Source organism: Falco punctatus, assembly GCF_963210335.1.
Source record: "Falco punctatus genome assembly, chromosome: 1".
Lineage (NCBI taxonomy): Eukaryota > Metazoa > Chordata > Aves > Falconiformes > Falconidae > Falco > Falco punctatus.
Window position 1 is genome coordinate 93328716 of NC_137580.1, and position 143584 is coordinate 93472299.

At 50.4% G+C, this 143584-nt stretch overlaps 1 protein-coding gene across 1 annotated transcript; it reads right to left on the reverse strand.

Annotated features, from left to right (window-relative positions):
* Positions 1 to 12240: 12240 nt before the first annotated feature.
* RTN4R (reticulon 4 receptor) lies at positions 12241 to 94196 on the reverse strand. Its single transcript, XM_080401865.1, has 2 exons — positions 94037 to 94196; positions 12241 to 17940 (listed from the first exon to the last, which is right to left on the reverse strand). The coding sequence occupies exons 1-2, from the start codon at positions 94056 to 94058 to the stop codon at positions 16511 to 16513; spliced, it is 1452 nt and encodes a 483-aa protein (XP_080257991.1). The 5' UTR covers positions 94059 to 94196; the 3' UTR covers positions 12241 to 16510.
* Between the last annotated feature and the right edge of the window lie 49388 nt (positions 94197 to 143584).

Consider the following 143584-nt stretch of genomic DNA (forward strand, 5'->3'; position numbering starts at 1 on the left):
GCTAAGACAGAGTCCAGTGAGTGTTGTGGTCCTTGACCCCACTCCAAATGAAGCATCCAAGAGCTGGGTTGTGTTGGCTGCTGACCTGCTCCCCTGGGGCTGTGTCAGTGTCTCATCATTCCCCACCCCAGGGGAAAAAAAAAAAAAAAAAAAGCTGTCTTAGGGGTTTGCATACAAAGCCACACTTGTATTGCCTCAGGGAAGCTACCCGTGATGTGGTTGTTTCCTTAGGTACCTGTAAGACCACACTACATGGCCTGATTTTTATGTTCATTCAACCCATTTAGCATTGTGTTAGGCAGGTGAGGTGGGAGAGCACTTCAGGGGCAGGAACTGGTGTTTCAATTCACCATTGAGCTTCACAAGTCACTGAGGGATGTTTCTAGGGTTGTCTGCATCTACGCTGTCATGCTGGAGCATCCCCAGCTCCCGCTTGTCGTTGTTGACCCTATACTGCTGTCTGCCCAGGTCCTACCCTGACACACATTCCCTTGGAAAGAAAACTCAAAGGCAGCCGAAAAGCCTGTGTACGTTTGACTTCTTTTTGCCCCATGAGGTCCTGGCACACCAGAGCTGGGTCCTACAGCAGGGACTGTTTGTCACACCCAGAGCCAGGACCGGTACCCACAGCAGCCTGACCGTGGTGGCCAGGAGAGCCCATCCTGGTGCATCCCAAGATCAACGGGAGCACCCGCAGTGGTCCCACACAAGGCACATCTGCGTGGGGTACCCTGGGCACTGCCCTCTGCCTTAGCCAGAGCGCGCACGACCATCTAGCCCATCACCAAACACCCCCTCCACGCAGCTGGCTGGCAAGAATTTGGGGATCGAAGCCACCCTATGATGCCTGCCTAAGGAGGGCTGCGTAACCCAGACAGCAAGGGGAGCACAGTGTGGTCCAAAGCAAAGGAGGCTGCAGCGCTCCAGTGTGGCGAGTGTTCAGGTCTATGTGCTTACAGCACACATCCATTGCCTGCCCACCAGTAACACCAGTTAAGATGCTCAGGGAGATGGCAGTAATCCCACAGCATTAATATTCCTTGGGACTGGCTAAGAAGAGAGTATCAAAGGAAGAGCATCTTTTTACCAGTCTCATCAGTGTCTTACATAAAAGTTAAAATTACCTTTGCTACCCTCTCCTTGATCCTCTTAAATCATACCCCGTTTTGCTGGCCTGGGAATGACATCGAGCACAGTCACCTTCTGCAGATCCCTGTTGGAGCTGGTGCCTTTCACAGCTCGCGTCTGCCCTGCACCAAATCAGCTAACACTCATCTGCCTGTGCAAAAACACATTTTAATTGAGCAGCTCAGCTCACCCAGGCACTTAGCTAAGTCTGTATAGCTGCTTGCTTTTATCTGTGTATGCCATTCCGCCAGGCTTGATGTTATCTGTAAATTTGAGATTATTTTTAGATAATTTATAGAAATGTTGAAAAATACAAAGGCTTCGATGTTTCCTTGAGATCCCGACAGAAATGTCCCCATTCAGTGACAGTTTTGTGTTGATTACTAGTATTTTGTAGTCTGTTGTCACTTCCCAACCCATTTAACATGGATTAGGTAATGCCCAACACTAATGTTTAAAAACAGAATATGATGTCAGATCCCTTGCAAAAGCCTTTTATGGGTTATATCTGTCAGCTCCATGCTGGGGGAGACTTCAGTGCCATGAAGCCCATCTATTTTGTCATTGTGTCCTGCTTTATTCACACCGTACACAATGGTCCTTGAACCTCATGACCAAACAGCACAAAAGCAAAATTCAGACTTCAAGGTCTGGGAACCTCAGTCCAAACAGGAGTTTGCTCTGCCCTGAGGACTGGTCCTGCTGAAGCAGAACTCCTGTACTCCCAGTCACGGCTCCTACTCCAGCAGTGGCACAACCTTTCTGCAGGTTTTCGACCTGCTCCTGCTGCTTTTTTCAGCACGCCCCTGCGATGCTATCAGCACAGTGAATGGGTTAGCCATAGTGAGAGGGGAAAGGAGCTCTGCAGGAACCATGTTCAGCAGGTCAGCCGTTGCCCTGCTCTCCAAAGTCATCCTGGCTCTGACTCCCGAGGATGCTGCAGCATCAAGCCTGACACACCCCTGCATCCCTCTGGCCCTGTAGTGCCCTGTCTGGTCCCCTCCTGCTGCACAGCTCGGCTCTCGCTGTCCTGCCCCTGCCAGGGTGGAGGGATGGAGTCAGCTCTGATGGAATCCCTCTGGCAGGCTTATCTGGGCTCATTGCAATTAATTCTCCCTCCTGTCCACTGACTCTTTAAAGGTGTCCACACCGGGCTGTGTGAGTGCTTGGCAGCAGTCCAGGAAGAGCCCCACGTGCCAGGATGCAATAGCTACTTGCACTGGGGATTATTTTTTTTTTTTAATCAACAAGCTCAGCTGCAAACAAACCTTTAATTAATTCCTCCACAAAGTTCTGCTGAGCTTGTGGCCTCCAATTCTTCTGGGAGGCTAATTAACCTGATCCTTTCCCTCCATGCTCCTTTCTCAAGATTGTCAGTTTTCACTCATTCAGTCTCGGTGCCTGTCACTGGTGTAACAATCTGCTCCTGTTCACCAGACGCCTCTCGCCCCCAGAGCACAGGCTACATTTCTTTTTTGCCTATATGAGCTCATGCTACAGCTGCTTGAAAAACAGCGCAGCTCACACTTCTTTGCAGGAAAAATCGACTTTTTGCAAAATTTCCCCTTAGCACTGGAAAAGGAAACCGCCCAGGAATTGCAGTTTTCCACTAAAATTTTCAGTTTTCAAAAACTGTTGGTTCTTTTTTTTTTTTTTCTGTGAAAGCTAAAGTGCTGTGGAACATGTTCCTGTTTCAATGTTTTCAGCAAAAACTTGAGGAAAAAGAAACCAAACTGATATCTGCACAGATACAGATATATGCAGGCATTTTGGGCAAAAGCCCATTTTTTGGAGGGGGGGGGGGGCAGGGACTATTTCACTCATCTCCATCTTGATCAAAACCCCATTGATTTCAGGCATGATGCACCCAGGCTGTTTTCGACATGCATCTCCAGCCTTGAAAAACATCCCCTGAAGGTGAAAAAAAGAGAAGCTCATAAAAGTAATCGAGATCTTTTGGAGACTGTGCTCCTACTCTTCTTGTGACTAGTTCCCTGGGATTGATGGAAGAGCACTGAGCTTTCCCACCTGCCCTGGGGAGTGACACTGGGTGCAAAAATGCTGCGAAGCTTCAAGGTGCTGATGCGCACCATGAGCCAGTGGCCATGGAAATGCTGAAGGCAGAGGTGTGGGGTCCAAGAGCAGGAGAACGAACTGGTACCCCACAACCAGGGGGTCAAGCGTGGGATGTGGCATCGCTGTGGGATACGGGCACAAGACCCATGTTTGCACCTCGTGGGAAAGCCACTGGGTTCTTCATAAAAGCAAGGTGAGGACAAGGTGCTGCAGCGCTCCCCATGTACAGGCAGGCTTGTTTAGTCATGACTCAGCGATCACCCTCAGCTGCAAAGCATACCAGCATTTTCCACGGCGGAAAACCCTTGCATGATGCTGTAGCCTAGTGACAATGACCCTCACCTGGGAGGGATTTCAGGGATTTCACAGCAAGCCCATCATGCAGCAGGAGAAGGAGCAGGGGGGATGCCCTGGGACCTTTCTTTGCCTCCAGCATCCCTCTCCCCTGGCTGGCCACTGGTGAGATCGCTCTCCTGAGGGACAGAAGCAGAGGAGGGACCAGACCTGTGTTCCTCATCCTCAGCAGAGCTCTCAGGGCTGGGCTGGGGGCAGAGGAGATGTCCCTTGCCTCACTCTCTTGAGGACCAGTGCCTATGCACAGGCTGCTATTTCCAAGCTTTCGCTTCAACTGTAGAAACCTGAAATACAAGCAGTTTTACAGATTTTTTTTTATTTTTTGAACACACAGGTTTCCTCTTTTCAGCCCTCCTGAAAGGTGGAGGGAAAAAAAAAAGTGGAAAACCAGTGATGCTTCTGTTGGGTCCAACCTCTTTTGGCCACTTGATGCTTCAAAGATTATTTGCATGTTGGTAACATTTATAGCACTCTCATTAGAGATGGATGGGAAATGCTGCCTTTAGCTAAATGTTTGGGAAGGAAAAGAATAGAAATATCATGATTTTGGTATGGTGGGCTTTTTTTTTTTGGTTTGTTGTCTTTTTTTAATCTTTTTTAACCGGTGTGGCATCCTCAAAGCAGTCAAACCATAGAAATTTTGTTTGCTAAAAGGGAGGAGGTTGGGAATGGCTTTTGAGGAGGTTGGGAGTGACTTTCTGCCAGTTGCTGCTCCGACAAGCCAAATCCCATGTGTACTTTGAGTGGCTTGAGAGGGCAGTGGCACCAAATCCTGCTCTCCAAATGCCCTGCTCTCCCAAGTACCTGCAAAACGCTGCCCACAACGGTGTGTTGAAATAATCTCCCTAATTTACAACAGTCTTGAAAACATTCAGGACCAGCTGGGAAGCACTCAGATACCATAGCAATAAGTACCAGGCCATTTACAGCGCTATATTCAGAGCAGGGCTGGGTGAAACAGGCCACGCATTAAACAGTGCCTGTGGAAAGGAGGACAGAGCAGCCGGTCCACCCCGAGTGCTCTCCAGGTTGAATGAGGTGAGGCCATGTGGGAAAACTATGAGATCATTTGGTTCATAGTCCAAAGGCATGCCTGCAAGGAGTCTGCAGCAAAACCGCGTGGGGAGGCAGCTTTGGTCCTCCTACTTCTATAGCATTCAATTGAGCATCACCCTACCACAAGGTTGCCCTTCAAGCCAGGCTTTCCAGCTACAGCTGCCCATCTTGTGTGGAGGAAAAGAGCATCTCCAAAACTGACTCAGATCTGCTACATTCCCCTGTTAGCAAAACACGAGGCTAAATGCAAAGAAGAAACCATATAGGAGTGAATATCAGACTTCAGCCTTATTTGGGGAAGATGCTGATTGTTGCTCAATTAAGGATTTAAATTCTTTGCATATTATTTGCTGAGCCCTGGGTGAAAATACAGCATTTCATGTCCAAATCCCACTTCTGCTATCACCTGGGGCATTTTACCCACTCAGAGCCTCCATTTCTCCCATGAGTAATGACAACATAGGGCTGAGCCCTTCCTAGAGAGGCTGAGGTCTGCAAAAGAAGTACTGCACAGGAGCTCTGCCTTTCTTCTTAACTCTTGTGACAGGGGTCTAGCCACTCTGCTAACCCCTCTGCTTTGGCTAGGTTTTGCTGTTGCAGGTTGTGGTAAAGGGTGGAAAAGGTCCCAGGAATCCTAACCATGGTCCTGGGTCTCAGGGTACAAACAGCCTTTCAGGGACTGGCCTCTATTCCCTGGTGAAGCGTCTGGACTTTGTCCCCCAGGTAGCTTGCAGCCCACCACCACCACCCCAACCCACCCCAAAAAAAAAAAAAAAGACCACAAAAAACAACCCAGGAGACAGCCCCTCCAAGTGCAGGTGCCCAGATCTCAAGTGGGCTAACACAAGGCAAAACAGACCTGGAGGAGGGAAGAGGGGGAGGATAGACTTAAAATAAGATTGTTGGGGAAAGCAAAAAAAAAAAAAAAAAAAAGAAAGAAAACCCTACCACACACCCTCTCCAACTTGCGTGCTTTGAAAATGTGTGTTTCTCTGAGGCTGCAGAGATGACAAAGACAGAGCTCCAGGGAATGGGTCTAGGGAGGGGGCCGCCATGGAAATGAGAAAGCCCCGTACAACAGCACCGCTTTGCAACAGCCCTGCAGGGGTGGAGAGGGATGGCAGTTATCCCATCACAGCATATTAGTGCACTTTGTTTCTATATTATTATCCTCCTGTTGCTACAGCCATTAAAAACTGTCTCTAAATAGCTCGGCATGGTGATTTACTAATTGAGTTAACTTGGCTGCAGTGGCTCTGGTGCTGAAGGATGTGGTTTGTGATTAGATAAGACCATTGCCCCTTTCCAAATGAACAACACATTAAGAGGTTTTTCTAGGTCATGCTAGACTGCTCAGCACAGCACTCTGCCAAGCCCTGCACAGCCCAGGGCCCGTGGCCCCAACCCAAGACAGACAGTCATTACAGCTAATGAAGGTCTGTGCTTTCCTTCCCCCGGCGGAGGCACAGAGCCTGAGAAAAACCCAGAAGCATCTTCAGGCTGGAATTGGTCTTTTCTGCCTCAAAGTCCAGGGAAGGCCAGCTCAGGCTGCTTGGACTCCCCAGCTCCTGCTGCACAGGTAGTGATGAAGGGTCCCCATGCTCCCAGGGGAGCCACGTAGTCAGATCTCCCCACGAGGTGAAACCCTGCTTGTAGACCTCACTTCAGAGTGCAACACCATGGCATGATAATCGCCTTTCAGGGAAAAACCCACTGGTGCCTCCCCTGCATTTTTGTTGCTGTTTCTCCCCCAAATCTGCCAACACCAAGCTGACCCTGGCCAAACCACTAGTTCCAGGAGCAGGAAATTCTGGGTCCAATTCTTCCACGCTAGGACATGTCTCAGATGCATCTCCCAAGCTGCTGAGAGCCAGCACAGACCCATGTCAGGGAGGACCTGGCTGCTCCAGTCCATCTCAGTTGTGCAGCAGCTGGTGCACAGAACGCCTGGGTTGCCCACAGGAGAGCTGATGGAGCTGATGGATCTCACTGCTCTTCCGTGCACATGGCTATAGTGTTAGGTGAGCTAGTTCTTGAATTCACATGGTAGCCAGCCTCCTTGGTTGTCCACACCAGGCATCACTGGTGAGCATTTAGCTCAGCTTTGTTGAGTCTTCCCTTGGCAGGAGGACACAAGGTTGCATGGGGTTCAATCGCAGCAACGAGTAGCTCACCTTAGAAATAAGTTGTGTGATGCCGAGGTCCCACCAAATCTCAAGCCCTGCACCACTCCACAGAGTCAGCCCAAAAGGAAAATAAGATGGCAACGTGCAGGTATGTTCATTTAGGTCTGCCCTAGTGTTTCTCAGACCCCTGTGTCCTCCAGCTCAGACTGACAAAGAGTTTGAGGCAAACCCCTACCTTTCTAACATTGCAGAACTTGATAGAAAGGGTTCCTTCTTCTCTTGGTACTGCTAAGGCTTAGACCTTTGCCTGCACCATTGCCCCAAAGGAGTGGCCAAGGGAACTGCAGACAACAGACATGGGGGAAAGCAAAGCTGGAAAAGGGCTGGGGACAAACCATAAGGAAAGACTGCTGTAGCCAAGGTCCTGGAGCCACTGCTCCACCAGAGTGCTTTCAGCCACAGACAGGCATTTGAGAAGACCTCCCACCGGTGAGCAGCTCCTGTGTCACACCTGCCTATGCCTGCATCGCTCCTCAGAGGCAGCCAAATCTGCCCAGCACAAAGCATGGAGGAGAGCTGCAACACATCAGAGGAGACATCACTCTCCTTGCAGCTCAAGCACCAGCCAAACGGGTGTGCTGGAACACGAAATAAAAAATCCCGTTTAACCAAGAAGCCTGAAAGTTTTTATAAAGTGAAATAATCTTGGATGGAGCCTGGTTCCCCCCATCAGCCAAGAGCTTCAACTGGCAGCCAGACGAGCACCTGTCAGGGCTGGGCTGGAGTCATTAGCAAGATCAGAGTCCTGGCAGAACAGCGGGAGGCTGGACGAGATGACCTAATTTGCGTCCCTTCTAGCTCAAAAAAGTCTGTGATGTATTTTTAATGAAGCACACACAATAAACTGCTAACATAATATTAGAGGCTCACTTCAAAGCTCAAACAGGCAGGGAAATCAAGGTGAAAGTTTCTGAATTCATCATTATTATGTGTCACTCATCTTCACTATGACAACCCCTGGGCACACCAGATGCTTCCTTGCCAGTCTTTGGTACACGGTTGGGAGCCTACTCTCCTTCTCATTTTTTTCAAGCAAAGCAGAAAAAAACTGGGAAGTATAAAGCTTCACCAGACTTATATGCCTTATAAGACGTTTATACCTATATGCGATGTTCCAGCCCCACAGGAGGTTTTGCAAGCAGCAAAATTTAGTGACTCTGGAGAAGGCTGGGGTCATACCTTAGACAAGTTTCAGGCCACCTGGGTTGCCTTTTGTTCTGCTGGCCCCTTCTCCTCATAAAGCTGGTGTTTGTGAGGTTTATGGTTTCAGGAGACATGTCACGGAGCAGCAAGAGCGGGACTGCTCCCCCAGGGAAGGCAAGCCAAGAGCTGAGCGGGGTCCCACAGCTGGATGGAGCCCCACCAGCCACAGCCTGAGTGAGGAAACAAAACCAAGATGAACCCAGGACATCAATCCATAGGTCAGAAACAGGTCCAGTGATCACCAAGCAGGTCCATAGCGAGGTGAGAGGGCCAAGGTCATCCCATGAAATCAGCCCACAGCAGCAGGGCTCCATAGCCGGGCAGGGACACAACCATGGCTGAGCTGTAGACCAGCGTTCCTCCAGCATGGCTCTGATGGCACTGGACTGAACATAAATAGATCTCCTGGGCCTGTGGTTGAGGTGGAAACTCCCAACAAGGCTGGGCAGGACCATTAGGACCTATTAGTTATCTCAGGGCCCTGGCAAGATGTATGAGCTGCACCAGTGATAGACAGAAACATACAATGGAAAATGGGGTGTCTGTGTGTCAGTTTTCTCCTTCTCAGAACTATCAGGACACTCTGGCAGGAGAAAACAGATTTTTTTCCCTAGAAAATACCCATTCCTTCTGGGATGGCCCTGTTTTACCCAGCAGTTGGACATAATCTCTTATCTTGTTCAAAGACTGCAGTTCTGGTGGAAATAAGTAATATATTTCAAGCGTGGAAAGAAATCAGAAGCCAAATGCTCCTCTGGCTGCACCTAAATATCCCTGACCTCTCCAGGTTACTAAAGTTCAGGCCAAACACAAGCTGGTCTAAGACCAAAGCACCTCTCAGGTCCAACCAAACCACCACCACCGCCACAAGAACTTACCCAGATGAAGTCCAGAAGACCTTGGCATTGAACTGCTCTGGTGAGCTGCCGTTGAGGGAAACGCTCCTGTAAGTGACACACAACCTCAAAACATACACAGCAAAGTTAAACATCCCAGTGTACTTCCTACTCCCACCCCTAACTCATGGAAATCAGGCATGTATGCGAATGCATTCCCATACCTCCTGGATTGGGAGACTTCCAGTTGCTTTCCCTTCAAGACCCTTCGTCCCCACCAGCCTCGTCTCCACAGCCTCAGCAAGGACACTGCAGCAAGGGAGGGGCAGCGAGGAGCAAACACACCAAAAGTGTTTAGCAAAATACAGAATGTAATAGTCTTGCTTGAAAACCTTGTTAAACTTTCAACTTTTACTGCCCAAAGCAAATGGGAACATTTAGTCCTGGCATCGTGTGAACGTCTGACGTTGCCGGGTGAGGAGCGTGCCTGTTATCCAGCCTTGCTGCATCTCGTTTGAGCTCAGCCTCTAATTGTCATGCAGAAAGGGACTGAGCTTTCCAGGTAACCTGGTGTTAATTTCACCATGGAGCAGAGGGGAGGACGGAGACAGCTAATGAACGAGCAAAAGTGATTGATTCCTGTCTCAGTGTCAGGACACTGAACGGCTGTTTGTCAAGAAACAAGAAAATGTCACTGGGATTTGTAAGCGCTTGTAACTCTTACATAAAGCACTTTGACTAAGAATCGCATAAGATAACTTTCTGAGACGGCTGCTCTGAGAGTGTGTTAATACAACCACTGGCTCTTCTTGACATTTCTGCAAACAACTTATAAATATTCCATGGAAGCGGCTGCTCCTGCTGCCACTGTTGTTGTGGTTTGAATGGAAATACCAGGGGAGAAAAGAGCAGCTCTGCCCTTATTCAGCAAGCGCGCAGCTAAGCAAGAGTCCTCAGCCAGCCCACTCCAGGGTTTTGTTCCAGTGAAAACAAAAAGCAGTTGAGCATCCTGCCCTTCTCCTGCTGAAGAAGCCTGGATGTGTGTGAAGACCCAGCACGGTCTCCTACCACCAGCCCCTCCGCACCCAGACGGGCATGGGAAGTGGTTAAATGACTCACCCAAGGTCTCGCATCGTGCGTCTGACACTGCTGGGAATCGCAGCTCAGCTCGAGCTGTCTCTGCCGCTTTTCCCCAAGCTCAGAGGCTAAACACAGAGTTCCTCGAGCAGGGCAAGGCAGTGGTGGGGAGGCTGTTGTCTGAAGGTGTGGAGGGGCGCAGCTCCATGTGTATTTGGGGACTGTCCGTGCTGGGTGCTGTAAAAGAAAGATGCCATTCCACTTCTCCCAGACATGGACATGCTAGTGTGTAACGTGCCCTTCTGCTCACCGGCAGCAGGGAGGCTCCTTGGCCCATTGGGGTGATGGGAGGGATCACACAGCAGACCTGGTGAGAAGTGCTGCTGTGCTGCTGGGCCACATCAGCTGTCCATGCCGTGAAGCTCCTAGTCACTCTCTAGAGGTGCTGGATCAAACTCCACCAGAGAGGCTTATGCCAAAAAGCAGAGCAGGGTCTTACAGCTCAGGCAGCAGCAGCCACACAGGCAGAGAGTTGCAGGAGCACTGGTTTAAACCCCACTGACCGCAACCAGCCAAGAGGTACAGGTTCACTGTTTTTAAACGTTAGCTATGCACGCACATGGAAAAGTCCAGCACTCCCTCCTCACACCAGATTTTCCAGTCGTTCCCTTGCTGCTTTAAATCCAAGTGATAACACTCAAAACCAGGCACAGGACAACCGATGCAAGTTGGAGTCAGCCACAACCAAAACGCCGCAAAGGAGCTGAGCCACAAGCAAACCACTGCAGATGGACCCTGACATAAATAAACCACTGCAGATGGACCCTGGTACAAATAAACCACTGCAGATGGACCCTGACACAAATAAACCACTGCAGATGGACCCTGATACAAATAAACCACTGCAGATGGACCCTGACACTAATAAACCACTGCAGATGGACCCTGACATAAATAAACCACTGCAAATGGACCCTGACACAAGTAAACCACTGCAGATGGACCCTGACACAAATAAACCACTGCAGATGGACCCTGATACAAATAAACCACTGCAGATGGACCCTGACACAAATAAACCACTGCAGATGGACCCTGACACAAGTAAACCACTGCAGATGGACCCTGACACAAATAAACCACTGCAGATGGACCCTGACACAAATAAACCACTGCAGATGGACCCTGACATAAGTAAACCACTGCAGATGGACCCTGACACAAATAAACCACTGCAGATGGAGCCACCCACAAGCGCAACGCTGCAAAGAAGCCCAGCCCGTGACTCATCCCAGCCAGCGCGCCGGTGTCGCTGCCATGTGCAGCGCGGCAGCCTATCAAAAGCTATGATTTCATCCCAAAAGATGTTACTGTTTTTATGCTTGGTGACAGCTGGGCCTTTTTGGTACCTGCTGACCTAGAACAAGTCTCTCAAAAGGTACTGAAGGTGGGTCATTTCAAGATTTGAAGTGCCTCACCGTTCAGCGAGTGGGCAGTGTATCCTTTATTTTCACCCTGCCTCTCTTTGCCAAGTCTCCATTATCCCTATTTATAGATGCCCTGGGAAGCAATTCCATTAAGTCTCACCTGCCTCAGCATTTCCCCATGCAGTGCCCTAGTTCTGGCACAAATCAAGGGGTCTCTAATTAGTCTTTCTGTCCCTAGCCAGATTCAAATGTTCAGGCTTGGCTTTACAGGGAAGGTCTCTGCATAATTTCACAGATTCCTTGCCCTCATTATGGCTGTACCCAGAGTTCATACTACCTTTGGAGCATCCCACCAGCAACTGTCACCCTGTGGACCAATATTTTTCCTAAAAAACCTTTGCCTCTCTTGCCTGTTCTCTGTTCTTCTGCCCACCCCCATCTCTCAATAACTCTGGGTTTCTTCATCCTTCTCTGATTTTGAGAAGGAAGCAGAACAGATCTTCTCCCCGACTGCCTAATGATAGGGAACTAATCCAGAAACACAGCTTCAAATTAGAAAACCTTCCGGCCTTTATTATTTCTATGCATCATGTTTGTTTGTAGCAAAACTCAGCAGCTCAGATCATGTTCTCCACGTCAGAGCATGGAGAGGCGGACACACCACTTGCTCACAGGGTTTAGGAGATCCTGTTTAGGAGCACAGATCTCAGCCCTGGGGAGTCACAGGCAGCTGGGCATTTGCCCCATGATCTTCAATGAGCTACTGGGGAAGGATGGGGCAGAGATGCCACCTTCCTGCAGCCCAGGGCCAGGGTTAGACGCAGGTGCTTGGTCCTCACGGAGGGGTCACTGCAGGCACTATCACCAAAAGCAGGTGTCAGTCCCTGACACGGCACTGTCCTGGGTGGGATCTTGTGGAATCTGGTGTTTCTCTGATGGTTCCCTGACTTGGAGGAGGAGTAGGGAGACTTCAGCCTCAGATGAGAAAAGCTTGAAAACATCGTCTCCAAAACCAGTATGCAGCTAAGCAGAACTCAGATGAGTTTCACTAAGAAGCCCCACGTATTTAAGCTGATTTCAGTTCGGGGACCTGAGTAAGGGTCTTTTAGCAGTTGGAGAGTCACAGTGCTGCTGTCTGAAGGAGCAGCTGGGAAACGGGAATCCCGTCTCAGGGTAAGGGCAAGAGAGGCAAAGGCAACTTGCATGTCCTCTCACATCCAGTGAAAGAGGAGCAAGAGGGAAGGAAAGCAGCTGCCACAAAGGTGTTTGAGGCAACTGTAGACTCCCAAAGCCTGAAGAAACACTACTAGCTCTGCCCGAGCTTGTCTCCCTCACGGCACTGCGCTTCTCCTAGACCCCCTGCACGCAGCAAAATGACTGCTCCTGTTGGGAACGCAGCCTGCTGTGTGCAGCAGGCAGAGAACAAAGCTACCAAGGTCCGGTGCCTGGCCACGGTCAGCTTTGACTGGTCTTGTCCTGCCCCAGCCTCTCCTGGTGATGTTTCCAGCAAGGCTGATTCAGCTGCTCTAGCAATGAGGTTCAGATCCAGCCCTGTAAGGGACTCTCAGTGCACAGACCCAGACTATTTATCCCTTGAAGGCTTTGGAGGGGCTCTGAGCAGGGAAAGATGGATCCTCAGGACACCACAGCTTACACTAGAGCTGCTTGAGCTACATGTGCCAGAGCATCTAAGTCCTTTCCAGTCAAGAACTAGGATTTCTTATGAACCAGGCTATTAGTGGGGTTTATTTCATTACCGCCTTCTTCTTCCCTGGCTTTGATCAAAAAGTTGTTGCTGATGCAAACAGCGTCAAAGCTGCAGCATCCCTCTATAAAGTGCTGATTGGAGTGAATCAGTTATCCAATAAAAAAGAAAAATATCCAATAAAAATACCAAACCAGTTTGATTAAATTGCTTTTACATAAAATGTGTCTGTGTCAGGTGATGCAGCTTGGCAGCGTGGTAGACAGAGATGGTGACCTTTGGAGTGAGGTTAACCATACCTGTGCCAGGCACCTCATTTAGGATGGGACAAACGACCACCTGGGGACACATGCTTTTGGACTCCACTTTCCCATCCGTAGGTGCGGGTACAGTCCTGTCCCTGTGCCCTCTGCAGGAGAATGGGAAGATGGAGGGAGGGAGCAGAGGATAAATACACTTCACATGCTGCCATGACAAGGAGGGGCGTAATTGTCTCCTTGGCTAGACTGGAGCCTGGTGGTGCTTACAGGTGGACTTGAAAACCTGGAAAAAGTATTTCTCACTTGGTACTGCTCCAGCTTGTTGCAAGGACAAGTGTGGAGCTGACAGCAAAGGATAAGTGTGGAACTGTGGAGGCAAATGCTGTCAGAGAAGCAAGCATGAACACCATGTCCTTCCACCACTGCTCAACCTGTGTTTTTACTGCATCAATAGTGGGCACTGCATTATCAAGGGTCTGCACGGTGACAATGTGTAGGGGACACTATGTGCTGAGTTGTGCAGCTCTGCACTCTGTGATGGGGAGCCCATTCTTCCCAGGACAGTCTGGACTGCATCCCTCATCCATCCAGAGCCTTTTCAGCTCCTTGCTGTTGACTTTCTTTATTTGATTTCACTCCCAGCATCAAGGACATGAGCAGAAAATTGACTGTGACTTGCACAGCGAGAAAGGAAGAGAGAGAAAGTATCATAAGATGGGGAACAGTCAACAAGGTCATGAGCCCTGCTGCGTAAATCCCATTTAATTCAGCAACGTCTGAGTGTAAAATAGGTCTAGGAATATTGGGAAGACTTGTGCCAACCCCAGCAAAGCACAAAGCAGAAGCAAATCTACCTTCCTTTGAAGTCCTCAAACACTCCCTACCCTCACCAATATCAGAGCTCACCTTTTGCCTCTTCCAAGCTCCTAGAGGTGTTCCTGCTGTCCACTGCATCCCCTTCTTCAATAATTTGTCATTCAAACGGCCTTCTAATGCCTGTAAACACAGAAATTGGCATCTGGACAGCAGGAAATCTAGGAAATTAGCACAAGGGACTCTTCTGGGCTTGTGGCCAATATATAGTCCTAGGAGCCACTGAAAGCACAGCAGAGTCAAGCTCTAGAAAGCAGGAAGAGTGTCACTGGGCTGGCATAAGCACCTCCTGGTCCATTCAGGGTAAGTGACAGTAACGTGCTGGTCTGCTTTGTGTTAACCATGGGGAGCACTGAAGCCCAACTCCCTGGGATACTGACCTGGGCATGGACAAGCGCGGATCTCAGCTCTGTTCAGGGCCCCTTTAGTTGCTGTGGGGAAGTGCCACAGCACACAGCTGCCCTTTTTTTTTCCCTTCCCCCCCTCCACCCCACCCAAGGTTCATCTTTTTTTTTTTGGGCCACTTTGTTTGGTTTCCTTATGCCCGTAGAGCTGTGGGCACCGATCCAAGCATTCTGACCACAAGGCTCACTGTACCAGGGAGACATGCAGCGTGCCCTGAGACCGTGACCAAAGCAGGAGTTTCCAGAGCAGCCCATCACAGCATCCAGCAATTCTCCTTCTGGCTTTGCTACGGGCTTTGGAGCGGTACTGACCCTGTGCCGAGCCAGGCTGAGCTGCTCTCTGCTACTTCAGCTTCAGGTGCAGCTTTGAACCCCTCGAGAGTTTGCGTGATGCTTTTGGATGAGTAGGAGAGGACAGGGCTTGCTTTGGGCATGCAGGACCTTGGAAGACCCTTCAGCACTGGCATGAAGGGGACAAATCCTAGCAAGTCTGGCAGAAAGCAGCTGGTAATGTACTGGTCACTCACCTGTGTGTGGGGATAAGTATGCACACAAACTGGACATGCATGCGGGCATCAGGACTGTCATGGCTGTCCAGCTTACCAAAGCACTTAGGAATCCCAGCACAGGGCACTGACTTGCTTCATTCTTTGGGCAGGACAATGTCTTTGCACCAAAACATGCCTGGCTCCTCCACAGAGGCTGATGCCGGTCATGCAGCTGGGAGAGCAGCAACCAGATTTGCCCAGTGACTCCATGAAGCACTGGTGGTACAGCCAGGAATGGACACCAGCTCTCCAGCAGAGCCAGCCTGAGCTGCGAGGCCAGGAGTTTTGGGGGAGATACACCCTATTTCAGAAATCCAAGCCCGAGTGCTGCTCCAACTCTGCAACTACCTTCTAATCACAGAGCAGAGTCTAGTTATCTGTGGATATCAGAAGAAAAATGGCCCTGCCCAGCTTCTTGGGGTGGCTTCCCAACGTTCCTCCACCTACCACCTGGAGCCCTCAGCTCCTAGGGGCTGTTCCCTGCTGTTCCCAGCATCCTGAAATATGTTGGGTGAACGTGTGGGACAGTTTGGAGGCAAACAGGAGCGTTAGCAGCGCATGTTTCATGCAAGAAAGCCCTTTGCTGGCACCAGTTACAGATTGCATAACCGTGCTGGGAATGTCTTCTTTATTCCTGCCATGTTAAATGCTCAACCTGCCTCCAGATCATGGATTACTCAGCCTCCTTTTACTTCTTCAGCTTTTTTAGCTGGTTAGCATACTTCACCCCTTGCAGATGACAATCATTTAGGAAAAGAAATCTTTATTTTATATTTTTTTTGTATACTCGTACACAAGTAAAATAAAATGCATATCTATATATACTGCAATCTTGTGAAGGAGAAGGTAGCATTCTTTAACAAATGCTGCCCGTAAACATGGTGTGATGGAATGAATACGGAAAAAACTGCAATATTCATAAACATAGGATTAAAACAGCATCAAATTCATTACCTCTGCAAATGGGAACCTGCAATATTGTTCAGTGTGATGTCAAGTTACAAACAGATTTTAAACATTCTTTTCGGAGCATTTCTTACACTTTTTTTTTTTTTTTTTGCCTGTAAATAAACCGTATTTCTTTACCATCTGCTGTAGCAAAAGCTGCTTTGTGGGCCAATGCAGTTCCGAAGACCAAAGTTATAATTCACAGGTTTCAGGACAAATAAATTATGTACATCTTGGTGTTTGTCTTTTTTGTTTCTGTGGGTTTTTTTTTTGTTTTTGTTTTTGTTTTTTAATAAAGGCATCCAGTTAACTTTTGTGTAACAAAGCTTTCTCAGGGTGGATGGTAGTTTTGCTTTTGTTTGCAACATTTATGGAGGTCAGCAAAAGTCTAGTATTAAAGTGTCATCAACCCAGGAAAAAGAGTTAATTTTAGCAGAATAACAGTAAGCTCCACACCAAGGGGGGGATCAAAAGGCTTAGGCTGAGCTGTAACGTGGAGCTGTTTCCTTGCTGGGTGAGGCGGCACTGGGCCTTTGATTTGTTCTTTTTAGAGCAGCCCTGCCTCTTTTTGGTTGGGACTGTGGAAGGTTCAATAGGCTCTAGAAATTCTGGTTTCAACTTGGTCAATGGAGGGTCTACAATGCTGGGAAAGGTCCCAAAGGGGGAATCGTTTATCTGCTTGTTGCTGCCATTTTTGGAAGGGTCCGTCTCAACGTACTTGGTTTTGGACATGTTCTCCTTATCCTTGAGAGGGTTGTTGGAGGATGGCCGGCTGCTGTGGGAAGAAGGACCTGCCTTGCTTTTAGCTTCATAAATAAAAGACTTGTCAGTTTCTGGGTGGCAGCACTTCGGGGAGCCGTCGTGGGAGCCGAGAGGGGGGACCCCAGTTGGCAGTTTACCAGATCTGGTCTTAGTGCTAAAAACGCTTGTTCGTATCTGGTTGAAGGAGTCAACGCATCCTTCCAAGTCGGAGCTCTGCAGCCTTTTTAGGTCTCTCCCTGCCAAGCGAGGGGGAAGGTGGCACTCTAGCTCTGAAGATGATCCTTTAAACTGCTTAAACCAATTCCAGAGGGACCGAGCCTGGCAGTCACAGATCCACTGGTTGCCATTCAAGCGCAGGTACTGAAGGGACACCAGGGGAGCCATGGTTTCTCCCGTGAGCACCGTCAGGTTGTTGTTAAACAGATACAAGGTCATCACTTTCCCAAGGTCGTGAAAAGACCGGCGGTGAACCAGGCTGACCCTGTTCTGGTGCAGAAGCAGCCGGTCAAGGTTGATTAGCCCACGAAAGACGTTCTCTGACAAGCTCTTGATTTTGTTCCCATGCAAAAACAGGTAGGTGAGGTTGGCGAGATCTATGAAGGTGTCATCCAGCAGGTTCTGAAGATTATTATCCTGAAGGTAGAGATATTGCAAGGAGAACAACCCTCGAAAAAGCCCTGTGGAGAGCTCCAGGAGCCCACAGCGATCCAGGTGTAAGGTGTGGAGGTGAACAAGACCCCGGAAAGTCACCGGGTTGATAGATTTCAGGTTCGTGTTGTCACTGAGATCTAACTCCTCCAGTTTGTTGAGCCCATAGAAGGCTCCAGGCTCAATGAGGCTGATGTTGTTGGAGTGAATCCAAAGAATAGTCATGTTGCGGCAGGACGTGAAGCTGGTGGACCTCACAAGGGTTATCTTGTTGTTGTGCAAGAAGATGCGCTGGCTCTGGATGGGTATCTCAGTGGGGATTGCTGTCAGTCCTTGCTGCTGACAACTTATTGTAATCTTCGGTTCACTGTAGCATACACACGCCCCGGGGCAAGACTCCACTTCTGACTGGATGTTCAAGCAAAGCACCAAAATCAGCAGTTTGCTTCCTAAAGGATAACAAAAATAGGATGCAAATTAGCCAGGGTCATGGGAGAGTGCTTTTCTTTGCAACTAATAGATGAGCCTGAAAATCACCCTTCTAAGTGTGTTGCCACTAACCACAAACAACATATGCCAGGGAAACCAAACAATTAAACTGCAGAATTAAAAATGCTCTACCCCTCAACACAATAGCTAAAATCAATATACACTTATAGTGACAAAGTCTGAGCACCTCCTCAGCCTTTCACACTTGGGAGGTCTCTGACTTTGGTGGTGAAAGAGAAGGATCATCATGCATTTGCATCGTGGGTCCTGGATGCACGTCTAACGTTAAGTCCTGCTCCAAAGAGCTTACCTCTGAGCAAAGGGGCTGGCTTCTGGGGGGGCATTTGTCTCTGCCACAGGCACGTTTAGCACAGTTCAGCCTGTGGGAAAACATCTGCCCAGCTGTGGCTGATGCCTACAGCCACCAGGTTGTACCAGGCAACTCTGTGTCCCATTCCAGCAGTGCCACCGGCTCCTTGCTTTTCAGGATCATTGAACAAGCAGGTCTCTCCAGATTGCGCTCAGAATGTAAGATGGAAATGTGACTTTTGTGACTTTCCATGAACAATTGTGGACTGTTCTGGTCTTCCTGTAAGAAATAACTAAGAGATTCCCAGAATAACTTAGAGGTCAGACTGGCCTATAGAGGTCTTGGGGCCAAGAGCATCCTTTCCTTCTCTCGGTCAAAGTCTTATGCCACATATTCTTGCTTCCCTTCCTCTCGCCCCATTTTTTCCTTTGAATCTGTGCAGCCACCAAGGAAGAGGAGAAAACAGCACATTTTTCCAAAGAGGGCAGTGCTGTTGTTGGAGGAGATAATGTACAATGCTTGATTCAGGGATTCCTCAGAGTTTGCAAGGCAGAAGTAGATTTCCCGTGTCCCAAGCATGCAGACAGCCCACCGGGGTTGAAATGCCCCTGCGAGGAATATTTTTTTCGTAGTGATGATCACCTGCTTCCCCAGGAGCTGGGCTGCACAGGACTTACAAGGAAGCATTCACCAAATTCACCAGCCCTGGCTGGGATGCTGGGAAAGGGCCCGGAGGCTGGGCAGAGGCTGTGGAGCCAGCATCACCTTCTTGAAAGGGGACCTGGAAGGGAGGGTCATCATGAACCTCCAGCTGAGAGACCTGCAGAGAGATCTTCTGTTGCCTACCCATGGTGGGGAAGGTGGGGAAAAGAGGAAGTTTCAGCAGTGCTTTACCATCAATTAGCAGCAAGTAATTAGATCTCTTCCTCTAAACCGCATACAGAAACTAAAATGAACGGGCGGCAACGGCAGCAGTGGGAGGCTCCGTTTGTGAAATACCACATGCAAGGGACACGTGTGTCTCCTTCCCAGCTCATCACAGTACCTCTGGCATAAAGACACGTTCCTCCCCATCGCTGGGGACCTCCAGCCCAGAGACAACAGCACCTTTCCCTCTTCGCTGTTATGGGAGGGTTTTTCTTCCTTGAAAGACTGAAAAAATTGTTCAGGCATGTTGATGCCTCGTTACACCCCATGGTAATACAGCAGAGTTCAAAAAGTCAGACGGAAGAGGACAACGACGCAGAATGGGATACACTGGGGAGACTGGGGAGAGTCCGGTCGCATCCAGCCACACGTGCATGGCGCAGCACGCTGGCTCCCACGGTGCTGAATCCTGGAGACGGTGGCTGCATCTCACAGAAAAGCCTGCAAGGCGATGGCGTTGCTAATGAAATCACATCATCTTTGCATCGAAGTAGCAACTTCAAACCCCAGTGATAAAGGATTAAATCACACGGAAATTTCACCCAACTGTTTACTGAAGCAGTTACAGAGGTATTGGAGAAGCCAAGGCAGGAAAGTAATTTTTCTGCATTAACAGGCTGGGATCCCAGGACTGAGTTTTAGTCTAGTCAAAAGAATTCACTGTGTGCAGCTAATAAATCTGTGGTGGTCCAACAGTCCCATATAGGTGGGAGGCTCCTATACATCATAGTCCACATGGGAGAAAAAATAACAGCTCAGCATGCAGGGATAATTTGAGCCTGATATTATTAGCTGCTGAGCATCCCTGGAAGGCAGTGTGTTGAGTGCAGTATTATGACACATTCTGGCCGGCTTGTCATGTTTTGACATATCACGTCCCCTTGTATGGAGCAAAGTAACACGAGACAACTGAAACTCCCCGCTGGAGACATGTCACACCAAGAGAAGCCTCCTGGGAAATTAAAACCACCCTGGCAACTCTCTGACCAACACAATTCCTCTCCAGCTGATAATGAGAACCCATAGCCAGAGATATAGGACTTTCCGGAGCCTCCTTCTTCAGTTTTCCTGATTCAGATGATGGGGGCCGGGGTAGCACTGGAGCAATGGGATTCACCTCGCTACGCAACACCACCCACTCCAGCAGAACAGCGCTCGGGCTGCAGACAGGGCCACCAGCTGCATGGCTCTTCCCAGCTGCTCCTCCCTGCCTTGGCAATACCGCAGGGGCTGCAGCCTACCCGGGGAAAAGCTAACCACAGCCCAGATGCATCCCACAGGCCTTATAAATGTGACACACTCACAGCGGAGTGAAGGCAGAGAACCGTTCCTATGTGAGAGGAATCACAATGACAACGCTCCTGTTCCAGCTCCAGCCAGGGGAGGCAAGTGCATAATAAATATACATATACACGGGAGGAGAAAGAGAAAACACGAAGCAGCTGGCAGAGAATGAGCCATGCGTATGAGTATCACCCTGCCCCGTGCCAGCCCCTCCTGACAGCCAGGCTCCTGCACCCTCTGGAGCACTTTGCTTGTACCCTAAGCGTGCAACACCAGCGTTTTCCTATGGACAGGGCTGCCAGGGCTGGGCAGCAAGGTCCTGGCGCAGCTTCTGAGTGTGTGCGGAGCTGGAGGCACGCGACGGCTTCTCCCCAGCACACAGGAGCAGAAGGGAAGGGGCAAATCCTGCTCCACTCTGAACCACGGCTTTTCTTCTCCCACTGCCAATGCCTATGAGGCTGCTGGGAGCTGTGAGTCAGTGGCACTGATAGCCGGCTGCCAGTGGAGCAGCATAGGGAAATTAATTACAGGCAGGGCTAGCCTGTGTGCTTTAATTAGGGACCTGGTGTTCATAAGCTGCTCGAATTAGCTCCTTCCACTGGAGACAGTTACTGTCAATCATCCCCCCAAGCTTTTTTCCAGTTAGTTTCCTGCCATGCAGCTCAACCATGTCCTGACTGATCCATGACAAAGCTCAGCACCCAGCAGTCATCAGAGGGCCCCTGGCCGGCGCAGGGCCTGAAGCAAGTGCAGGAGTGGGTGCAGTCCACAGACAGCCTTGGGAAGTCAAGGTGACCCTTTCTTACCAAGCCAGACTGGGGTATGCTGTGGCAGAGACCACAGGGACCATGCCTTGGCCCTCTCACGCTCCTCTAAAGAGCTTCTCCATCACTGGTCTTCAACCAGTAACTGTGCCTTGTGCTCAGTGTCCCCAGACCACAGCGACCACCAAATGCCACGAGCCATCTAAACCTTGCTTGAGGATAGTTTCATCCATCCAATTTCAGGCAAATATTACTTTGCTTTTTCTGACCAGGTGCCAACTGACCACTTTAGGACAGGGATGAGCACAAGGCAGGGTCCTGGGACAGAGAGGTTGCTAAGACCTGGCGTCAAGCCACATTAACACAGCTGCACAGTTTTAGGATGGTTTGAAGCACAGCAGAGTTTGTTTCTGTCTGCCTGGAATATACCCCTATATCTTCAAGTTCTCTCTTACTCTAGATCAAGCCCTGCAAGATCAAGACAGGCCAGTGGTATCACTGCCCTGTGCCCCCAGGGCTGGAGCCCATCAGTTGGACCTGTTTTGGGTTCCAGTGTCATGACACAAAGCACAGACCCAAGCCCCTTTACGCTGAGCCGAGCACTGCAGCATGGTGTGGATCATCACCTCGCTGAGCTTTGTGCTCTAGCATGGAGCTGGGGCCATGGAGCAGAGGAATGAGCTGCAGCACTGATCTGGGGACTGTATCGCAGAGGTGTGTACAAGAACCAGGCACCACAACACCCATCAGCTGGGCACCCTGGCACAAAACCAGGTGCTTCATCTTCTTCTCCTCTACACTCCCCCTTACTCATCCCCCTTTTTGACGGCCTCCTCCTTTCCATCATCCTCCCCTCCTTCACAGCCACCACATCCCAGGGCTTGTCCAGCTGAGGTGAAGGCAGCACCCAGGCAAACCAGTCCATCCCCAGAGAGGCTGGGGCACATCCCAGCAGTGCCCAGATATACAATGTTCTGTACATCACAGTGCAGCTTGTTTCTCTTGGCACAAAGCAGAGGGAAGGTTGAAGACCTTCAGAGGGTGGTCAGGCAAGGATCATACCAATGCAGCTTAAAAATTGCCAGGAATAGTGTGAGTGTCGTGGGCTTCTGCTCTTCTCAGGAGGCACCAAGCATCCATGATGCTGAGGGGTCCCAGTGGGTGCTGCCCTGAGCAGAAAGGTCAAAGCCCTGGCTGAGGGCAGATAACAAGAATCCAAAGGACCTGGGCAGAAGGGCCCCAGCTACTCCACAGCCCAGCTGGCACAGGCAAAGGCCATTGTTTTCCTGGAGCTCTGGGTTCAACGCTGGCTGTGGGCTCCTTCGTTTTCCAGGAAAAAGCCTGCCCTTAGGCCAGAAGTACAAGAGATATTCACTGGTGTCACAGGGAGGAGTGAGGTCAGAAGGTCCACCGTGCATCTGTTCCCAGAATACATGCCAAGCCCAGATCCCCATGGAGAACTACAGTGTCCTCTCGACCTGCCAGATAAATCCATCGGGAGCTGTCAGTGTGCTCCCACTATCACTGCTGACTGACTGATGCCGAGTCCTCCACCACCTGCCGGCCTCTTCTACCCGCAGGACTCAGCCTTAGCGCCCATCCCTGAGAAAAAGGGTCTTGGCGTGACATCCATTCCTTCATCTCTTAAGACACAAAGCTATTCCTACCCCTTCCAGAACATGATTAAAACTTCACTGGATAGTTCCAGTCAAAAGCAAAAGATGAAAGAAAATCCAGTACCTGGAGCCTTCAGTCCCTCCAAGACTTTGGCTTTGAGTTTAGCATTTGTACCTCCAGAGCTTTCTTAAAAGCCAGAAACCTCCTTCAGTCAAACTGCTGCACTTCCCCTTTGCCATCTCAGAAGTGTTATGACTCACGGAACTGGGAAGCAATTAAAGTGGGTCCATTATCTGTCTTTCCGCTAGTCCCCTGTGCGATCACATTGTCAAACATGGCAATTAGAAAGAAAAGGCTCCGGGGGCCTCTAATAGATGCTTTGCAAACTTTTTAAGAGGCCAAAGCAAAATGCAATTTTCTGCAGTTTGCAGAGCCCTGGCCTTTCTCTGCCGTGCTGCACTTGTCTCTATTGATTTGAAGATATTATAATGCGGCTTTCCTACAGTGGAAGGTCAATAATCATTTGAATTCTCTCCTGGTTGGACATAAAGGGAGTACTTTACAATACAAAGCCTTTTGCTGATGCACACAGCATTTTACCTTTGTTTATAGTATGACAACACTATAGCTGCTTAATTCCCTGTTCTGAACGGGTATTGTTTGAAATTCAGCACATGGCTTTGAACGCTACTCTGCAAAGCAGCTTCAGTGTCTCCTGCTTTGTCCTGTGGCCAAAGGTGGGTCTGTGTGTGTGAAAGCGTGTGTGCCAAAAGGAAGAGGGCAGCACTTTTATGCATTTCGAGTGGAAGGCGAATTGAGAAGTGAATGAGGAAGGAGAATTGGTTTGGACTAGCCTCACCCCAGGCTGGAGTTTCCCTCCCTTCTGCTGCCTCTTCCCTCCCTCCACTGCAGAGAGGAAGGCTGGAGTGCCTTCAGGGGGAGAAGGAGCGATGCTCTGCCACCACACAAGCACCTGGGAGAAGCAACTGGTCTGGGAAACCGAGGACTGGGAGCAGGTACGAACAGAGCAGGTCTCAGCACGCAGGTGCCCACTGCCACGCAAGCAGCCAGCCGCAGCAGAAAAGCTGGGGGCTGCTGCAGGTCCCGTGGTGTATCTGCAGCTCCATGAGAGTGTTGGGGTGTCAGGCACCCCTCTCCAGAACAGTCAGTGAGGTGACTGGGGTGAGCCAGTTGACCATGGCTCTGTGTCTGCTCTGGGGTGCCGTATTGCTCTCCAGGCTCGGCTGGCTGGGTCAGCTCCATCTCCATGGGTCGTTGCTGGAGCTCAGAGTCCCGGCTCAAAGCAAAACACCTACGCCTTGTTCCGGTGCTGAATCCCAGCTGTCTAAAAATAGGCAGCTAATTCCTTTTTTAGACACCCTTGAGGGTCTGAGATGCCAACATGAGTGCTGACGGATTTGACACAGCTCCTCTAGACCTGCTCTCCTCCAGCAGCTGGAGCTGGGTGTGACACAAAACGGCAGCAGGCCATGTTTAGGCACCTGAATCCCACCCCTAACTTCTACAGGTACAGTCTCTGATCCCACATGCTCTGGGACTGCATCCAGATCCATTAACCTTTGGGACTGTGGTGCTCTTCATCCCCTTTGGCAGTACAGCCTCAGTCCTGCCCTTTGGTCTATCCAGCCTCTCCCCTGAACAAGACAGGATTTCAGCAGAAAAAATATGGTATGTGGTCAGAAATGAAAGGTCATTTCCGTAATGTATCCAGGCAGGGGATGGAGGCAATAGATGTGCCATTTCCTAACTTCTAGGTGTTCATCTTTTCCACCTAAATCATACTCCCTCCCTTAATGTGATTTTTGCACTTAATATTGCAGGGATACTTTTAAGGGAAGAAGGTAAAAGCGAGTTATAGCATGTGCAATTCTTAGAATCCATCCTCACAAATCTCCAGAGGGGTTTGAATGCTGATTTTTCAGCACCACTTATGGCTGAGCTACATGACTCATTATGTGAGTGGATTGCACCACAAACCTTAACCAGGGCATCTCCATCCCTTCACAGGCACGTGCCAAAGCAGTTCCCGGACGGTGGTGCTCCCCATCCCTGCGTTTTGGCAGCAGCATCGGTTTAGCCTAACAACATTTGGGCAGGGTTATACTTTTGGTGGTTTGCCAGCATTTCCCTCCGCAACATCAGGGAGAGAAAGGGAAAGGTGATAGTTAACAGTTTATATTTCAGCCAATTTGAATATGAATTTGATGAGGAGGGCAAAAAAAAAAAAAAAAAAAAAAAAAGGAAAGAAAAAAGCCTCTTCTCTAGCCAGAGGGTTTTCCTCCTGCTGAATTTCAAAGGCTTGCTGCAAGCCACAGAGGTGTGAAAGAGTCTCAAAGAAAAGGTCAAGAGAAACCTTCACAGGGGAAAATATCACAGGATTTAAATACAGGAGTCATTAGGTCCCTACATAACAATAACACTAATATCAATTATTATAGCCTAGTAATGCCCTGCAAGGCCAGGAAATGAGAAAGAGAAAAGCCCTCGTTATAACAGAAGAATGCGAGAAGAGCTGCATGGAGTCAGACAAGGGCCCATTTGGGCTGGTCTGACACAGCGGTGGGGAGCAGATGGGGATGGAAAAGCAACACTAAATGAGGGGAGCATTGCCCTGGCATCTTCTCCAAGCCCCAGGCAAACAGTGGCCCAGGGCCTGCCTGCGGCAGAATTTCCCTGTCTCCTTAACAGACTACAAAATCTTCTTTCCACTCTCTTAGGTTTTCTCCAAGCCCTAGGTCACGGTATGAATTCTGCTCCAGACATTTTTGCCATGTACTTCTCTGCATCTTTTCCAGGACCTCATCACTGCAGGGGTGGGAGGATGACACTTGGGATGCAACTGCAGCACGGACTTGCGCAGAGGTTTAGACACCCTGCTCTTCCCCTTATAGCTCCTGCGCTCTGCCATCGTTCAGCATCAAGCTGAGCTTTTCAGGGAGCCCTCCACAAAGTCCCAAGGATCACTTTGCTGAGCAGCAATAGCTCATTTAGAGCCCATCATTGTGTTTGTTTAGGTAAGGGTCTGGGCTGTTTGCCAGTGTACATTACTTTGTATTTATAAGTGCTGAATTGCATCTGCCATCTAGTCTGTGGTTACGAATTTTACCATGAAAACCCCTTGCTGCAACAAATCATCTGCCCAAATATCCACTTTCCTTCAAGCAGAAATATTAGCAGCGTTCACAGTTGCGCCCCAGTCTTAAAATGTGAGCTGGCTGCATGCAGTGACATCTTCCTGATCCAGCAGCCAAGCTGCAGCAGCACTTCACAGAAATAAGGACTCGGTAATCCCTACCTACCAACACAGCCTAAAGATGCTCCTTAAAATGGTTTACACAAAAAAGAGGAATAAACTTTGCTTGCATCTTTGATATGACGTTATTCTCTTAGGTATTAAAAAGCTGACCTAGTTATCACTGTTTCCTATGGATAGGCATAGGGAAATCCTATGGATATCCTAGGCCATGCTTCAATGAGGGCTCTTGCCAGCTCTGTGCTCTGCCACCTCACCTGGTGGGACTAAGTCTCTGCCAATTCTATTGGCAAAGACAGAATTTTCAGCTGCTCTTGTGTAAGGCGCAATAAATCTGCATATTTTTGATCCATCTTGTTTCCTGCTACCTAGCGCATATCTGGAAGTGAAAAGCTTATGACCTTAAAGTCAAAGCATGGAGAATTCCTTAAGAAAAGGCCTCTGACATGGGTTTATACCATTCGGTCCCAGGCCTGACACCGTTCAACTTGGGTCCTTTCCATGCGGACAGTGTGGGTGCCAGATGCTGCTGGCCCATCCAAACTCTCCCAGTATTCCTTTTTTCCTCCTCAGAGGCAGGCTGCCTTCCCCTTGGTGTGCAGAACTGTGCCCCCTTTCAGGATGTGAGCAGGTATGGTTCCTTAACACTGGAATGACCATGGCCATGTCCAGCTCTCCTATAGACATAATGCAAAGTCTTGGCATTGCCTTGCTCCTGGCCCTCTCTAGTGTACCTTCCACCGGTGTGACACCGCAAAGGTCGCTGCACAACAGCTTCCCCGGGCCAATCTCAGCATCAGCCTCTGTACTTGGTAGATCAGACGGGATCCGTAGGGATCCGGCTCTGAGCAGGTGAGGTTGACATGATACCGTGCCAGTTAGCAAACGCAAGAGTGATGGCTGGAGGAGAACCAAACTCCGATGCCGATACTCAGTGCAGGGGACAGTCTGTGGCAAAGGCAGAAGTCCAAGGCAAACATCTAATGTGGAAGTCAGACGAGAGGCAGAAAATGCCCAGTGCCCAAAGGGAAGGTGAAAGCCCATGGCCTGGAACAAGCATTTGGAGCAACCCTGTGGCAGCCCTGGGAGGAAAAAGGGAGAGGATGGGGAGGAAGGCTGTAGGCTTGCGGCAGGAGAGCCAGCAAAACAAGGGTAGACAGACATCCTACAGGTCCAAGTTGAACTATCCCAATCCACCTGTCAGGAACTCATCTTGGACGACTGTTCTGAACAATTGTTACAATCCTAATCCACTACACAGGGCTGCAGGGGCACGTTCACTGCCAAGCTGAGCTCGGCCAAACCGAGCACAGTGAGACGAAGGAGAAGCAGGCTCCTTCCTCACAACCTGGGAAAAATGTCACATCTGCATCTTTTCCAAGTCCCGGCCACCAACAGCCATGGTATTATCATAGCTATCCCTGCCGCTCTGCCTTTTGCCAAGTGTCGTATGACCAAAATCCACACCCAGCCCAGTAAATCCGAACAGATCCCAGGCTGCCTAAGAAAGCAGACCAAGAGAAGGTGTGAGCGGTCACCAGCACAGCAGATGAGGGCATCACAAAGTGGTCATGATCCTCATTTCCAGCTTATCCAGATGGGATGCATCCAGCACATTGCATGAACAGGATCATCTATGATACTGCCACCGTTCAATCCTCATGCTGTGAAGAATGAAGTGAGAAAATATGCATTGTGAATCACAACTAGCTCCTACAGAACTTGGTATTATCTGTGCCATATTTGTAAAAAAATCAGGGACAAACAGGTGTCCAAAGGAAGTAAACTCGGGTTCCTGAGATGACTTAGATCTCCTGTGGAGCCCAAAGCATCTCAGGAATGCTTCAAAACATTATTACTAAGGCACAGAGTTTCCTGCGTATCCAAACCTGGCACTGGTGAAAGCACTGTGTGTGCGGGTGACTCACAGAAAGGAGAGGTAAAGCTCCAGATGGCATTTACACCTGCTCTCCCCCAGCCATCTGCGACTGCACCCCACCTGGCAGCTGCAAATCCCACCCCCACATCTTCAGCGCTGGATGTGCCCCATTGCACGAGGCAGCCTTTTTCTTGGTTTTTTGGTTGTTTGTTTTTTTTCTCTAAAATGACACTTATCTCAGCTTTTGCTTACGGACCCGGCATCTGCAGATAACATAGAGGAATGCAGTCTAGGAAAGAGCTTGGAAGGAAAAGTTGCTCCAAAAATTTCCCATGACCTCAGTTTGGGTGTCTGCATGGATGCAGACAACTCCTGCAGCTGAAGAAACAGCCTGGGAGCTAATGCCCCAGGCAACACAAGTAGGATGGGGAGAGGGAGAATATTTTAATTTCAGGCACAGCCACTTTTTCAAAGAACAGCTAGAAATGAAAACATGAGAGCAGACACGGGTGACTGAAAATCGTATTTTCTCCACCCTGCTCACAACCTGATGCTCTTTTTCTGAGCCTGGATGACCAGAGCTCTGAACGCCACCGCATGAGCTGTCCCCTTGATCGGTGGAGTAGAAGAGCCGTGCAATGAAATGTCAGGTCTCTGCCACAATGCTGCCTTACAGCAAGCTCTGTGGTCCAGGCACGGGGCATTTCCCGGCGCTGCCCTGGACACTTGGCCCCTCCACCCACATGGTGGGACAGGACCCCATGGGATCCCACCAGGAATCTGCACCACATCCCCATGCCAAACATGGTGGGACAGGAGCCTGGTGTAGCCGTGCTCCCCCCTCCGCCTCCGTTCCCCTGTCTCTCCTGGCATCCCTCCCAGCTCCCCGGCACACAACCCCGCTATGTGAGCCCTTTCATTCCCAGATAAAAGCTGGGACTGGTTTTTAATAAGTGTGCAAATTCAACCGCCGCTGTCTTTATCAGGTGCCGGCTTTGTCTCCTTTGCCGTTTCAGCATTAGACATGCTTGCCTGCCCTTCTGCAGCTCTCTCATCCACTCTCGCCAGATAAGAAACACGACACCACAACTCTATAAACATATTTCTGAGCTGTGCAGACTCCGTGAAGCCAAGCTAAACAAGAATACAATAGGACGCTAATGATACACCTTCCCATTTGCGCGGAACTGGGGAAGCGCAGCGGGGGAAGGATCTCAGCCTGCAGCCGAGGCTGGAGCCTCACTGGTGGCAGCAGCCCCCGGAGCCCGGCTGAGCTCCCCACACCTCTCACAACAGATACCCACCCCATGTTTTCAAACCCCGCGGGATCCCACCGGGAATCTGCACCACATCCCCATGCCAAAAGCCTTCAGTTCAAGTTCCAGCCGTTGGGTCTCATTACAGCACCTTCCCACTCTTTAATCAAGGTGGATAAAAACTCCTCATTCAGACTTCGGCTTCCCCTCTTTATCCAGAGATCATGTTCATCCGTTTCACCACTACAGGGCATTAAATGTTCATAATCACCTGTTATCCAATATGGCCCTTAAATCAATTTTAGAGTCGCTGCCCTCGAGCAGGCAGTCTCCCAGCCTGACAGAGTGGCCTACATTCTGCTCTCCGAGATGGATGACTGAGCATTTAGCTGTATTAAAATTCATGTTGTTTCGCTGTTACCAGTCTACCAAGCAATTGCAATTGCTCTGCATTAGAGACCTGCCTTCATCATTATTTATCATGGCAAAATTTGAATCAGCTGCAAACTTTACGGGCAACTAATTTATATATATTTTCCAGATCATTCATGAAAATAGTGAAATACACCGGGGTGAAAGCTGAATCTTGCAAAGCTACCATGCAAGCATCTTGTTCAGCAATGATCCTCCAACAACAATCGCATTTTGAAAGCTTTTAGCTGCTTGTTTTCTTAATCCATTTAATAACTGTTCATTGATTCAATAGAGAGTATATTTTTGACCAAGTAAATCAAGTGCCTGACATAAACCTGAATACATTATAAAAAAAAACCAGATACATGAGCAGAGACTGGGTTGGGGTTTTTTCCCCACATCTAATACACCAGGACATCAGTCCATGCCTGGGGCTTGTTGGCATCATGGCAATATGATTAATAAATAACAGTGAAAGCAGGATCTTTAGAAACTATATCAGAAACAATTAAGAACTGGGACTGGGTTTAAGAAATGGGAAATCTACCAGTTGAAATTAATGGTATCTCTATGCCTTTGATCTTCAGCGATGTTAACACATCCTTTGTCCCACAGCACTGAGACCAAACTGATCAGCCTCTCCTCACCTCCTGAGCTCTCCTACTTGCTGCTTTAAACCAGCCGGTGGGCACTGGCCTTCCCTGCCTCTGGGGCTCCCCAGGTTTTCGGATATTTATAAGGAATTAGACCAGGAACCTTGTCAGCTAATTTTGGCAGCGCACCCATGTGCACTCCTTAGGAAGAGGCTTGCACATTCCTCCAAGCTGGATTACTGTTACTCTCCAGAAACCGCTTCTGACGGATGGTGTCTCACCTCAGCTGAGCATCCAGCTAAGATGCTACTTCACAGCCTCCACAGGCAGGTTGCTTAAGCACCCAGGATCATTTCAGACAAAAGAAAAAGGTTGCATTAGCACTGACTCAGTGAGACTTGTTTTTTCTCCAGGATCGGGTGTTCGTGTCATTCTACCACCACCCTGTCAAACCAATAACCTTTCCTTACTCTTCCACAGCAGGCAAGGTAGGCATTGCTGTCCCACTGCTGCCTTGTTTGAGAAAGGGATGTTGTAGCAACACATTTTGCTTCAGCCCCTGAAGCACATTGCTTAAAAGAAGCAAACCATGAAGCTTTTTGAAGGCAATCTTCATCCTATAGCCAGGACCTGCAGATCTCCATGGGGACACAGACTTCACACGCTGCAGTTCAGTCACTCCATGCAGAGCATTTTTAATGCAGCAGGTCTAATTTCCCCTAATACTAAGTGGCTATTAATATTTCACAACACTAAGTGTACTTTTTTCCCATTTAATTTGCCATCTTTATTTGTTTTAGTTTACCTCCTTCAGCACTGGGAGGGAGACCAAGGACCAACTACTGATTTGGGGGGAAAAATGAATCATATCACCAAAGGAATTAACTGAAGTGAAAAAATATACTTCAGATCAGAATCACAAAAAAAATGCACCTGGGAAGCTCAATCCTGCAGGATACCCCTGAGGTGAAGAGCAATAACATCAGGCATCAAAACGGCACGTGATAGGAAATACATGTACGAGCAGAATATCCCATCTCTTACAGCCTGGAAAAAAATCATCCCAGCATATTCACTGTTACTTTCTTTGGGATTTCTCACACTTGATGCAAGCCAAGGAAAGAGAATAGTAAAACTTGTAGATTTGAAGACAGGATAAAGTAAGTCCTCCTTTTCCCCTGCTCTCTGTTCCCTGCCAAAGTGGAAGCAAACTCTCCTTTCTCCAGGGAAACAGCTCGTGCAGCTTCTGACAGGAGCCGGAACAAGGAAAGCAAACCCTGCCAGTTCCAGTGGGGACCATCCAGACAACATATTTCAAAAAAGTGTGCTTTGTACCAGCCCGGCCATGCAAGCCTTTTCAGCACTCTCCCAAAATCAAAACGCCACAAAAACTGGCCAGCAAACCATCTCAGCCCAGCAAACCCCATCCAGCCTTGGGTGGGGAATCAGCCCAGGGATCTCACACAGGGAAACCACGAATACTTCAGAGCAGAGCTAGGAATTTCAGATTGTCCTTTTCTTCTGGTGCCTCTGTCCATCTTCCCTCCCCTAGGGAATGTTTTAAGAGATGTAGCACTAAGTAAACTCGGATAATCTCGCTTTGATTATGGAGTACGAAAGGCTCCTGCATTACTACTTAGACCCTCATGAAAACCTGCTTCCACCCAGGATTTAAATACTGCCATTTCTGCTTCACCACCCTTGGCCTCTGCCTTGCTATCTTCCTTCTAAGATGTCATCTGGGGTGACATCTCCTTCACTCCCACCTTGTGCCAAGAAAACAGCCCAAACCAGCTTCCCTTGTGGCACAGCTTAGTCAAACCAGCACCATGCAGTAGCATCACGTAACAAGCAGCAACAGCCTGACACAGCAAGCAACTGGGGGAGGCACACAGGGCAAATGAGGTTGACAGCAAAGGAAATCATGGGCAAATTCTGCACGGATGATGAAATGTCTCCTCAAGGAAGGCTGGCTTCCCCATGCTTCGAGGACCAAGCCTGTGCTGTTTCCACAGGAGGCCAAACTCATCTTGACTTTGCACCGATTGTATCCCAGTCTTTGCTGATGTGTTTACACAGTGTCTCCTGCCTGCATGCCTCTCCTGGTCATCACCACAGAGCAGCCTTTCTTCTTCACCCTGCCACAAACCTAAGTCTTCCTCTGCCCTGAGCAAAGCCTTGTGCTTCTCTTCGCTCACCATTCCGTACTACTGCGGGGTCCAGCTGCTGGGGAGCTGCGTGTCCTGCCCTGAGCCATCCATGCTCCCCATGTCACCGGCTGTATGCGCCTCTGGGGTCAGCCGGTGCCTTCACATAGGTCTTACACTGATAAAATTCCTTCTGGATCTGTATTCTTCCTGGGTGAGAGCATCCTTTGCTGAAGCCACCATGTGTCCCTCATCCTTCAGATAACGCTTTCTGAATCCCTAAATCCCCTTCATTACCAAGATATTCCAGCTCTTTTCCCAGCAGTCTAGAGGTCACCTTACGTTTTTTCCATTCCCAAATGTCTGGTTTGACATTTGCTAATGTTGAAATTCAGCTGCTATTTCTTTCTCCTCTCCTCTGACGTGTTTAAATCCTGCTGAAGGTGACGCATGCCTCTTAGCCCTCGTGTTAGCTGCTGGTGCCCACAGGCTATTATCAGGGAAACAGCTAATCCTAGATTTGGAAGGTCCCTCTGGGGTTTCCTGTGACGGGTTGGAGGTAGGGGTGCGTGCATGTGATGGCTGGGTTTGTTCAGAATCGCTGCCTGAATTGAAATCAAACAAGTTCAATGTCCTCCTGTTCATCTTCCCTGGGACTCTGGCCAGTTCCCACAGCGCAGCATCCCCTCAGCTGCAGCTGGCCGGCAAGCAGCACAGGTTGTAGAACAGCAACAGTGGCCGGTTGCTGGTGCAAGGGTAGCTGTGGTAGTAGCACCCCACCCCCACCCCCCCCACCCCCCACCCCCCACCCCCCGCCAAGAGCTGTCAGCACCTAAAACTGACAGCAGTTCTCAAACTCATCTCAGCTGCCTGCGAAGCCAATGGCGCATGAATTTTCCTGCCACCTACCAGCCTGAGGGGGACGTTTCCATCGCCAGGTGCTGATGGACCTCAGTACGGAGGGGTCTGCTTGGCCAACTGAGTCTGGAGAGCCTTGCAGGGGTGCACACTGTCACCCATAAGGCCAGCGTGATGACAAGACCTGGTTGCCACATCCCCCAGAATGCCTGACTTGAGGCAGAGACCCGCACCTTCATCCCCAGCTGGCTGGGCAAAGCGGGCAGATGGACCACACACTACAGCACCAACCAGCTCCCTCCTGACGTGTTAAATGGGACTGGAGGAACGACTACTGCCTGAAAGATCCCAATTGAACTTTAACATTTTTAAATTCATACGGGACTGGAGGAACGACTACTACTGCCTGAAAGATCCCAATTGAACTTTAATGTTAACTGGTTGATATATCGAAGAGGAGGACACGTGCTGTGATGGGCCACTGGGACCACTGTTAGACCCAGGCTCATTAGGCACTCTCCTTAATGATCTAGATGAGAATGGGAGAAAATAGCAGGTTAATTAAATTTGCCCCTACTGAGCTGGAGAAGCTTTCAGCATTAGTGGGGATAGATAAATGACAAGGAGGGTTGTGGGGAAAAAAAATGGCAGATTGATACAGGCTAGAAAAATGCAGCGACTTCTGGGGAAAATGATCAGCCTTCCAACTAATCAGTGTGAAGGGGAAAGACTGTAGATAAAAGAGCTGTATCTGAGGAGCTGCCAGAGAGCTGCGAGATGATGGCTGATAATGAGTGAAGGGAAGGTGGTTTACTTGGTAGTGAATTTTTGCTCCGTGCTTGCATTGCCAAATGTTAGTTCTTGCCTGGGGCTCCTAGACACTATCAGAAAGAATACAATTGTTATTATTGATCGCTGTTGCAACAGCTCTTAGGTTCTGATGTTCTTGCTTAACCAAAACACCTAGAAACTTACGGAAGTGGTGAGAGAAAGAGCATGGTCCACAGGTGAACTTGGGGGACCAGCTGTGTGCACAGGTTGAGATGTCTTAATTGTGTGTCCTAAGGGCTGCAGAATCCTGGAAACAATGCAGGAGTAGGCAGCGTAACACAACAAATTAACCGAGCTGAAGGAGGAGCAATCACCCTACCAGGCACTAATAGCAAATCTTATCAACAAGGAGATATGGAAAGAGGAGCACACGTTGCCTGTCCTCTCTGTTTCAATTTTGAACGTCAGAAATGAGCTGTGCAGTGGGGCAGCCCCATGCAGTCAGGTTGGTACCCACATGAAGAGAGAGCTGCAGAGAGCCACTGAACCAAGCACATGCCAGGTCAACCCTAGGCAGGTTGTTGGCAAAGAGATGGAAAAAAAAAAAAAAAAAAAACAACCAGAAAGTTTTGGACAAAATAGTCCCAGCTCAATTTCTGCATTAGACTGGAACAGAGCATCTGGATATAAAATCATCACTCAGACCAGCACAGCATGGCAGGTCATTGGGCCTCCCTTTTGTCATCCTTACGCAAGGGAAGCGAAGGACATTTGGTACTCCACAAAAACAAAATTTTCAGGAGAATACGTTTGGAGAAAAAGGGACATCAAAATACCACCTTTTAGAGGTATAAATACTCCCAGACCATGACAGATGGCAATAAAAGTTCCCCCACACACACTCCAGCTTCGCTCCACACATGACTCAGAACTTCAGTGAAATCTGCCGACATAAACCAGCTGCAGTCCAAGCGGTCTGTGAAATAACAGCAATGAAAGTCAGGTCCCGTGGCACGCCAGACATTTCTCTCCAGAGGGGAAGTGAATGTGAGACAAAACTCTTTGAGAGAGAGGGAGACCAAGTGTACTTAAAATCATTTCTTAAAGAGAGTCACTTCAAAAAAGAGGGAGAAGATATTCAAGGCAAATGTGGAAGTCTGACTACTTAAAACAGCTACTGAAGAACAGAGACGGCAAGCTCTGAAAAAAAATGTTCAAGCTTGATAGCAGCATTAATGCACAAAATCAAAGCAACTTCTCTAATGCTGGCAAAATAATTTCTGCATGTCAGGAGGAGCAGACCCACAGCTTCCAGAACAACAGGAGCCCTCACACCTGGAGGGGAGTTCACCCATTCCTAATAATCACAACAATAATAAGGAAGCCCATGCCTGGAAGACATTTACAAGAGACTGAGAAGAAAATCTAAACGAGAAAGAGAGAATTGAAAAGCACTGGCAACAAGGGACACATAAGGTTTCTGCTAAGGTGCTTGTAAGCTTTGGTGCATCTGAAACTTGTACAGCCTTGCAGAAATTAATAAATGGGTGATATAGGGTAATGATTAAAAAACCCACAAACATATATACACAGAAATTGCTGTCAGCTACAGACCACTTATTTGAATACAGATTGTGTAAACACTGATCAGATCGCATCCAGACAGGAGCAATTCAGCAGAGGAGACAAATGAAGTACAACAGACAGGAAATCAGTATTTTCAACGTATGAGCTAGTTACAAACTACCTAATCCGAGAGAACAAATGCTTGGGATAATAGGGATAGACCAAAAGGCTTCCATTTAGTTCTGTGTTGGTGGACATGGAAGATACTGAGAATGTGTGGTACTTTAAAACACATACTGAATGGGCTTTGATGGAGCAGGAGATCCCACCCAGCTTTCCACACCAAGGACTTATCCTTTAAAGGGGCACATCGTCACCTCTGGCTCTTCTGCGTTTGTTTCACCCACCCTTCTTGTCAGCTGGACCTCAGTGTACATTTACCATCCATCACTCTGTCTCTGGGGACTACCTGAAATAACATGCAAAGCCAAGGAAAGGTATCATAGCTTTGACTAAGATCATTAAGAACATTTCAAATCATATTTGCATGCAATTTGAACTAATGGATGCACTGATGTGACATCGAGAGGGACAACCTTTAAGAAAAATGATCTGAGCTGAACTTCAGACAAAGTCACTGACCCGTTATCCCCAAAAGAGAGAACAAATAGCCTGACATTTTAGAGCATGGCCTCTCCAATGACTCTGACATTAGAAAGAGAAAACAACTTCAAACTACAAGAGTTTACATCAGCTCCAGAAACACAGGCTGACTGGAAACAACCGGGTCCAGTGCCACCCCAGCCACATTCACAGCACTGGTACACCAGTCTGGACTCTGGAACAAAGTGAGCAAGGGTGGCCAAATACAACACTACCCAAGCAAAGAGAGGGTGATGGACTGCCTACGTAAGCAAGAATGAAGCAGCAAACTGAGAAATTCTTACATATAAAGAGTACTATATGTTTTCAGACACCTTTAACAACAGTAAGTTAGTGGACAGAGCATGAGAGACACCCTAGGAAAATGGAAAGACTATTTAAAAGGGTGGAAAGCAAATCCCTTGCATATAAACTGTGATCTTTTAACAACCAAGAACATCCCTCTTAAGACGATCAGCTGAAGGTCTCATTGCAGTGTTACAAGATGATGCTTTTCACACAGGCTGAGCTCCCGCAGCAAAGTGGTGGCCCTGTACATCTGCCCAGAGAGAAGAGCCATTCCTCAGCAAATACTCAGGGCTGGTGCAAGACACACATATTCTGGGAACAGAGCTGTCAGATCCCACGTGCAAGTTAAAAATCATCAGTTTCTTGCAAAAGACACCAGTGGCATCATTTCACAATGATGATGATGATGACTTAAAATCATCACAGCACAAGGAGAGGTTTCTTCATAAACCTGGTGCTCTACGCCACTTGAATGTGTCTACCTGCACCTCACTGGCAAATTCACAAGCTTAAAGCTATATACATCTGCAGCTTAAAGCTATATACATCTGCATCACTAAGCAGCATCTCGGTGGTTGGTGGGAGACTCCAGAGAAAAGGGGGCAACGCATCTGAACACTCCAGATCATAATCACGTCCAAGTGGATTCAAGAGGAACCAACAAGCACGCTGAAGGGCTGGGTCAGTAGCCTTAGCAGGAAGGACTGAAAAATGAAATGTGTTGAGCATGGGTCTGCCATAGCAAGTACAACAAAAGCTGGCAGAGGATAAGGCAGGAGATGAACCTGAGACTGGGACAGAGAGCAGAAGGGAGAAGGTCTATTTCAGTCCCCACTCAGAGAAGCGCTTTTGTATTTAACATGACATATCTGGGAATTAAAAGGCAGGAATGTTCCACTGAGGATGGATGAGGAAAAAGGGCTCCCTCCCCTGCTGTGTGCTCAGGCAATAAGCTCGTGCTGTCCTCTGCTTGCCCCTCGCACTGCTGCCTGCATCTGGGCTCAGAAGCAGAAGCTGCCGAGCACCACTCCTCCCCTACAAACAACAGTGCCTCACTTGAGGGTGGCCATTGGAAACCAGGAAGCCAGGCAGCATGGACAGGAGGGCTTTCTGACTCAGTCTTGGCTCCTGCATCTCTCTTTCACCCTGATGGCAGAAGCACAGGCAGGTTTCACCCTCCAGCTACCATGAATTATTTGGAGTTCATTCCTTGCTGGCCTGATTTTCAGAGCCCCAGCTGCAGGTGGGTGCCAGTGGGACTGACAGAGGTGATGAAGCTCATTCATGCCCACACTTGCAGTCAGAGCTGTAGGGGAGACATCCCGCACAAGAACGCCTTGAACACCCAGTAGCTGCCTGGGCGCTGCAGCCCTGCACATCACTGTGCCGTGGGAACATACCCATCGTCACCCAAGATGGAAACCATGAGATTCACTAACTTCAGGACTTTTTGTCTTCACTGAATACCTAAGAAGCTCTAAGACTGCAGCACGTGGATGCCACATCCCTGAAGAGCAGGGATAGCTGCTCTGCCCTATTATACAGCAGGGGCGTGTGGCTCAGCACCCTGCAGGCAGGGGAGCTGGTGGTGCTACAGTGACCGTGGCCAGAGAAGTATCTTCAAGGTTAGGCACCAATAGGGCAGGCTCTGTGTTGAGAAATAATTAATAAAAGCTTGAGTGAAAAGGTGTCAGGCACCCGAGAGACGGAGGTCATCGAGGGTTTGCCACCCGTTTCTGCTAAGACATGGTTTTCCAGAGAGCCACCACACAACTGTGTACCACAACTGCTACTGCAGCCTCTCCCCCATGCTGAACCCCAGCCCCTGCTCCATGTTCCGCACCCAAAAATGCTCCAGCTTCCCTCAGAAACCAAAGCAGCTCTCACCTGCAGGTAAAATATTTTGGGGGAGGGATAACATTTTGCCATGAGTCCCTTGACACTAACATTACAGGCAAAACAAGAAGGAATTCTGAAATGCTTTTAAAGCAGGAAAATTCAAACGAGGAAGTCAAAACACTACCTGTGGTTTCCTTGACAGAATATGACCCACACGATGACTTCCCCTAGTGAGATTATAGAGCTGTCACTCACTGCCACTGCACAACACAGAAATTAGCAGATCAGGCTGATGATTAATGTCTTGTCTTCACGTTAAACGTAGGCTGCTCTGATCCCATTGCCCCCTCACTTGCACAGCTTAGGAAAGGCAAGGGGAGGGGGGCAGGGGGCAGGCGTCCCACCTGAGTCCCAGCCTGGCCATCAAAGGCAGGGAGATGTGTGGGCACTCACACATTGCAGGTCTTGCCAGTTTCCAGAATTTTATCACTGATCTTAAGAACTTCAGCAAAATTTTTAAGCCCCAGCTTCTGGATTCAGGATTTCATCACAGCTTTCTTTCTAATTTTTTTTTTCTTTTCTGGCACAGAAACTGCTAACTCATCTCTCTCCCAAACCTCCGAAAGAAGGAGGTGAATGAAATGTCCTGAACTGTGTGTTCTTCGAGAATTCCCTGCCTTATTCAAAGGTGAGCTCTGTAGCTGCTGTTTGCAAACACAGCGGTTGAGGCAAGGCGCAACAACAGGCTCACAGATCACAGCACCCCCTCTGAAGAGAGTGACACCCCTTTCCTGAGCAACACAAGTACCATCTCCCACCATCTTCTGATTTTAGTCAGCCTCCCTGTGGCTCCAAGCAGGGCAGTGTGGAATGAGCTCCACAAGGTCTCCAAACCAGCTGAAGCCTGAGCATACACCGTCCTCACACTGAAAAACACCTGGCAAAAGCCAGTCTGAAAAAAGGGAGTGGAACACACAGGGACCGTACTGAAGAGGATGGTTTGAAAGGGCAGCAGGGAGGGAGGAAGATGCTGACAACCCCCTGGCGCAGACTCTGCTCAGGGATGCTCGGCAGACCTGTGGGTTTTCATTTAAAGGGCTGTGCCTTCTGGAGACCAGATGACCCATAAGCGCTCATCCCTTTTAAGAAAGCCCTTGTGCCTTGCAATAATTCACCACTGATTGCCTACATTTCCTTAAAAGAGCTCATTTAGAGTTGATTTAAGTACTCCTGGGGAGGGCAGGCAGGCGGGAGGGGGTGCAGTGATTTACGGACCTGGTGTCAGCTGTAGAAGCAGCAGAGGCTCTCCTGCCCACAGCAGCGATGCTGGGGAATGGCTGGAGGGTTCCTGTGGAAAATGTGAGGGCTGGAGACCCCCAAAGAGGGTCCTGGAGACGATCCATTTCAGCCACAAATCCTTTGAAATTCTCTTTCCCCCTCTTTAAGGGCCAGTTCCAGTGCAAGCATGGATTTGCTGTGTACCACAGATTCCAGAGATCAGACAGCGTTTGCAGTTGCATTTCCCTGTTCTAATTTGGGGGAGGTGATCTGACCAGTCTGGGCTGCAAACTCTGGGACACAATTCCGCTGAGAAAGTGCAGGTGCTTAGAAAGAGAAACATCATGCTCTGGACTCCATAGAGTGTAAAGAGTGCCAAGATACCTTGCTTAGATGTAGACATTCAGGTTTGGTCAAATAAATGTCACTGGACAACCAAATCAGATGTACATATCCATACTGGGCTGATTCACCTTTTTTTTTTTTTTTTTTTGAAGTGACACCTCCTGCACGGGCCTTGAGCGAGAATTTGTGTGGACCCTGAAGGGAACAAGTTTTGCCCCACTAGATGCCTCACTGCTTTACACACTCCTCCCTGCTGCCTCCTGGCTCTGCAGATAGCTGTTCGGCTACGGACAGCCTTGGAAGCAGAAGCAGGGGCTCAGTAATGTGTGTAGGCAAACCCCCGATGGCCTCCTCCGTTCCTGATCATTGCACAGCATCTCTGCTGAGCCTCACGCCTGTGACAGAGATGCCCGAGAATGTGAGGCAAGTGCCCTCCAGGACTGCCCTCCCTCCATTCTCACCCACAGCCCACTGCAGAGCACAGTCATCCCCAGGAGCTGGCTGGCAGGTCCCTCCGAAGCTCTGCCTCCTGACAAGAACTAGAAAATCAGGAGTAATCCCACAGAACACAATCTCTTAACCACATATATCCTTGTTTTGTAAGTACACTGCCTCTTTAAAACCCTGTGGCTTATGTTTCTGTACGTTCCTATCTAGAAGGACCGAAAAACAAGATGAGGAGAGCATAGGAATAGCAAGGAAGAAAAGGATCCATTTAGAAATGAGCAGAATGGGGAGCTTTCTGCTGTGCTTCCCTCCTGGCATCCAGTCCCCCTCTCCACTGCTGCCATCCCAAGCGGAGAGCAAGGCGAGCCAGGCGGGGAGGTACTCCACGCTTGCCCCAGCAAGGTGCAGAAGAGGATTGGTGCCTCTCTCCTTTTCATTGTTTCCAGCCCAGAAGCCTTGTCTCTGATCCCTCTCTGGATGAGGACTGGAGAGCTGTCATAACAGGGACTGGTTTCCATAGCAAACCCAGCATTCTCAGATGGAGAGGCGCAGCCCTACATTCACTGGAGCTGAAAAGAAAAGCATTTATTCCCTCATATGCATGAAGACAGGGAGAAGTCTAATGCCTCGTGTGGTTGATATTTCACAAGCTTCTTCAAAGCAGAAATAGCCTGCTAGCGAGAGCCTGCTGGCAGCTTTTCTCTCTCTAACTCAATACATGAGTTGAAGCCTTCGCGATTCAGAGCTGTGCTCCCTGTTGATGGGTTTGCTGGTCTCACGCAGTACCCGCGGGGCAGCAGTGGGCCACGCAGGGCACGGAGGGAGGATTGCTGCTCCTGGCCCACGTGCACGGCGGAGAAGCAGCGGTGGAAAACAGCACAAGAGCAAAACTGAATCGAAGGCACTGCAACCTCAACGGCAGGTGTGGGAGGACGAGACAGAGGGGCAGGCAGCGGACATGAGATGGGAGATGACCAAGACTGCCGTATCCAATGACAGGCAGAAAACCAGAAAGCAAGGGCTAGGGACACATGGAATTAAGAGCCAGATCCTGGAAAGCATCCAGGGAGAGGTTGTGCATTGCCAAGGCCAAAAAAGATGAAAGCCCATGGATTAAGAAGGGTAGGGCACCCTCATCATCAAAGCTATTCTCAGCTCCACCATGCCCAATGGCTGTCATGCTCCCTCCTCCCAGGGAAGCTGACACTGGACCGTCAATGCTCTGCCCTCCTTCAGCAACCAAGAAAAGCAGCACAGGGGCCACACTCCCCCTCCAACATCTCTGCTTCTCATGCAAAGCCGTTTGCACAGGGACATGCCCATGTTTTGGGCTTTGGCTGCACGGCTGCATGGAAAACAGTGGAAAGTGTCTTCCACATGCCATGTACAAGCCCATGCGATACACAAGCACTAAAACAGCATACATCTTTTCTTACAGCTCATCAGCATTGCGGATCCATTGATTTGTGGTTCTGCTGTGTGAATCCAAATTGGGTGAGTTATTTCATCTTTTTCCACAGCCATCATGACTATAAACCACTTAAAGTATTAAATCCATGCTCCCAGAAACCAGAGGTTTCGACCAAGGGGTGATGTTACAGAAGGCCGGGAGGGAAAACTTGTTTAGCTGACAAAGGGGAGTGAGAGACATACATTGCCAAGGCTGTAAAGGGTTACAGAAAGCAAAAGAAATTATTTCTCTCCTCCTCTGTGACTGGGGGGTCCACAGCTCCCTTCACACTGGCGGTGCGCAAGTCAGTCACTGTGGTGTCATCTGCAAGGCTTTGGGGACTGGGAAGAGCTGGAGGCATCTTTGCCCACACAGGGGCCAAACCCATGATCCCAGGGGCCCATAGGAATCAATCCTGTTCTGGACTGGTCCTTGGCACGCAGGACTGAAGAGCACCTCAGGAGCAGAGGGATCACCCATCCAGCCCTGACCCAGAGCAGTGAGGGTGTCTGCTAGTAGTGGCAGTCCTGTCCCCAGAGCCCTTCAGCAGGACTCCTGCAAGTGCTGCAGAGAGTGATGTGTCCCTGTCCTCCAGAATGAGTTATCACGTCTATGCAGAGCAGACAGTGCAGGCATTTATTCCTCCTCCAGCTGGAGAGATCTGCATTTGCAGTGGACATTAAATTTGTAGCAAAGAAAAAAAGAAAAACTGTTCTGCAGCCATAAACTTCCTTCCCTCAGAGAGCACAGAGCACCTGTGGGGCGGTAGAAGGGACAGGAGGGGACAAAAGGGTTGTCCTCTGAGAGGTCTCACCTTTCTCATAGCAACACTAAGGGGAGGACAAGCATTTAGCTCCTCCCATGCCTGACATCCTTGTGCAGCAAATGCACCCAAGCATTTGTAAATACGCCGGCAAGCGTCACCTCAACACCCCCTGCCCCCCTCGCATTGCTTTTTCCTGGCTCTGAAATGAACATCTTCAGTCACAGACTGGGGCTGAGCGTTTTGCAGGTAGAAGGGAACACTGTTTCCCAGCTTGGTGCCGGCAGCTCGTGGTGCGGCCCCGTGCCCAGCTGCATTTCAGAGACCGTCTGCCTCCTCCTTTCCTCTGCCCTGTGACATTCCCTTTCCCCTGGGAGGTGAGGACAGCCCGTCCTGCAGCCCTGTGCCCAAGCCCTCTCCCATGGCTGGGAACAGATCCCCATGCCCTGCTGCAGGAGGAGACCTCCAGACCCATTTACAAACGCCCGTTGGTTAAGGAAAGGCACTAAACGAGGCAAGATGCTCTTTTATGTATTAATTACATGTCAACTCATTTGCTCTAGAACTACACTGGGAGCACATGAAGAATTACCACATTAATTAGAGAGTAAATGACCCCTAACCCATAACAGTGGTCTCCCAGCTTTGGCAGCCTTTTGTTAATAGCAATGAAAAGCACCAGATTTCATTACAGAACTTAACGAGAGACCACACGTTCAGGGCTTCAGTATTCCCCCACCACAGCACAGAGAAGTTGTTTGTCCCATTGAAATCAGCCAGAGCTGCTGTATATAACGCTCCCAGCGTCTCAGGTGTTTGATTTTGGGACCCAGACCTTCTTCCTCCAGCTGAAATGTCTGTAGCGTGCCACTGGTGCAGCACATCAGAGCAATGACCAGGGGCAGCTTTCACTCCTCTGCGGCTCTTCCCAAGCCAGAGACCCAGCAGCCTGTGCATTCTTAATTGACAGAATTAGGAAGCTTATTTGAAGAATACTTGAGTCCTCAGAGTCTAATTTCCTGCTATATAAATAAAACATCAGCAACAGCAGTCTCCAGGAAAAAAAAAAAAAAAAAACAAAACAACAAACCCACACACAAAAACTAAGAAGCCCAGATGAATATGCTAGCTTCCATCACACTGTGAAAATCCTTTGCAAAGGTTTTTCACAATAGCCCCCAACTGCATTGTACCATTTCTCGCCTCGTCTGGTTTAACGAAGGGGACAGGAGCTGAAAATTACACGAGCGGGCCTCACCGCTGCAGGCGTGATCACACCTTTTGATGAGCACAGTGAGAGCCAAGGCTCCTGGAATAAAGCTCCAGCCTCCCAACACAAAGCCTTCAGCTGTAGATCCAGCAGAGCCCACCACCAGCATCACCAGGAGCATCCCCAGCCCCGCTCAGTGGGCAGCCAAAAGGGCCCATCATAGCAAAGCACCGCAAATCTCATGCCCAGCGCCAACCCCAGTGCTCCCAGTTCAGCCCCCACCACTCTTTTCCCACCCGTGGCAGCCCTGGGGCTGGCACAGCTCCAGGAGATCGAATAGCAAAAGCTTATGTTATTAAAAGCCACGCTGCTGTACATACATATTCATGGATGCGGAGAGGGTGAGAACTGCTCAGGCATCTGTAATTTTGGCAGATGGCAACTTTTTTAGGGCTGAATTTGCAACCGCAAACTCCCTCGCTAGGTCCAGCTCCAGGGTGACACGTCAGCCTGGCATACCCGGCTGGAAGGTGCAGCTCTGGTCTCGCTGGACCACTCCTTGTCCCAGCATTGTCCCACAGTGGCCTGCTCCACCCCCAGATCACTTTGCACCACTGTTTAGCCAAGCTGGGTGCTGCAGCTGACACCTGGACTTAACTCTGATTTACTCAGCGCTGGGACATGGCATTTGGATTTCATTCTCGCTTTGGCCCTGTTCTGCTCTTGCAGGCATTGCTGAGAGATGCAGGGAAAGCGGCTGCATTTTTGCCCATCTTTGCTGAGCTGCTGGTGCTGTGGGTGCTGCCTGCAGGGAGCCATCACAGCCATGGGATGAGGAAGGAGCTGGACCATTTGGGTGTGCAGGGGGGGTTCTGCCAGAGCCATGCTATCTGCAAGGCTCTCCCTGACCAAGAAGCAAACCGGCCTCCAAAAGGCTAAAAGGAATTGAGAAAGGGAGCTCCAGGACTTCATTGCAAGTGTTTCCGCAGCACAAATATTTGTATTCCTCTGATGTGGGATTTACAAGCACACACTCGACTCCAGCAGGGAGAGCCTGCAAATATGAGCAAGGTCTCTATGTACTCACCACTTGCTCCTGCCTTCCTCTGTCTCTCTGGCTTTCTCTCTTGCGTTACCTGTCATTTTTCGTGTGCTTGAACCAGGGAAACGTGTTTTCTGGCAAGTGAGTCAGTTAATGGGTGCTCTCACTGGAGGCAAAGCAGCTGGGGAAAAGGGGAGCACAGAGGAGAGCTCGGGGTGCCTGGCTGCAGCATAACTGCTCACAGTTACAAAAAAACCTGCCTTTTTTGCTTCCCCACAGCACACTGGGCTGGAGAGGTGTTGCAGCCTGTCTCATACAAATCCCTAAGGTTCCCGTACATTCCTTCAGTTCAGTTCGCTCCCGACCACTGGCAGCCCCGGAATTCCAAGGGAGTTCCCTTAGTCTCACCTGACGGGCAAGGTAAAAGGAAGGGCTGTGGCAAATGGAGTTGTTCCTTTCCCCCGCGTTCTGCCTCAGAGGACCACAGCATCGTCTCTGCGTTGGAGAGATGAAATCTGAAGCAAACCCAGCAGACAAAGGGGCCCGTTTGAAACAGCGCTGCCAATAAATAATTCATGGGAGAGAAGTGGTGAGTCTCAGGGGAGCCAGCGCAGGGATCTGTGAATCTGGATGAGTTTGCAGTGCTTTAATTATGCAAATTGACAAATGTCTCTACACTGAGAAATTCTGCTAGTCCTGCAAAAGAGCAAGAGCTGGAAAATAGCAAGAATTTCCCAAGGCCGCATGCCTAGCCAGCTGCCAGCCACAGCTGGCAGGGTGAAGCTCACCGAGGCCCCTCCGGAGCAAGCTCTGCTCCTTTAAAGGGCAGCCAGCAGGATGCCCCCTGCAGCAGACAGGGATGCGCAGTGCCATGGCAGCTTCACCTGACCTACCTACCATGGCCTTGGTCACAGCCCATCCCTTGCACCAGCACCCTTTGCTCCCAGGGCTGAGCCAGCTCACGGAGTGGGAACGAACAGCCAGCTCAGGGCTCTTGTGGGATCGCAGATTATGAGTTCTCATCAGGTAACTTCAGCAAGGACAGCTGCGGACCCCTCCAAAGACCTCCCCCCCGAGTTAGCTCAGTTGTGCTAAAGACAAAGGGTTGTGTGGGGAGATGCGGTCTCTGCCCCTCAAAAGACACCGGTGGAATGGGGAAGACTTTCTTCTGTGTGTCTCAGCAGTTACTGCTTGGTCCTCTGATGCTGTTTGTGGCCACAGCCCAGGTGCTGGGCTCCCCCATGCTGGCCCTGAGCCCTGCATCAGCAGAGCCAAACACCTGAAGGACGGAGGACCCGCAGCCACCTGCTGAGGGATGCTCACCGGGCAGATACAGGGGTTATCCATCACGGCTCGATGAAGCAAAGCCTTTGCTGTCCTAAGAGACTTTTGTCACACGGAGCTTTTGGAAAGCCGAGCCTTTCCTTGGCCTGTCAACAGGCCAGGCAGAACTAGGGCAGAAGGCAGGAGAATCCAGGGCACCAGGGGCTGGCGTACTCCCCAGCAGCAGCTAGCCCACATGGGGCGCGTGGAAATCAGCTCCATTACAGAGCGGGTGTCCCCCGAGACCCGAGACACTGCCTCATTATTGCTGTGCCCAACATGCTGTTTGTCACCAGAGTGGATTAATTTGGTGCCTGGTCCAGCCTCATTAGGATCGAAAGGAGAACTGGGCACAGCCCGCCGAGAGCAGGAGGATGGGCGCCGTCAATCCCGGCATGGAGAAGGGCATCCTAGGCACAGCTGGACACATCTGGCACCACTGGCACTATTGTCCCCGCTTCCCCCCATGGCTCTGCAAGGTCAGGGCTGTAAAGCTGAGGTGCTGAGCAGGACACAGCATCCTCCTCCTGTGCTGTGGGTTGGCCAGTTACAGACCCCAACTGCCCTCTGCAAACTATTCACCAGATAGTTATCATTTCCCCACTACGTTAACAGTTGTTGGTTTCATTTCTGACAACTGACTTTTCCTCAGTTTTGATGAAAAACATTTGATTTTCTCTAAAAATATGCAGTCCTCTGTTACGCAAACCCAGACACTTTCACTGAAAAATTAACACTGCTTCTTGAATTATTTTTATGCTTGTCTCTTTGGAAGAGGGTGGGGGAAGAAATGAAGGGAATGGTATCATTGAAAAAAAATATGGGATAATGTCAATGCAAACAATATTTTATGCAGAATTGCCTGGTGTGATTGAAAATCCATTTTCTCACATAATAAATTTTTCATGAAAACTGTGTCAGAGCCAAATCCAAGCAGGGACAACCTGGAGCAGAGACAAGCCACCTCGTTCCACTGATGCTGATTTATGCCAAGCTGCCTGGAAGCAGGAGCTGGTGGCAGCTGTCTTGACCTGCCAGTTGCAGAAAAAGGTGGTTGAACCTCCCAATCCCCGTGCAAAGACGGGAACAGTGAGGCTCTGGTTTCTGCTTAGGTTCTTCCCAACACCTCGGCATCCAGAGCATCATGTGGCTGGCTGCACTGCTGCTTCCCTAAGCAAACCATCCTCTCCCCTCGCATTTTTGGCAGCCTGATGGTGGGGCAGGGTGAGAGCAATGGTTGAGGTGAAATGCAAGGTCTGTTCAGTGGTGACCTGCTCTGCTACAACCCAAGCTGACACAGCTCAAAGCAGGAATAGCGGTGCACAGCTCAGCACCGCACGGTCCCCAGGAGCCCTCTGTGTCTCAGGTTCTCCATCCCTAGAAGAGATGGGAAAGGTGGCACCCCACAAGTATTGTACTCCACTCTAGGGCTGAAGAGCAACTTGTAGGAGGTTTGTCCCTTTCCCAACGCACCCATCACTCTGTGGATGGAAGAAGCTGCTCGTGACTGCCAGCCCTCAGAGCTGCGTCACCAGCATGTGACACATCCCGGTCTGCAAATGCCTGCAGAGCTGTTCAATCCAAGCAGGACGAGCAACCATCTCTTCAGGGGGCTTGAGACATTCTGGCACCAGCTCTATGCTGGAGGCAGGCTGCTGGCAGCTGGATGGGGTACCCAGATCTCCTCCATTTCTCAGACAGTCTTCCCTTAGGGAATTGAGCTGCTGGTGTGTTAAAGACTCATCACTCACTGCAGGCTCGGTGCTCACATCAGTCACCAGGTCATAAACTGGTATCTTGGAGGCATGGGGTCTGCCAGCTGTCTGCCACGTGCATTGCAGACCCCCAGGCACAGTCGCTGGAACTGCTGGTCACAAGCAGAACAAGCAATAAAGACCAAGAACTACCTATGTGTACCAAGAGCTACATATACAGTGGGTTGTCCCACGTACTCCCAAGCAAAGGTCTGGATGCTGACTGAAGCATGCAGGAACCTTGGTTGCATTTGGGTAATTCTTGGGTAGATTTTTGGGTATGTCTTCAGGTCTCTGCAGTCCCATTCACCTGCCACGGCCATCAGCTCTGGGATCACACCAGCTCCAGCCACCCTTCCAGCTGCCCTTGCCATCAGTTGTGCTCCAAGCTCAGAGCTGAGCCCTCCCCCGTGCCAGCAGGACGCAAGTGTCCCCGTGCAGAGAGCAGCAGAGAGCACAAAGGGGCCAAGAGCTTCTCTCCAGGGCACGTCCAGCCCCATCCCACCATAAAAGCAGAGGAGCATAGTGTGGTCCCACTGCAGACATGGCATTCGTCAGACACATCAGCTTCTTTGCCCTGAAACCAGGTAGGGATGCGTGGCTCCTGGCTGGCTTGAGCCATGCTTTTGATGCATTGCAGCACCGGGTCCATGCTGGTGGCCTTGTCTCTTTGAGACCACCGAATCCTTTGCAGGGTTACGCTGCAACTCTGGCTCTTCTGAAGCACAGCCGGTGAGTCCGTTCCCCTCCTCCTCCCTGGGGGAGCGACCGTAACCATCTCTGCCAGGTCCTTGGGTGAGCACAGCCTGATTTTGCGGTTGTCTTTTCAGGCAGCTTGGCCAGGTGGAGAGAGAAAGCTGCATCTGACCTTGAGTGGGGATCAGAGGTCGGTGCAAACTCGCTTCATTCGGCACGGCCCAAAGCAGCGAAGGCCCCATTATTTTCTGCCTCAGCACTGGAGACAGACAGCAGCATCTTAAAACAGGATTCTCTCATCAATCATTTATTGGATTTATGCAGCTTCACTTAGGAACCTGATTTATATTTCCTCTCAATTTACTGCATTTGAATTGTTTGCAAATAGGCACGTGAATCATCGGTTGGAGCAGAAAAAAAGCTATTTTCAAGCTTCATTTAGGCCGTTCGAAGCATTAATTTTTAGTTGCAAAGGCTATTTTTTGCTAAATTGGTTTTTAGATCTTGTCTTCCTTGTGCTGGGTTATAAATTTAGTGCTGCTGGAGCAAAAATGATCAGAATTGGATTTTTCAGCCTTCTGAGGCAGGTGCAAGGGCCCCATTCTGTGCTGGGTTGCACTGCGGCACCAGGGAAGATAATTTGGCTCTTGCTGTTGAGACAGAAATACCCTCCCTGCCCCCCCAGCGCAATTTAGCACAAGCTCTTGAGGACAAGCTGAAGCCCCGTGCATACTCTCTTGTCTGTCTTTGGCATCAGGATTGGATTTTTCCTTCAAGCATATTCTGAATCCTTAAGCTACCCTCCAAGGCCATCTTTGGTCTTGGAAAAAAAATCACCTTTAAATCTAGCACGGGAAAAGCCTTCAACTCAGCTGTTTTAAAGGTGAACTTGTTTCAGGGCCACAGCATCCCAGCAGCATGTGTGGGTGGTTGGTGGATGATGTTTTATTTAAACACAAAGGCATGAGATTTCAGCTCATTTCAAACAAATCCTTCAGTGGGAAAATATGCACATATTTTTGACACAAATCTGTCCGTGGCTCCATTAATTCTCTGCCAAAGTGCTTTACCTGCTGAAGCAGATGATAATTCAGCAATGTAAACAGAGCCTTTTAATTTCATTTTGGGATCACGAATGGAAACAAACTGATTAACAAAAGCAGGGTAAACAATGGTTCTGCCTCCTCATGTTAGTATTAATATTCACCTACTATTGATGCTGTTCTCCCAGGAGCCTGTGTCAACACAGCGAGCTGGGTGCTGCGATGCCTGTACATTGTGCTGGGCCATTCACATCCAAGGACAAGGTTCAGTGCCAGAAGGATGGCAGGGAGAGTGCCTTCTCCGCAGTGAGATACATCAGCAGAAGGGAATGCATCCCCTTAGCTTCTCCTGCCTTCCAGGGAGCTCCCTCTCCCTGCTGCCAGTGGCTGCCCCACCATCCCTGGGCATCCACCTCCTTGGACACCCGGTGCTAATGCTGCAAGGGAGGGATTCGGGAGTGGGATGTGAAGTTCCGTGGCAGGTGAGCTTTCAGGCATGCCAAGAGGGTTTTGCTCGAGGGCAAGGGGAAGGGATAAACCTGTGCCACCACAGGGTCCCTGAAAGCAGCCCGGGGTGGCAACCCCAGCCCACAGGCTGACGTGGATGCTTTGTAACGCTCAGCACCGCAGAAAGCAAGCGGTGTTTGGGAGGTGATATAGCACCTCTAAATGTGTTGGTAATCTCTTGTAAATGATTTAAGTGCAAGCATGGGGGAGTGAAAAAATGTTATCCCAGCTTGAGCAAGGGCAGAGGGAGGTGTTCAGAGCTCGTGTTTGGGACACCTCCACCCACATTGCAAACCCAGGAGAGACTGCGCTCCCATCATCCACAGAAGCACAGGGAAGAGCTGGCTTTCTCCCAGGTTGGCAGGGCACACAGGGAACTAGGGACAGGGGAACATTACAGCTGCTCCCTCTCCACGCCACCTGATACAACAAATGCATGTCCGAACAATAAAAAATAGCCACTCTGTAGCTCCTGCCTGGACAACAACTCCACCACATCCAGCTAGCTGCAATTTGGTCCATGCTGAGATGCACACAGGGGTGGCAGATGGTTTGCAGTAAATGTGCCACTGGCTCCTGCAGAAGGAGAAGGGCTGCAAGACAAGCTACAGAGATCATGCTGAAGCCATAGGCTGAATTAAATTGTGATGAACTGGTTGGTGCACCATTCCAGCTGCCAGAGAAGAGAAACCTAGAAGGCAGCAAAGTGCTACAAAAACAGCTTTTTCTTGCTTTAGTTTTGTGCTAAACATACCAGCTGCTGTTTTACTCTTTGCTTTGGAGAATGATAAGATGGACCTCTGCAAGGGACTGGCACACGTAAGTCACGGCAGGGCCAGGGTAGGTGAGCATCTTTTAACACACCTCCCAACCCAGTGTGAGTCATGAGCACCACAATGCAAGAGCTGGTTTGGGGAATGCAAAGACTGGCACCAGAGGATGCCATCTCCATGGCTAAGTGACTCCTCAGGACACCCTGAAGGAAGTGCTCATGCCCAACCTGGTATGCCTGGGGACAAAAAAAAAGAGAACAGAAAGAGAACCCTGCGGGTCTCGTAGCAAAGTGGTAGCTGCTAACAAGAGACCAGGGAGGTGAAAGGAAGGCACAACATCCATACCAGGCTTTGCTGGCTCTGGGGGTTAAGAAAGTGATGTCTAGACCAAGAACTCACTGAGATAATTTATACAGATATTTATGCACATATCCTAAAGCCCATGACACTGGGATCCAAATAACAGATTTCACTAGCTGTTGTAGACCAGTTACTTAATCCTGCGGCACTCCAAGATGTTGGAGATGTCAAGCTATTTGCTGACCCAGGTGAGAAACCTGGGAGAGGTCAGTGTGACATCTTCCTGCTCAAGCTGTGCCAAGTCAAGGTCAGGGGGACAACTCCCGCTCCTGCTGGAGGCACTAAGGAAACAAGCGGAAATAAAATTCAGGGCAAGTGGTGAACTACAGAGCTGCTGGGCAATATCAGAGCTCTGCACCGAGGGGACTAAGAAACCATGAAAAACAAGGGTTCCAGGAAGGTAATTTAGAAATCAGGTAATAACAAAGTAACCGCCTGTGTGCTAGTTTGCTGCAACTCAATTTGAATGCCAAGGTTTGTCATAAATATTGAGTCAACAATGACTTCTGAAATACTCCGATTACCAGTTCTTTGAGAAGTAGTGAGAAAGTTCCATTTTTCAGACCCATGTTTCAGACCACGGTGTGCTGGTCGGGAGAGGGAAAACCGAGCTCAAGCTGTGAGAAGACACCAAGGACCTCCTGCAGTGTGTGATCTGCAAGCTGTTACAGCATGTTCTTAGGACTACGGTTCAATTACCTCTTTCAAGAACAGGCAAATGGGTAGAAAAGTCAGCACTTGAGGGTCCCTTTTTGTTCATCAAAGAGTTTTCACCTCAAATCAGCTTAGGAGCATTTTGTTAGCGGACCTGCAGATGCTCAAAGACTAGCAGCAAAGACCCCAGTATAAGGAAGCTCCAACAGCAGCAGAATTAAAAGGTCCTTGAGATGTTGTCTGTGATGTGGATGGAAATGACTCCAGAGTCCCCTGGACAACTCTGAATCCTGCATTGGAGCTCTGTGGTTCCCCCTGCCAAGGGCACATCCGAGCAGCCCGCCAGCCCAGCCGGGCACCTGGTGTCTCCATGCTCGTTTTGTCCAGGAGGAGATGCTCAGAGGTCAGAGGGGTGGTTTTGGTGGAGCTGAGGCCAGAGGGAGTCATCCAGACTGAGCGCTGGGAGTGGGAGCTGGGTTTGCTGGTTGGCTTTTCTGACGCATGATGTTCTGTTAACTTTTTGTAGCAGGTATCTAGAATGTCATTAGGAGGATCCCCTTGACTTTGGTGAAATCAGCCAGACTTTATTCTTTTTAACCCCGTCAAGCCTATCCAGCTGGCACAGGCAGGACAGCAGTCCCACGGTGACAGCATCTTGTTAAGGTGCCTGGTACCCAGCCAGAGCAACAGTGAGAGTCTGCAAAGCTGGGGCAGACACTTGTCACCATCCTGTATTTGTGGACCAGTAGCACCAGGATGTCCTGATGACAGAGAAGCATCCTTGGGAGGAGATAGCCAGGGCCCTCCAGCTTGGAACCAGCTTGGGGAAGGCGACCGTCTGATAGGTCACAGCACAATGAACTAGGAAAGCCAATACAACTATTATTTGGGAGCTTTTAAAAAATAATTCATATTGTTTCAGAACACCTGCAATGATTTACCCTACTTATGCTCACTGTATGACTTACATACGTTTTATGTATGTATATATGTATATACAGCTGCATGGTCTGTCTGTCTTAGGAAACTAAGCAGCACCAGCGTACTGTGGATTTTCACATGTGCACACACATACACAGAGAACAAACCAAAGACAGCCATGGGATGCTTTACTGTAATTTTAGGAAACTGTTAAAAAAAAGATAGGTAAGAGAGAGAAAGAAATCTGAAGCTTCTAAAAGTTAAATTCCTGTTTCTGTAACACTTAAACAGCTCTGAATCTGTGTCTTAGCTGCTTCTGTGAATCCTTTTCTAACTTCTGGGTGTTTTTTTTTATACAAGAACTGGCATATTGAACCAGAACAAAGATCACCAGGGCTTTCATCCTGCCTCTGACACAGCCAGCAGCCTCCGCTTCGGTAGGAGTAGGTGAAACGGGGCAGAAATATCATAGCCCTTCCCCTGACACACTGTCAAAGGTAACAGCAGCTTGGAGACTTCCAAAATCGGGACTGCACACCAACCATCCGCTTTATGGCCACCAAAGGATCCCAGAAAGCCAGTTTGTGTTTCCTCTCTTTAAACTCACTCTCTCTTTTGACTCCCATAGCACCCTGGTTTGTTTGTTGTTTTTTTTCTGCAGAAGTGATGAATGTGCCGTGAAGCTCTGTCCTCACCACTTTACTGAGCGTTACCAGTGTTAAAAATAGCGACTAATTGCTCTCTGCTCATCTGTCCTGCTCCACTTACTGCTTTGGAGACCTTTGCGTGAAAGGTCTCCAAAAATGTAAAAACCTCTGCATGGGTCCTTCCCCATCCAAGATCCGTTTTGTACCTCTGATCATCCCAGCTTTTCCCTTACTACAGCATCTTTTCTGAGGCAGGGTGACAAGGAAGATACGGATTATTCAAAACATGGACACACCACAGGCTTATGAGATACATATTAAAAAACCTTCCCTCTTACTGGCATAAAACCTTTGCACATTCAAAACAAATTGATTCCGTGTTAATATTAAAGAGTGAGCTCAGTTTTCAATGCACAAAGTGGCTGTAAAATTCTTGTACACACAAGCTGACATTTCCAAACGAAGTGGTATAAAACTAGCCTCATACTCCCAACAGCAGGGAATTAGAAAATTTAGAAAATGCTTTTCTGAAGCCTTTAACTGCTTGAGGAGCCAAAGTCCCAATGAGTTCAACCTGCAAACTGTGATGGTAGGGTAGGACCAAACTGAAGCCCCTTGGCTCTCTTGCAGGAAGACACCTCAGTGCATTAGGAAGGAGTTTGTGGCTCAACAAATGTGTCTGTATCATTTCTATAGCAAAATTTTATCCTTGGGCTTTGGCACTGCTTTTCAGTATGGATGAGCATTTTAAGGACTAACCTTAAGAAATAAACTTCTTCAGAAGAAAATGTCTCTATAGAAAAGCTGGGAAACTGCTAAGAAACTAATTAAAGAAACAAGCACAAAACAACCACTTCAGCAGCACAAGCCTGTAAGACAAAAAGAAAATGCAGACCCGCAACATGAAAAGAAATAAAACTAATTTAAATTTTAAAAACATATTTTATCCTTTTTTTCTCAGTTGCTTTGTGCTTACCCTGATTTCTCTGCACATAACAGCCCCTGGCCACAGCTCAGCCATTGCCATTTCACACACACATCGGCAGTCCTCTGCAAAGCTGGATTTGAAGCAGATCTGTGCTCGTTTGGACCACCAGATCCTCCAGCAGGGTCACTGTCCGGGGCAATGTATGTGCCTTCCCCGAGGATCTTCCTCCTCTTAACAAGCAATCCTCTGCAGAGCAAGGGATGGAGTCCAGCAGCCTGGTCACTGACCTCCAGCAACTGTGTGTGCCATGGGCAGTGGGGTCTGACCATGCAGGAGACAGGTCAAGGAGCTGAAGGGAGAAGAAACCTGCTCTCAAGGCAGCATCCCTGCCCAGTCCACAGACACTGGCTGGAAAGGCCTAGGAGACAACCACCTCCGTGACCTCCTGCATTGCAGAGACAATAAACCTATCTGGATTTAATTCTGCTTCAAGCTCATAGATGATCCAAGAGGGAAACACAAAACAGATGATCAAGAGGGAAATGCAAAACCTGCCCATTGAACCTGCCAGTGACAGCAGACCTGCCAGCCCCCTTGGCACAGCAGCTAGCTCCTGTCCCTGTCAAGCAATGTGTGCTTAACTCCAGCTCCTGACCCCAACCCTTGTCTAACCTTTGCCCCCCTGTCTGAAGAGCCCTTTCCACCCAGGTGCCATCTCCTGTGTGGGCTTTAGTAGCTGTGAGCTACTTCAACAGTCAGCCAACTCGAAGATACGTATCTGTGCTGGGCCTGGCGTAGCCATGGTGGGCATGGGACCCACAGCTCTGTGCAAGACCCTCTGCAGGCAGGTGACACTGCTGACTGCCCCTCTCACCTCCTGGGAAGAAACCCACACAGGTCCTATCTCCTGCACGGTGCTGGTATGACCTTCTCCTGCAGTTTGAAGTCCCTCAGGTCTGCTCTCGCACAGACCTCGGGTGCCTTCTGCCTCCTCCAGCTCGCACTGTCTGCATTTCTGGTGCCACTTGGTTCAGCCAACTTCAGCCAGAGGAACTTAACAGACCAAATCCTTAGAAGAGCAGCACACCCCAGCTAGCCCCATCACACTGTATTCCTGGAGCAGCAGCAACACAAGCATGGCATACGTGGTAGGAAGCATGTGTTGAGGCTGTGGTCTGGCAGCCCTCCCAGGGAGCACAGCACTTTTCACCAGCACCATCCATGCAAAGCGTGGCCCAGGTCTCCACAAGCCCCATCACAAGCCCCAGCTGCAGATGCCTGGGCACGACCCTCAGAAGACAGCTGTGGCTCTGGTCCCTGCCAAGAAGATCAGGAGGTTGTGTGGGGTCAGCAGCGGTTCCAGCCACTTCACAGCCCGAGCCTCATGCTCAGAAATTGCAGTAAGAAGGCAAAGGTCAAGCAGTAAGAGCCCTTGATGCAGTTCTTTGCAAAACCACTCTGGAACCTAAAAACACTCAGCCTGCTATTTAAAGAGGGGAGTTTCCCAGGAGATGAGCTTAATGCTGTGAATAGGAGAGGAAAGAGTTATTAGCCTTCCTATACGTTGTCTAGGAAAGCTTTACTGGTAGCGCAGCCCTAGCCTGGCTTTGCCTGAAACCCATGGAAATGCCTGAAATGGGTGTTGCAGAACCTGCGGAGGAGGGAACTCCTGCAGAAAGTATGGCCCAACTTGGAAAAAGAGAACAAGCAGTGCCTGCTTGGAGGTATTGTGCAGACCCAAGTGTAAGTCCCTGCCTGTCAGCTGGAGTAGGAACAAGCTCCTAAGTGAGACAGAGCTGAGCTCCCTGCAGCTGAGCATGGGCTCATACCTGCTTTCTGTACCAGCCACGACATCCTTGGTGCTTCTGCCCACTGCTGCTCTCCTTGCTGATGGAGACAACGGGGAGAGTTCAGCATGAGACTGTCCACGTAGGGACATGGACAACAGGCAAGTGAAGCTCAGAGGTTGCCTTATGAATGGAGACAAGACACCAAGCTCGGCACAGGCAGACAGTAGGACCAGGCTCCTGTGGGTGGACCGCAGGTGAGTGGGTACCATCCCTCCTGGGGCAGAGGTTTTGTAGGTTCTGAGCCCATTCTGTCTAAAATCAAACAATGATGCCCCACTGCCTCTGTTCAGACACCCACAGAGCCATCACCTCTGCATCTTTGTGTCTCTGCTTGCCCTTTGCAGGCAGGGAGCCACAGCCCAGCCTGTCTGCTGGGGGCCAGCGAGGACAACGGCAGCAGAGGAAGTCAGGTCACGCACAGGGGCCCTGGGAGCCCAAAGGAAAGCCATCCACTCACTGAAGTCTGCCACGGGCAGTGCTTGCAACCTCAGGAAATGGTCCTGAGCCAAAGAAAAGGTGCTGACATCTATTAGCAAGACTCCTGGTCCACCCCCAGCCCTACTCATCAGTTCACCCTCTGCCCTGAGCATTGTGAAAATGCTGATTTTTAATTTTGTCTGTGTTTTTGCAGTGAAAGGGAGCATTTCTACAAAACTCGTGGAGCTCAGCATGAACAAAGGAGGAACAGTCAGCAGAACCAGGGGGATTTCCACTGGAGTGGGCATGGAAAGAAGTGGGAGAAACTTCTGTGCACAAGTACACTTGCCTTTGCTACAAGCCACGTGTGCCTGTTGTGTGCACACACCTGCAGTTCCTACTACGTCTCTGCCATTTAGGCACCATCTATTTTTCTCCTCAGACTTAAAACCGGCAATTAAAACTGTCACTACCATGAAGGCAGGCCCTCTGAAGGACTCTGCTGGTTCTAGCTCAGCATCCTGGGACAACCATGTCCAGCATGCTCCTGGGAATTTCTCCTGGACCTACCACAGCTCCCAGTGATGGAAGGACACCGGGGGACCTGCTAACCCACTGATCTGATCCCGGCTGCAATCCACAAGGCAGAGAAAAGGGCAGCCATGCTCTGAGAGCAAAACTGAGGAGTGGTGTCCACCTTGGGGGGGAGCAGCAGGTGGCTGAGTGTGCACCAGGACAATCCCTGGTCCCTGCACGTTGGAATCAGGTCCCAGGTCAATTCCAATCCAGGTCTTGGTGCTTCCCTCCCCTGCTATTGGCATGTTATCCTTGTTACCCCAGCCTAAACTGCCTTTGCTCTGCCAGCAGGAGAAATGAGCTGAGAAGCTGGGCTGATGAGAGCAGACGCAGCCCAGCCCAGTAGGACTATCAGGGATGCGCGGTGCCAGCATGCCGGGTCACTGCCCTAGTGCTTCCCTGGTTTGGCCATGGTCTCCAGCTCTCTTGGGTTGGGCTAGAGCCCTGGCATGTCTCCTTTCTCCAGCTGAGCCTGGATTTCTGATTCCTCCAGCAGAATGACATTCCCCTTCCTTCCCCCAGGAATCCTCCAGATGCAGCTCCCTCCAGGCCTCATGAACAGACATAGCAAGTTCATGGCCTTTGCATCTCAGAGGGGTTGAGAGTCACTCCTTGGTGCAGGGAACTGGGATTGAGCCCGAGCCCTGACTGCCACCCTGCATTAGGTGTCCTCAAGCCAAGCCTGCGCACCCCTGCAGCCTTGGGGCAGCTGTGTGACTGTGCTGGAAGGGAAAGGGCTGGGTAGGAGCAAAGCCAGTTCACCTGGTTTGACCATTTTAACCAACCTCCATTTCATACCTGGGCCCAGGCATTAGCTACAGCTTGTGCTCTCCAGTGAGAGAGCGGAGGCTGCAGGCATTGCCTCCTTCCAGAGAAAACAAAGTCAAAAATGCCCCTGCAGCCTCCACGCCAGGCACTGGCATTGAACAGCAGATAAAACGCAGGGGAAGGAGGGAGAGAGGCTGCTGCTGTCCAAGCGGAGGAGAGGAGAGGAGAGCTGCTGGCGCAAGGCCAGCCAGCTTCACGCAGAGAGGAAGAAAGGAAAACAAAACTTCATTGAAATGCACCAGGATCCAACTCTTCCTGCTCCCCAGGTCTGTGAATCTGCCAGGGCATGTCCACAAATAATAACTACTCATCACAAATGCAGCGTCCGGCCAGTGCTGTAGCTCAAGTGACAGTGCTGGGATTGAACAGCAGCAATAAACGTGATCACACATCAGGCAGGACGACAGTATCGCTGCTCCAGTGCCAAACCACCCCAAGTGGGTTTAGAGAAGGGCACAAGCCTGAAAGGGGGGACCAGTTGTAAAGAAGAGCCTAAACCCATACCAACAGCCTGGGAAAATGGTGTGAGGTTGAAGATACATGATCTGCCTCTCCTCTAAAGAGAAGCTAAAAGAGGTGACCTGATAACAGCTCCTAAGTACTTGCAGAGAAGAAAACTACAGGGTACTTAAAGGATCTTTAGCAGAGGATGGCAAAGCAAGATCCAGTGGCTTAGGGTTACAGCCAGAGAATTCAAATCAGAAATTAGATGAGTCACAGTGATTAACTGCAACCAGGAAAGGTGGAGGGCAACAGCCGATCCTCCAGCAACTGGTGCCTTCAAAGCCAGACTGTCCAAAATACAAACTGCCTTCTCACACCCAATCCTGTAGTTGTAGCCGGGCCAAAGAGCTGTACCAGCCTGCAGCACATCTTCCACATCCCTGCTCCCGAGCCTCACCAACGGGAAACATGAGACCCTGCCCTCCCAGAGAGCGTTTGCTGGTGCACACTGCCTGGCACAGAGGCAGGCAAGGCTCTGGACCTGCCTTTGCAAGTATCTCCTGTTGTCTCGTGGCATGTCTGGGGTGCTCCGCTGCTAGCCCCACGCACATCTTTCTTTCAACACAGCTCTGCAGGAAAAAGCCTCAACTGAGTGAGTGGTGAGAGGGGATGTGGCAGCATGGCAGGTGCAGGCTGTACGTAAGTAACACTTGTAGCTCATTCATTAGAGGTCCCAGCTCTGCATCCTCAAGAGGATCCTTCAGCCCTGTATATATTACAGCCAGTGCCTGACACAGCCAAAACTGGCCCCTTCAAGGTGGGATTTCTGTGTTCATGGTCCCTTCCCCTCCAAAAAGCAGATTATGACATGCATACATACTCACGCAGGGGCAGGCAGCAAGCCCCAGCAATGCAAACAGCACACACAGCTACTTCTCCCCAGGTCCTGCTCACTCCGCCGGCTCTCTCTGCCCCCAGGTTTTCAGGATTTTGCTAAAATTCTGACACTATGTGCAGCCAGGAAGACACAGTGACATAGATGCACACAGCCTCCCCCCTGCTCGAGGAGGGAAGGAGGGGTTTGCGGCACGTGCACCATGTGGCGAACGAAACCTGCCACCCCACCTCCTGAGCATACTCTTCCCTTGGTCTTTATTGCTGTTTCATTGCCAGCTTTGCCCTTGGCCATCTTTGTCCTGGGCCGTTTGCTCGTGAGCTGAGCATCACCCTATTGTGCCTGATTTTCCAGCCTCTCCCAGGCGTTCTGCATCGCACACTGAGCTGTTGTTTGCAACACCTCCCAGTTGAGCACCATCTGCGCCTTTCATTACCATGCTGCCTGTGCCTGCCTCCAGCTCACTAATGAAGCTGTTAAATAAGAAACACCAATTGCCGTGTGTCCCCTGCACCCCACGCACAGCCTCAGCACCCCACTCTGCGCTCCACCGTTACCCATCCATGCCCTCTGTTTACAACCCCCCAGGCAATCTTTGCTCTTTATGACAGCGCTTACAACCCAGGCTCTTAAAACTCTGTCTGAGACAAAGATTTCATGTGAATCTGCACCACGTGCTGCTTGAGTAAGTCTCAGTCTTGCACAGTCTCTTCGTTTTGCAATTCCAGTCTAAAGGGCAGAGCCAGTTGAGACGCTTTTGACAGAGCATTTAGAAAATGCAACACTCCTGAAAGGGACCTCAATGAGGAACCACATCTGTTCTGACAGAGGCCCCCAAACAAACACCTCAACACAATTTGCTTCAATTTCCTTGTTTCCTGAACATTCAAACATCTATTCCAAAATGGATCCTGTAGCTTCATTTTTATTGGTGAAAAGAATGTATATTACTCTGCTTGGGAATTACAGAAAACAAGATGCTCCCATGTTTGCAAAGTAGTCAGGATTGTATTTCCATGGGAAAACTTAAGAGTTATTTTTGTTCTTCCTTGGGAAATCTGGGGCGGGGAGAAGAGGGGGCTAACATTGAAATCTCCCACAGAATACAAATGCTGTTCTTTCAGCATCTCTCCTGAATAGTAATCCATTTTCTTAGCAGGATTAATTCCTTATAATCCTAGGGTACAGTTTGCCCTTCTGTCAGCTCTTTCCTCAGCCCTTGCTCCTGAGCTTAGTAGTGTCAGAGTAGCAATGCCATGAGTAGCCCCTGCAGCAGGACCGGGTCCCAGGTTGCCAAGAGGGTCTTTTTCTCTGGTTACCCCTTGTCTACCGGAGCTGGCTTTGCAGGGAAGGGCCCCATACCTGTCCAGAGGTGCGCACTCAGCACCTGCACAGGTTTGCTCCAGTTGCTGTGTGCCCAGTCCCACTAAGCTGCAGGCACCATGCTTCCTTCTTGCAGAAAACTCCTGTGCAGGGAGGCTCCGGATACGGAGCTGGACCTACCGACTGCTCCCCCAGGACCGCGCACCCAGGGGGGCTAAGGGACTAAGCAGCCCTCTTTGTATCACCAGGCCGGCTCCCTGGTCTCCTCTTCCCCATCAGGGAATCATTTAGGCAGTCTGGGTCTCAGCTTCAGCAGTGGCTTCCCCAGAGCTCAGAGCTGCCTTGGAGGAAACTGTCCTCTGAGACCTCACGCCATCACTCGGTGTTTGTCACGGAGCCGTTCAGAGGCTCAGCAGCAGCTCTGTGCTCAGAACCAGCCGGGACACAGCTGACTTTGACCCAGGACACCCAATTTCTTCCCATCTCCTGCTTCAGCAAGGGCTTAAAGTTGGCATTCACTGCTGCCATGGGCCATCCTGGCTGCATGGCTGGAGCAGCACCAACTCTTTCCTGCCCCAGCCTAGGGGTGACCTCTCCATCAGAAAAAGTGCACTGTCTTCACTTGAAGGCAGCAAGGTTACAAGGCAGGGAGAAAACGCAGCTGGGGCTGAAGAAACCACCCTGGCTTCCTGCTGGGTGTAAAGGGAAAGGGAGATCCTAGTATTCTCCATGGCCAGGTAAGGATGGGCTCTCCAGCATTACAGATATAAAAGTGGTCCAGGACTGGCCATGGCCAGCTTGGATTCCTGGTGCGGGATTGCTCCAAGGCACGACCAGAGAGAATCCCTCGGTCTAGAGAGGGAAGGTGAATTCACAGCTCAGCAGAACGTAACAGCATCCAATTGGCTAGAGCACATCTTCTGTTAGTCCAAGTAAAATGTAGACACTTAATTATTAATCAGCTTATATGCAAAATAGGTATCATAGCAGAATGGGGGAGGGGGAACGCATTGTTCCTTGAGAATAAATATTTAACATGATACAGAACAGCATGAATTTTTAAAGAGAAGTTTTTGTAACTGCTGAATCTCTTGAACTGCTAAAGAAGCAGAACATCTTCTAGAAGCGATGCCAGCGTCTAGAGTGGGCAACAGCCATTTCCACACAGGGACTGCAGAGGAGGAGGAAGGACCCAAGAGCCTGGGCCTGAGGAATAGCAGCTTTGCAACCACCATCCTCCTAACGCCCACAGCAAAGCAGCTCTAAAAGTGCAGCTCCTGCTGATGGGGTCAGCTGAACTGCTGCTGTGTCCATGAAGAAACCCCAAGTGATGCCTCCTGATTTCAGGAGCCTGCACAGTGAGAGCAAAGGCACAGGGAGCTGAGACGCTCCAGCCATTTTTGCTTTTTGGGACAAGTGAGGAAGGCTCATGCCCTTTGTCCTGCGTGGGGCTGGTGGGGCTGATGGACCCGGTGTCTGGGACCCTGCTTACACCCACCCCTGTTCTCTGCCTTCCCTTTCCATGCTCCTTCCAGTGCCTCAGCACCCACCAGCTGCTTTGTGCCCTGCCTGCAGCCTCAGGAATGAGTCAAAAAGGGAGTTATTCTGCCAGTCCCTCTTCAGGGAATAGCCTGCTCCAGCCCAGCTCATCAACACAACCCTCTCGGCCCCAGCACTGCCAGGCACTGAGCCCAGAGGAGCCCTTCCCACCCCTGTGCTGCTCAGGGCTTGTCCAGCAGCTCCCAGGGGGATGCTGCTGCTGCAGTCAGCGGCTGCTGTGATCCCCAGCTCCCAGACAAACTTCCAGCTACGAATATCTGGTGCACGCTAGATGGGGCTGACACCAGGACCCTGTGTTCCTGTTAGGTAGAGCAAACGGAGCCACAGCGATCCCACCCACCACCAGCTCAGCTCTCTCCTGCCTACAGCACCTCCCCAGCCAGGGCACCACCTGGGGCAATGGGGCACTGCACCACGGGACAGAGAGGAGGAAAGGGTTTGCACAGCAGAGATCAGAACTCACAGTTCTATCCCCACCCTCCTCAGGGCTCAGTGGCTGCTTGGAAGAGCTACAGGGAGTGGAATGGGAGCTAATCTGACTTTTCAGCTTTCTGCTTGCCAGATAAACCAATGCTAACTGAAGCCATTTCACAGGTAGGACCACCGAGAAATGATGCTGGATGAAGGACACCTTGAGGCAGGTCCCTAGTGCTGGGCCAAGGGGCAGAGAGAGCCCAGCAACAGCAATACCAGCTCTGGGTATGGATGCAGGGAGGGACAGGAAGGCCAAACGTGCCCATGATGGGGGGCATGAGCATGGAGCAAGGGTGTGCACAGGACAGGGCACCGGCAGGAAGGTCCCCCAGGCAGGGCAGGGCATCTGGTGGGAATCAGCAAGATCTCTGGCTGCATTGGATGAGCACTGGGAAATCTCCACTTCTTAAGTTTCCCACCCACTGCCAGAAGCCAAGGGGCTTTGGATGCCACCCCCAGCTTCCTCCCAGCAAAGATGCCACACCTGCCTGCAGGCAGTGCACGGAGCAAGCTGCAACATCACTGCGAGGCAGTGGCAGGATTGCATCTTCCCTGATGCTGAAGTGAAAGAGTTAAAGTGGCTACGCTGGTGAATGATCCCGAAGCTGGATGTCTGCTTCCAGCGACTTCAGGATGGCCCCCTCTCTGCTGATGGGCTGCATGAAAGCTATTACACTCTCCCTTGATATATATCTCCCATAAATCAAGGGACTATAAATTAGGGTAACCTTCTGCTTTAAGGGCTGTCTGAGCCCTGCAAAGACATCCCAAAGTCAGGCAGATCCTCATGGAAGACACAGGCTCTCTGTCCTTGCCCCCCCTGGGGAACCATGGCCCTGGGACAAGCAGCAAGCGCATCCCAGCTCAGGGGCACAGAGCAGCCGTGCCAACTGCGGTATTTGTTCAGGGCTTGGGGAAAACCCCCATTTCTGTCCTCAGAGGGGAGACGAGACCAAAGATGGTTTCTGCACCACTCCTGCTGTCCCTAGGACCTGTCACCCCTCCTTGAGATGCAGCTCCTCTCCGCTGCTGTCCCCCTGCCTCTGGTTTGGATGAGCGACCCTCTCCCTGTCGAACAACAAAGTGCTACTGCGCCGAATGCATGGGAATGAACGCCAAGTCCTCACCATTGCCTCTCAGAGGTCAAAGAAGAGGGCCGTAAAAAAGATGCAGCACCTCCCTGCTCATCTTTGAAAGCACGTTACCCTGTAATGACTCTGCACTGTGTCTTGGCAGGAGCGGAGACAGCTCTGGGCTAGCACAGAGCCTGCTCCTCTCTTCCTCCACCAGACGTAAGTGGGTCGCTGTGGCCTTATGCCATGTGCCTGCGCTCAGGACCCAGCCCCAGAGCTCACCCTCACTCCACCAAGACTGCCCCAGCTCCCTCTGCTCTGTCTCATCTTTCCCTCCACCCCCCCATCCCAACTGGCATCCCTGCTGCCCGCAGGGATGCTGCAGCCTGGGCTGGGAGCCCCAGGGCGGCAGGCAATGGAAACAGAGAGACCAAACTGGGATTTACCTTTAACTTCCAGGCTGCTGGCATGACAGAGCAGATTCCCATCGCCACACAGCCATGGGCTGCCATAAACTCAGAGAGTTCAAGGCAAGCCTGCCCAGATCCACATGGGATTGACACCTTCTTTTTCCCAAGCTACGAGCAGGTGGCACCAGGGGTGAAGAGGACAGGACCCAGACCCAGACCCAGAGCAGCCTGGTGTAAAGCCACTGCACGGTCCCTGATGAGGAGCCTCAGCCTGGCTCTGGTGCTGCCACCCAGCGTGTCTCACAGCCTCATGTGGCCACAGCATTAACACACACAGAAATTTAAAGTTGAAACTAAGCAGATCAGCTTCTCAACAGAAAACACCCCCAAGAACTCAGCCTGCTCATCTACTTCTGGATGAGAAATCTAATAAAGTCATTGAGGTGAGTTAGGGCTGGGCACCATTATTCTCCCCCAATTTGCGCTGTCAGCCCCTTGTAAAACATGACATATGACTCTGAAAATTCATCTTGGGCACCAAACAGAATTTATTCTGCTGTAAAAAAGAAATGTGCAGAAAGAGACGGTGAACAGTGGCCCAGGGACCTCCACGCCACTGAAAACACACACACACTGATCTCAGCAAACAATTTATTTTATTCCCCACCGCTGCCATCTGTCTCTGCTCCATCCATTGCTCGATCTGGCTGGCAGGAGAATATGAGTTTTAAAGGTCACCACTTAATGATGTTAAGGAGACATCCTCCTTCCCAGACAAAACACTGATCAATCTGTAATATTTCTGACTGGACTCTGCTCATGGAGAAGATACAGGGGGATTCTGTTCTCCTTTATGTTTCAAATATACTTCAAGCTTTTTCTGAAATCAAGCTGATAACTCAGGCTGGGGACAGACACAGGCTGGAACTGACACATCATGCGTCCAGCTGGCAGGCAGAAAGCCAGTGGAAGGGGTGATGAAGTGCAGTTTGGATTGCTCTACAACATAAAGTGCTATTATATCCTTACATAACTTAAGGTATAAATGTTCAGCTATTGCCTCTCCTGTCGCCTGTGGAGAATTAGAGCACTTAGAGCAGCCCTGGACCCACTTTTTCCGCACGCATTTCACACTCCTGTGCTCCCAGCAGGCCTGGCACGCAGCTCAGAGGTGCTGGTGCTGCAGCTCTGCCGGTGTACGGCAAACTGGTGAGCTGGAGCATCATCTCCCCGTCCAGCCCTGGGAGGCCTGGGACCCTGGGCAGGCACAGCATCACCCCATTCCTGAGTGTTGCATCCCGAGGACTTTTTATCACCGAGGCAGTGCTGGGCTGCAAAACATCCCTCCAGCGAGGTTCCTTGCGGACCACTCCAGCAAGGCTTGCCTGTTTCTTTGCTGAGCCATGTCCAGGCTGCTCTCAAAGCACAGCAGCCAAGAAGAGCTTGTTTAACAGGTCCGGCTCCCTACCGCAAAATCCCTGCTACCAGGAGACCCAGCAGCACCTCTGTGCCCCATCCCTGCCTTGCAAGGGAAGCACAGGGGAGCCCTGCCACAGCCCAAGCGTGGCACCTGGGTTCTCCTTGCTTTAAAATGCAGCATGATTTAAACATTTGCCTCCTGAGCCCTCTCCAAACACAGGCAGCCCGAGGCAGCCTGCTCGGATGAACCAGCGCAGCATCTCATCTCCCACCTGCACCTCCCTCCAGCCCGCTCTGCATCCAAGCCCTCAGCCAGAGGTAGCACCCCCCCAGTAGCCTGAGAAAAAGATAAATAATTTGAATACACAGTCTTCGGAATGAAGCAAACAGCTCCATTTGAAATCACACCAAAGAGTATTTAATTTGCTTTTGGATGTGCAGCCTGAAACAAGCGCTCTACAAGAGGAAGTGTGTTTATAATTTATTCAGCAGCCAGCACATTTCAGAGTCTTTCAGAAGTCCTCACGAAGAATGCCACAGAATGGGGGGCGGGGGTATTTTCTTTATTTTTTACTTTTTTAAACAAAGTGAGCAGGGTCAACTCTGAATTTCTAAAGCATCTCGGAGGTGCTCAGACTTTTAAAGCTCTCCAGAGATAGCATTCACATCTTTTCTTCCGTTCTTGCCCATTTTGCTCTGCAAAGTAGCTCCCTCCAACTTTGTTTTGAAAACAAAACACAAACCCACCTGCCCTGCTCACAGAGCAACCAGGCGCCAAGACTCCTTGGTTCTTTCAGCAACAACAAAGAGCAAATTAACATCCAAGACCTGTCTTTATTCCCCAACAATTCCACGTGAAAACAATTTATCTTTGAGTAATCTAGGCCAGGAGCTTAAAGCAGCCAAGAGGCCTGGATTGTGCACACAGGCAAACAAAAACAGGTCAATTATTTTTTTTCCCCTTTTCCCTCTAGCTGGATTTCAAATGAGCTCCCAGAGGTGGATGCAGTTTCAGCTGAGGCTGAACGAAGCTGCATCACAGCAGGCTGGAAAGGCCCTGTGCCCACAGAGCCTCTGGCTGCATCTTGGAGGGTGGGATGTATGCCATGGCCTCCTGGACCTGCTGCCCCCCACATCTCCTTGTTTCCCCAGAGCCTCTAGAATCACTTTGGGGATGGGCATCACCATTCTCCTTCCCGAGCAGAGAAGCCAAAAAGAGACAAAGCATTTTGAAGACTCCTTAATTCTGAGCTACCCCACAAGTCTTTTCCCAGAAATGCCTGGCAGGGACATCGCGCGATCATTTCAACCTGTAACCTATTTCAGATGAAGCTGAGCAGGGTTTCAGCTCCCTTCGTCACCGACTGGAGCTCCTTGTTTAAATACCATCAGCATTTTACAAGCAGCCAGAGTCTCAGACCAAAGCCGCCCCCCGCCCCCCATCGTGTCCAGTGCTCCTACAGACACAATCCCTACAGAGCTGGATTAATCCAGGGAAAGGGCTCATGGAGGCAGCTCCTGTGGCTGGCAGGAGCCGTGCCTCACTGCTACGATGGCAAGACCTCCCAGGGCAGCTGCCATAGCTTAGTGGCAAAGGGATGAACTTGCCAGCTTGTCCAGCTATCAAAGGGACAGGAGAAACAAGGCATGAGGTTTAGCAATAAACGTGACCTGTAATTCAGATGTTTGCTTTACCATCTCCTGGTGAACAGTCTCCAACGTTTTAACCATGACTTTAGCCCTTTGTTTTGCTAAAGTCTACTGCTGCGCAGAGAGCCCACTGATCTCCTGCAAGCAATGCACAAAACTACACCAGCCACTGTTTCGGACAGATCTGGGCATCTGCAAACCCAAGTGAGATTGCAGGGGTCCCTTTGGAGAGCTGGGAGGGGATCCTCTTGTGATGGGTAAAGGGAAAAAGGTCCCCTTTAACTCCCTGACCCAAAAGGCAAGTAGTGGGGGAAAAACCTGCAACAGCACAAATGCAAACTGTCCCAAGGGGGGCTGCCAGAGCAGCCTCCTCACTAGACATGCAGAGCCTGTTGAGCCTTCAAAGCAGCAGGATTCATACAGCTGGACCATTTACAGCTGCCGGCCAACAAGGAAATTGTAACTCAGGGCACAGCCAGAGCCACCACCACCACACTGGGGAGAGCAGAAAACATCCAGGTGTTCCCCCAGTGCTCTCTGGGCTCAGGGTCCAGATCCCACTGGCTGCAGCTTCGGCTTTAAATAATCAAGCGGTTCTGGTTCCTGAAGCCAGCTCACGCTCACAGACCTCTGCACAGGCACAGAGCATCCTCCTGCTCAGGAAGAGCAAGCAGAAATCCTGCTGCTGTCCACCTGACCTGGGAAAGCAGCTTAGGGGTAAGCACAGAGAGGAGAGTAGCAGGGAAGGGGCCAGCACACCAGAATTAGCTGCCCAAGGAAAGGGGATTACATGCTCTGGCATGTCCTGGGGGCAAGCCAGCAGCCAGGGCTGGCAGGCAAGAGCTAGCTGGGGATGGGAAGAATGAAGAAGTCTGAGCTGTGCTGACCAGGCAGCAGGCTGGGGATGACGGGGCTCTGCAGCAGCTGGCAGGTGGCAGCTGCTACACAGGGATCAGCGCAAAGGGGAGGAAGCTGGCCACACATGGAGCATGGCCCAGCTGGGCATTTGCCATCGCCAGGGGAAACAACCACCCTTACTTGTTATTTCCAATACCCAGAGGTCAGCAGGGTGCTCAGGGAGCTCAGAAAGGCGTGGGGGGCTGGGCAACTTGGAGACACGGTTTCACGCACAGCAGTGACATTCAGCCACAGGGCAGCAGGGCAGCAGAGATGGCAGGATGTGAGCAAATAGGTTTTGCCAGAGATTTCTGTGATGTGAGTTCTGCAGTGACCTACCCACCCTCACCTGCTTATTCCCCCTATCGCCCACCCAGCCCATGTCCCCCCACCAGCACACCAGCTCCACGCATGATGGTGTCATGAGGCAGCATCCCCTCTCCCCAAGAAGGTCTGTGCTGTCTCTGCTGATGGTGCTCCCATTCCCAAGCATCTGTCCCAGCTCTGCTGCAGAACTGCTTCCCACCAAGGTAGAGAGAGGCAAAGTGATAAGTATGCTGAGAAGCCATGCTCCACTCTCCTCAGAAGATGCTTCTGAGCACAGAATCTGAAGAGAAGGTGCTCATGCCCATGGCACAGGGGACGGAGCACCCGACAGAACAGGAGCTAGAGGCAAATGTGGAATGGCTGCATGTACCAGCAATATCCCCAACTCTTGTGGATAGAAAAGAAAGAAAGGCAAGAAATGTGACAGATTAATGGTCTAGAGCTGAAATATGAGATTAGAAATTTCAGAATATACCTGCATATTCCAGGTGCTCTTTAAATTTGTACAACCTAGCTACTCTATTATGTAAAATTTAATTGCCTAAGAAATCTATATAGCTTCATGCTCTCAGCAGCCAGAGCGGGGGTTTCTTATTTTTGCAATCTTTATTCAGGTTGATATTAAAGATTGAAATATGAGCTCTCCTGGGTAAAGGGAGTTTACTAAATCAAGTGCCACTGTTGGGCTGGAGCACGGAAGGACATGGCCAGACAGCAGATGCAGGCAGGTTCTGTACAGCCAGGCTCCTTCCCTTTGCTGTGCATGGTGCCCTGCTGCCAGGGGATCTGTGGGATGGCTGTGAAAGGTGCAGAGCAGGCTGCCCAGACAGCCCCTCTGGCTGGGATAATCCACCCAAAACCAGCTACTGGGATTCAGCGTGTCAAGATACACAGGTCCAAGGAAGAGCCGAGCCCTTGCTCAGGCAGCAAGTACAAGGCTTATTAAACTCCAGGCAGCAGAGCCAGGCTGGCACTGCAGCAGGGCACCAGACACGGAGGAGGGTTCAGAACACGGTGCCATAAGGGCTTCAGCTGCTCTGCTTTGCCCTGTGCTGAGCAGGTGCTGAGGGAGTGCAGTCATGACCCACCAACAGCCAGCATCACCCCCTTCCTCCCCTTAACACCCTCCTCGCGAGCAGCCGGCACGGAGGGATGGAGAGCGGGGAAGGCTCAGAGGCAGCGCGATTACTAGAGACTCTCTAACACCTCCTTTGAGCTCTGACAGCACTTTCTGAGAAAAGCCCATCTCTTCTGACTGATCTGCAAGGATGAGAGGATCAGGGCTGATCCCATACCAGGCACGGAGCCCATGTGGATGGGAAGCACCAGCAGCGGCTGGGTGAGGAAGGCTGCAGGTCATGTTCGCAGGCAGCACTCATCCAGGCAGCGCAGCACCTTGCTCACAGCCTCCCTTCTGCCGGGATTCACCTTGTCCAGGTGCCGGTGCCTCCAGGACAAGGTGGGAATCCACACCTGGACCTGCCAGACCTGAGGGCAAACAAGCAGTTTCTGCAACACACAGAGACTGAGGGGAGAGAAACCGTGGTTTGTGAGGCCAGCCCTTGCAGGCAGCCACAGCATCCCAGTACAGCCTCTGCGGGAGGGGGGGTGGGGGTGGGCAGAGCAGCTCTGCCATCTTACCCTGCTCACAGAACCTGTGAGCATCACATCGGCTGTGGAATAATCAGCTGCCGAACGGCAAGCACTGAGCTGTGCTGCTCAGGAAATCTCGCCTGCAAAGCCATTCATGCCCCTCTTAAAGCTATCGGGCAGAGCTGGGCATGCCGTGGAGCGATAGCAGCGAGTAATCCCCTCAACAGACTCTCAGCCTTGCAGAAGCAAAGCAACCAACAAAGGGATATTTAAGGTTGCTACTGAGTGCTTAATATAGTTTATATTTACAGCTTAATGGCTTTTCAGCATCACTAACTTCCATTCCAACAAAAAGACTTCTACTGTATTGCCTCAGCTTAAGTGCTAACTACATCTTCACATTAATAAATATTTTAAAACAGTGGAACTCTAAACTCCTCTGGCACAGAGCCGGCATCTGGTCAGCTGGAGTTTGCATTTGTGCACGAGAGAAAACAGATGGAAAAACACCTTCCGGATCCCCAGGACCACATTAGCAAGGAAACTCTCCAGACCGACGCCAGGTCTCCCGGGGGAGATCTGCCCTTCCCTGCCTCCACCTCCCAAAGCGGTGGCTACAAGGGCTGCCGTGGCCTCAGCTCCCCCTCTGAGGGATCTGGATGCCAGGCTTGCACGGAGGGCAAACTAGGCTCTGCTGGCACATCCCTGCCCACGCATGTGTCCTGGGATGCACTTGGGGGTTGATGGGGCCAAGCCCTCAGCTCTGTCCTCCTACAAATCCCCCTTCCCCCCTGTTGCAGGCACACATCCCACAGCCTTTCAGATCTGAGCCCTGGGTGCTAGCATCTGCAGCGGGAGGCCCTTCTGTGTGGTACCCTGTAGCTCCCAACCCTCACAGACACCCCAAAGTCTCCTTCCCCTCACTACGGAGTCCAGCAGACAGAGGCCACAGAGCAGCTGCCTGGGCACAGCAAGGAAAGCGCCAGTTTTGAGCAGAAGACAGGCAGAATTAGCTCCAGAAAAATGACGTAGCTCTGCCTTTGCTCAAGCCTGAAGGGGGTCACAAAATGAGCAGGAGACAGACACTGTGGGCTTTGGTGGAATAGCCCTTCATGAGCTCAGGACCACCTCAGACCTTCCACCTTTTGACCACAGAGCATAGCGCATGCCTTAAAACCACCTTCATCAGCATGAATCCGCAGCATGCAAGAAGCAATCCACACCACAAAGAGCCATACCCACTCGACCTGCTGTCCATGTGGAAGAGGGGGAGATGAGCAGGCGCTAGGAAGATCTGCACATCATCCAGTGGAGATCAGCTTGAGCAGAGGGCCTGAACCGTAGTCTTCAGAGTAGCCATCTCATAAGCTTCTGTCCAGGACTCTCCCATAGGTGTTGCGGAGGCAAGGTCTGCGTTCTCCCACAGAAAGGTTCCAGTGTGCGCAGTTAGCACCAGTTTAGCAGGTGGGATGCACTGGCAGCATTGGCCCCGTCTGGCAACCACACTGCAAGCCTTGGGACAGGGCTATGGGCAGGAGCATGGTCCCATCTGCCAAACCACAACCCTTGGAAAGGCTCAGTATGTGCTGCCCCACCTGCAAGGCTGACAGATGGGTCATCTCGGTGCTGTTCCTCATAAAGCTCCTTCCTGAGAGCACTGAGGCAGCTCGGCTCAGGGAACTGGAAGAAGATACAGAGTGCAGCAAGATGGACCCGCTCAGGGTCTTTCTGCAGTTCTTAGTCCATGGGTCACCTTAGCTGCAATATGGGCCTGAGGCCACGGGGCACTCTCCATCAGTATCCCTCCAGGCCAGGCTGGGGCTTGTCTTGGTCCTCAGGTGAGCATGGTTGTCCCATGCAGACGAGTGCGATGACCTCAAATCCTGAGAGACGCAGGGAGAAATTCGAAAAGCCAGTCACTGTCCAAAGACTATCCAGGCTCAGGGTGCCACCAAAATCAGGAATAAGAAAACAAACAACACAGGGTAGTAAGGGAGTAACTTCTAAGGACCCAGGGGAACACGAGCAATGAGCCACCACTGTTTAGAAAGACGGACAAGCAAGACCTGCTCTTTCATCCCAGCCACATCAGCCAGAGGACTTGAGGGGCATCATCACCACAGATGTTCACCAAGCCTTCTGCTGCCAGTCACCACACCCAGCTGCTGGCCTCTAGCCATGGGCTGCCTGCAGCAAGCTGTCCTAAGACTGTTTGCAAGCTAGCTGAGATGCTAACGGAGCCATAGAGAAAGGCAGGACCTCAAGCCTGGCTTAACTGAGACCACAGACAGGAGCTCAGCAATTTCCAGTAGGTCCCTTGAACCACACCAGAGGGTGGTTGTTCCCACAGTGCCAAAGATGCCAAGGAACAGCACCGGTGAGACAAGGATGAGGAAGGGCTCCTGGCACAGGCTCTGCTGCTCCATGGACATCCTCCCCCCTGGTGAGATGGAGATGCTCCTCCAGAGACCCTGCATCACGCAAGCAAAGCAACCTCTCTCAGCTCAAGGTCCTGTGGACCACGGAGCTGGGCCGTGCTGAGGAGTCCACCCTGTCCTTGCTATAAAACAGGAATTCCTGCACAGCCTCCCCAGCCAGGAATGAGGCTGTCCCATGCTACCTCCATCGGCCTTTTCAAATTCAAACCTCTTGCCGCAAACTTGTCCTTCGGCTGCCAGTGGGGCATCCCTGCCGGCAAGGGAAGCAGCTAAGAGAGCAGGCAGCAGTACTGCTGTCACACGCAGCAACAGGACGGGGGTTTGTGTCCCTTCTGAGGGACCTAACTCCACAAGAGTCACACGCACACACACTCCTCTGCGAATCCAGCAAGCAAACCCGTGGCTGAGAATAGCAAAGCTATATCAAGCACAAGCTGGGTCATCTCTGCTTTTAATTGTCTGGATGGTTTGCTACAGGAAGGAGGAGGGAAAAAAAAAACAACCCACTTTGCTCTCAAGGATCCAGCTCTGTAAACGGCATTATGCCGATGCTTGTATAGGAAATTTTACAAAGCCCAGTTGAAGGAAAACCTTGACTTGTACCGTGAGAGATAAAAATCCTTACCGCTCACAAATGAATGTACCCATCTGCTGTGCACTGTATTATCTCTCTCAAAAAGGAAAAAAAAAAAAAAAAGAAAGGAAAAAAAGAAAAAAGTGAATTGAACTTTGGATGCTTTTCATTTCCCTACAATGTGCAGCAAACTGTGATTCCTATTCATTAAGAAAGAAGATTGACATTCATTATAGTGTGCATTAAATTCCTCATTCTTCTTCTACCCTCAAAATTAGTCTACAGAGGGTAGTAACTAGTAATTTCTATATTGAATTTCTCGTAACTACAGTGGGTATTTTCTTCCAAATAAGCAAGGCAATTATAATAAGACACACTTATTCCTGAAATGGTAAAACAGGCAGTGCCATTTGAAATCTCTGTTGCTTTCCTTTACAGCTGCAGTCAGACATGTGCACCAGCAGCTCACATGTTTGCTCCTGAATGAATTTTGGAAGCAATGACTATACCCCAGAGCACAGGCAGCTCTTCTGTAGTTGCAGCTCTTACCCAAAATGTCTTCCAGCTCTGGATGCGTGCAATCGCAATATACTGTCAGCTACGGGAGCCCTGTGGGTCCTGCCGTGCACGCATGGGCTGTGGCAGGGAAGTCACAAACGCACCCATACCCGCCCTGCAGGATGCTGTGTGTGCAAGAACTTGGCAGCTGAGCTCCCTGCAAAGGTGCTGCTGCACAGACGAGCCAGAACTTGGCTCCCCCATCATTTCTTCTTCCTCAGATGGATGCCAGAAGAATGAGTCCATCCATGATGCCTTTGCTAGCCCTTCACTGCCAGCCAAACACCACCAGCTCACAAGTACAACTGCAGATGCGACACACCACTCGCCTCCTAGGCAGGACCCAGCCCCAGGGGCAGGGTGCTTGCAAGGACCCCCCAGACTCATGGCCCAAACCCAGCTCTAGCCACATCTCCTCGACTGCACAAGGCTTACCCCGCTCTCCCCCAGGACGGGACCATCCCACATGTAACTTAGCCACCGCCACTGAGGTCCCTTGTCCCTGGAGATGCAAGAGGTCTGTGGCAATTCAGATGAACGTGATCTTAGCAATACAATCAGGATAAGTAATTAGCAATTGTGGTTTTAACTGAGCAGCCCCATCTCCCTTCAGACAGCAGGGGACCTGCAGGTATCAGTATCACACGGTAGATGTGGAGAAGCAAACAATCTCCGGAGCCAAGCAAAGCAGCAGAAGGAAGGCGGGAATGGGGACAGATACCCCTTCCCCCCTGCAGCCCACAGCTTCTGATGCTGGATGCATGTCCAAGAAACCATCCCGGCTTGTACAGGCTGCCCTGGTAGCAGGGCCAACCTCTGAGGGTGCATGGAGGGCCACCCACCTTCTATGCAGAAGGAACAGCTGGAAACAGCTGGAGACAGCTGGGTCAGCACCGCTGGAGAGGTACAAGTGAGTGGCATTGCCGCACACCACCCTGCTCCCTCCCAACCCGCCTGCTCTCGGGCTGGCAGTGCAGCCTGAAACCAGACAGACTCTTTTTACAGAGAGACAGCAATTGTGTGCATTTTGCTATTTTCAGCCCAGACTCCACGGGTCTCAACTTCTGTCCCTAAGGGACAAACTCGTGGCTGTCGGCGCTGGTGCCGCGGGGCCAGGAGACCAGGCAGCACGGCACGTGCTCACCCAGGACAGGGGATGGTCAGGAGAGGCTGGAGGTGCCAGGAACGGTGAAGGACATGATGGGTTTATGAGGGACTGAACAGTCTGGCACAGCCAGCAGAAGACAGATCAGTATTTCTGGCCCAGGGCAGGTGGAGGATAGAGTCTGTTATAGAAACCACCTGTCTGGAGCCTGTCAGGGCTTTAAGATGCTATCTGAGGGTTATTTAGATTTTGCATCTTTGGCTGGTGAGTTCTCCTTTTGTGAGCACAGCACCCAGATGCCTGTCACACACGCTGCCTCATCAGACCTCAACTGACACAAATTGGGAGCACCACAGGGAGCAAAAGGCAGTTCGGACACGGCACGCTTCACAACGGGCTCAAACGTCACGCTGTCAGGCTCAGCCAAGTAATAAACCTTGTCAGGGACATTCAGACCTCTGAACCCACCCAGCAAGGGACAAAACCGCCTTGTTGCTCCTGAAGAAACTGCACCACCAGTGCCAAAACATGAAGGGAGATAGCTTTTACTAGCAGGTGACCACCCATCCACAGTAATGCTACATCCCCCTCACCTATCGCTCTTGATGTCCTAAAGACAGTGGAGACCAGGACAGCCCAGCCTGCCTGGTAGAAGAGCAACATGGAGAAGAGTCTGTCTCGGTCTGACACTTCTCCCCAAGGTACGTGAATTGAAATGCTATGTCCCCAGAGGCAGCGCATCACAGAAGCAGGTGACACCAGCACAGCTTCCAGATCTGGGAGAGGAAATGCTTCCGCAAATAGAAATATTCCTCAGCAAGCTGTTGCAAAAAGATTTGGAGACAAAGGAGAAGAAACTGCTCCATGTCACTCAGAAAGCTTGTGGACCTTCCTTGCCAGGTCCCAGAGGACAAGTGGAAGATAAAGCCCCTGTTCTCAGGACCTAAGCTCCCTGAACAAACAACTCACGGGATTTGCATACCTTTCCAGGGACATAAACCCATCACAATTCAGGACTTGAGCTCTCCACCCAGAAACACACCTCCTTCTTGCATCTGTGCATTAACCACACTCGCAGCTTGAACCCCAGCATCCTTTCTCTTTAGACAAGTGAGGACTCCCCTTCTGAGAGGCGCTTTTTCATCAGAAAATGTGAACATGGTGGAAGCTCCACAAAATAGTGTTAGTTTCAAGAAAACATGATCAGGAAGGGTTGTCTTTGGACCAGGAAGGTAATTCTGGTCAAGGAACATGCAAAGTCCAGAGCTGCCCCAGTGGTCAAGGCACTCATCAAGGCTTTGGGCCAGTTCAGATTCCAGTTAGCCACTGGGGTCAGAAGCACGCTCCATGCAAGCCATCGCTGTGAGGTGGTAACACTCTAATCCCCACCTCCATTTGGAGCCATTCTTCTCTGTGTAAACAACCCAGCACCTTTCAGCCCAGAATGCCTGCAGAGCCCTGGGACAGGCTGTCTCTTTGGCTACATCTGGTCCAGGGCCCTCTTCTTGCCGTGGGGGCTTGAACCAGTATCCCTTGGGTGACACCCACCACTGGCCAAATGCTCTCAAGCTGCACAGGACAGGGGAACCCATCCCTGCGCTTCTCTCATCCTTCCATCCACATTGCTGAGACAAAGACTGTGATGGTTTTTCAGCCCCTAAGCAGCCACAGGGAAACATCTGGCAAATCCAAGGGCTCTGGCAGTAGCTTGAGCCCCCGACTATCAGCTGTGAGACCAGCAGCTCTCCTGGTGCAGAGCCTGCCTTGTTCCTGGGGCATGAGGACTGAGCAGGCAGCATCCCCCCCCCCCCCCCACCTCCTCTCGGTGCTTTGCAGCTTGGTGTCCATCCCTGCCCTGCGTTCCTCTCCAGTGCTCGCGTGCCTTCTCCTGGAGACTGCAGTGTTTATTGTTTATTAATTAAGGAGATTTTAATACACCTTGTGATGGATTTGTAATGGCTCTTATCTGAATTTACAGAGAGCTGCAGAATACATAGCAGAGCTTCAACATTCTCTTAATTAGCACCCAAGCAAATAAGAGCACACTAGATCTGGAGATCTTCAGGGCCTCACACTCCCTTTCTCAGAGCCAGCGGAGATGTGAGTGTAATTTCAAACAGTTAAGGCTGCTTGGAAGGACACCTCCAAGGTATTTGTCATCACTTTCAAAACCCTTATTTACTCTCTGCTGTTTCCAAAAACCCCTCTGGGAGCTGGAAAATGAATCTATTTTCCTATTGAAACCCATCACATGGACATCCTGCCTTGCTATTTTTAGGGATGCTAGTGAAGGCAGGCTGCACTCTGCTCTGTTATTACAGAGTCTTGCTAGCCTGGAGCTGCCCATGCTGGCTGTTATCAGAGGGTCCTGGAGGAGAGCCCAGCTGCACACCTTGGCTTGTTCTTTGTGAGTTCCTGCTCTGCTGACCCTCCAGCATTTGTCCTAAACAAAGACAGATCTGTACTGGCAATGTAATAACTCTGCAAAAAGCTGCAGGGAACACTGCACCAGGGCCACACAACCAGAGCCATTCACAGTGTTCTTCAGGTGTGTGCTGTCTCCCCAAAGCCACACCTGAAGCTGGCACAGCGCACACAGGTATGGTGGAAACGCTGCAGAGACAGGCATATCCACGCTGGCAGGAGCTCATGAAAGCAACAGTGCTGATGTGGCAGGAAAGGCTTCAGCATGCATGGTCCAGCAACCAGGACAAAGCCCTCCAGGGATGTTGATACAGTCTGATTATTCACCTGTGCTGAAATCCATCTTCTTTGCACTGTCACTCCTGTCCACACTGTAATCACATTATTTTTTTTATTTTTTTTTTTGCTCCATAGGTGCCTCTCAGGAGCAGCCTGCAAACTCAACCCTTCATCTTAGTCTCTGATCTGAGCTAAGATGGTCCTATCAGTCACTGCTAGTTTTGACAGCCGGGATTCCCTTCAGCCTTTTGTCTGCTGCACACTCAACCAAACGGCTGAACAGGGAGCTTCCTCCTGCCACAGCATCATCATCTGGGTCTGACCCTGCAAGCACTCCCCTCCCCCGAGGCACAGGAGCCCTCTCCGGCACTGATGCTGGCTCCCACAAGCCGCTCTCACTGCTGTGAGATGTGTCGCTGCTGACAGCTCCCCCACCCAACACCCGGCGATGGGGACATAATCCTCCAGGAGCCAGCTCAAGTCACCAAAACATGTTCCACCCATCACATCACATCAGTTCGGGGTGGCTACTGCTGGCATCAAGGCAGGGCACGTGAGCTCCCAGCGCTTCCAGAGCATGGGAGCTCCTGCTGACAGGGAGCACCTGAAGACTCCCTGGAGGACCCAGCTCCCTGTGCTGTGGGCCAGCAGGATGCATCCCCAGAGACAGAGCATATGCCGCTGATGCCCACTTCCCCTCCCGAGACCAGGCAATCCCAGCTTGATACCCTGAGTGACATTTCCCAGGAAAAGAACAGCACAGTAAATTCAAAGGTTAAATTTGCATATTTCCTGGTGCTGCTCTGAAAAGCCAGACAGTCGTTCAGGATGAACTGCTTCAACCTGCTGCATGGGGAGCACAAACAGCCTGTGCCCACCGGGGCTGAGGGACCCTTACGGGTGGCACCATGCAACTTCTCCACAGTGGCCTTTAGTTCTGAGAGGGAGCAAACCAAAGGACCACAAGCAGTGAAGGGGGCAAGGTTTTGGCCATGCATCTGTAAAGCAGCCCAGGGCATCGAGGAAGAAGCCAGCATTACCTCCATTCCTCCATCTGAGGAACAGCCAGGACTGGATGCATCCTGGGAAGAAGCAACGGAGGCATTTCTGTATTAACTAGCATGACATCTGCTTTCAACAGTGTGCCTGGGACTGTATCACTCCAATAACGCATCCAGAGAGGCCACAAAGCGTCTTCACAAAAAGCTCCAAAGGCTACAGGCTCAGCAAAATGCTGCACATTAAATACTCTTTTTAGTGTGTGCAGAAGGACTGTTACAAATTCAAATGAACAAGCCACGAGTGAATCACCCGACAGGGAAGGGTTGGCTTCAGCTAAACAGGAGCAAAGCAGCAGTCGGGGAGGGCTCTCACTGGGACAGGGCTCAGGCTCAGCCACAAGCTACTACAACACAGGGAGAAACTCTTCAGCAGCACACACGGTGGGAGAAACAGAGGGCATCCCCTGTTTGGGGGCACAGGGCCACCCTGCAGCGCCAGTTTCCCAGCTCAGCAAAGCCACGTAGCTCAGCATCAGACACACACGGGGCAATGCGTATCCACCATTGCTAAATGTGTATTCGATATTCATCTTTAACTGTCACCTTTTGCTTCCCAAGCCTTGCTTCTGCTCCTCCAGATGTTTGTGTTGTGCTCTGAAGAATAACCCACTCTCATCTCCTTCTCAAACTCCTCTGAAGCAAGAAACAAGGCAGCAATGCTTGAGAGAGAGCAGGTCACGAGGATGCACCTGCACCCAGAACTGCTGGTGAGGAGCAAACAGGGTCCAACAAGGGGCAGCGCCAAGGCTGGTGGCACCAGCCACTGGTTTTCCAGAAGAAGCTACTCTGGCAGGCACTGGTGCTGACCCCGCTTTGCATTCCTGCAGGCAGCAGGGCTGTCTCGTAGCCTCAGCTGTCCTCCATCCCTGCCAGAAGTAGGAGAGCCCGCCGGTTGGTGTTGCTGGATGTTTTCCCGAAAATATAAATACGTGGCCCTTGCTGCACCTTCCATGGACTTCCAGCAGAACCTTGTGGGAGGCAGCTCCAGAGGACTCTCCTGCTAGTGAAACACTCTCCTCCTACACTTTTCAGTGCGTTGCCATCTGGCTGTTGCAATCAGAAGCAACAGCCCAGCTATCCTCCCTGTGCCATTTGTCACCGTGCTTTCTCCTGTACACTGGCCCGTCTTTCCCATCTCCCTTTGACATCAAGCAGCTCCAGCCCTGCTGAGCTCTCTTCATGTCAAGCTCTCTTTGTGTCCTCAGTAATCTAGGTCTTTTTGGAGACAACGGGGTGGAAGGAACCATGATTCTCCAAGGGAGGAGGCACCACTGATTGATATACAGACTTTCCATTCTCTCCTCATCCAGTTTTTATCCCCCTTCACATATGCTCCCATTCGGGCTGCCAGAGCCCCACGCCAAGAAGTGCCGGCAGCTCCCAGCTCCCCTGGAGCCCAGCTCCCTGGTGAGGACAGGGAGCACCGCTATGCTTTTCTGGGTGCTGAGCCTCTTGCCTCATCAGCTCCAAAACCATCAGAACACACGGGGCTCAGCCCACGCAACAGACAGCAATGCCAACCGCTGCCCAGGTGCCTGGCAGAGCCTGTCATTAGCCTGTATTCAGCACAGCCGTTTAATTGGGTTTGTTCTGTGTTTTTGGTTTTCCTGTCTCTTTTGGGTGACAAACAAGCTACAGCCCCTTCCCCTTCACAAGCCCTGTGCTCATCCCATGATCATTTTCAGCCCTGTCCCATGATAGAAACAAAAGCTGTCCCTCTTGCTTGGCCAAACACATGTATGGCCTCTGCTCACACAGCCGCACGTGCACACATGTACTGTCATGCATCCAGGCACGTTCATACTTCTGCGATGGGCATTTTGGCCTTACAACCATGCATACAATCCAGAAAGGCCTGGAGAACCCTGCAAGGCTGCATGAGTGTGCACTTGGCCTGGATGACTGATGTTGCCCATCACCTCACCCTTCCCAAGCAGGAGAGGTTGGCGGGAAGCAGGAGCGAGGAGCTGGGGATCACACAAGCTGCTCTGGCAGGCTGACTCCAGCCTGAGCCAAAGATGGGTCAAGGCTGTTTTACAGGAGCTGCTGGGGTGCACTTGCAAACACTGTTCATCTCCTTTTCCTCTCTGTCGATTTTGACACAACGAGGTGCAATTTTCCTTACCGCATCATTTAGCTCCCATCATGCTGAAAGATTCCTGTGCCATTAGAGCCCTGTCTCCCATTATCACTTCCCACATCTCCTGGTGCCAAGTGTCAGGCTCATTCCGTTAATTCACAGGATCTCTCAGTTTTAGAGAGAGCAGCAAACACCTGCTCTGCCCCAGTCCTGCATGCAGGGAGAGCTCGCATGCCTTTTCTAGCAGCCCAGTGCCGCATTCCCTGGGTTCATAGCAGCTAGACCCGGTACCTGCAGTACTGTGGGCCGTCGGTTTGCTCAGCCTCCTCCCCTGGGAATGTTCAGTCTGTGCTCGGTCTCTTCTGAACACAGGGGATGTGCAGGGAGGCAGATGGAACAACTCACCCCCCTCTCCGGACAGAAGGATGAGGATTTATCAGGAGGAGCTGCGTGCCTCGGTCACACGCAGGGACGGTGGCAGCCACTGGCCTGTGGCCTCTGTATGTCACACGCTAAATCATTTCCCTGACAGCAGGTCACCAGCAGACCTGCCCCTCGCACCCTGGCCAGGTAACCCCATGCTCTACTCACTGGCCTGTACATTGCCTGCATTGCAGCAGAGAGCAGCAGGTGCCTAAGCTCAACTACACCCATCTCCCACCGGCACACAGCGAGCAGAGCAACCCCCAGGCTTGTCACAGGGGTTTTTAGGAGTTTGGACATCAGCAGTTTTCCCCTGTTGAGGCTGTGCCTTACAGGGAGGCTTTACGAGCAGGAAACAGGACACAAATGTGCACGGCAAGGGAGACATGCTCAGATGAGCGGCAGCGAAGTCTTCATTTTAGGAAGAAAGGAGGAAGCTGGAAAGGCTCAGAAACCCAGCCAAAATCAACACAGCTCAAACACTTCCAGAGGGTCCATCTCAGCTTCAGCAAGAGGAGGAAAGAGGGTGTAGGCAGGGAAACAAGTCCACAGCACACAGAGAGCTGCCTTGGCTGGCACCCACTGGGTGTTTGCCAATAAAACAAGCTCAAAAGGCAGGCACCGAATACATCAGAGGGTTGGGATCCCCCTCCGGCACTGAAGGCAGAGACAGTGCAGTGCAGGGAGTCCCGGGGAGCCCAGCACAGCTCCTCTCAGTGCCCATCCAGCACAGTCTGTTCTGCGGGATCCTCATGGCAATGAAAAGCCACCAGGTGCCCCTGGGGCTTGCCCAGCCCTAACACCCATGCAACACGCACCGTGCCAGATTGCCACCAACTCATGCACACAGTGACACACACTTGGTCCCTTCCCCATGTGCCAGCTCCCAGCAGCAACGTACCAGCTGGCAACTCTCTCAAGGGCAAGCAAATTCCCTGTCCATCTGATGGGAAAGAGCCAAAGAGCTTCTCCATCCCCTTCCCTGCCAGAGATACCTCTTCTCCATCAAAAACGGTGTGTGCACGTGCCCCAGGTGGGACCCAGGTCAAGCTCTCCCAAGCTCCTAGTAAATCCAAGGTCCTCAGGAAATAATCAAACAAACTGCTTTGAAGAAGACTTTGTCCCTGCAGCCCAGCTGGCCACCCAGAAGCTTAGGATTAATTGTAAGCCTAGCAAAACACTAGGAAAGCCAAAAATAAATACAGCGAAAGACAAGCATTTCCCACTGGAAAGCCATGGCCAAGTCTCTTCTGGGCTGGTTCCCAGGAGGCAGCTCAGATTCATGTATTGTGCCACTCATATAAACGTTTCTCTTTGGCTGTGCCGCTCCCTTGGTGCTCCCTTCCAACCCGGGAGAAAAAGGACCCATTATTCAGACACGATGCCACTCATCCAGCAGGAAAGCGGATGATGCTCGAGCACCAGCAGCAACCCCAGCCCCACACCGAGCCTCTTCCCAGGGCTCAGGACCACCCTCCGCTGCACACAGGAGAGGATGCAGCCTCAGGATAACCGGAATGGTGCTTGCTGACTTGGGCACGCTGTTTGAAGACACTGCATTTTAGATGCTGTTCACGACACTGCATTTTCCTCGGGGCGCAGGCAGCACCCCAGCAGCAAAGATTGTGTCATGATAGAACTGATTCTTGCTAAAAAGACCAGGAGAGATGGCTTGTCTGTCTTGTGGGTGACACCAAACCCAAAGATCTCACCTCTTCCAGTCTTAGGTTCAAGCCACAGGCCCTCAGCCAGGCTTTGCCTCCAAGCCCCAGCTGAAGTCTCACGGCACCGCATGACGTCAGAAATTGAGTGTTAAAGGTGACACACCAAAGCCTGCACAATGACACCTCCATAATGCCCAGACAGGCTGGTCTGGCAGAATCCCTTTGCTGTCTCACCCAGAAGGCCTAAAATTCATTTTGTAGATTGAAATTGAACCAGCCAAGCGAAGGGATTCAGCAGCTGTTGGTCTCCACAGATGAGTGCAAATGTGGGGGGAGCTGGGGATGGGGTGGAGTGACGCAGCCCACCAGCCCAGCCCAGGCAGCTCCCCAGGGGCTTCCCAAAACTGCCCTGCAGACCAGCCTGGCTGGGTGCATGGGCAGGGATCAAACCACACCAAGGGCAGCGAAAGACACGCTGCCTTCTCACACTGCAACCCCATGCTGGTCATGCACTGGCTTCTGGAAAGAGCTGTGCTGCTCTGCAGAACTTTGTATGTTCCACGGAGACCCTAGGGCAAGGTCTGCGGAGGGGTGTTAGAGAGAGGAGCAGGGCCACAGCAAAAAGGGAAGGCAGACGTGTGGCATCAGGAGTCAGGCAATGCCATCCTTCCTGCTTGCAACTGCCAGCTCCTGCAGCAGGTGACCAGGCAGGAGCAGAGACAGCAAGGCAACGCCTGCCCGCAGTGGGTGGCACCTGAGCAGCAAACAGGTTCATCTCTGGTGCTCAGCCCAGGGACATCCCTGCCCTGACTTCAGGTGACAGCAGATCTCAGCCTGATGCTGATCCCCCTCCTGCCTCACATCTGGCAGCAGCTGCTGTCCCAGCCCGGTGGGGGAAGGTGGGGGGGTGGACACCCATCTCCACACCCAGATGCTTCATGGCAGAGCTGTCTCCCACCATCCATCACGGTGCATATGGTTAATGCTACCACTCAGGACTGTGAGCAGCTGTAATTACCATTATTAATTCCCACCCCACCCCCCTCCCTTCAGGATATATTAGCTGTAAGTTGAGAAAAGAGGGAGGGAGAGAAGTCCCTGGACTTGATAAATCAGCTGCTGACAAAGAACCCACATCTGCACTTCAGTGTGTGCCAGATGCAGCCCCAGAATATGCCCAGCACCGCTCCCCCCGCCCCCCCACTGGCTCCTGGCCACCTCACTGCATTCCCCCCCCTCCAGACCCGCTCACTGAGGCAGATCCTTGTTGGCAAAAGCCAAAGGACTTCGCTGCTCTCCATTAACACCACTTCTGCCCAAGCCAAGCCAAACGCTGACTGCACGGGCATCCAGGAACAGAAACAAATGCCCCGAACGCAGCTGGCACAATGCACTCGGATGTCACTGAGGGGCTTGTGTTTGTGGTTGCATCTCTCCAGGTGGCCATACAGCTCTAAGGAAAGGTCTCAGTTGAAACCAAGTTGGTTACGTGAAGGCAAACCTCAGCTAGTTTCAACTTCACCCAAGTTACAGCCAGTCTAGAAAAACGTGAGTGGGGGCAGAATTAAACAAACCTGTGATATGAGTGCCTGCGTGGACTCAAAGCAATCGGCCGTTGTGGTGGCCAAGGTCCTCACAGATGTCCCTGCCCTGCTGCTAGCAGAAGAGCCAGAGAAAGCCATCCCACCTGAGCTTATGGAACCAAAGCTGCCAAATCTCTTCCAGCCCTCGGATGCTGCAGACCCTCCTCCAGCCCCCAGTGCAGGCATTTCCAAAGCGCCTCCCGCCTGGGTGCACCCCACAGCTTGCAGAACTGCACATGCAAATAGCCAGGGCTGCGGCTCCTTGCAAGCACAGGGCAGCAGCAGAAAATGCCAGACCCCTGGAAACCCAGAGCGAGCCCCTGTACTGACACGGTGCTATCACTCCTGAGAGCAATAAAAACCAAAAAATACAGGAGGGGATGACTACCACTGGTCTGAAGCCTGCTGGTTCTTGCAAAAAGGTTGCTGACCTGTGCAGGAGGACAGAGTGCCTGGTGATAAAACTACACAGGCTTCACTTCACCCGAGACAAGCGGCATCCAAGTGCCCTCCAGACCAGGGCATGGCTGTTCCTGTGCAGCACCAAGAGAGGCGGTGAGCAGTAAATACAAGCCCGCATCACTTTACCCACCTGACAAAACCGGCCACTGTTAAATTGCGCGGATGCTGTGAACAAGAGCGTTCCCAGCGCACAGACTCATGCCTTGTCTCTGAAGGGAAAGGGACAGACAGCCCTCTAGTGTAAAGCCAACGCTAACCATGTTTGCATGGGCATGGAAAGCAACCACAGCCACAGCCACGCTGGACGCCTGCGCTTGGAAGGGACCTGCGCCCAGGCAGAGGGGTTTGCTCTCTGGCTGCTCGCACTGCAGCCTCCCACCGCCCTTCAAAACATGCTGATGCCATGGAAATGTGCACGTCCTAATGGTCCTGGTGGCTTTCAGGTGATGTTTGTGGGTTGTGGGTTTTTTTTTTTCTGCAGTGACAAATAGAATGTTAACCAACTCGGTATTTGCTCTTAGGCATTCAAAAGATGCCTTCTGTCAAAGGAGGGTATGAGCCTTCACAGCCTGACAACAGGGCTCACAAAAGGCTTCTGAAATCCCGACTTGCCCGGCAGCTGATGGCATGTCTCTGACAAAGCCCCCCATGATGCCTGGAAGCATAGACAGCTGAATTTGGGGTCTCCAAAGATTGTTTTGCTTTCCTCTCCCTGCTCCCTTCTGCTTGAGTCAGGCTGAGTTCACATCTCTTCCCTGCGCACGTTGCTGTGTTATGCACATGGGGTATTGTACGTGATGAGCACTCACAGCCTTAAGAAAGACGCACAATTAAAATCAATATTTAAAGTCATCAAACAAGCACACGCAAATTTTAACAGCCACACAATTCACTCTGACATAACGACGCAGGGTGCAGAGTCGAGAGCTGTGCTGGAGTGCCAAGAGCATAGTTCTGCCCACAGTCTTCAAAATTTAATGAAAACACACCAGTTTTAAACACTTTCCCAAATCCAGCTCACAAAATCTGTCACTTTGATGTGAATGGTCCCAGTCTTAGACTATCAGTCACTTTTACTTTCCCTTTAGTAGCTAAAGACGCAAATGAACTCCCAGCAAACTGCACAGCTTCAGGAGAAGAATTTAGCAGCCAGATGGTTCTTGCAAAAGATTTGTTCTTAACAACAACAAAAAAGTTAACCCGTTTCCCAATGAGCAGCACACAGATGATCTGACACACCAGCAAGCAATTCTGAACTGCTACCTTAGAGCATCACTTCTATAGCAGAAGTGCCCCTTCTTCCTAAGCCACCATGCAAATGATAATTATCACTAATAACTGATCAATTAGTACAAGTCCATGCAAGGCACTGTAATTATCAGGTGCATTCAGAGAAGAAAAGAAAGCATCCAATGTGAATGCATACATTCCTTTGTTTCCAGAGGAGGGTGCAACACAGAGAGATAAAAGAAGGCACAACTGTTGAAAAGGCAACAGGATTCAAAGAGCCATCTGAGGGAACGTGATCAACTCCCAGGAGATGGAGCAAAGCTGTGATGGGCTGGAAACTCCCATCGAGGCAGTAAACCTCACGCTAGTGGTGTATTTGCATTCGTTTTCTCTGGACCTTTTCTTCATCTCCACGCAGAATTGCAGCTGTGGATGGGTATCAAAGTATAGCTGACAATAAAGATTCCAGACCTTCATGGAGACCTCCTTGGATAAAGAACAGCAATGCTGGACAAGAAAGTCCTTCTGAGTCAACTCCAGGAAGTAAACAGCAAAAGTAGTAGCATTTGGCACAAGGACTTTGATCACCTAAGGATGTTGATGATGGAAGGAAGAAGGCAACCCATGTCAAGGAATAGCACCTCCTTAGCTGTCTGGGCTGGAATTTGGGCAGCAGCACAAGGGACAACTGTTCAGCAAGGAGATCTGGAGAATCCAAGTGCAGGATGGGAACCCTGAACTTCTTCAAATGTTTCTAGCCCACTGCTAAATAACGCTTCAGTACAACACAGAAACGAGTTCAGATGCAGGTAGGCATCTGTCTATCTAAATGTCCAAGCTTTTTGAATGAATGAAAGAGGAACCGTATTAAGAAGTACTTGCTTGGTACAAGACGTGCACGAAGTTCTGCACCTGAGGCAGAATAACCCCCTGCACCAATTCCAGCCTGCAAACTGTGAGCTATAAACAGCCTGTGAGTGATGGTGGGCACCAAGGGGAATATGAGCAAATGGCTGCTCTTACCGTGAACATGGCAACTACATCCCAGGCTGTGCTAAGAGGATGATGGACAGCAGAGTGGGGGAAGTTGCTGCCTCTCCCTGCCCAGGACTAAGGAGGCTGCTTCTCACTCTGTCCAGCTGTGGTCCCTGAGTCCAAAATAAACATGGGGAAACCAAAAAGGTCCAGTGGAGGGTAAGCTAGATAGATGGTCAGAAGCCTACAGCATATGTCCTACAAGGTCAGGAAGAGGGAGTTAGAATGGTTGGGGCTGGCAAAGAGGAGGGGAAGCAGCACTCTAATTGCAGCCAACAGCTACTCAAAGGCAGTTATAAGGGTGACAGATGTAAATGAGGCCAGATGACACAGCAGGGAGCCGTGCCCAAGAACTGCAGTTTGGGAGGTTCAGGTCAGACAGAGGAAGCTTACGAAAAGCTTTTTAATCGGCTCCAGTGCTGGGAAAGGCCAGCAAGTCTCCATCATTGGAGGCCTCCACTTGGCTAGAAAAAGCCACAGTAGACCTGAGCTGATGTTAGCAATCGCCCTGCTCAGGGTGGGAGTCTGGACCCTCCAGAAGGCACTTCCCACCAGCACCTACATGCAGCGAATGAAGAGACGGGACACAGCTTGATGCAAGCAAATGTCAATTTATTGTACAGAAGCACGAGTTTTTATACTCTTTCAGAAGCTGCGCGTTTTAAACAGATTGCTTCTTGAAGCTAAGCATTGCATACTAGGCAATCCCTGATTGGTGGTTAACTACCATCAATTAACAACAAGGTGTTACCTTTCCTTGGCGCCATCCGTCCCCCACTCCCCTATGCTCTGTATCATGTTAATTGTTGTCTAGACAAGCTCGAGCACATCCCCCTCAGCTAACTGATTGCCACGCATGGTCCTAGTTTCCAGCCCGCTCCTGCACCTACAGGATCCTGGGATTTGGCCATGCTACACCATGCCCTCAGAGAGGTCTCTGCCATGGCACAGTGTCCAGGAATGGCTTCCAGCACAGCGTGCATTTAAGGACTAAAGAGTTTCTGAGAAGCCCTGCTTTAACTAACATTGATGTGGGACACCACACTGGGACAGCTGTAACCAGTATACAGAAAATACATCCAAGGGCTTCATGCCCAAACGCAGTCAGAAAAGCAAACACACAGGCACAAGATGGAAATGCCTGGAAGTTTCTGCTGCCTTCCTGAGGGTCCCCACCAGGGACCCTGACTGGGACCCCCTCTCGGGCCCTCCTTGGTATCCCCCTCAGTGCCTGCTCCTGAACCCACAGGGACAACTACTTACTGCCATCAAGCATGGACCCAGGCACTATGTGCACCGTCGCTCCTGCTCCACCACTGACAGACAAGAGGTACCCTGACCACGCCAAAGGGACATGGTCACTCATGGTCCTGACCCAGGCCAGGTGACAAAGGGCTTGAGCAGCCTTGGCCAGGCAGGCCAAGAAGTCTGAACTATGGTGGAAGAGAGAGTATCTCCATCCTTGGAGATGACATCCATCCTTGAGAGGACAAGCCCCTCAGCAAAGTGATCTAGCTTTGAAATTAGCTGTGCTTTGAGCAGGAGGTTGATTAGATACCTCTAGATGTTTCTTCCAAACTATTTTATGGTTTTATGAAAGCAAATAATCTGTAACCCCTGCCTGGCCTGACCCATGCAGAGAGGACCTTCACACTGCTGGCTGTCTTGGGGAGAAGGGTTGCAGCCTGCTACTTGCAAGTCGTTAGGCTGATGCTCCATACTAGTGAGCTACCCTGTACTACTGAGCTACCAGGAAACTACTAAAACTCACAACGCTGGAGTACTTCTGTGCTTCAAACTTCCTCAATGTTTTGCACATGCTACTGTAATGCTTCTGGTTTTCTTGCCAACGAGGAAGGCTACAAAACAAAACTCAAGTACTTTTCTAATCCCCTGATTCCAGGAGCGGAGACTCAGGAGGGACAATAAATACTGTAAAATCTGCTGGTGCTATCGATCAGCTCCAGGCTACAATGCAAAGACTGCGAGGAAGGCAGGCCAGAGCAGAGACACAAACCTGCTGTTGATGCAGCAACACCCCTAAGGAGAATATCATCAGTCTTGTCACCTGACACCATGTCACTGCTAAAGAAGTGATCGGCAATCGCACAGACCTTCATGGTTTAGCTCTGGACTGACCTTTAAGCATATTCTGGGTCCCATGAGAGATAACTCAGCATCACTCTCCCAGCAATAGAGCTGGAAAAGCTGAAACTAAATCACAGAAAGGCTCATTGACCTGCTCAAGGATACCAAGAAGTCAGAAGCAGGGCCAAGACCAGATTCCAGAAGCCCTGACTTCCAGGAGCTGTCTAAAAGCAAAGTAAATACGGACAGAGCATGGGCAACACCACGCGTGGGCATGTTCTGCCTTACATACAGGCAGGGCCTTTCCATGCATGCTGCACACACACCGTGGGAAGTATCTGTGTCACCTGGATGCCACTTTGCTCACAGTCTACACATCATCACCGAACACCACCATAACGGATAACCAGCCACCCAAAACTCACGCTGCTGCGTGTTCCGACAGCCATAATAAGCCACCAGCAGAGGCTGAGGTGAGTTCGCACAATTTAGCAAAGTCTGTATGAATTGCTTGGGCATCTCTGCACAAACATGGAAGGATCCACCCCTTGCTTCTTTTAGCTGATTATGACTTTTCAGTGCAATTGCCTCCTTTTCCCTGTCTCTGGAAACCTCCAGGAGTTGCAACCACAAGCACGAAAGGGGAGGAGAGGCTGGGCTCTGCAGATCACAAGCCTCCCTCCTCCCTCCCACACCTCTGTGTGTGTCTGTGATGGAGAAGCCCTGAAACCCTGTTAGTCACAAATCCCAGACAGATCCATATGGCTCTAGGACACAGCACAAAGCTTTCCACATGGACAGGAGGGAGAAGCTCTAGTCCAATTCCCAGCCCTTGCAGGCACCACACTGTGATGTTGCTTCTTACAACACCTTTTTGCAGTAGTACAGGATACTCCTACTCCACTGTGTGCGTGCCTCCTGCATAAAGAAACCCCACCTCTTTAGGAACATCAAAAGAGGAGCTTGGCACTCAGAGATATGTCTTAATGAAGGTGACAGCAGCAGAAAGCATTGCAAATCCAAGGGGATGAGAATGCACACCTAATTAGACCGGCTCCTTTCTTCTCCCTTTGGTTCCGCCTCCGGCTGGCCGAATCCTGCACTGGGACCACAGCTCCAGCCTCTCCACCAGGATGCACCCTGCAGCTCGGCGGGGCTGAGCTGTGGGAGCAACCAGCACTGCAGCCCCGTGCAGGCTCCCAGCAGAGATTAGAGCTCAGCTCTTTGCAATCTGCCTTGTCCTGCTTTGTGCTGAGGCTCTGGCTCAACCGATTTTCCAATTTTCCGTCTCCCTCCTCCTCTCACTCAAGGCTCAGGAGGATGGGAAGGGAAGGAAGACACTGTGCTTTCCAGGCTGGGCAACAGCTCCCCACAGCCAGTATCGCTGTGCATGCAGGGTGTGCAGCAACGTGCCCAAGAGCTGGCCTTCAGAGCATCCTCCCTCCTCCCTGCCCCCACCTCACAATCTCCCTCGCTGCTTCCAAGCTGAAGAAGGTGGAAAATTCACACAGGTGCTGCTGAATTTTGCAGATTTTGCTTATTCCTTTGGAAGGCTTAATGGCCAAAGCCATCGTTGGTGTCAGAAGAAGGTTGTGCCGGTATAAGGCCTTTTTTACTAGCACACTGATTGTCACAGAGTATATTTGCAGGGATGCCAGGTGTGGACCCCCATGTCCCCTGCCAGCTTCCAGCTCCAAGGTGAGCTGCCAGGCTGTGGGTACGGACAGACAACCATTCCCCTGCCCTCTCCTATCAAGCCCCCTCGAGCAGGGCAGGTAGCAGACGAAAGCAAAGGGAGGCAACTCAGTTGTGTAGCAAACCATCCCCTCCCTCCCCTTGCTCCTTCCCACCACTGACTCCTTCACACTTACGAACACAGGCTCCCAGGAGCATTTTACTTAAGCAAAGCCCAGAGAGAGCCAACATGGGATGGAGGTAATTAACGAAGGCCCTGGCTTGTTAAGACAGGACTGCCATGCTCCCCATGCTGGTGGTGAGCAGCACAGGCACATGCTGCCCACAAGCCACAACAGCAGAGAGAGCAGCCACTACTAATTAACTTATTTACTGGATGAGCTTTGTCTAGTGCTCTTAGTGGGGAATACATCACAGAAGCAGCGGGGCCACGCCGACATCTGCAGCGATACAACGCCCAGTCGCGCAGCAGTGCGATGGCACCTCCACCTTTTTGCCCTGATATTCTTCTTTAGAAAACCTCCAAACACACCCTTTGATGGTCCCACAGAATATAGGTCTGAGGTATGTGCTACCTGGTGGGGAAGGGGGGACCAAGCCCAAGAAACACTGTGGCCCCTTGATGCAAAATGAACGTTAAACAGAAAAGAAATAGAAAAGAATACGCTGATGAGTGGTGTTTTCTCACAAAAAAAAGAGCTGCTCTCACATCAGTGAGTAAGTAGTCACTGAGGTTGGTGTAGGTTCTCATGTTACAGGGTTTTGTGTTTGTTTTTTTTTTTTAATAAATTTTATAAAAGAATAAACACGGAAAGACCTCTTTCAATATAAATAAATTGTGTTAATAAGGCAGTAAGCGCTGAGAACAGGCAAAAGCTCTGCCTGTCAAACTGTTCCTGGTGGCTATTTCTGGCTTGCAAGGCACTTCAAGTATCCTGGCAGCCCACAGTAGGAAATGTAGTCCAGATACAGCAGCATGGTCACTCATCTAAACATAACCTCCCAAGGTTCATAAAGACTTTACATTCACACCTACCAGCAATCCAGACTACCCAGCCTCTCACAGGAGCAATTGATAAACTGCAGGGGAAAAAAAAAAAAAAAAATTCAAACGCACCCCCCCCCAAAGCCTCGTTCTATAAATAAAGCTGTTGTAACACAGTTTTTATATTTCATTATCCTCTGTGTTTCACATTATACTGGTAGCCGCTGGTAATGTCAGGGCACAGAGGAAGAGCTGTGCCGCAGGAGGATGGGGGACGCAGGAGGATGGGGGACGCAGGAGGATGGGGGACGCAGGAGGATGGGGGACGCAGGAGGAGAGGCTGTCCTGGGTGCTTGTACCACACCCATCACCTGGATGCTGCTCTGCACAGCTGTCTGCCGTCCTACAGCATCACCACACCACCAGCTCAGCACCAGGAGTCTGTGCACAAGCGCACAACCACGGGGTGCAAATCGATGGGTAACCCACGCACCAGGCTACGGTGCAGCACACAACAAATGGATGTTTGAAATATCAATATCCCCCTAAGCGCCCGCAGGAGAAGCCCTCACTGCAACCTGCTCCCCAAGGTGTTTCCCAAACAGGAATAAATTGGCCATTTCAGATTTCAAACCAGTACGAACTCTGTAAAGGAAGTGGTGCACTATATGGATCAGAGCTTGGATACGTCCTTTGATCATCGCACATAAATCAGCCAGCCAAAACAGAAAGAAAAGGAAAAACAAACAGACCAAAAAAATTTATATTTGTGTGGCTGACGGGAACAGGAAGCAAACTGGAGATGGCACAGAGGGGCAGAGACTCCGTGCAGCAAGGGGCTCTGCATGCCCACCGCTCCCTCCAGCAGCAGCCTGGAGAGCAGCAGAGCTCCCACAGCGGGCTGCTCCCACCAGTTAAAAATCGCAATCCGTGGGCTGGGTTGGCAGCCAACACACCTGGGTGGCACATGCTTCTCCCAGCAGCCTGAACCTGCGGCGCTGAGACCATGTGTTCCTCCAAATGTAGGTCTTGATTTTAGGTTTCACCCGGAGCGCCTGCAAACGCCCGAGCCACCACTGTCCAGCGGGGCAGCTCCGACAGCAGCCGCAGCCCCCGGCTGTTGCCAGCCCCCCGCCCCGGGAAAGCAAAGCCCATCGCCAGGGCTGACAAAGCCGATGCAAAAAGGCTATTTTCAGCCCGAGGAGCCGGCTGTGCCAGGCCAGCCTCCCCGCACGCTGTGAGCCTCTCCTCCGGCGGGGCGAGCCGATGGGGGAGTCCCTCCCCTGCACCCCGAGGGAGGGGCTTTGTGGGCACCCCGGGAACCGCCGTCCCTGCGGGGCGCCCGGAGCATCCACAAACTTCCCCGGCCGGAGGCACCCGCGGCCCCTCCGCCGGGCTGGGGGAGCGGAGCCGGCGCTTCCCCGCCGGCCGGGCTGGGAGCGGGGGGCGCGCCGGGCAGCCCCCATCCCCTCTCCCTGCCCGCGGGGTTCCGCGCCCCCCTCCCTGGGGCAGCGGCTCCACGTGCCCCCGCGGGAAGCGCGCTTTGGGGGGGCAGGGGGCAAGGGGCGCCTCCCCCGCGGCACCAACTTCGCCCGGGCACCCCAAGGCCGACCGAGGTGGGGGGCGCCCCCCCGCCCCCCTTCCCCCCCCTCCCCCAGCGCGGGGCCGGGGCTGGAGGGGGCTCAGCTCGTTGCTCCCCTTCCATCCCCCTGCCATGCTCCGCGGCTGGAGCCGTGCCGCGCCGTACCGTACCGTACCGTACTGTACCGTACCGTGCCGTGCCGTGCCGTGCCGCCCAGCCCAGCCCAACCCAGCCCAGCCCCCGGCGGCCAGCCCCGGCCGCTCCCGCCGACTCCGCGGGGAAGGAAAAAAAAAAAAAAAAAAAGAGAGAAAAAAGGAAAAAGAAAAAAAAAGTTGCAGGGCGGGAAGTTCCCGGTGCGGGGCGAAGTTGGGGACATGGCCGCCTCGCCCTGCCCTGCCGCCCCCCGGGGAGCGGCGGAGCCCCGGCGCGGGAGGGGGGGACACGGACACGGGGACGCACCTACCTTCAGCTATCGCCCTCTTCATCTTAGGGATCGGGGAAGGCACGTCTGGAGGCGCAAAGTCGAGCGGCAGCGGTACAATCCTTGCGAAAGCGGGGCAGATCCCGGTACAAAACTTCAGCCCGAGCGCGGCGCGGCGGCGCACGGGGAGGGGGCTCTCCCTCTGCCGGCGCCCTCGCTCATCGGGGGAATGAGCAGCCCCCGAGCTGGAGTCAGCATCCAGGCGAGGCTCCCCCTCCCTGCCTGCCTCCTCCCTCCGTCCGTCCGTCCGTCCGTCCTCCCTCCCGCCCGCCGCACGCTCGGGGCCGGGGCTGCGGCGGATCCCGCGGCGGCAGAGCCGGCGGCGGCGGCGGGGAGCGCGGAGCCTGCTGCACTGTATCCCGGGAGCGAGCGAGCGGGGCGCAGGGATGGAGAGGCGATGAATGTTTTATGGGATCATGTGGTTTGACGTGAGAGGAATCAGCCTAGATCGGATTTACTGGCTGGAGGAGTGAGAGGGAGGACGGGGGAGACGGGCACGGGATGGAGGGAGGGAGGGGCCGCTCCGGGGGCAGACGGAGCGCGCAGGGGCCGCTCCGACGGCGGCGGCTCCGCGCTGGGGCCCCCGCGGTGCGCGGCCGCGGCCCGGGCAGGGCTGCGCGGGGGCCGGGCGGCTCATTCCTGGAGGAGAGGTGCCACCTAAAGGAAGCCGCGGAGAGGGACGCCTGGGCGGCCGCGGGCGTGGGGCCGCCCCGCTGCCCCTCCGCCTCCCCGGTCCGGCTCAGCCCCTGCGGGGGGCCAGCGGAGCCGCGGGCGCCGGAGGTTCGCTAGGGGGGACCCCCGGCAGTGCCCCCCGGGAGCCGGGCTCCGGCCGGGGAGGCGGCCGGGCGCAGCTCAAGCTCCAGCGGCTCCTCCCGCCGGGATGTGCTGCCGGTGCGGAGCCGCTGCGGTCCTCGGAGCCAGCCGGGGAGGCCAGGCCGCTGGGCAGAGTCGGAAAGCCATCCCGGTGGCACGCTGAGCCCTCTCACCTGCGCCTCCGCATCCCTCTGCAGTGCATGGGAAGGGCAGCAGCTCACCGCGGTCCCCCCCAAAGCACGAGGGTTACCCCGGCCGTCGATGAGGCAGGTGAAGCTGGCTCTGCTGTCCTCAGGCTTCCCTCCTTCCCTGTCCTGGAGCGGACAAGTGCTTACTGCATAGGCGGCTCCCATCTGCAGCTGTCCTGGGAAGCAGAAAGACGGATTTTTATTAAGTGAACTCATTTGCTCGGTGGAGAAAGGAGGAGGGAAGGATGGTGCCAGAGGAAGCCAAACGTCTTGAACATGAAGACATGGTGGCTCTGTCCCTGCTTGTAAGAGGTTTAGAACAGCTACCAGATACACGTGTTTCTCTGTACATACACATAGCTATAGTTATGCTATTGAACATTCATTCCTCTGTAACAGTTTGTCACCCTAACGCTGCCCCATCCCTAGAGCAGCTTGCACCCAGGGCTTGTGCCACAGCCACGTCTCTGAAGGCCTGTGCAGCAGGCATCATTCCAAGACGAGCCAGGAAACTCTTTCTCCTGCACACAATAACCCACCTCATCTGCCCCCAAGATCTGTGGCATACTTCATCCTGTCACCACAGTCATCTATGGAAAAAAAAAATGCGACCGAAGGAAGGCCCACCTGGACATTGGAGCCAGACGGAGTAGTTAACCAAGTGTGGGCTTTAATGATGCAAACAGCCTCAGCTGTCCAAAGGTACCGGGGAGGTATGGCTTCCAGGTGCCTTCTGGATATCTTTTGCTGATGTTTTTATTGGTCATCCACAACCGAAGCGTAAGACCAGAGCAGGGGAAAGGCTGCTGTTAGGATATATGTATATATGATAGAAGCAGTGTGTTGGAGCCAGGCTGAGGGGCAGAGCTTGCAGGACCAGAACAGGAGGGCTGCAGCTGGCAGAGCTCTGGAACGGGCCCCAGGCTGGGATTGGGAGGTCAGAGCAGGACCTAACTCACCTGCAGATCTTTTAGGACCTTCAGTGCCACCAGCAGAATAGAGATTAATCTGGCTTTTCTCAGGACAGGGAAAAGCCTGACAAATGTAAATGCAGCCACATTCTCATAAGATAACACTCATCTTTTGAGGCCTGTATTTTGGGGAATATCCCCATCCAGCTGGGAAACAGCTGGAAGCAGGATGTGCTTTGAGGAATGCCCTTATTGCACCTTTGCGAGGTCTAGTGCCAGGACTAGGTGTGCGGGAAGCCTGGGGGCAGCTACCTCCAGAGCTTGGCTCAAAGGCAGGTGGTGTGGCTGTTAGGAGGTGTTAGGAGGGCTGGGGGGTACTGTCTTCTACTTGCCTAAGCTCTGTGGGTTCATATCACAAAAAGGGGTGTAAATAATTCTGTTTGAGTATGCTTCACCTAGTTACCTTGCCTCACAATCCTTATAAACCTTTTGCCCTTGGTGGGGTAGTACACCCTCCCCTGCCTCAGACTCCTGGGCCACTGACTGTTTCAGTTCCCCCTTCTCCTGCTAGAGTTTTCACTTGCAGTTGTCCACCTTGGAAATCCCATCTAAAAATGATCCAGGAGAACTGCAGCCACCCTTAAACATGGTCCGAATGTAAAGTTATATGTGTCTGATACCTTGAGCCCAGCCCCTCTCCTCCATTCCCCTGGAGATGGGAGACCATGCCTGGGGAGGGCAGGGGGCTGTCTGGCCCTCTGAGCACTGTCTTTCTACCCTTCCAGAATGCAAAGGTGCAGGGATGATTCTCCAGTTCTCTTCCTTCTAACATCTCCAGCCTGCATGCCCAATTGCATCCCAGCTTAGGCATAGACTTACCTTCTCTGCCCCTTTTGCCATGCTTGCTCTGTTCCTTCTGCTTGTTCTGCCTAAGGGCAATCTCCAGCTGTATCCCTGCCCATCCTGTATCCATGCCTGCACCCTAACCAGTGTGCGCAGCATCCCCTGCCCTACCTTGCACATACTAGAGCTTGGCATCATACAGCTCCTTCCTTCTCTGCTGGTCCTGTATGCACAGCCCAAGGCAGCACTTAATGAACATGCTGCCGAGGGAGCACTATGCCCACACCAGGGTCAAGGGCTGGGACCCTCAGACAGGTTTTCAGATGGCTTTCAGCATAGCTGTGTCTTTATTGGTGCTTGGGCCAGTCTGTGGCAGGTCTCCGAAGGCACAGAAGGGATCTCTGGGAGCGTCAGGGGCAAAGGAAAGGTGAGATCTGGGAAGAGACAAGGCAATCTGCTGGCAGCATGCCTTCTTGTTGATTTATGGACATCTTCTGGGGAAGGAGGATCCTACCCTGCCCTGTTATTTCTGCAGTGACAGTCCAGCTACCACCGGTTAGAAATATGCTGCTCCTCGCCTTTAAACACACCTTCAAGCACTTGTGCTTCAATGGTGCCCTCTGACTTCACCATCCCAAGTGGTACATCAGGAGAGAGAGGTCACCTATGTGCAAGGCATCAAAATTGCTGCAGATAAAAGGACCCTGGAGCTGGAATTGTCCAGGAGAGGGCTGGAAAGTGAACATGAACACTGAAGGAGTTAACTGAAGCTGTAGTCACAAGGCCAAAAATTACAGGTTCTACCAGGAAGGCAGCTGGCTGCGTGTGGCTGTTTGGCTGACATTTCTGAAAGGTTAATCCTGAAATGGAGAGAGCACATCTGTAGAGGGCTGGGACTGACTCTTCTTGCAGATTCCTGCACCACTTTGGGCTGGTTTGAGTCCCAAGGGTCTGTTACGCACAGGTCACCATGCAGTAACATGGTGGCGGTGACCTTGGCATGCAAATTGGTGCTCCACAGTATGCTGGGTGTCCTAGTGCCAGCTTGCTTTCCAAGCTCATGTCACAAGGTACAGGAGACTGTGCCTGCATGTTGGACATTTGTGCTTCTCATTTCCCAATGTGTCTAGGCATGGTCTAGCAAGGACTGGGTGAAGGAGAAGGAGTCTCCCAAGTAAGAGATCCCCTGGGGGAACTGAGGTAGTCTTCAGTTACGGTGTGAGTAATTCTGTGCATCTCGTTTGCAGCTTGGAAAGGAGCCAACATTCACTGAGATCAAGAGACACCTTGCTTTGACTAGATAATTACATGTTCATCTTTACCTAATGCTTAATCACATTTAGATCAATTCTCTTCCTTTGGATTGCGAGTCTTGTTTGCAAGGTGTCAACCATTCACTTGCTCTCTCTAGCCTATGTTTGAGAGCAGAGTGGCTCTAATATGTTTGGGGCACATTCCTGGGTCTAAGGGTGCTGAGGAGAAGGTGGGAGAGAGATGGGTGTGGAGAAGTAGAGAGGCCACAAAAAATGGGAAGCCATTGCCCTTTGCCATGCTCACACCCACCTTTTCTTTGGAATAGAACCTAATGGAGTTGATTTCTGAATCACAGTATTAAATAAAGTGTAACTTTTATCCTTGTGCTGATTCAATAATGGCTTTTTACCTTTCTTCCACACTGCCTTGTGCCTGCACCTCTCTGTGTCTGATGTGGATGTGAGCATCTGAAAACATCTGTTTGGAGGAACAAGGAGGAAGAAAAAGAGCACTAGAAGACCAGCTTGTTTGCTGTTGTGATTAGGCCAAGTTCTGGAACTGCCTGTGCTTGCAGGAGGCAGGAGCAGACGTGAGCACACGGTACATAATGCAGCACAGGCAGTCAGCGGGTCAGGGAATATTACCTTCTCCGTTAGATCAGGATCCCTCTGGACCCCCAGACAAGTTATCCTTCTGGATATCCAAGGAGACTTTGTCTTGAAGTAGTTTTCACCTGCTCTGAGTACAGGCATAGGTAGACAATGAGTCAGACTCTCAAATACAAATTTGAAAGTGGTCCCCAGACCCACCAGCACTGGGATTATTGACATAGCCTATGTATTATACCATCTACCTGGTCTATGAAGGGCACATACCTCATGACTCCTGGGTGTTTTCAGCAGCCGAAACACACACCTACAGATTGACCAAACAGGGAGGCACAAGGAGGCTGTACACCAGCAAGGCTCCTTGGCTGGCCAGGTTTGCACACATGAGGATGGATGGTGCTGATGTGATTAATCCAGACATCCAGTGTAGTTACTACTCCATTTTCAAGACTTGAAGTGATGCACACCAATGGGTAGGTAAGTCGTATGCTGACAGAGTGACTCTTCCAGGAGACCAGACTACCATGTCCCTGGTTACACAGCAGGTCTGATTTCTGTCCTGCAGTAAACCCCATGGAGCAATGTGTCCTGGGTACCAGAATGCCTCTGTTGGCTGTACAAGCAAACAGCACACTGCAGGTAGAGCCCAGTAACCAGAAGATGGAAGCATGGCTAACCACTCCTAGACTCCTTTGCAGTGAGAGATGTCATACCAGAGACATGCTGGTTGAGTCCTGGACCCTGGGGCGAGCTTTCCTTGGCTCGAACCATCCACCCTCCCTGTGGCGGGCACGACACTCCATCTCTCTCAACTGTCTCGGCTCATTACCATATCGCTATTACCGTATTGTTATTATACTTATTCCATTAGTTCAGGAAAAGGCACTGAACATCTGTATTGTTCTTATGTGCTGTTTTGCTCCTATTACAATGAAAAACTGCACCAGAGCCTTGCAGAGCCTGGATGGGCAAGGCAGAGTGAGAAAAGCTTCCCCTCTGTCAGTGCATTCACCCCATGCACAGCCAGCGATTCCCCATGGATGCTACCTCTCCCAGGAAGGTGAATTATGAGCCTCATAGCTTCTGCTTCGTGATTTCTCTCAGATTTCAGGTCTCTTCTGCCTGAGCAATAGGGTCGGCTTGGACGAGCTGTTCCTGTAAATCATCTCAGCCCTCGCTTCAGCCTGACACATCAATCCCCTCTTGTCATGCAGTAAAAGGTTCCCACCTCGTCCTGGCGGTGCTGCTGAGACTGGGATGCGCCAAGAATCCTTCAGAGCATCGCAGGGCCATGCAGGAAGGGCCACAGATTTATTTAGGCTTCTCTTGCAGAAAGCTGCTCAGTTTCAAGCCTTAAGGGAGCTGGATAAGAGCGTGCACATGGCTTGGAACTGCCCTGGGCTTGCTCTGCGCTGAGTGTGAAGCAACTGGGAACAGTCAAAGATGCTAAATGGACTTTGAAGAAGGTGAAACACAAAGCCCTAAGAGGTTTCTTCAGTGACTTCCTGGCCAGTTTCTTGATTCAAAGAAGGGTCCTCCATGGTGGATCAGGGGACTTGTAGGCTCTGCTGAGAAAGGCTTTGCATCCCAAGTGTCTGCCTTTGTTAGCGGCTCAATTGTTCCCCTGGATTTCTGGACAGGATGGATTTTTTCCCTTCCAAATGATGGCCTGGATAGTATTCATGGCTGCTTGGACCATATGAGAGTAGGAGATTCTCATCAGCCTGTGCGGAGGGAGCCAAGGAGAGCAGGGAGAAGGGCAGCAAAACTCCACCAAACATGGACCAAGGGTGACACATGCTCCTCCACGGAGCTGCATGAGGGGACCCCTGTGCACCCCGTGTGTGTTGACCACAGAGTGGATGATGGCTGGGTTAAACTAGCATGGCTGTGCGCCTCACAGGCCCACCCAGTGACCTGGTCCAGAGGAGTCCAGCAGAGTCATATCCATTACATTTCTGCACTGCTGCTCTTCAGCAGCTCTCGTGCACGGCTGTGCGAATGCCAAACCTCCAGAAGGACAAAGCATCTAAAACAAGCAGGTATTTGGGGTGAAAAGCCCTCCCAGTGCCCCTTCAGTAAGACCTGGTGACCAGATCCTGCACATACTCCATGGCTATCCCTGGACCATCAGAACGTGTGTTGGATATGGTGCCCAAGGAGTGGGAAAAGTCCTGAGAGCAGCAGCTGAAGAATGGCTGCTCCATCACAGCCACACCAGTGTGATTCAACTGGGGTCACCTTCCAGGTCCTGTAACTGCTCCCAGTTCTGCATTTCAGAAGCTCTGCTGTCAGGTACAGCTGTCAGATGGTGTGGGCTGTTCTTTAAAAAGAGGTCAGCTTTTTGTCTTCCTCCAAGTCTCCACTGTGATCGTGTCAATCCTGGATGGACGTTGCTGGATATTGTTTCTCTGCCTTCAGTTACTGACACATGGTTTCTCCTACTTGTTTTGTTTTTTGTTTGTTTGTTTTCCAGTTTAAGATGAGAAAGGATTACTGGTTGGGTTTTTTTGTTTGGTTGGTTTGGGGTTTTTTTTAAGGCTGACTCCTACTCTTTTAGTGTTGATGGATGTCCTGGCAGGGGCAGTTGTAGGGACATGCAGAAGGGCTACTGGAGAGCACTGACAGAAAATGAACATCTAATTCGTGACTAGGAGCATCTGCCCTTACAGCCTGATTCTAAATGTCACATATATTTCATGGAGGAATGAGAGCATGGCAGTACCACATGACCAATCAAAACAGCTCTGATTTCAGATCTGCAGTACTCCCAACAGAGTTAGCAAATGAGTTGCAGACCGGGAACTATCTGCAAATAGTTTCCAATAATGAATTGAGGTGCGAAAGCTGCAATCTGCTCCTAGACAATCTGTAAACAGAGGGAAAGAAAATTCACCAAAATAAATTATTCATTTCAGATTACTCTCCTAGCTCATGTCTTAACTTGAAACCCTCCAGGGCCTGCAGAAATTTCCAGGGATGCTCCTGTACTTCAGGAGTTCAGCAGTGCTATGTTGGTGGCAGGCGCAGTGATGGTGAGGCCGATAATGGTGTGCTGTTATGACTTGGCCAGCACTTATTCCTCTCAACTGATGTGCATGTGCTACCAAACATAAACCAGCTCCATGGGTTGTCCAGAAACAGTTAAGGTAAGGCTTTTCCCGGCGAAAAATTGGGATCTTCCTTACTGCCATCATCAGAGAGAAATGGAGGAAAGGGAACCACCCTGGAGCAGGAGCCAAAAGAGAGGTGGGATGGGGAACGGGGCAGGAAGGAGAGCACACAGCTGAGTGGACGGAGGAACAGGGCAGGCTGGAAGCACGTTATAACTGCAAGCTGGACCAAACCATGTGGGACATACAGATGTGCCCCATCATGGCATGGCATTCCTGAATAAGGACATGTGTTCTGAATGCTGGAGCCCACCTGTGTGATGAACCAGGAACCATGCCCAGCCATTCTTTGGAAACCTTTCAAACAGCCTTAGGAGAAGAAATTGGCCCTTAAGAAGAATGAGTTCCCCAAGAGTAGCTTGAGGTTTTCTGAGGGCACATCTGGCTGGACAAACACCACTGACCTCAGGCAGATGTCCAGGCAATGGGGACTATGAGCAAGTTGTGTTTGGATGATGTGAATGATTCAGTGTCCCATGCCCATACACTCTTCCTGATTAGTTTAGGACTTGGCATGGCTTGATGAATGAGAAACTGGCTAAAGAGCAGAAAAACTGCACATGGTAAAGAGAAACATATGGAGCTGGAGGAAGGTGCAAGATAGGGAGCTGGGATGTGGCAGTGATTATTTGTTCAGTCATCTGCAAAGATTGCTCCTTGTGAAGTGACTTGAACTCTTTATGGGTTCTCCTATGCAGGACCTTCAGGTGGGACAGACCGGGTTTAAGTAGGTTTGTCATTTTGACCGTTGGTGCCCCATGGATCTCCAGACACCACTGTCTGGCTCTTTTGTTTTCTAAAAACTGTAGTGCAGTCACAAGTCTTCAAAACTCAACATGTGAAGCAGCTGACTGGACCGAAGTGCATTAAGGTGCTTCACAGAAAGATGTGAGGCACTGTTGTCTTCTTTTTAAATCAGAATTAAACAAGATTCATGTTTTCCTGAAAGCACAGTGTGGGGCATGTTGAGCTGATATATGGAAGTGCAAAGTTCAGAGTTTTTCATCCCTGATCATGCCAAACTGGGCAGAAGTCTTGAGGAACAATGTATTGTTCACAATATAAGGTTTTAGATTAAATGTCACCCCAGACATCACCTAGAGAGAATCTGTGGCAAGTTGGACTTTTTCAGACCTGATTTTCTGTCCTAAAACTTGCTCTATATTCAGGATAGAATATACAGTAATATTTGAACAGTGATCTCAAATCTGGTGGATTTGTCCTTGATCTATTTTGGCAATTATTGTCCCAGGCTACCTTGATCTCCCCAAATGCCAGTGTTTGGCCTTTTGGAGCTGCCTGTCTTGCAGCCCAGTGAACACTAATCACCAAGCCACAAGATTACTGTTGCATTGCTGCTGCTTGGACCACGATGATTTTTTGGGAAGATGTGTGCTGAAACTATTGAGGCTTTACAAAGACGGTTTCAGCTTGAAGAAAGAACCCAAAGAAAGTGATGGCAACGTTGTTCAACCAGCTCTTAACGAAGATTTTACAAATATCACTGTCCAGGCAACGGCTTTGCTCTGTTGACAAAAGGCCCATGAACATATGGGCACCTGATTCACAGGGGTGAACTAGGAAGAGGGGTTTGTGGAAGGGAGCATTTTGGCAAAAAATATTGCCTTGTACAGTGAGAGGGGGGTGGTGGTCTTGGCAGTGCCCTGAGCCTAGATGACCTCCGGTGGCTAGGCCATCTCATGAACCCCACTAGTCCGGTGGCCACTTGGTCATCCATCCTTTCAAATTTCAGTTAAGAGGCTGAAGAGATGACTAAAAGCCTGTTCTTGCGTAGTGTGTCCCCAGGAAAAATGAAGTGCCCACGTAGTTGCCTAAAGAAAGTGGTTTTCAGGAAAAGACAGAAGGCTGGAGGTAAACATAATGCTTCTCTGTGGGAAGACTCAGTGTCCCATGGAAATCAGTTCTTTTCATTGAAAATTTGACTATCTGAAAACCAGCTGCTTGATTTAGAGACCTGGCTGTGGCAGTAAGCATTGTAAGCTCCATGTCTTTTGTTCCCGTCTCCTGTAGAACCAGGACTCCTGGAGGCTGCACTGAGCAGTTCTTGGCCAAGTGAAGCCACGCAGGGACATTCACGCCACGCTAGCCACTCCTCCAGGGTAAATGTCACAGTGCATCAGAAGAGGGAAAGTCCAACCATAAATGCTGGAGGATGCTGTGAGAATAAGACATGCAGACCTCATCTCCAGCAAAACCTTGCCGGTGTTTCTGAGTCAAACGGGCTCCGCGGCTGTCTCCATGACATTCCTCTTTGCCATGACTCCCTGGGTACCGACATATGTGCCACCCCTTGGCTCAGAATCATAAAATAGGATCAATAAATCAACTCCAGGAGGCTGATTTGGGTGGGTTTTTCGTATTCCAGAGATCTCAAAGCACTACAGAGCACCTCACAATTTCCCATGCTGCAGGCAGGGGTTTAGAAGCCCTGAGGAACTGGTGCAGGTGTTACAGCTGTTCCCCAATGTGAGCTTGGGGTCTCTTGCTTTTCCTCAGATGCAGGTCATCCTGCTCTGGCATCACAGGTGCACCCCTTGGGCTGTGAATGACAGCACTCTACTGCTGCCATGCTGAGGAGAACATCCCAGGAGATGAATCCGCCTTGAGCAAGTGGAAGAACGCATGCTCAGGAGCTGTCTTCAGGTGGCCAGACCAGGCCGTGTTGGAACTAGGGTGCCATATGGTAGAGGGACAGTGCTGTCCATTACTTTGCAAAGGAATAATATTTTGTTTTACGATTGTTTGCAATTAGCCTCCTGCAGCAGATGAATAGTCTGTTCTTGTTGATTCGACAGAGATGTTGTTTGGAAAGGGGACAAACAGCATGTTCCGCTTCACCCAGCAACCACAGGTTTTAAAGGAGAGAAATACGGACACACCAGTAACTCCCAGTGAAAACTCCAGTAAATTTAGCAACGCTGTCATAAAGCAAGCAGTAAACGCAGCAAACAGTGGGTGAGGGAGCCACAAAACCTGCTGCCACTTGAAGAAAGCCGCTTGCCACTTGAGAGTGGCTGGAGAGAGGGGTCAGGGAGGGGAGGGGGGCAGACCCCTGCCCCAGGCTGCTGGGCTCTGAAGTGTGACAGCCAACGGCACCACAACCCCCGTGGGAGAGATGCTTTCTCGCAGTCAGAAAATATAAGCCATTTTCAGAAGCTGAACAGATTTTGGTTGGGAGGTGAGGGAAGCAGAGGGCCAAGAATAGAAGGGAACAGTGGGCGTAATTCTGACTCCCTGCTGCATTCAAAGTAAAGTACAGGACAAGTTTCAAGGAAACAGCAGGCCAGACCTGGGGGGGAGCTGGCAGAGAAAATCAAGCCTGGCAGGGTGTTGGTGATCCGACCATGCTGCCCCAGAGGAAGCAAGAGAGCATCAATGCAGGCACATTGTTCTAGCAGCACAAAGGCGAGAGGCATCACCACGCTCATCTCGTGCAGGGTACGGAGGTACACATCATAGTCCCCTTCTTAGGGACTACAAAGGAGAGACAGGAGAAGATGATCCTGGGTGACAGCGTTGAAGTGGATCTGAAGCACAACAGAGCTAAGCACGAAACAGAGAGAAATCATTTAGGTCACCAATAGCTGATCACTATCAAAACATAACATTTTCAAATACATACATATATACATACATATATATATATATATATATGTATACACACATGCATATATATTTGGCCTTACAAAGCCGTGCGCACACGGGCGTGCTGCTAAGGGCAGTCACAGCAAACCGCAGAGCACAGCTTACCGCCATCTGCACGGTAAGAACAGGAATTGCATTAGGCCTTCCCAGAGCAGGAGGGATGGCAGGATGAGAGGAGGACATTGCTTTCTGCTCTGCTGTTTACCTCTGTTTCTTCAAAGTGCAGCATTTTCAGTAGCTTGGCGTGATGCTACCAAGTGCCGGGCATGGACTGTGTTTGTGTGGTGACCCATGTGATGATGGGGACATCAGGTAAAGCCAGCAGCCGCATGGCTCAAGGCTGAGAGATAGCTGCAGGTGCCAGGCAAGAGAGCCCTGAGCATTTCCATGCTGCAGGTGTGACTTCGGCATCGTTTCTCCATGAGTGGTACCTGTAGGGCAGGGGCCTTTTCCCACAGTCTGCTGGAAATAACCACTTTTGCTATATTTGCTCAGCAATGCAGCTTTGGCTTGGGCACAGGCTGAAGCACAGTAGGTGGGCTGGAGGCAGAAGGCAGTGTGAAAAATGTGCTGCTGTCCTGGGCATCTCAGGGATGATGGGCACAGCTGAAGGGGCCTTCCCTGTGAACTGGCGTGGAGCAGAGGAACTGTGGTGCCAAGGCTGTCCACGGCTGGAGCTGCCGCTCTGGCAGCGAGCAGCAGTGATGCTCAGGGAGCAGTGCAGGAACAGGGCAGGTATGGAGGACACCAGCCCCTGCCCACCCCTGCAGATTCTGGCATGCAAAAGAGAGCAGTGAGAATGGGAAGGCCTGGTGAAAAGCCTCAGCACCTCAGTGCAGAAGGAAGTTCCTTCCTGTAAGTGGTTGGGAGATTACCTACCTTGGCTCCTGCACATCACATCTGGCGAAAGGAGCTTCCCTGGGGGCAGGAGCCCTCATACTGAATGCATGGGGGACCGTGGTGATGGAGGTTTTACCCCTACTACTGCCCTGTGCCCTGGGAGCAGGGCAGGACTCACTGCTGATTCCTCTTTCCTCCTCCTCAAGTTTTTCCAAAGCCCAGATTCTCTCCAGCCCCTTTGGCTAATGCACCCACCTTATTGCCTTTCCCACACTTCACAGTCCTGCCTCTTCCTTTTGTAGCACTTGGTTCCATTTTCACCTCTGCTGCAGTCCCACAGCTGCAAGCACCCAAGGACAGCAATTAATCCATGAAGGAGCCCATATGAGGATGCATCCCATCCAGCTTCAGCTCCTCCTGTGCAATTAATCACATCGAAACTGGAAGGAGGCAGGTCCACAGGATTAAGCAGGTCCCCCAGCAGTTGGTCTGTGTGTCTTGTTGGTTGTCTCGCCTTCACTAACCCTGACAGAGTTCCCACCAAAGCAGCAGTGGAAGGCTTCATGTAAACATTCCATCTTCCACCGCTGTTTTCATGGCAAGCATCTCCGATCTGGTCTAACAGATGCCTTGTGGAGAAGGGCCGTCAGTTATATGCACTGAAAAATTGCAGGATGGGAAGTTCTTGCACCACTGCTTGGGTGTGGGAAGACCGTCGATGTCCGAACAGACCTTGGGGTTGCTCTCTTCCCAGGCTCCAGAAGGTCAGTGAATCACACAGACAACTTGATGTCACCCTAAAGCAACAGAAAAGCCATCTCTGAAGGGCATCTTCCTGTGTACGTGTGATAACGTGCTCTGAAATTTATAAAGTAGTTTCAAAGCGAGGAATATCACTGATAGGTTTACCAAAATTCACCTGAAAAACTGTTTCAAAGCATTATGAACGTAGCTTGCAAATATCTGAATGTGTTTGCTGTTCCCTGAGAGGAGTGGGTGGCAGGTGCCTTTCTGCAGTGCTCCCAAGGAGCTGCTGTGAATACCGGAGCTTTGCAAACCACTCTTCTGAAGTATCCTGAAATGACAGCCCTGCAGCTTGCACATCGCTAGAGAGGGAAGATCAGCTCCAGGAGGATAGGAGAGTCTTTTAAAGTTCAACTCTCACCCCACCAGCCTTTCAGCTAATTTTTTCCCCTTTAAATTGCAGAGAGTATCTGATGAGCTGCTGCAGAGCTCACAGCTGTGAGCCCCCCAGACCAGGGATGGTGATGCCTTGGGAAAATAGAAAACCAGAAGAGGGGACCTCCCTCAGCATCCACTGTCAGGATCTTGTGGCAGCCTCCTGGGCCGCTTCCACTTCACAGGGAGGTAAGAGGGACTGAGTGGGTTTGCTCACTGCCTCCAGTTTGTCCCTTTTGAAACAGAGCTCAGGCAGAGCTGAAAGCATGTGTGAAAGAGGATCGGAGCTGGAGGAAGCTGCTGAAACTGCTGATGACTCGTAGTGGCTACCACCCAGATGTGAAGGTCTGATATCCTGGGCATTTGGAGATCCCCAAGGGATGTCTGCAGCCATCTCCCAGCCAGGCTTTGTCGCTTCTCTGCACCACACGGGTGATGAGCAGCCTGTCTTGCTCATGGCTCCTGACAAACACAGCTCCCCATTCACATTTAATAACAACGAGCAGGAAAGGACCAGTGAAAGTGGATTTTTTCTCCCCTTCCTCTTGCAGGAAACCTGGCAAGATGTCAAAATGCTCTGCTGCCACTCTGCATGGACAGTGTTGCCCAGCTCTTCTGTGTGCTCCCTTGCCAGGCCTGAAGCTATTGCAGATCTTGTTTTCAGCAGCTGAACTGGCAGCATAAGCGGGAGGAGAAAGCTTGGCTATCAGTCATCAGGAGATACTAATCACTCCCATGGAGGTGTTTACTGGAGAGGCGTTTGTGTGTGCATGCATGTGTATGTGAGACAGGAGATGAACTGCCATTAGAATTGCAGATCATGCACTTGTTAGCCAAGTGCCTAGACCCTGCTTTACAATTTGCTAATAATAAAGCATTTGTTCCCAGGAAACAAACGCCCAGATTTATGTCTTACTCACAAAGGACTCCAATAGATATATTGATACCTTGTGGATCTGCAGCAGAGAGAGATATTGAAAAGCGGCTGTTTACTTGACTCCATCAAGCTCCTCTATTGATAACTGGGAGGCATTTATTTCACTACGGATAGACCACTTAGAATTGCTAACTCTCTGTTGCCAATATGTCCCATATTTAAGGTTATTATATCACCATAAAATAGCTTTATGGAGCTATGAATATAGGCACACATCAATATCCACAACTGCAGCCACTGCTATTTCATTTGCCGGACAGTGCTGGGAGAGCCTGGGCAGTCCCGAAGCCCAGAGGACAAGGACCAGAGGTTTCAGGGGATAAATATGCAAAGGAAGAGCTCTTGGTGCCTTTCACCTGCCTGGCTGTAGAGCCCAGTGATGCCTCCTCTCTGCTGATGGTCCTGCTCTGGCCCTGGTGGCTCACCTCAGCACATCTCAGCACTGCGGTACCACTGATGCTCTTGGGCTGGCTGAGAAGCTGCCAGGCACTGAAAAACAAGCGCAGAGGCTCCAGCCTTCATCTACAGCCATGGCCACATAGTCACAGGGTGCTAGCCAGAGCGTGTAGGGATGGAGGCTGTGGTGCTTCCAGGTGAGCACGGATAGGACACGTCAGCGCTGTTATTTTTCTCCTGTTTGGCAGGTGGTACTTTGCTTGGGGATGATTCTCCAGAAGACCTCAGCTCCCAAGAGAAGCGCAGCATGGAGACAAAGACCTCAGGTGACAGCAGGAGGACCTTCTTCTGCAGGGGGATTTTGAGACGCAGCAAGGACAAACAGGCAGTGATGCTGGGATCCCACTGGGGGTTTTACATCACCTGTAGCTAAGACCTTACACAGCAAAAATACCCGTGGAGGTCCGGGCTTTCCACCCCATTCACGTGTTCAAAATCTCTAACCACATGCTCAAGCGTGCCCTTATTTCTTGTTGATTAATTAAATCTGGAGTAAGCTCTCCAGGTGGCAGGTCTGCATGCACAGCGCTGTAAGTGCTACCTGCACGGACCTCTCTGTGCTGTGTTAGGCATTGCAGCTTATATCCTCCATTGCTTTTTAGCCGCTAAATAATGCACTAACAGCAAAGGAAACCTTAGCCAGAGCATCTAGATTAAGATGCAGAGCAACCACAGCTTTTAGATTTAATATTCTGGCTCCAAGTGATGTATTTCTTAGCTTCATTTCTACATGTATACATATATTTTTTTTCATGGGCTTTCCAAGAAGAGAGGAAACAGATTTTGACTGTAGCACTTGAACTTTTGCTATTAGCATTCTCCCTCACAATAATTTTTTGCTTCACAAGGAGGCTGCTGGATCTAAGAAACCAAACGCACACAGTAAAGCACAGAAAAGGCTGAGAGGTGCCTTCAGCCTTTTTGGAAAACTCTGTTAAGATGGTATAGCATTTTGTTGATATATTAGCTTTATCCACTGTCTTTCTGCTTACTGCTGTATTCACTTTTGAGGGGGAGTGGCCTTTCTCTTTATGACCTGAGAGATTTTTATTCTATTAAATTAATAATCAGTGCTTCATTTACCTGGGATCTCCAATGCCCAGGCACTATTGATTTATCAGAGATCGTACAGTGGAAAAACGGAGCCTCTTCCACTAGGTTTTGGGCAGAGAGTCAACAGGGCTTCTTAGCTATTAAAAGGTGCATTTCCCATGCAGCAATCCCGAGGATAATCAGGCGGGGAGAGGGGAGCCAAGGAGGGTGTATGGCTGCAGCCTGCTCAGCCCTGTGCTCCCTGCCCAAAGCCCTCCTGGTGAACTGCTCCTGGGCAGAGCTGGTAGCACCCCAGGGCTCCCAGTGGCATCCCATTCTCAGCATGGCACCATCGCCCATGTTCCTGCTGCTCTTCTGATGGCCATAGACAGCCCATGCTGGGGATCCTTGGGGCAGAAAGCACCTTTCCTGCAAGGCTGTGCTGCCTAAGGGGGACTCCAGGCTCAGGACACCCCCCATCACTGGGCAAGGAACAGCCAAAGTCACCTGCTGTTTCAACAAGAGCTTCTGATTCCTCTGGAGAGTTCTCAGCTGCTGCAGGAAAGAGAAACGAGTATAGGGATTTGGCTAGGGAAAGTAGTCTTACTTACATTTTGTATGTCACGATGACTCTTCTTTCACCTGATTTTTAAACCAGAACACAACTCATCACCACCACCCCCCAAAAACTGGCTGGTCTAATCCCAAGCATTCAGCAGCTCTTTTATTTGAAGTAGCCATTTATGAATTAATAAAGCACTGCTAAGAAACCATGCAAATGTCATTCAGGAGACTGCCAGTCACCAAAGCAAGACACAAGAGGTTATCCAACTCTGCACAAGCATCCTCAGCCCAGCACAGGGTATCTCCTATCGATTCCTTTCAGAGTCAGGTTGCAGAATACACCCAGGACCCAACACACCCAGCGGACACCTGGAGTTCAAGCCCAGGGGAGCGTACTAAGGGCATGAAAAAAGTGAAGGCTCAGCAGGATGCTCTGCTCATTTCAGTTGCAGCTGAAATGTGGGAAGGAGGATGCTCTGAGCAGCCGTGCCCAGAGCACAAAGGCTTGAGCAGAGAGAGCAAACTTCCATAGATACACCAAGTGGCAGAAGCAGCACATGGGCACAGACAGCTGTGCAGGGGATAAGCAGACTTAGCGAGGCTTTTGCCTACAACTGTCCAGCACAAGGGAAAACATATGTAAAAAAAAAAAAAAGTCTTTACAAATAATCTTAACCTAATCTGTAGCTAGAACTCTCTACACTTAACCACAATCACACATCACATGCAGTGATGCAAAGTGTGGTACAGTGCCATGTGCCGTTCACACGCGGGCTTGTCCGTTTTACAGCACCATATGGCATGTCCCCTCTGGGTCACAGCAGCTGGGCCGCTGTCACACTGGGCATCTGCATCTCACCTGCAGCATCACCCCTGCTGCATCATCCAAGTTGCACACATTTACAACATGCCATCTTTATCTCAAGATAGACTGGAGACATCTAAGGGATTAATGGACTTCATTTTACAAAAGCTGATTGTCTTTTCGTGGAATAGCGGTTCCTGGTACGGTGTGGTCCCTCCAGTGGAGCACAGGGAGGTTAGAAACTGCTCTGGGCTCTCCAGGTATGTGGTTTTTAACCTTCTCCCACCAGAGGCTCTTCTCTCCCCATGGTGACCAGCAGGAGAGTGTCTTTGCACACTCCACTGTCTAAAGGCTTCTCCTGTGCTATCGTTTCCACCAGCAGTCGATCAGATGTCTGCATTTTCACTTCTGCATCTCAGGGATGCCTTGTGAGACTGGATTCCCAGCTGGGAAAGCATCCTCCTTTTCCCTGCTCAGCTCCCCCACTTTGCCAGGCTCCATCCCTGCACTGGAAATGCATTCTGCACTGCAAGTGTGACCAGCTGTGACACCCTGAGCAGGGGAGGAGGAGGGAGCAGGCTGGCTCTGGGAACGAGCAATCCAGCCAAACCAGGTGAGGCCACCCAGAGCCTCCAGCAGCATCCAGAGCACACAGCAGGAACAGCAGGGGGGTTGGTTCCAGGGACTGAAGTCGAGGGATGCCACCCATACCACAGCTCTCCTCTAAAACTTCTGAGGGTTTGGTTTGCAGAGCAAGAATTAAAACCCTGAAGACCTGACTGCCAAATGTCCTAACGGCAAGAGGCAAAGTCAGAGCCCCAGATGAGTGAAAGCTAGCATTGCCTCCACCTGAGCACGTGGTTTGGAGGCCCTTTGGACAGCTGGCATCTGATGGCTTGGTGCTAGGAGCAGAGAGCAGCAGGAAGAGTCAAAGCCAAGAAAAGCTGGTGCTCCCACCGCCATTGCTTTTCAGACATGGGCAGCATGTGCCCATGCAGCTCAGAAGATCAGGCGCCCAAGGGAGGGGAGCACCTGGCTGGGCTGCAACAGCAGGGGACAGCACAAGCGGCCATGGGGACACGTCTTCCCTGCTGGGGTGTCCTGCTCTTCTGGGTGACCCTCAGACTCCTCTGAACTAGCCCTGCTTGGCACCCTCGCTGCCAGAAGGCAGCACCTGCCAGCTGCCACCCAAGCGAGCGCCCGAGCCTGGTGTAGCAACCATTGGAAAGGTCTTCCCCTGCACTGGGTTGAACTGTGACTGTAACGGGCTGTTTGCTGTGCAATTCAGGAGAAAAAAGCACCGACTACATCACCCCAGATGCCTCCCAGTCATTAACAGAGTGCTGAGCAAACTATGCCACTGGAAACATCATTGAAAATTCATAAAATGACAGAAAAAGCCCCAAACCTTCATGTTTGAAGCTAATTGAACCGCTATTAATCAAAATGATTTTGCAAATAGAGGCTCAGGCCCCAGCTCTGGCACTTGGGGGACTTCTTAGATGTAAGAGGAAGGAACCAGTTGTCTGGCAAGAGGGGAGCTGAGCAGCATCCAGGATGGTCTCCAAACAGGAAGCTTTTACGTTCTGGCCTCATCATCCCAGATGGACTCAGGACCTCCACAGGCTTACGCAGAAGCTAGTCCCCAGCTGGTGCGTGGTGCAGACACACTGCTCATTTTCTGCTTCAGGGGCCCTGGTTGCTGCCATCAGAAGAGTCAACACAAGTCCTACAAATAGTCCAAAAAGCTTGGAGTTAAATTTACAAATACTTGTGGCTACTAGGGAGTTGCTTTATCTTTTATCAAGGCAGTAGGGATCAGTTGCAGGAAAGGGAGGAGGACAGAAGGAAAAGATGCTGTAAAATTCAAGGATACTTGGAACAGTCTCTGAAAAAAAATCTAATTATTTTTAAGTCAGTTTCCTCATTTTTGAGACTTTTAAAAGTAATTTTTGAACTCTCAGGTTGTCCGGGCTTTCACAGGAGAAACAGAAAATCTCTTGGTATTCTGGGTAAGTAGCAAAGGAAAATGGGATTTATCCATCAAAATCTATACTGTGCAAGCACCTAAAAGTAAATTCCCTAACAATGTGATCCTACTAATCCTACTATCCTAAATACTAATGAAATATTCAGTATAATGTTACACTCGACAAAAAACGGTTCCGTAGGTACAGGAACACCATTTCATTTTTACAAGCACATAGTAAGTTTGGGAATTGTGATGCAAACCGGAGTCCCTGCACTCCGGCAGGGCCACACGATTCACCCTCCTCCTCCCTGGGAGGGATCCTGGCTGCGTGAGTGAGCCCAACAGATGTGAGCCCAACAGATGTGAGCCCAACAGATGGCAGTGATGGTTCAGGCCACTGCCCCTCTGCTCTGCTCAGGAGAACCCCCCCAACCCCCTGTTTCTTGTTATGGAGCAGCACGGCCAGCTGAGCGGCCGGTGGGTTTGCTGGACCGTCAGCAGCCGTGTAGAGCAAAGCAGCTCGATCCACAAGAACTGGGCTGAGGAGCAACAGAGCAGGGCATCCATCCCTCAGGGACATTAGAAGAAGTGGTTCCTAGGCGGTCAGGTCTGGTGTGGGGGAACAGAGCTGTTCTTTGTGAACAGGGCACAGGACTTGGGTCCACACAGAGGAATCTTTGTCACTGAAGAGTGACCAGCGCTGTTCTAGAGCTCAGGAGGCACTGCACAGCCACCTCACCCCAGGGGTGCACAGCATACCGACCACCCTGTACTATTTGTCCAGGGAACGAGGAGAGAAAGCAAAATCCTTCATTTCTAAACCCAAACACCTTCCACATCAGTGAAAACCCAAGAGAAAATCAACATGGAACATTTTCATTGCTGTTGTTCCTCATCAATATACAAGTAATATACTACAGCAAAAATCTCCTAAAGCTGTGCCACTTTTTCCTCTTATCCCCACTCAGCATAGGAAGGGCAGAAGGAGGAAGATGGGGAACCCTTCTTTTTGATGTTTCTCAGTGTTTGCTGTGGAAATAGAAAGTTTTGAGCAGTGAAGTCACTCAAGAAGTAGGAACAAATGTGCTTGAAAAGATAAACCCTGGCCTCCAGAAAACAGGTTTCAGAGGAGAAGAAACCAGGCGTTTGCACGCAAAATAGAAAACTTTGTCCCATTCAGGTTAATTCCTGGAGGGTTTCCATGGGACATCTCATCCTGGGAAGAAAAGCATCAAAAATACACCCACCTGGAGCAGGTGAGTGCCACTGTCAGTGCTCTGAGAAATGAGGCAGTTAAGGACATTCAGAATAAATGTCAAGAAATTGCAAGGAGAGTCACCTGCTCATTATTTTTATAAGTTCTTGCTGAAATAATGCTTCTTTAGGTAGCAAATGATAGCGCTGTGAGAAGCATAAATGTCATGTCTTTTTTTAAAAAAAAATAATTCACACTAGGCAGAGGTATCTGCCCATTACAAGCTTCCAGTAATGAAGGGCATGTAATAGTGACCACATATAGCATAAGCAAGCCCTGTTTAACATGCTCATCCTTCCCTAGGTGTTCATTACAAAGCTGACTGTGCCTGATGCAACTCATCCATCCCATTATTGCTCTGCTTTTTATTTGGGGATCACTTCAGCAGGTTGAGAGCTTTGGTCTTTGAGGGAATACGTTTATACTTGAAGCACTCGTGCATTTATGATAAGTGGTGTTTGGGGCAGGAGGGTCATGGCTTCAATCAATATGATGCAGCTGGACTTAGAAAACAGGAGGAAAGAGCACTGCACGTACCCAGCTCTCTCTGTCCTAAAGATGGGGCGTTGATAAGGATGTGTTACTTGTTTGCTTGAAGTATTGCTGGCAGAGGAGCAGTGCATGGCCATCGCTGGGGTAAATGGGGTCTCTCCCAGCTCTGAGTACATGCCAGGCAGGCAGGAGGGCAGTTAGGTGTGCAGGGAAAGGTCCTACGCTGTCCCAGTCCCAGCACTTACTGTGACACCCCCGGACCCAGCCATCCGGTCAGCAGCATTCCCAGACTCCATCCCCGCCTGCACATCCAAGTGGGCACGGCTGAAAATTTAATCAAATCACTGGCGTCCCACACCAGGCCAGAGCCTTCCTGATAGCACTCGAGTAGATGGAAATGTAACATTTGAATGAATGGCCCTTTAATTACGCTTTATCTGCCCTGCTCTTTCGCTTCCCGCTGCAGAAAGCCAAGTGAATGTTAATGGGAAGTAGCTCTGCAGGGCGGCTCACAACCTCACACCTGCTTGCTTTCATGCTGCTGCATGCCTGTGCAGAGTATTAATTAAGCAATTAAGGCAAAGGAGGTGTCTGCTGGTCTGCAGCCCTAGTGAAACGTTCCCTTCAAGGACTTCCTTGGGCTCTCTCACAGCACCTGCCGATAGTGGCAATCCATGGAGGCTCCTGGGACTGGTGCAAAAGGCTGGCAGCAGCCGTCGTGTCTTAGTCAGGCAAATGCAGCATTTGAGCTGCACAATGAAACCAGCTCTTTCAGGGATTTCATCTGTGCAGAGGCTTGACCTTTTTTCTTTTTTTTTTTTTTTTTGGGGGGGGGGTGGGGTGGTGGGGAAGGGCGGGGGGGGCTTGCTCTGCTCTGAAAGAAGCACCATTTGAGCAGAATATAAAAGCTTTAGAAAAACTCCCATAGCAAAAACCTTTCTAAGACTCTTTTGTAATCTGCAGTTTGGAAATGAATGCCACCGTCCCCTGGCCCAGCTGAGCTGCCTTTGGGAGCCCTGGTGAGGGGCATGTTGCACAAGCTTTCCTTGGGCCAGGCTAGCAATGGAGCAGTGCTGCATCTCTGCTGCTCCTGGAGAACACAGGAGGTGCTGTGGGAGCCTAGGATTTACCTCACCGCTGTTAAGTGGGAGGAGGAAATGAAGATAAGCCATCAGCCAGGATTTGACATGAGATCTTGGAGAATTCACTGTCTATTGTCCTTTTAGCCAAATGCAAGAAAAGATGAAAACTAGCAAAGACCTTCAATAGGGATTTATTACTTGATAGGGCAGGTGGTCTACAATGGCAAACCTGGAGCCCCGTGTGCAGGGGCAGGATGGATTCCTGGGGCATTCGAGGCTATTTGTCTCTTGGATGGGCATGTCAGAGCATTTCCTTCTTCATATCAGCTCTCCACATGGGAGGTCAATGAGATCACAGACTCAGGCATTGGTGTCCATTCACTCTTAATCCTCGTTATGCACCTCTGGGAAGAGTTTGGCTCCATCTTTTCCATAGCCCCCCTTTAAGTAACTGGTTTCAGAGTATTTCTGCATTTTACCAAGGCCTCTCTGGTTTTGATTCTGCCATTCATTCCAGCTGGGCGTTATTCACATGGGTGGAAGCACCCTTTCAATTCTGTCCTGTAAATCGGGAATCGAAACTCAAAAGGGGATCAGCCTCAGGACAGACCTATCTGAACAACACTTCTGGTTTGACAGATTGTTAGGATCTCTCTGAGAATATCCCTTCACCTACTTGCACCCCCATCCTCTTAAGAAATATAAAGTATATTTCCCTAGTTTGCTCAGAGAACATCCCGTTGCACTGTGTTAAAAGCCTTAAAGTCAATATATTTCACATCTATTGCTTCTCTTTATCCACTGGGCCAGTTACTGTCAAAAAAATTGGTCTGATTTGAAATGATTTGTTTCTGACAAATCCCAGATGGTTCTTTTTCATCACCTAGAGATATCACATGCACTTATAAATGGAAAGCTTTGTACTTTGTTCTTTCTTCTTTCTGATATCAAAGCCAGGCTGAGTGATGCCATTTACCTCCTCTTACTGCTGTCTCCATGCTGCCCTCCTTCAGTTCTCCCCCACCTCCCTAGCGTGAGTTCTGGAAGATACGGCTCAGCTCAGAGATGAAAGTGGCTGGTGTGAGCTGCGCCAGCCCCTGCCACCATCTACACATCCTATGTCACTCACCCTGGGGACCAAAGTGAGTCCGACCGCTCTGCGGTTCCCAGATCCTCCTTCATCCTGTCTTCTGAAACTGGCAGTGACAGCAGGCTTTCCACAGTTGCTGCGGACCTCCTCTGATCTCTTTCATCTTTTAAACAAGGTAGAGAGAAGTCTGACGTTGCCGTTAACCAGCTCTCTGAGCACCCTAGTTACATCCTGCTTCGTCCCGTAGACTGGGGTGGGTTGAGGTTTCTCAAGAGATTCCTGACTTGATCCCCCTCTGCTACTCACAGTTGTCTTCCTCCTGGAAACCCTTCTTTAAGCACAAAGGCCTGGGAGACCTTGTTAATGGAAACAGATGCAAAGGAGACATCGATTTCCTCAGCCTCATATGCATCACCTGAAACTAAATTACCCATCCAATTCTACAGCGTGCTCACACACTCCTTGATTATTCCTTCCCTTTTACTGGTAATGCTCGACATCACTTGGCTTTGGCTTTCCTAACACCCTACCTACATGCTTCTGTATTCTGCCTGTGTAGCCTTTCCCACCCTTTCCACTTCCTCTGTGTGTCCTTCTTATGCTGGAGCTCAGTCAGGAGTTCTCTCTTTAGCCAAATTAATCCACCAACTTAGTGGAACGTTGCATCTCATACTTGGGGAAGTTGTCCTTAAACACCTGCTAGTTTTCCTGAGCTCCTTTACCCTTTAAAGCTACCACCCATGGGATTCCCACCTATCAGTTCCCCCCAAAAAACAGAAGACTGCTGTCCTCTGCAAACTTCCCCTGTCTTGTGGTCCCTGGGAAAAATGCTGGTATCGTTATCACGTCTCCAGTCAGCTCTTCCTCAGTTGAGTAGTGCATCTAGGAGGGCTCTATCATCTCTGGTTTGTGTATCCAAGAAGTTGTGTTAAGAAGCTATCCCAGACATCCTCCAGACACTGCCTGCAGTGTTTATCTCCTGCTCCATTGCCCTTCCAGCAGATATGAGAAAGACTGAAGTCTCTGAAAAGAGTGAGGATCTGCAGTCTGGAGACCTTCTCAAGTCGTTTGAAGGAGATGTTGTCTACTTTGTCACTCTACAGTGGCCTGTAGCACACTCCCACCACAATGTCACACTTCGTGGCCTCTCCTCTGAGCCTGACAAGCAGGATCTCACCCAGCCTGTCACTCCTTCCATAGGACAAGTTCTACATGCATCCTCAAAGAAAGCACATTCTTCCTCCTCTGCCTCTTTTTCCTCAACTGCCCGTATCTGCCCACCACAGCAAGCTTTCCCACAACACATCACTTATTCCAGTAATATCACAGTTTGAGGTCCACACACGGAGCTCTGGCTTTTTGCTTCTTATGTGTTTGCATGATGTGGGTCCCCTTTGATCCTTCCCAAGAGCTTCAAGGGCTTTCTCACACCCATCACCCTGTCACGTGTATTTATCACCTCAGCCTCCGTTCTCCTACTCAACTACCAGCTCTTATCACCATCCCACAGCATACCCAGTTTAAACCTCTTCTCACCAGCTTGTAAGCCTGTTGGTAAAAATGCTCTTGCTCCACTTTGTCAGGTAGATCCCATCCTTGCCCAGCTGCCCTTGCTCACCACAGAAGGAGAAGTGTCATATGAGCCAAACACTGCCTATGACACTAATCAAGCATTAACTCACAGCTTGAGTCCTTTCCTACCCAAGACTGCAGGATTGAAGATAATATCTGGGCTTTTAAATCCGCCTCTTTCACCCTTGCAGTCCTATAGCCATTCTTGATTTCTTACAGGTATCCCTTGGCAGCAGCATTGTGTCCGTACCCAATTGCAACAAGGCATAACTGTCTGAAGGCTAAAAAACCCTCAGCAGCATCTCCAGAACATCCAAAATATGTGTCAGTGGCAACCTACAAAGCTCCTGTGTTGTAGATCAGGTCAGCAGATGTGTACCTCCATCCTGCACAGAGAGGAACCAGTGATGACCAGCATCAGCTGCTTCCTCCTGTTCCTAATGCTTTGTTCAGGTCTGGCTGAAATCTCCCTTCACAGGGCTTTGTCCCCTTCCTCGATGGTGAAAGGTCTGCACCAATTTGCTAACACAGATCAGCAGGCAGAGAAAACTCGTAGAATCCTAGAATCACCGAATCATTCAGGTTGGAAAGGACCTCTGAGAACATCGAGTCCAATTGTTAACCCAGCACTGCCAAGTCCATCACCAAACCATGTCCCTCAGCACTGCATCTACGTGTTCTTTAAACACCCCCAGGGATGGTGACTCCACCACCTCCCCAGGCAGCCTGTGCCAATGCTTGACCACCCCTTCAGGGAAGAAATTTTTACTAATATCCAATTTAAACCTCCCCTGCTGTAACTTGAGGCAATTTCCTCTTGTCCTGTTGCTTGTTACCTGGGAGAAAAGCCTGACCCCCACCTCGCTACAGCCACCTTTCAAGGTTTGAGGAGTCATTTTGAGATTTCAAGGAGCCATTTCCCACGCTGCCTGAAGCCACAAGTGTCCAGCCTCCCCCATCATGGAGCTCTTCACCCAGGAGTCCTTCCAGCCCCATTTCTTGCTGTCCCTCCTCCTTTGCAGCACAGACCTCAGGCTTTTTTGTGTCTTTAAAATCTCTGCAAAGACCCTGTCACTCTCACGTTCATCCTTTGTGCAAATGCAGTCTGCTCCTTGCCCCCACAGCTCCTTCAGCTGCCAAATCAGCATCTCAGCCAGTGTTTGGCTCCCACCTGGGAGCCCACCTTCACCCCCAGACCCAGGAGAAGCACCAGCCTCTTCCTGCAGTTAAAGACCATTGGTGCAAGCCCTTTTAATGAGGGACCCATCACTGGGGAATGGCCAACAGACCAGTGTTCTGGACGATATTCCAGTATTCTAGACGATACTGGAAGAGAAGGGAGGCAATAAACTAGATTTAAGAAAAACAAGAACTAAAATATCAGGTGGAAAAATAGAGATAAGAAGAGAGGTAGATGGACAGACAGACAGACAAAGCTATCAACAAATGCACCTATAGAAGTGTATGTGAGGTGTGGGAGAAAAAAGAAACAGAAAAACACCAAAACCCCTTTACCTAAATGAGTAATGAAAAATACCAATGAAAAATACCCCACAAAAAAAACTTCTGGAGGGAACAACAACAACAACAAGAAGTTTAAGAAAAAGCTGCTGCCTGCCTCAACAGTCTCAAAAAGAAGAGCTATCTAAATAATTAAGCAATAATGGTTTCACTGTCCTGTGCCAGCATATCGCTCTTGTGTACCCCCAGTTTCTTCACCTAAAGAGCAGCCAGCGTTGTCGGGATCGGGAACGCTAACGTTAGCGACAGGAGCAGGAAAGGTTTGCACAGTTCTGTGGTGTGCAGGGGAACATGCTAGGATTGAGAGACGAATCAGTCCTCTCATGTCAAAATCCAGCACACTGAATCCTGCTTTTTTATACCCCAAGCTGCCAGCTGAGACCTACGCAGCACGCTGCATGCACTGCTAGCCTGGTCTTGCCCAATGTACTGTGCTCATTATAGAGTGAAAGCAGCTGTGCTGGACAAGGTCCCTCCTCGTTTTCTTGATCAGCTGCAAAACAGGAAGGTGAAGGGGAAGTTTTTTTCTACCTTCATTGAAATAACATATTTCTGAAACAGAGTTACTGTATATATTTATATATAATTTCTGGAATGTATGTGTATATATATGTATGCATTTATGTATTGTATACCTAGGTACCTATATCGCCTCTAAGAATGTGACTTGGGCTGTGATATAAATTGCAAAGTTTTTTGTGTGCAGTGTTGATCTGAAAAATATTTACCTGTTCCTGCCCTGCAGCGTGCAGTGGAGAAGGTGCCCGCATGAGCCTTGCCCTGCACCCTGCTTATGCCCAGAGATGCACCCACTGAAGCTCCAGCTGCTTTTTAATGTGTTTCCTATGCAAATGGAAATCCTTCTGCAAAGTCTCTGTTAGCTGGCGAGAAGCTGACTATTGCCCATCCACCACAGCTGGCCTCAGTGCAAAGAGGCAAGATTTAGGGAGTTTATAAACTCTCAGTTTTCCAGCACTGCTTGCCAGAAGACCCCAGACTGAGCTCTGGAGAGCTGCCTGCCTTGCAGTGGGTTGGCAGGCACCTTGGAAGTCAGCCAGTCTAGCTGATGTCAGGGTTTTCTTCTCCCAGAGGGACAGGCGGCCGTGTGGGAATCTGCATTACCTGGAAATTATTCTGACAGTGGGGCAAAGCAAAGGATGAATAAAAATTACTTTATTCCATCAAATCACAGATCAATCCTCCATGTGCAGTTTGTCAGAGGTATAGAACAGGAAACAAATATGTGCACAAATGCTCACATTTACTGAAGATCCTTTTCTTTAAGGTCGCTCCTCTAGTGACTGCAGAGAGATCATGGAGCTGATCCAGACCAGGATGAGTCAGACATGCTCCCTGGGAATGCGCATGTCTGCAATGGTCCCCTTGCTGGACAGGAGCCCTGAAGCCTTGCTGGACACCCTTACGAATACCTCGGGAAAGCAGAGCTCTCCAGTGACAGTTGCAGCCTCTCTCCTTTCCCCAAGTCTGTTTGTTTCTTAAGTACAAAGAAAGAGAACTGGACACTGAGGAGTGTCAGCATGCACAAATTTATAGCTGAAGAATACTGAGCCCTTGATCTCATTTTCCTAAGCTTTCAGAACAAAAGGTATCAATTCTCTTGTTGAGCTTTTCAGCAAATCTCTCTTCCACCAGGCTGAAGGGGAAGCGCATGACTGCATTACATCATTTGGGTTGGTGCACACTCTGGAAGACATTGGACCTGGACACAGCACATGACATAAGGGCAACCAGAAGGACAGCAATGGAGCCAGTCCTGCCCTGCTCCTTTTGGAGAAATACAGTTTCCACAGCAGCGTTACTGGCATGGTGAGAAAATGAACTGTCAACGGAAAAAGAGCAAAGGACAAACGATGAGTGTGAATTTGATGTTGTTCACTGGGCAAATGTTTGAACTTGCTGGAAATTCATCAAGCTTTGGGTATCTGTGATTGTTTGGGATGTTCCCAAACACTGAACCAGCCCAAGCCCTACAACACAGCAAAGAAGCCAGCACAGATTTCCATGCTTTGCCATCAGAGGCAGAGAAGCCAGTTCCCTCTCTGCAAGGACAACTGTGGCACCAGCAGGTAGCTAGCACCACTCAGGTCCTTCTGACATCCTCCTGAGAGCCTCAAACACTACTCAGCAAGTTGGTACAGTGCTCATGCTCTGAACCATTCCCATCATGGGTGGTGTGCCCTAGGATTTTGCTGAAGAGCAGAAAAAGACCCCTGTGTCACAGGCAGCATCATGAAACCCAGAGGTAAAGCATTTACAGGTAAAGTAACTCACTGGTTTCCAAGTCAAAGTCAATATCATTCTTAAGAGCATCCCCATCCCTACATTACCAACCCAAAAAGGTTGACCAGGGTTGGCAGCTCCGATGAGTCAGTCCTCAGAGAGCTGTTATTTTTCTTACAGCCCCAGCTGCAAGAGTCAGGGGATTACACGAGACACTTGGTCTTGAATGAAAATCATATCAGAGCCAAACTTGTGACTGCAGAGAAAAGCTGGAAACATGATTCCTAACAGCTCCAAAAAAATTGAAGGCAAATAAACAGAGCTGGAGTTTATTAATTTTTAAAATCTCATTATTTTTGGACAGCATAATGTTTTCTGAGACCTGAGTCAAGTGTTTTGAATGCTGGGAGTTGGTGAGGGAGCTGTAGAGTGTCTCAGTGCTCTGCTGCCCACATTCATTGCAATCAGATAATGAGCTATAGACAGGCTTGTCTCAAAGCCACCATCCACCCTGTCTGTTCCCTGACAGTGTTTCTGGTATGTTGCCGGTGCATATTATTTTTTAGCATGATAGTGTGCTTGATTTCCCAAGAAGAGGTTATAGAAGAAGTTGAATCAAGAAGTGTGGCACATCTACACACTCACTTCAGCATCTCAGAAGCTGAAATTAAGTTTTAGAAAAATGAAATTGTTGGCCTTTAGCTTGGTTTACTTGGTGGCCAGCTGCGCATTCCCCCATCTCCCCCTCCACCTGAGCTTCGTGGAGGAGCTGGTCAGGACAGGACCTGGCAGAGCTGGGGTAGATCCCAGCCTGGCACAGCCACAGGTGAGCAGCAGCGCAGTGAGCTGATGCACTCCGCATCTGCAACTTGTTTGCAGAGACACGCAGTGGGATTCCTCCTCCTGCCGCCCCTCCTCTGCCCCCAGTGCTGTCTGCCAGCTCTGCTTGCCAGGCTGTATGATGAACAAACCCCACCAGCATGTGAAGAAGACCACGGACAGCTTGAAGGAGCAGCTGCACAGACAAGGCACTGCAGCCTCTTCAAATGCAGCAGGGAGAAAAGGACCTGCATCCCTCCACTCACCTCGCCCAGAGCATCCCTGGGAGCTCTTGGACTAACACAGCTCTTGGGTGAATGTCCTCAGGTGACAGTAAAGAGTGGGATAACTCAAAGATTGCCATACCGACACAAAATGAGCTTATTCTGCAACCTCCATCTCCTCTCTGAAACTCATGCCCTGGTATGAACAAGCAGGAGGATGAGGGGCCTCTTCAACAGGAATTGCCCTCAAGGCTGGCACAGTCCAAGCTCTCCTGTGCCATGCTGGAGCCCATTGCTGGCAGGTGGGTCAGGGTGTTTTGCTGGAGAGGATTATTCAGGATAGAAGGTACATGCTTTTATCAGACAGTCGAAGGTGTCAAAGAGAGGCGTAAATGGTCTTCAGTGAGGGAGGAAAATGAACTGGAGTTTATCACCTAAGACATGCGGAACATTGTACAATTTTTAAAAAGGGTTCGAAGTGAGCATTAACCATTTGAGCAGGGAGCCAAGATTGATGTACAGGTGATTTTTGAAAGAAAGCTGTGGAGAAGGGAAGGCAGAAAGGTGAACGTTTCACACCTGCATCACACCTAGCACTCCCCACGCAATGCTACAGGCTTGGGGGAGAGTGGCTGGGAAGCTGCCCAGTGGGAAAGGACCTGGGATGCTGTTCAACAGCCAGCTAAAGATGAGCCAGACATGTGCCCAGGTGGCCAAGAAGGCTAGCAGCATCCTGGTTTGTATCCAAAACAGCGTGGCCAGCAGGACTAGGGCAGGGACCATCCCCCTGTGCTCAGCACTGGTGAGGCTGCACCTCGAATGCTGTGTTCAGTGTTGGGCCCCTCACACAGGCATTGTCCTGCTACACACATTGAATTAATCCAGCCCTGTGATTTTTGACGTACTGATTAATGTTGTATTGGCAAGTCACAGCCTGTAGCATCTTGTCAGCTATTGACTAATACAATATCGCAGAACTGCCAGGAACAACCATAACCTGACCAGCTCTACTGCTCCTGCTTAGGCAGTGGCTAGGTTCACCATCTGCTGAATGAGCCTGACAGTTTGCAGATGGTTTCAGAGTCCTCAGGATTAATCTCAATGAGTTTTGGGATTTAGCTTCTCTGGGTCGTTCCAGACTCCCACATCTGGAAGTGAACTAGTCCAGACTGGACAGGGGACCCCTTTGTGTTGAGTCTACAAGCATCCAGCTGTATGCTTGAATGCACCAGCCAAGATGAGTGTGACTGGATGACCCAGTAAATGTACAGGCTACACCCGCACCCAGGGCTCTCATCTCTCCCAGGAACTGTGTCTCACCCTGGCCATCATAGCAGGTTGCAGCTTTGGCTGCAAGGGCTAAGTTTCCACCACCTCTGCCCAGCACAATTTGCCAAAGTGTTTGGGAAAACTCCTCCCTTGGCACAGCCCTTGCCCCTTCACCACTCAACCCACAGCATGAGCTGGGAACAGGGTCAGCGCAAGGATTTTGTAGCTCTCTGTGCTCCAGCCTAACTCTTCCCTGTGCCTTTCTGCCATTTCTAGAATAAATTGACTCTGACTGATCTGGGTCCCATGCCCAGGGCTGGCAGCAGAGCCCATGCTGCAGCTGGTGGAGGGGGAAAGTTGTTGGCTCAGGCAAACAAGGTCATGAATGAAGTACTGTTTTCCTTTAAACCTCCTGAGGCTGCTGCTTATGGAGTGTGGAAACACCAGTGTTTGCAGGGCAGGCCCAGAGCTGCTCATGTGCACGAACTCCCAGGGTTTCCTGCAAGTGCCTGGAAACACTTCAGCAGGAGTCATGGCTCCACTGAAAAGCTGGAGGGGTGGGGGTGGGATCAGGGATCTCCTTGTTGAGTACTGCTGTCCTGCACTCCGCTTTCCAGCATGGTCCTTTGGGGAAGGATGCACACCATTGGGGTGCTCGGCTGATACACTGAGACTGTGGTAGGACTGTGACTTACTGTATCCAGTACAAAACCAGGCTGTATTTGCTGCTAGTTCCCCTCTTGCTGTCGCTGGTTTATGCCTGTCTCCACTGTGCCTTTATTTTTACCCCATACCTCCCTAATTGCCCTTCCCAGAGCTGGGCAGGGCTATCAGCACAGCTTCTCCTCTTCAGCACTGGAAGGAGAAGGAGGCAGAGCATCCCTGCTGTGGGACCAGGACTGTGGGCTCAGTGGGGGAGATGCACTGAGGTGTTCAGGACACCCAAATCCCAGGAGAGGCAGCTGGTAGAGAAGGAGGCTGCTGCAGGTCCCAGGAAATCCCACCACCACAGATAGTCCACCTCCCCTAGGGCCAAGCTGGATTTAGTGGCAAAGTGGGGCAGAATGATGATCCCTTGCCCAGAGGGTTAAATCATGCCGTGATCCTGCTGGGTGTCTGACTTCCCTTCCTACCAGCAGAGTGATACACAGGAATAAACCCCACCAGGAAAAAGCATAATTCTTGAGCCCCACTGCAGTGATGACCTTCCCATTCCATGCCCTTTCCCAAGTACCAAACCACCTTCACCCCTAGTACCCAGGGCACCAAGCCTTGGTGGCTCACACCTCTGCTTGCACATACTCCCATGTCCACAGCACACACACTCATGTCAACTGGAACCACGCACTTGCTGGCAGTGAGTTTGAACCTTGTCTCACCTTTCTCCAGCACTGCTCCTCTGCCACACACTGGCTGTCCTGCCAGCGCTCACCGATCCTGGTCTCTCCTTGCTAGCAATGGTCCAGCAGTGAGGATTCAGACCTGGCTGTCACAGTCTCCCTGGCTGCTACCAGAGCTGGCAGCACTCTGACAGCCACATGGCACCAGTTCATGAGCTCCTGGATGGAAAGGCAGTGGTTGAACCTGTCAGGAATTTACCTGCTCCACATGTCCCTGGCAGCAACATGATAAACCATGTTGTAGACCCCTGCACCTAAGGGTTGGGGATTATTTGTACAATACAAACCGTTCAAGGGCCAGACTTCTGTCATGTCTCTTGGCTCATGGTGGTTTGACTGCAGGAGGGAGCTGAGCCAGGAAAGGTCTCACAGGTCTGCAAGTGGTTAGAAACTTGCAGATCAGCAGAATGGAAGCAGGAAAAGTTTGCTTTCAGCACAGAGGAGATATTCAAAATGGATAAGAGACTTTGTGGTGGATCAGTTGGTTGGACAGAACCATATGCAGGGGATAAGGAGAAGGAATCGGAAGAAGTGCTGCGTGAGGCTCCTTGTTTTACAGTAGCTGAAACTGCTGCAGTACCTCAGCTGGGAAGTGTCCCCAGAACAAATGGTGTTGCCAGGCTGGCAGGCATGGAAATGTAGATAATGTCCAAATACATCATTACAGCCAACCAAATGACAGCCACAGCAAGCAGGAATGAGAAGTGTTTATGAAACCGTAACACCTTGAGGGCTGAAGGCAGGTTTGTGCCTCCTGTTACCCACTGCAGGGCACGTGGTTCCCAGAAGAGGGATATTTTGGTGCCAGCCTCCCCAGTGGCATAGGCAGAGAGGGTATCTGCTTCTTGCTCCTCCTGAGCATTCTCTATCCCTTGGCCATGAACATGTGAACTCTTCTGGCACGACACCTTCATCATCACCCCCCAACCATCCCAGACATCCCCACACCCCTTCCAAGGTGCAGTGAGCTAACCTGAACTCCTGGCTCCTGGGAACTCAGCCATAGTAAAACACATTTTGGCTTTATAAGGCATAAAGAATAAGGGGTTCCCACCACCCTGTACTGATCCTAGTGTGTCCTATTTCTTGGTCAGTCCACCTACCTGGAAGTAGTTTTCATTTGCCCCCAGATCTTGAGGGAAACTGTTGAATAAGCACCGATCCATATCCCGATCTGCAGGAAGCCTGTTTTTCCAGGAACTCTTTCTCTGAGATCTGTTAGCCAGTTCTTAGTCCACTTCCTAATTGCTTGATGAGTGCGGTTTGCTGTTAATTTCAGCCAGGTTTCCTAAGGAAGCAGGAATTACGTGATATTACTGCCTGTCAATCCCACTGTTGCCACTTACCGTCAAGCTCAGCTGAGAGGCAGAGCTCTCAGAGATACTATGTCCTTACAAATACCGGGTATGTAACCCGGCTAGAGGCAACGGACCCGAATTAGTGTTCTGCCGAGAAAGGCTTCCTTCAGAGATCAACCAAATTGCTGGACACATGAGGAAGCACACAGGAGGCAGCCACAGGAAACCAAACGTGATCATTTCTGCTGCCTGTGGAGCTATTTTTTGAACAGAATACGCCGTGACAGTAAATCAAACCCCTGAGAAAATGTGAAAGCCTCTCAGTTTGAGAAACAGATTAAGCTCATGTAAGGAAGTGCTAGAAAATAAAAATCAAAATAATGGGGGGGAAAAAAAAAAAGACAGTTTCCCGGGCTAGGAAATTGAACTGGCTTAAATCAAACCATTCAGCTGTAGCTCTTGGGTCAACCTCGTGAGGTATTAGTTCACTGGCCAGCTTTGTCTCAAGTCCTGGCGTCAGCAGTGAAAGGATGCTACGAGACTGGGACATGCAGGCTGGTGTGGGGTCGGCAGGACTGCCTCCTTTAGCAGCAATGTTGGATTATGCCACTTCTAAAGTGAAGCCCTACTTATCAAATGATCTTGTGTCCTCACCAAGAAGAAGTTATGGATATTATTTCATCTCCATTCCTCGAGCACTCAGATCCTATGGGGCTGTCTCCATTATTTCCATTGGAAGCAAAGTCACTGGCCTGAAGTCCCCTTTGTCACTTTGCTCTCCAAGTTGTCCAGCATTAGCATTCACTGCATCTCCAGGATGCTCTTGTTTGCTACGTCCAGTGAAGAGCTTCCACCACTGGGCCAAGACCTCACAAGGCAGCTAGCGTGGGACTCCTGGGAGGAGGTGTCCTGTTGATCAAGCTCTGCTTTGCCACATTACCAGTTACAGGTTGAAATGTCTCCTTTTAGGAAAAGCGCTACCTTGCACTTGGGGTTTCCCATGTTCCCAGTGCACTTGTGGTGGACCACCTCCTGCCCTGCTCCTGCGCTGACCTGGGGGGGGGCTGCAGGGCTGTTGCTCTCACAGAGCCTCACTCCTCTCTCTGCTTCCATCTGTTGTGCAGGGTTTTTTCCCCTTCTTAAATGTGTTACCCCAGAGGCGGTGCCACCATCACTGATGGGCTCAGCTTTGCCCAGCGGCAGGTCCATCCTGGAGCTGGCTGGCATTGGGTCCATCGGACATGGGGGAAGCTTCTAGCAGTTTCTCACAGAAACCACCCCTGTAGCCCCTCCACCCCTTCCAAAACCTTGCCACAGAAACCCAATACATCGCTTCAGAGAATCCTTATTGCTCACCAACCTGCCAGCAATGGCTTTCTTTTTATTGTCTTCAGTTCTCCTTATCAATTTCCTGCTTTCCTCTCCGCAATTCATACCAGTAACAAAGACTTATTTCCCTTTCCCCATTCTTTCCATGTTGCATTTTTCTTTCTAACAGTTTCTCTCATTTTGCCACTAAATCAGTGTGGACTTTTAGGCAAAATTGTCTTCTTTCTTTGAGGTGAATTTATGACCTAATAAGCTCTCATTAAAGAACTTCCCAACTTCATTCACATTTTTTTTTGTATTAAAATTTCCCTCCAAATTAATGCCACTTATAATTTTCCCCAGCTTTGGGAAATGAGTCTTTTTAAAGCACTGTGTGAGTGTGTGTGTCTATAGATATATAGAATTGGTTGGGACTATTCTCTCTTCGCCTATATTAAATATAATCAGGTCATGATCATGGGTCCCTAGGCAACCACTAACTTCCAGCATGGTGATTAATTCATCTTTATCCATCATAACGAGATCCAAAATAAATTACCTTACGTTGGGTACAATACCTTTTCTGATAGAAAATTACCATCTCTAATGTGCAATAATGCTAACGAGGTTTGACTCCTGGCTGCACCAGGTCTCTGGCATACTGAAGTGCAGGGCTGTGATTTCTCTTTCTGTACCTCACGAAGAGGTGGGGATGTGGCTGCTCATCCTCCTGCCTCAGCCTGAAAGGTCTGGAGGAAATCCCATCTGGTCCCCAAGGAGGAAGAAGGGAGCAAGGCAAAGATCTTTCCCAGGCATGGTCTCTTGAGGACTTCAGAGGGGTCCCATGTGCCTTTAGCATGCAAAGCATGCCAAGGTGGGATCCCAGACCTGCCTGTCTCTTCCCAAAGCCTTGCCTGGATTTTCTAAGGCTCTGGTCTGTATTTTCCTGCCACTTATAGCCAGGACAGAAATGACATCCAGTTTGGAGCATTGCTTGATGGTGAGGAAAGAGGTAGTAGAGCTGCTGGTGGAGGGTGAGTAGCTGAGCAGCAACAGAGCCCTCCGGGGCCAGGCACCAGTCCAACCTGAGAAATCTATCAGCATTAATCCCAGGGAAAAAATCTCTGAGCTGGGGAGTCAGGCTGCCTCTTTACCCCAGGTGTCTCAAAATCTTGGACCAAGGGTCCCATGCCTTGCTTCCTTCCTGGCACGGCTACTCATTTAATTCAAAGTGAGACCATTTCAGAGGGGAGACACAGCAATCAGAGGCATGGTCGTGGCAGGTGGATAAGCAGAGGAGAATTTGCCTCTAAGAAAGTGCAGGACTACTCACTAAACACACCCATCATCCCCACCAAACGTGGGGACTGGTCCTGACATTGGTGGATGATCTGTGCCCAAGGGATGGACAGGGAGACCTGGGACATGAGGTGCCTGAATCAGGACAAGGAGGTACAACAGAGCCACCACAATCTGCTCCCTGGTGCAGCGTGGCCGGTTCTATCAGTTTCACTCCTGCCTGTGACAGATCAATCTGAAGTCCTCATCTGTTGCTCATTTAATAAATCCCTCTCCTCTGGTTTTTCATCTTCCGAGGAGATTCGCACACAAAAGACACCAGCCCTGCGCTCAGCCTGTGAGATTACCAAAGGGAACACAGTGACTGATCTCTGGCAGGGATGCTCATACGTTATGATTTCCAGAGGAGATGTTTGCAGGGCTGGCTAAGCACTAGGCATTAAGGGCAATCAACCAGTCCTGATAGTCCAGGTTAGGATGAAGAAGACAGGAACAAGAAGCTGGGTAACGTGGGGTGAGTTTTCCAGTCTGTTCAAGGGCTACTCTGTGAGAAAATGGAAAGACTTAGTTCAGAAGGCCACCAAAGGCAGCTAAGAGCTCAGTGGTGGGAAGTCCTAGGAGTCCCTCCCAGATAACTTTATCTGGTGGCCATTTCCTTCCAGCATTTTCTATGGCTCCTGGTCCTTCTCCAGCCATTCTGTCCCACCTTCTCTTTTCTGTCCTGCCTCTCTGCCACAGTCCTGCCACACTTGCTGAATTTGTTTGGCTACTGAAATCTTTCCCATGCCCTCTCCAGGGTCTTTGCTTCCACACACCTCTCCTGATGGAGTAATTGGGATCTGGGCACCACTGAGTGCGAAGATGACCATGCCACAATCCAGAGTGGGTCTGTTTGTGGGGCTCTCAGCACAGAAAGTCTTGGCATTCCTATTCTCAGGGCAACAGGCACCATCAAGAGCCTGTGTAAACTTTAATAAGGAGTTCAGGGTGAAGGGAAAGGAAGAGTAGTTAAAGCATTTGCAATGTATTAAGTAAGTCTTCCCTTGTAACAGCATCTCTTACTCACTTTTCTTTAGCAATAGAAAACCTTAATAGAGAAAGGTCCCTTGCCTGAAAGCCTCTTTGACGTTATTAAAGAAAGTAATAACTGTGCTTTCTGGGGCGGGGAATAAATCAATTGAATGATACCAGGCTAAGGTGCTGTCATTGCTGGAATTTGTTTCTGCTTTCTGTAAGGAAAAACAAGGCTCAAAATACATTAACATGGCCAAAAAGAACAGCAAAACAGAAAATATGTCTCTGGTGAGAGATCAAATTGCAAGTCACTGTTGGAGGAATGTGGCTTCTGTACATTCAGTGATCCATTCTTCTGAGACCTGGCAAACTTATACCTCCCATGAAGTTGCTTAACCCTTTCAGTAGCCTCATAAGTTGAGTGCTTATTGCTGTATCGCAAAGGATGCAATTATGTCCAGGTAAACCAGCATCTCGTTACACAGAAGGAAATAAGGAAAAGAGGGAGAAGAAGGAACTAGGGCAGGGCAAGAAAAGCCAAAGAAGAGATAGGAGCTGTACAAGGCTGTGTTCCCAGCATTTCCAAGGCTTGGTTTAGGTGTGCAGGGTAGGTATTGAACTCATCATTTCAGGCACATTTCTCAGGAGCTGGCTGATGGAAGGACAGATTCCTTCATCCCACAACTGGGAGACCAAAATGGCAGAGATGGTTTCTTGTAGTCCATCACTATCTTGATGGATCATTCCTTTACATCGCTTTCAAAAAAGGACCCCCAAACTAGCCAACAGATGTTCAGATTTCCTCCAACAATTTGGCCCTGCCCACGGCTTTCTTGGTTTGCCCTCTGTGATTTCAGAGGAGAGCTCTGTGCGGCTTTTGACAGCTCAGATCTTCACACAGCTTCCCTTTCCCAGGGAAGTCCTGGTCCGGTCCCAAGGGGTTACTGTAAGCCTGCAGAGAGGGGCTGAAGAAGGCGAAACCTATACAGAGGCAAGGGATGCTCCATGTAGGATGCCTCACTGAGAGTGTCATTCACACTGCAAAGAGAAGCCTGGGATTATTAAGGAATATCATAATTTGACTTACCCTGAGCCTTTTCCTCACCTCACTTGTAACTATTTGCACGAGGACTTAGTTAGCCTTGAGATCTCTTCCAAGGTGGGGGGTGTAAGGAGCAGCACATCTAAAGCCAGAGGTGGCCTGGATGAAGCTTCCTCTTACCAAAGCTGTCAGAGTGCTGATCATATGGTGAGGAACATTCTCTATAGTCAAATTAAAGCCTGTTTGCTTGACAGAACATGTGCACTGTGGACATTTTTATTGTTTGCTGTGTAAGGAAACTGGCTGAGAGACCTCTGAGCAGCAAAGGTATCGCTCCCACAAGACAGGCTATCGGTACATTTCTGTCTGTGCAGCAGCTTGGACCAGGTTTATAAATGAAAGAAAGCAGGGAGGAGGAGACAGGGTCTGCTTTGAATGGGAAGGAGAGGATGGAAGACGTGTAGTCCCTGCCCTCCTGGCTCACTGCAGGTCCAGCCCAGAAGAGTAGGTGTCATGCGGGCTGCTGCCCAGCTCGCGTGGCTCCTGCACATCTCAGCAGCTCTGGGTGAGGAATCCCAGAGGAGAGAGAGGAGTTTTGCTGTCAGGTCTGCTCCAGGATTGTTTTATGCTTTCCTGTGTTTTCATAACTTTGTTCTACCTTTTGCAGTTACAAACTTGACCTGATGCCCAGCGTAAACACCAGGTTATCCTTTTTTCTGCTTCTTCAGAGTGACTTTCCTGGACTCCCCTTTTCAGTGGGGAGTGGTGATGCTTTCTGGGAGCAGCTCAGCTGCATTTCTTCAGATGTCTCTCATAGCAGGAGATTCCCTGTGCCCTAGAAGTGCCAATGTCTCTCCATCAGTGGTAAAGGCAACCAAGATGACAAGCTCTGAGGAGCAGGAGAATATGGGATGCATCTACTTTGCACACAGCTACGTTTGGACAGATGAAACCCAACCAATTATTTCCACTTTTAAACATGCCAGGCTCTGGAGGCAAATGCAGGTAAAGCTGAACAATGGGAGTTGTGTCATCTCCTTGAAGAGGATGGCTTCAAACCTAATGGTTCATGCAGGCACACCTCAGGGTTATGTACCAAAGGGACAAGGAGCAGGACAACAATATGACCTGCTCCAGAAGGAGCAGTGAGATGCCTCACTGCACCAGCCAGCCCTTGACAGCAGCAGCAAGCACACACAATCTTTGATCGGATTTGGGGCTGGCAAGTGCACGGGACTGCTGGATGTTTCCCATTCTACTTCTAACCTTTGGCAATGCATTTGGAAGAGGCTTCTTGCCCAGGCTCATCACTGCAGAAAGAGACAGAGTCTGTGTGTATGTTGCATGTCAAGGCCAGACGTATGGGGCCAAGTGTCAGTCCTGGAACATCTCTGTGTTTCAGGGCCTCCTTAGGGAAGAGATCTGCCTGTGCTGAGAGCTGCCTGCTGGAACAGGCAGGAGAGGAGAGCAACCCTTCCAGAAGGGTTAAACTGAGCTGTTCAGAAGCTGAGTTAAGTTACTTCACATCATCTAAGCCTCTCTAATGAAACCTCCCCTTCCCGTTTGGAGGTAATCTTCCTTTGATCAAACCCTCTTCTCTACTGATGAGAACACAGTGTAGTAATCAAGAAGCTAATCTGAGCAGAGCAGCCTCCCAGACCCCTCATAACCCAGAGCATCATGCTCCCGGCTGCTTCCTCACCCTCCCTCTCCTCCTCAGTCTGCGCCAGGCAGCTACGTCTGCACCCCTGCTCCAACCTTCCAGCCCTCCTCCGGCAAGCGAGTCCTGCAGGAACCCCTGCAGGTGGCTGCACGGGGGCAGGTGCTGTGCTTGGCCGCTGCTGCCGGGTACGTGGGCTCCTGACACGGGGACCTGGAGCCAGTCAGAGCCGAGAGGTAGATCTGCCCACACCTTTTCCTTGCGGTGAACTCTCTCCAAAGACTGAGAGGGCTTTTAAACTCTAAATCCAGTTTTATTAGAATATAAACTTGAATAACTACATTTCTGAAAGAGGAGGAGCTCAGAATGACTAGGCCAGGTGGAAGAGAAATAAAAAAGCTTATAAATGACTCCTTCTCTTCCCACTGTGTCCCTATGGTTGAGTCTTTACCTCTGATTTGGTTTTATCTAGCTCAGTGGCTTTCTGAGTTGTAACAGACCCTTACCAAGTCCCTTCTGGCCCCTTGCACATCTTTTCCTTTCCATCAACTCACCAAAACGCTTGTCCTAGCTGGGAAAACACCATCACCCTGCATGGAAAACCTTACTGTGCAGGATCAGGAAAGCAACTTGGAAAGGACAAGATCCACCATGGCTGCTCTGATTCTAACATAAATTACAGCCTACAGCAGAGAAAGGGGGGAAGTGTCTCCTTGGCCTTTCCTTCCTCCCTTGATGGAAGGACAGAAGTGATTTTGTGGGAATACACCTGGGAACATACCAGAAGGCCCTGCCCCAGCTTTCGTCTTGCATTTGCTAGGACTGCTGGACAGCATGACCTGTTGTCCAGACATGATGCATAAGCCACAGGGATTTATCCCCATCCTCCCTGAGCAGTGGGTTCTTGGTATGTCAGAGCATCTTACAAACACTAAGCAGCACTCAAGTTGATGAGCAAGCTGCTTTTCTCCCAGCACGATATGCATACACTTGTTATCACATGTGCTTTTGTCCTGGGGTATGCACTTTAGAGGCAGAGGTGTGGGACTTAGGTGCTTGAAAATGCAAATTCAGGGCTCAACATCCAAGAAACATAGAAGCAAATATTCAAATGGTTGAGCCCCTGCAACGGTCCTTGCACTGAAAAAGAGAGAAGCACCTGAGCTCCTCTGAGCACCAGAGCATTGCGCTCAGCTCAGCAAGAAGATGCAGCCTCATGCAGAGTGGCAGGTGCTGATTACCTACTAGGCAGGAACATCATCACTCAGTTCCAAAGGTGGGGAAGCCAGGGGAGATGGCAGTGAGTATGTCCCAGGGCTGCCTGTTCTCAGGCAATGCAGCTTAATTTCACAGGGGCAAATCGCAGGAGGATCACCACAGCCAGGCACCCAGGTATTGCTCCTCTCCTGGGTCTAAAACTTTTGGGTGCTGCAGTATTGAACACTCTGGGATGAGGAGGAATTCCCACCGTAGTCCCTGTCCTGGTTTTCTGCATGCTGGAGTGGAGGAGCTAGGTGTCTGGTGAAGCCACATGTGACTGTTCCACAAGGGATGGGAAGACATCTCCCTCTGCCAGCAGCAAGCGATGAGAAAAGTGGCTGATGTCTGTCCTGTATTTAGGTGTAATTTTCCAGCTGAGTTTCTCCTGCTGTTTCCCCTGGGGACCTCAGTCTGGGTTGTTCCTTCTCATGAGTGTTAGATGAGAAGGAGCATCCCTGACCGTGTGGTGCTGTGTCCCACAGGGGGGTTCTGCATCTCTCTTGGGCAGAGGCAGCCTACACTCCACATCCTGCCCGAGCAGCCTCTCCTCTGTCTTTACTCCTGTTGGACCTAATGTGGACACAACCACAGGGCCAACAACTCAGTCTCTGGCACGAACTGTGCTGTGACCGTGTCAGATGGATCCAGACCTGCAGGGCAGATGGGTTGGGAATCTTGAGTCTGATGGTCCTGACAATGACATCTGCAAATTAGGTCATGCTGTGGCTCTGCAGGACTTACCATCCATGGGCCAATGCAAATGTTGGGCAAGGAAAGCTCTGAGATCTCCAGGACAGCTAACTACTAAATTCAGGTACCCAGAGTGGCTGCTAAGTCACTCTGTGGGTATATTCATTGTGTTCTCTTCTCTTAAAGAGGGAATTTCTCCTGTGGATCTTTTCTCAGCCCATTGCTGCCCGTTATCTCTTATTGATCTGCAAGAGAATCATAATAATAAAAGAAGTAATTGCTGGTAAAATCTGCAGAGCAGGAAATGAACTGCCACACACCACCAGCGTGCTGTGGCAGCCAAGCCTGAGCTGTGCTGAGTCCTGTGCCGGGGGATCCGCTGTCACCGCGGACGGGCCAGAGGCTGAGCAGCAGAAAGCTGAGCTGAACTGGGAACCCAGCAAGCGTGGCAAGTGGTTCACGACCCTGGAGCACCGGGCTGGATGGGGAGGGCAATGCTGTTGCATACCTGGCCACCAATTCTGCAAGCACTTTTTTTAAAGCATGCTGGGCTCAGGAAAGGCACTGACTCATCTAGTTCAGTCTTTCAACTGAGCCGCTCTGAAAGAAGGTATAAAAGAGAGATGATCATAGGTATGTTCCTGAGGAACAGATTTCTGAGAGCGTGCTGCTTTAAATCAGGAGGAAAACTCAGAACATGATCCGATGGCTATATGATGGAGCTTGAAGGAACAAGGTGAATATGAGGAGCAGATTTGTAACAGTGAGGGAGTTGACCATTGGGACTGGTTGCCAACAGGGACAGTTAATTTTCCATTAATTGACATTCACAAATCAAGCCTGCCTGTCTCAGAGAAGTTTGCTCTTTCTCCTCAGTTTGGGCAAGAGCTAGGTGCAGCATCATTGGGAGGGCTTCTCTGGCCTGAGTTCTGCAAGACATTGGGCTGGGTCCCTCCTGAAGTCTGAACCCTCAGTAATGAGCAGCACAGAAAGTCCTTCAAGCATGCCAAGGGGTGTCGTGTCTCTCTATGCTGCGTCCTGCGGGGCTGCGCAGGAGCCTGCCCCCTCCTAAGGCTTTGCAAGCCTCAGGCATATCATTATCACTTCATTCAATGTAATGACTTTGAGATTTCTAAGGAAAAATACCATCTGGTGACCCTTACGGAGGGTCCACCATGGCCACGCTGCTGTGCAGCAGCTCAGGGCTGAGCAGACCTGACACACCTCCTGGGCCTGGCTCCACCTGTGCTTTAAGATGGTGCAAGCACATACTGCTGCTAAATGGAGGATGTCTGACATCCTCCCATGCAGGGCTGGATCCTACCTTCACCCTTCCTCCAGCACACACGTTCACTTGGCTGGGATGGCAAACTGAGCTGGGAATGGATTTGGCTGAAAAACTGTCTCAGCCCTGCTTTCCAGTGGGAATATGGCCCTTCCCTTCTGCACAGGGGCTAACAATGTTTCCAGAGAAAAAAAAAAAAAAAGCAATGGATGTAGGACTCCTGTGGGGATTATGAATCTTCCTTCTTTAAAAAAAGAAGAAAAAAAAAAAAGTGCAAAAGTTCTATGTCTTTCTTTAACAACCCTCCCCAGCCCAGCTGGTCAGATGTGATGCTGTCTGGGTCCTGTGCTTTGCTTGCCCAGCCCCTCCCTGGTGTCACCCTGGGGAGATCGGGGTCACTTTCTTGTGGGGCCCTATTTCCAACAAGAGAAATCGGTGGCAAAAGAAGTAATGTATAGATCAAGCACCCCTGGGGAAGATGTAGTTTGCACTAATAAGGGATCACGGGGCCTCAATCCACCCCAGGAAACCTGAGTGCTGGGGAAGGGGATATGGGGATAACTGCTGCAAAATGCAGTGCTCTAAACAAATGACCAGAATCATAGATTATTTCTGGCTTTCTCCACCTGGATGGAGGGAGCAGGCTAATAACTCCATGGCTTAGCACATGCTCCCACAGGACAGAGCATCTCTCCGCTGTGCAGGATGGCAGCATGATAGAGCATAGGTGCATCGTTCAGGATCCACGCCTTGCAGCCTGTGATTAAAGTCAAGGTGTAGCACATAAATCAAAGGTTTTCTTCCAGAGAGAAAGAGCAAGAGCTGGCCTGAAATTGCAGCCACAGCCCAGTGGGACATCAGCTTTCCACTGTGGGAAAACACAGCCTCATTGCTCCTCCTCTGCTCCGTACATACGTGTCGTGGCAGGCTAAGCCAGCATTGCTGATCTGCAGGATGGAGACCTAATGTGCTGAGGGAGATGCCTGCTAAAGTTGGAGAGTCTCATCACTTCCCACAGGCTTGAACCCCTCCAGGCTCTGCAGGGGACAATTGGGAACGTTGATCCTTGGGTTCTGGGGTCCACGTGCTCTCTGGTACCACCTGGACACGGCAGCATTTGGAGCGGCAGTCAGAGGATGTAAAGCACACAGGCTGTAGCTGTAGAGTAACAAAGAGGGCAGGAAGCCTACCTCCTGCCAAAAGCTTTGTGAGCCTTGAAGAAAGGGGTGATTTGATGTTTTTTGTGTCACCTCCTGGATCTCAGTTAGTCATCCTGGGACCTTATCCAGGTCTGTATTCCTGGGATAGTCAGGTGAACACCTCCTTTACAAGGATGCCAATTGCTATGCAGGGCACAACACAGTAACTACAATTCATCCTCTCCCCTTCAAGGCTGTGAGAATAAAGCCAGGGAGGCTGGATCATCCCACACAGCCATAGCTTTCTGCAGAGAAGCTGGGGCAGGAGTACCGGGAGGTGCTCTCAGGTGGAGAAAGGCTTGGATTTGCTGCACCTTGGGGGGGGTGGGGGGGTGTCACAAATAATCTCCAAAAGGAAGTCTCTGTCTTGAGAGGGCTGGATGCAAGGAGTGCTTTTAAATGCAAACGTAACTCCCAGAGAAAAATGCTGCCAACTTAATGGAAGAAATCAGGAATCAGTCTTATGGACTGTGGGGTTTCATCCAGATGCTTCAAAAGGGACCTCACCTACACAGACATCTCTAGGTTTCTACTGTCTTTTTATAAATTATGACTAAAAAAGGAGGAAAAACCCATCCCAAACCCATCTCCCACCTGGTCCATTGCCTGAGGACTGCTGCACTGACTGCATGTCTGTGTTAGGGTTTTCTTGTTGGCTTCTGCAACTTGGGTGATGAGTCAGTTGATCAGGCTCACTGTGCATTGCCTGTAACGTAAGTGCTGCCCTCTGAGCAAGCTGCCTCCGCTCCTCTTGTTGCAGGCGCAGTCTCTCCAACCGATTTCAGCTGTTGGTTTGGAAATGAGAGGAAGATCTCATTGCTTTTTAGTGAGTGCAGGGAAATTGGAGCTGCCTGCAAAGACACCATCTCTGGACCCTCTGCCATGAGTCCTTAGGAAGGCAAGGATGTTGCTGATGGTGGAGTGACAACTGTGGAGCTATGAGAGCAAATCAAATGGTGAAAATGTCCTTACCAAGGATTTGAATTAAGCTTTTGAAGTAATGCTGCATGTTTGCTTCCGAGGGATCATCCTGAAAATGAGAAAAGAAGAAACTTAAAACAATGGGGACAGTCTCCTGGAAAAGTGCTCCAAAAGGAGCTCCATCTAAGCTTAGAAGCATTAAAATTTGTGAAAAGAGGATGTGTTTCTGCTGGGATTTATTGTCCAAAGAGTATAATTTAAAGATTCTTGCTGGAATGAGAAATAAAATCAGCCGAGATAACATAATGAAAAGCCAGACAATCACACAGCCTTTCTCTGAGAGTCAGACAGCAAAGGATCAATCAGATTTCTGCCCTTCACATAAAAGAAGTGGGTTCTGCCTTTTATTAAGCTGACGCAGCAAAAATAAAACCTCAGGCAAAAAACACTGCTCCCCATTGTGCCAGGGAAAGTCCAGAGGGCTCCAGTGAATCAGAGAAGCAGCAGCTAGTCCCCGGGAGCAGGCTAAGTGGGATGGGATCACACAAAGAGCATCGCTCTGCAAAGAGCAGGCAGTGTCCAGCAGGCGCAGCAGGCTGCAAGCACCTCTCCAGTTCCTACTGGAGTATGAACACTGTGTGTAGGTAGCAAGAGCTCATGATTTGGCCTGGGAAACTGGGAAAACTGCATTATAAGCAGGATAACCAGGATCATGAGCAAGACCAGAGTGGGAGCTAAGACATGGGACAACACCATGCCCTGGAGTCACGTCTGAAGGCACTGTACCTGGTGTGATGCCCTGTGTTTGCAGACTGGTGGATATACATGCATGCAGAACTCATTCCTGACCTAAATAAAACTATTTGTAATGTTTAAAGAGCTCTGATGCAATCTCACGGCTTACCAGGTGCTGGGTCTACCCCCAGAGCTGCAGGGCTGCTGTGGTGCCATTGCTCAGAGCCCACATGCAGCTGGGCTGCTGCATTCAGACCAGAATAAGGCCAGGAACGAGTTAGTTTTTGCTGTCTGGGTCAGCAGCTGCCCTTTCTGCTTTACGGGGAGCTCACTTAGTGCGAGTGACTGCGCAGGAGCGAGGGGGAGCCTCTCGCTGCAGCCCTTCAAGTGCAAACCTCTCGGACTGAAGGGACAGAGTACTCTGTGCATCCAAAGGACCAAGGAGCCTTGTCGGTTCGATTGCCAAGCCTCCAGCAGACAATCATGTATAAAACATCTGCCTTGCACTCCCAGGGAAAATTTGCTCCTCTGCAGCGGGGTCTGTCTGCAGTTTCTACCTGGTTTTGCTCCCGTTCCCACGAGACAGACAGACCACACCAATTGCACCAGAATCCTCAGAGAGATGGAAATTCTTCCTCCCCCACCCAGAAGTGTGTCGGACGGATGCAAGGACAAAGTGTCAACAACCACCAGCCCTTCAGGAAGCTATTAAAGGAAGCTTTCATTCCACAGGGCTTAATTTTGTGTCTGAATGAAACACTCCACAAGTACAATGCCACCCAAATGAATAAGATGCAGGGCTTAGCGCTGTGCACACTCTGCATCTCAGGTTTGATATTTAATTAGCAGCTGGCAGTTACTCTCCTGCTGAGAGAGGCTATGAATCACTAGGAATAAACGGTCACACACAGAGTTTCTACTTGTGCTGTTTAAGGAACAGAGCAGAAACCGGCACTAAACTTCCCCACGTTCAAGAAGCTGATCCCACAGGTGGGACCGAACCACCGTCAGGGACACACACGGGTCACAGGCTCGCAGGGACATGAACAGATAGATGTGTCAGAGCAGCGTAACCTTCATGACGGAGCTGGAGAGGGACCAGAACAGCTCTGGGACCCCCAGCACACCAGGTGACTCAACTCAAGAGCTTCCCAAAAGCAGAGGACAGGCATTCACAGGGAAAAATCCACTCACAACATTCACCTTTTTCTCTCTTCAATTATTCCCCATGGCATTGCAAATGCTCAGGGAGAACTTTTTGCTTTTCTCTGTGCAAAACTATCATCAGCTAGTTCAGAAAGGTGCTGTTGCGCTGTGTGGAAACCGTAAAGTTCAGGCTTTCTGTTGCAATTATTTTCCTTTCCGGGATGTGCCCTTTGTAGACCCACCAGAAAGGGCTTTCTCTTTCTCTGTGCACACAAGTGGAGTCCCTTAGGCAGCTAGCTCGGAGAGAATCGCATGAGGATGAGAAGCAAACAGACACACAGATGGACACAGATCTATTTCCAGGGCTTCTTTTCCATGCAAAGTGGGCACTTCCAGTAAAATAACAGAATGAAGTTTCCATTGGAAGTATTTGCATCCAGAAATACTTGATGGTGGCAGCCTGCAACACCCAACAGAGACCCCCAAGGGTTCTGCCTGTCTACAGCGACCTTCTGTAATTTGGGGTCTGCCAATGCCCTCCTGCAGAAGGGTGTGATTTCAGCCACTTCAGTGTCCTGCGCTTTGCAAGCACATGCATGATCGTCCTAGAAATAATCTAGAAAAAAAAATCAAAAAACATGATTTTTTGAGTCCCTAACAACACTGAAACATGCTCAATGGCACTCTGGAAAGCTGCTCCTTCTCTTAAACTGTTTTAAACTCCTTTTCGGAAGAGAACAGCTCCAAGCTGCAGATACTCCCAGGCAGGGTGCCCTGTCTCTGGAGGCTGCATGGACTGAGAGGGTAATGCAGAGCACGCTACACCAGCAAGGCACAGTTATCTCAGGCTGCAGCTTCAGGAGGTGCCTTCAGCTGGCTGAGGCTGTCTGCAGGCAGCTGGGGGTTTCTCTACAGGGACTCCTGGGGGACTTTGTTTCTCTGACATATGCAGAGAGGAGTGTGGTGATGGGGTGGCAGCTAAACCCCTGGGACAGAGGGGAGAGGTGCAGAAGGGGACTGCAGAGAGATGGTTACAGGCTGGTCAAGGCAATGACAGCCCGTCGGTGCACTCAGGGCCCTGACCCACCTCTGGGGCTTGTCCTTCCAACAGGGATGTCTGAACAAGTGACAATAATAAGACAGTTGTGCAAGACAACCCCAAAACCAGCTTCCTGCCATTGCTTGCACTTTGACTTTCATTTCTGGCACTGACTAGCAACTACAGAGAACATTAAGTTATGAGAAAACTGGAATAATAATTTTGCTCTAGGCTTTTAAAGTCCACTAGTCCACAAAAACAACTGATGACATTCGTAATAAATGGTTTACCATAACTTTTCAGAATATTTCCTGAATATGCTGCTCACTCAGAAACTACTCTTGCGTGCATTTCCATAAGAACAGTCAGAAAAACAATGGCAACCAGTTCAAAGCAGGAGTAGCTTTTGATGGGCTAATGTTGAATGGACAGTTTTCAACTGAAAATAGCAGCATTTAAAAAGTTTGTTCTGTTTTACTGAACCTGAAACCATAAATGGTTTACAGTTTGGTAAAGCTCCTTGTCTGAGTTCCTGCAAGCACGTGAGGCTAGTAGGTCCATTGGGTAGGTTCTAGGGCTTCAATAAGGTAACTGTGATGAGCAAACTCCCACTGGGCATAAAAGCCCCTGGGAGAACCACTGGCCAGAGTGGGGCCCTTGGAGACCTCAGTCACCAGCCCTCAATACACCCTCGCAGGTGTGTAGGAGAAAAAAGTTGTGGACAGCTGGGTTTTGAATGGCTGGGGCCAATTCAAACCCCTCATTGGAGAAATGTGCTTAATTCCAGAGATGCAGGACCCTGAAGACAGTTTCCAGCAGCTACAGCTCCGTTCGGATCTAGCACATCCCAGTTTCCCCACAAACAACAGTTTCACAGCTCTGTGAATGCTCCTCCTCCTCCTAAGCAAATGTCAGTCAAACGTGCCACTGGGCTGAGAGAAACCTGCCTGGAAAAGGAGCAGCCAGCCTCAAAATGCTGTCACACGGGACGGGGCCACCAGGAGGGAGCTGGAGGAAACCCAGTGCCCTCATTACGAGGGTGTGCAAACACCATGGAAGTAGGACGCCACAGTAAAGTCAGGACTTTACATTCCCTGATATAAATATGCTTGGCAGGTTGGCCAAACTTTAAAATTGCAGTGGCCAGCCTTAGGGCCACTGGGGAGCGGGACAGGAGTCCTTGGACAATGAGTGACCCCCACAAGAGTGGACTTATCCCACTGGGAAATCCAGAAATCTCCACCAGGGGAACAAGGCATCTCCTTTATCTCCTGCAGCATCTGTATCAGCTTTAGCCTTTCAGATTAAGAAGTGTTTAACCAAGGAGTCTCTGGGGATTAATTTTTCCTTGATTTCCATTTTCTGTCCATCTTCATGCTTGGTACCCTCTTTGGCTCCATAACTTGCAGAAAGCCTTGTCCTGAAGAG

What these genes read in the sequence shown, in the direction of transcription:
- RTN4R (XM_080401865.1), bottom strand. Translation starts at nt 94,058, where the DNA reads ATGAAGAGGGCGATAGCTGAAG. An exon ending in GAAGAGGGCGATAGCTGAAG is followed by an intron (nt 17,941 to 94,036) that starts GTAGGTGCGTCC and finishes GTTATCCTTTAG; the next exon opens with GAAGCAAACTGCTGATTTTG.